General features: G+C 39.0%; 2 protein-coding genes across 5 annotated transcripts; both read left to right on the top strand.

The window, feature by feature from the left end:
• Positions 1-5,253: 5,253 nt before the first annotated feature.
• Positions 5,254-20,246, top strand: PLSCR1 (phospholipid scramblase 1). 2 transcript variants are annotated; one of them, XM_051781378.1, is made up of 10 exons: positions 5,254-6,089; positions 10,349-10,383; positions 11,120-11,155; positions 11,961-12,029; positions 14,072-14,232; positions 15,217-15,259; positions 16,285-16,505; positions 17,293-17,454; positions 18,490-18,651; positions 19,801-20,246. In XM_051781378.1, the coding sequence occupies exons 3-10, from the start codon at positions 11,146-11,148 to the stop codon at positions 19,855-19,857; spliced, it is 885 nt and encodes a 294-aa protein (XP_051637338.1). In that variant the 5' UTR covers positions 5,254-6,089; positions 10,349-10,383; positions 11,120-11,145; the 3' UTR covers positions 19,858-20,246. The 2 variants fall into 2 exon arrangements, with proteins under 2 accessions (XP_051637338.1, XP_051637339.1); XM_051781379.1 differs by lacking the exon at positions 5,254-6,089 and having other exon boundaries at positions 9,945-10,383.
• A 5,278-nt stretch (positions 20,247-25,524) lies between these two features.
• PLOD2 (procollagen-lysine,2-oxoglutarate 5-dioxygenase 2) lies at positions 25,525-90,613 on the top strand. Of its 3 annotated transcripts, none has more exons than XM_051781351.1 (20): positions 25,525-25,624; positions 54,788-54,879; positions 56,252-56,388; positions 62,150-62,313; positions 63,466-63,578; positions 65,548-65,611; positions 66,407-66,504; positions 68,230-68,331; positions 72,108-72,233; positions 73,764-73,885; positions 81,089-81,193; positions 81,457-81,582; positions 82,717-82,858; positions 84,063-84,125; positions 85,468-85,581; positions 85,968-86,033; positions 86,533-86,637; positions 88,533-88,679; positions 88,909-89,034; positions 89,405-90,613. In XM_051781351.1, exons 2-20 carry the CDS (start codon positions 54,844-54,846, stop codon positions 89,558-89,560), a joined length of 2,112 nt encoding a protein of 703 aa, XP_051637311.1. In that variant the 5' UTR covers positions 25,525-25,624; positions 54,788-54,843; the 3' UTR covers positions 89,561-90,613. The 3 variants fall into 3 exon arrangements, with proteins under 3 accessions (XP_051637311.1, XP_051637309.1, XP_051637310.1); XM_051781349.1 differs by lacking the exon at positions 25,525-25,624 and adding an exon at positions 39,412-39,749; XM_051781350.1 differs by lacking the exons at positions 25,525-25,624; positions 84,063-84,125 and adding an exon at positions 39,423-39,749.
• The last annotated feature ends 29,147 nt before the right edge of the window (positions 90,614-119,760 follow it).

The following is a 119,760-nucleotide window of genomic DNA, read 5'->3' on the forward strand; positions in this document are numbered from 1 at the left end:
GTGTAAAACATTTGTTCTATAGCCATAGAAAATGCTGATTAATGCTAATATAGATCTAGTTAGGCAGAAGTCACATGCCTTGAAATTCTGGGAAGGGTCACTGAAAGAGAACCATATTGAATAATTGTAAATACCAGCGTGAAAAAGACTTTTACTTCAATTTTGAAGACCTGCCTCAGAAGCACGTTGGTTCCAGAAACCTGCAGAGCCTACTTGTATAGACTTTGTAGGCTACCTTATCCCATCCAACTGCAAGTGCAGGGGACTGGACCAGGATCAGGGGGACTACAGGTCACTATCCCTCCTCCTGCAGTAATGCAGGAGCATTGTGCATCTCAGCAGGACTGGCTCCTGTTGATACAGTGTCCTCCAGCTGCAAACCTGTCCCATCTGGAAGGGAAACTGCAGTCTGGCCAGGAGGGTGGAAGAATCCTTCCACCTTGCTACTTCCACCTGCTACCTTGCCAGCAGAGACATGGTTAAGGGGAGAGGAGAAGAGAGGAGAGGGCATCTGCTTGATCAGTAACAACCAGCAGCTCAATTATACTAAAAAATTGAATCAAAGATTGGATGGCAAATACAGGTTATAATACCACATGATACAGCAACCAGGGAGAAAAATCTCCTCGTCCGTGCGTAACAAATCTGTCAAACTTGGTATAAGAAATAATAGGACTAAATGTGAATCTCCTGAAAGCTGTGCTCTGGATTTCTGAGAAGTGGTCCTGGCCTGAGCATGAGGTCACTGCTTTGATTAGCAATTTCTTCATGTGTGATTATCCAACATCCCAGGTAATCGGTATGAGGTTAGAGTTTACAGTACCTGACATTGGTGGCTAGGTCTTAAAAGTGAATAGGGTTTATGTCTGATGTAAATATTTTCCATTTTCCTTTCCTTGTATTTTCTTCTTTCCAGCTTCCAAACCTTCCCAAATCCCCCAGCTGTCTGTGTGAGAAGCAGTGTCGGGTGCCAGGTTTCCTCAATTTTCGTTCTTAATTGAGCTGTAAATTCACCTCATAAACTCTTGCAGATCTTGTGTTTCTTCTACATTTACAACTCCTTAATTGTCTTCTTAATTAATGAAAACTTCAATGTTCCCAGTCCATTTTTATCAGGTAAGTCTTATGAAACATGTTAACTTGGACTTCACTGGTTTTAATAACGTCCTCTCCTCAGCCTGGTTCTGTGTTTAGGTATTGCTTTATTTGTCCTCATGCTGATAAAAGAAGTGCCAGTGCATATCACAGCACAATCAAACCCAGCCTCATTTAAAGCTGCTTCTTTATCAACAGCTCCTGGACAAGCCAAGAGTGCCTAATCAAGAACAGTAAAGTTAAAAGGCATTATTTTTCATAACATTGAATTCAAATGCAATGTTAGTGTCCAAAAGACTAAAATACTATAAATGAAAGCAGATGTGGGCCTGGGTGCTGCATGATATTCTTTGCTGTTTTCAAACAGAGATGCACCTGGGGATTGGGGGCTCCGGAAGGTGGGCAAAGGGAAGAGAGGAGACTCCTTCCCTCAAGCCAGAGGTACCCTGTGCACCATGGCAATGAGCTGCTGTTTACAGGCTTCCCTATTTTATGTACATTTTAAAAGGGAACATGTCAATTCAAGGGCCCGGGGTGTCCTATCATAACTACTTTATACAATTCCAGTTCTATAGCAGCGTAGCAACATCAGCTCTAGAGGAATTCGGCCAGTGAATCCCACCCATGTATGGAATGTGCTTGTGAGGGAATGTACTGGAGAGAGGGAGTGTTCAAGGACTACTAGCATGTCACTGCTGCTGTATGATCTAGTGCCTCCTGCAACAGTACTTAAATGAAAGAACTTGGCTTTGCAAAAAACTTAAAAAAACCCAAACAAACCCAACCCCAAATGCAGATAACTTTAAGCAGCCTGGAAATGCAGAGTGCCAGCTTCAACACATAGGAGCTGGACATATATCCAGGATGGGGCATGTGGAATTGTCCTGATTTGACTTTTTTGGCCTGTTGTATTAATTATGCTGGAATAAATTATGCTTTTTAGGAAAAAAAGAATCACGCCTAAGAAAATGTTCCCTGTAAATATCTATTTGCAGTACCAATATCCCTTTAGCAGAAAACAGGATTTAAACAAGCTGCATTTTAAACTCTCGGTATCACAGTTAATCCTAAATGCTGTAAACTGTAATGGCCTATTTCTTTATGTCGAGTTGTTCTTTTTCTCCCTATATCCTGTTTTCTGACTGCAAAGCGGCTTATGCTGGTTCATCTACGGTGCTGACATTCAAAAACTTGCATGACTGGCAGCAGTAAAACTTTATTTAACCTCCTTCTCAGTCTAAGAAAGAAATTGCTTTGGCACAAAAACATTTAGTAGCAAAACCAAATGTGATGTATTGTTTCTATTGTTATTTAATTGTTGTTTTCCCCTTGTGTTCAAATGTCTTGAGGAAAGGCTGATGATGATGGCTGACAGCTCACTGCGGGAACTGCTTTTCCTCTGTAAGTGATTATCACGATTGTAATTGACAGCCCGAGGGGACGTACTGCTGGTCAGTATACGTAAAAATATAAGGATTGCTGTTTTGTATGGTTTGGAACTCATAACTGTCCAATCATGCTATCTGGGTGCTGAATTAACAAAGATAATACAGTACTAAAACCATTTTCACTCAGTTTTCCTCTCAAAGGAAAACCCAACCCTCATTTGTTAGACTGCAGGCTTGATGACTGACTTGACATTGTTAAATGAAATCAAATACGTGAACAGTCCTGTTACCACAGTTACAAATCTTTAATACAGAGATGATGTGTTAGCTGCTCTTCTGGCTTCATGAATACATATTTTATTATCATAGTGAAGGTCTAATTACCAAAACAAAAAAGAGAGCTGCACTGAGACTTGGGGGATGTCAGGTGCCTGTCAGCTGTTAGCAGGATGGAATCCATTTGCCCCAGTTCCACATCAAAGAAATAATAATAATAGCAATTTATCCACTTTTAAAAACGTTTGGATTTAAACTGCCTTTTACTGCCTGTACATCATGTCTGTCACACTGGTGGTGGTCTGATATTAGACTCATCATGTTTTATTAAAATGTAGATTTTGCCTATTGCAACATTTTATTATTTGCCTATCTGCTTTCAAAACCACTACTAGTTTGGGTATAACAAATAGTATAAATGGGAAAAGGAAAAAAAATTCATTCTGGATAAGATTCCTTTAATGTAAATATTTGGGGTTGCGGTCAGTCTTTTAAAATCAAAACTCTCCCAGCAAGCTCTAAGTATTGTGAAAATTGTATCGGGTAATTGTCACTTTAGTCAGATTTTGAAAGTGCATTTTTGTGTGAGTGTAAATTGTGTAGTTTTCACCAGCAAAACCTGTGCAGTGCAGAGCAGCCAATACTGCCATTTCTGGTACAATCAGGATCTACCATTCCTCCTGTATTCACCAGTTTCCATTCAATGGTGGAAATATTTTACAATACTTTACAGAAACTGAAGGTCCTGGACTTGGTCAGTACCTTTTCCATTTCTCCGTGTACATGACTGGAGTGTCAGCAGCCTTTCAGACTGTGCACAGTGAGGGATGGGAAATAGCAGAAAAAAATGTCCCCCTTGGCTGGGGCTCCCCCCAATGCAGTTCAGGAGCCTTTCCTGGCCTAGACAGGGAGGAGGAAATCTTTTCCTTTGTTCCTTCTTTTTCCTTTGTTCCTTCTTTTTCCTTTGTTCCTTCTTTCATTTATTTCCTGGCAGAACCTTCAATTTTGCGCCTCAAACCTCACATCCTCTGTCTTTTCTATATTTAAGACAACAACAGTTACTCACAGCTTATCTTTCTCTGCATCTCCCATGACTGCTTGCTGTTACAGGTTTGCTTTCCAGATCACAAATGCTGGAGAAGTGAGTCTTCTGTGGGATCATGTCCACTGGCATAGAAGGCAAACCCAACAGGAACTACTTTTATTTCCTTTAGCAATGCAAACAGTGCCTTTCCTGAGTTTAAATGAGGTTAAACAGATTTTGAGCTGCACAAAGGCTGTTTGCGCTCATGAACAGCCCTGAGTGAACTTCCTCCCATGCTCCCTCCACAGACTGTAGTGCCTGAGCACTAAGGGAAAAGGAGCTGCTTAGGTGGTGTTATGAGGAAAGATGAAAGCTGCTTTGGTCAACTCAACTCTATCCAGCTACTGGGGACCACTGTATGTGAGAAGCGGATGGAGGAACTGATCCCATTTCTGGTGTTGGACACCACAGGATCAGTTGAGGTGCTGCCATTGGGGGCATCAGAAGTTAAGCAGTAGAAAGTAATGCTCTGAGTATGTAGACCTTAAGCAACATACCTAGAAAATGGGGTCACGAATCTACAAATAATGTTTCTTTTCAGGTAAATGTGCTTAAACCTAAAAGACTAAATTACTACAAGCATGGTCACTTTCTCATTTCTCTTGAAATGATTCCAACTTCTTTTCTTAGTGTGTTAGGCGTTTCCCTGCAGCACTGATTAAGTCTGCTCACTGGAGGAAACAAAAAGATACTGAGCATTTCAACCCACTGATCTAACAGAAAAGCACTGGCTGACAGTCATAGCATCAGCGATCCTAGTTAGATAAGAAAAGAAGTGGAACAGTATTTGATGTGGGAAAGGCTAATAATTTACTGTGTATTGTGTGCATCATGGCATCTTTTTTTCTGCCACTGCAGGTGAATAGGTATTTTCCTACTGATAAATGCCTGAATGGAAGAGGAAGATATATGCTGCTATCTCTGTTCTCTTTGATAAGACAATGATATTCTCATCTAAGAAATAGCATTCATCTCTATGTCAAAAAGTCATGTTTGCTAAATTTCAGCATGTGAGTCTGAACTCAGCTAAATATAACTGTGCTATGTTCCTGTAAAAAATAAAGGTAGTATCAAATGCTACCATGTATTTCTAATTTTCCAACCATGTCAAAATAATTCTATACCTATTTCTTAAAAGATGTTTAAAACCTATTTCTGGGTGTTTGCTATTAATCCTCTTAGTGGACTCTATGCAGATGTGTGGAAAAATGCTAGTCAGCTTTAGATTAGATTCTCCTGTACCTGAGGAAACTAGCAAAATAAAATCCCCAAATCCTTGTCATATCTGGTGTTTAGGTGAAGTTTAGTGCAAGGCTAGAATAATAATGGGTTTTGGGGGGTTTTTTGGGTGTTTTGTTTGTTTGTTTAGTTTTGCTTGGTTTTTTTGGCTTGGTTTTGTTTATGGAAAGTTCAATATTGGACACCTTATTTTGGGAGGTGGAAGAAAAAGACAAAGAGTATGTAAAGCTACAAAGTCACCTGCACTTACTAATTTCCATTTTCTTTATTAAGGATTCAAATTGAATCCTCAGTCCTGGGTTTCAGGCATGCACTAATTACTGTGATCAGATTTGTGTGCTTTAGATGAAGTACAGTTTCCTTTGTATGTGGACACCAGCAGGTCACTAGGTAAATTTATAGAAAAGGATGCAAAGACCAGTTCACCAACGCTGTTACATCAGGGTGTGAGCCAACTTGCTCCAAGTCCTTTGTTTCCCGAACAATTCAGTATTGTTTGTTCTTGTTCCTGTAACTATGAAGTCCACGTAAATATATTTTTTCCCCCCTGGGATGATGTCTTATAAACAAGCTGAATTTTTTTCAAATATCATTTGTTTTCCTTCCACGGTGGGCATGCAGCTTGGAGTTATCACCTGTATGTAACCTGATATTCTGTGACTAAAAGGTAAAAATTAGGCAATTAAATGAATGAATTTAATTAAGGCACGGAGTCGGCATTGATGCTGACGGAGATGGAAAGAGTAAATGCCACAAAGAGTAAATGCCACTAGCTCCGTAACCTGTGGAAATTCCGGCGTTTCCCCGCAGTACTCAAACCTCAATTTCCTGTCTGGAGCAAGAGCTGCCCTCGCTCCCCGCCCCGGGGCGGCATCGGCAGCCCCGCCCCGCAGCGCTGGGTGTTCCCGAACCGCCCGGGAGAGATGTGCACAGTCACCGCAGGGCAGAGGAAAGGAGGGGAGCAGAGCTGCGCCTCGGCTTTGGGAACGGTACTTTTTGCTGTGGCTGTAAGTGTCCTCATCGCCCATGATTCCTTCGAGGCGGTCCTCTGAGGCATCTCTGGGGATGCTCTAATGAACATCAGGGCTGTGACAAGGGCCTGATGGTCAGAAGGACCACATTTTCTGGTTGGGAATTGCACGTTAAATTAGAATTTAGTGAAGTAACTCGCTTGCAAAGACTGGTTTAAGGGAAGCTGTTGCTGCCCAGGCTGTGTCGGGAGAGCCGTGCCCGAGAGAGCAGCAGCAGCAGCACAATTCTGGCAGCAGTGGTCCTGACCCCAGCAGTGAAGTGAGCAGTGTTAGAGATGTGCTTTCGTCTCAGTGAGGCTGGATACCCTGGGTGTGACCTGATTTTTTGGCTGCCAGGTGTCTGCTCTCTTAGGTTTCAGGAGAGATGCCAGTGTAAGGGCAGCATCAGAACCAAAATATTTTGAGTCAACTTACAGCTTATTTAATTTGTGCCTTCTCTGAAGACTATTTTCTTTAGATCAACTGGATGATTTTTAGGCATACTATTTCTCCAGCAGTCAAGGTTAAAATCAGGTGGCTGAATAGTCTAATGTAACCTGACGATGAGAAGAAATGCCACAAAGCTGGCTGGGGTAAACAAATGCATGACTCACAGCTATTTGGCTTTCTAAGTCTTTTTTTTTTTTTTTTTTTTTTTTACTGTTAAACCTCCTTGGAAAGAGTCTGGCTTGATATTTAAATGGAACCATGTGTAATGTTTGTGCTTGGGGGCTTATGTCAATATGCTTTTGGCAGTATTTTAATGAGCTGGATAAGAAACAAAACTGCCTGTTACTCTAGTATGCTGTTTTCCTCATAAAAAGCGGAAGCTCTGTAGTTAATATAATTATGAGGTCTCTGAATTACTGGAAGTATATCTACTGACTTGTGTCAGAGTGGACTGGGTAATGTAGTTCTGGAAATAAGAAAGTGACTGAAAAAGGAACATGGACAGTCTGCCATTCATAAAAAAGGAACTATGTAGGGATGTTATTTCCTTACTCTGTAAGGAGTTGGTTGTGCTGTGCTGGGTGAGAGGGTCTAGAGTATCCCAGCAATTGACTGCTACTTCTGAGAGCAAAGACAAAAAGTCTGGGAACTCCTACGGATGTGGAAGAAGGCTGGCAATATGGGTTCTAGATAGTACAGTATAGAGGGACAGGGTATGAAAAATTGGACTTGTTGGTATCAGTTCCTTTCTCTCATGAGCAGTTCAGCAAATGAAGGGTGAGGTCTGCTGCCAGTGTGCCAACCCCCAGCTGAATGGCTGCACATGGCATATAAAAACTGTTTCGGGGGTTGGTGGTGATTCTTCTACCATTTATTTCCTCTCAGCATTCAAGTGGTTGAGATTGGAGGCCAAACTGTGGGGCTCAGGTTGTGAGTTTCAGGAGGGGCATCTGGCAGTGCCCACCTTTCCTGATCCCAGTGCTCAGGCGCAGCAGGGAGACCTTGGGCCATCCAGGAACAGTATTTCATAAGGGTTGCTCATTATTAGGCAGCCACTTTCTGTGAAGCATCACCAGTTCCCCCAGCGCCTCCTTTCTGGCAGCAAAATCCCTTTTGTCTTCCCCTTGTGTAAAGTTGAACCCAAGTATGTCCCTTACTTCAGAGAAGAGAGATATTTATATCTCATCTGTACTCCTTTGGGAGAGTGGACCCATAGATATGAGTTACTACAGGAATCTGTCAGGAAAGCTAAAACTTGATGGCTTTTCCCAGCACAGGCTCCCTGGCACATCCCTAGCCCAAGGGAGGGGTGAGGCTGGTCCCTACCACTTCTTGCCCTTCAGCACTCAGCTGTGGGATTTTGGTCCTTGTTTAATTAGCAAAAACCTCAGGTAGTGTAATAAAGTGTGAAGGACTCTTTTAATCCTTGCAAAATTTAGGTTCGAAAGGATAAACTTTGGATGTTATTTTGTTTCATCCCTCTGCTTAAAGGCAGCCTAAATTCAAATTTATTTTGTTCAAGGCCTTATAAAGCAGTTTACAAGATATATTACAAAGGTATACAGCTGCTGCTTCTGGAACATCATGACCAGATTATTCACTCCAACACACTTAATCCCAATTTATATTGTGAATTCATGTTGCAGCATGTCACCAGTATAGCACAAGGGATTCATGCACCTGTTTTTGTTGAACCAAAATGAATTCTGTAATGGACTTCTACTTGCTGAAGTACTTTACTTCTTTTTTTTTTCTTTAATTCTATGTAATTTTAACTCCATTACAAAGAAATAACATTAGCCTTCATTTGTATTAGTGGGAGCTAAGTGCAAAAACCTTCACTTTTCCCTGCTATGTTGATGCCTAAGAAACCAAGGAAAAAAGACTCCAGGCCAAATTAGGTAGGAGATAAGATAAGAGAGCAGAAGTTTTAATGAGCCCCCAGGCTCCAGGAATACAAACCCACATGTGCACACTTCAACTCAGGTGTTACTATTTTTATAACGATGTCCATCCAATCCCTGCTTGTCCACCCCCCAGTTCTGCCCCGTTCCACAGAATTGTCCATGTTTTACATTCCTGGGGCAGGCATTAGGGTAGAAGATTAAACAATTAATGGACTTAACGGAGTTTTGATATGGGAAGGGGGTTTGATATGTACAACTGTTAGGCTCCTGCCGTTACTTCTACTGGAAAATACTGATAGAAGATATAACATCATGAGAAACACACTACAGGTACATTTAAAATTTACATAACTACTACTAAAATCTATAAAAATTAAAAAAAAATCTAAAAAAATTAAAAAATCAAAAAACTCAACAATGTAAGTAATGTTTCAATGACCATTCTCTATACTTATTTTAAAAGTGCTATTAGAACTAGTAGCAACTAGCTGTAGGCAAAGCCACATTTTATTACACTGACATGAAAATGTAGGCTTCGGTTTATTGCTCTGTGCAACCCAGGCAGGTGGGACCAACAGGGAAGTGTTCACAGCACCAAGCCTGACAGAGTTCAGAAAGCATTCGGACATGCTCTCAGGCACGTGGTGTGATTCTTGGGGCTGACTTGTGCAGAGCCAGGAGCTGGATGTTGATGATCCTAGTGGGTCCCTTCTAACTCAGGAGATTGCATGATGCTATGGGCACATTTTCTGAGTGACTGGTCTTCCTGTATCTACTGCTTCTTGACTGAAGTTTCACCAGGTGGGAATTTCACCACATGTGACAACCTGGCAGAAAAAAAAAATAAATTGTGCAATATAAAGGTTGACAAAAGTGAGTTTTTGTTCCTCATTCCTGTGGTGTTTCAGAGTTTTATGTTATTGCACAATCTTTATAAATTTTCCAGATGAAAAGCAGGGCATGACTGACAATGTGTGATGACTGAATTGGAGGTAATAGGAGTCTAGATAAAAGGCAGCGGAAGAATAGAGACAATTTTAATTAAAAAAATAATCTTAACTATTCTCTTTAACATCATGTCTGATGAAATGGGGGCTGAGCTTTGTAAAATCTTTGTTGCTTTTCTAGCTATAGAGCAGATCAACACTTTCTAAATCCTAGATTGTACAATGGCATATATGTGTGGTTGTAGGGACAATAAAAGATTCTGGACTACTATAAAGCCTTTATTTTAAATAAATCTTATGATTCTGTCTTTCCTTTTGCCAAAGGGTTTAGTTGTAATTCTCAGCATTTCACTGAAGGTCAGATAGCTGGAACATCTCACAGTATAAGCTGATCTTTTGCTAGTTTAAATAACATTGTTTATTCTTTTTTAATTTGTGATACTCCTACAAGCTGGTAGTTTTGTCAACATAATTAATATGGTCATGTATTAAACTTGTCACTCTACAGCATAAACTGTGAAAACAAGGTTTGAGTTTTGTAGTTTGGATGTGTTCTTTCAGATTTTTAAATCAAATATATAATTGTAAATAGAAGAAAAAAATACTGAGAAAGGATGGCTTTAAGAGCAATTTGTTAAACAAAGAGGATTTTGTGTAGGTTTTGGGAAATGAACTAGTTCCGTGCCATCCCAGAACCAATGAACATCATTCCACGATATCTGCTTTTATTCTGGGAGTGAAAACAGGAAGGAATTACTTTCAGTTTCAGTTTCATTCCCAGCTTTGAACGGAGGTCTTCATTGAACTGAAGTAGTTAGAAGATCCATAACAGACAAAATATATTACTAGTTTAAATTAAACAGGATTATTTTTGAAGAGGAACTAGGTTTATTTTTTTATTTTAAAGCTTTTGATTCTATTAAAAATTAGTGCCTATTCCATTCTTTTTTAGACTTCCCCTGAGACTTAAAAGAAGTATCTCTCAAGGTTGGTGCTGCTATTAGTAAATGTTCTTTCTGGTGTGGTGTGTTTCTGTTTGGAGGGATGTATGTGTTTGTTTGTTTGTTTGTGTTTTGTGGGGGTTTTTTGTTTGTTTTGTTTTTGTTTTAATTCCTTTGGCAACCTGGAAGAGTAGAAGATAAAAGAGAAGCAGTTGGCCCTTTCACTCATGGTGTTCTGCTTAGCATCTCACTCCCCTGTGTGAGCCCACCTTTTTTATCTTGTGAAGGTGAAAACTGGATAGGTGTTATTTAGTAGTACCAATTCAGAAGTGGAATAGTTTAAAAGAACAGAGTAGGGGGTAGTGTGGCAGCATGGCTGCTCCAGTATTTACCCAGCAGGTTTTGCAGTCAGCATCAATACACTGAACCAGCTGCTCTGAAATTACAGCAGTAATTTGTTCATATGAATTGCATGATGTTTCTGAATGGCTACACAGTGGAGTCTTGCACATCCCAATGCTTTCCTCTGACTTGGGGATGATTTCGGGATACTCAAAGCATGAATGCAGGCATAGATAATTCAGATTTATGTGGTGATGGAGACATAGCTTAGAAGGAAGCTGAGACATTTAAGGTTATTTAACCTTGTATTTGTAATTCAGCTTTCCCATATGGTTTAGATAGGCAAATATCTTTTATCAGTAATAAACAGAGAACACTGAATAACTCTTTTGTGAAATTATATATTAAAAACATTGTGAAATAAAAATGTTCTTTTGCAGAACAACTGTAAGCAAGCAGATCCACGATGATGCAAGGTGAGTAAAAAATAAACAAAATGTCATCTTTTGTTAACATCAAAGATAGCATGGGTCCTTCCAAGGTATTCAAGCAATATTAGCTTAGCTATTAGTTTACCTTCTACTTATATGAAATATGTATGAAAGTGTTAAATTGAAATTTTAGTATTGAATATTTTACAAAACATAGAGCTTACATTTTCAGTTCTTGATTTCTGGAGTGATATAAAAATAATAAGTAATCTTGAAGTTCAAGTTATTTGTGCTTAAAAACTGAAGTTGGTAAATGTTTTTAAATTCATAGACCTCCCAGTGTGCTGGTGAGGTAGTACTACAGTCTGAACTTGAAGAAGTTGGGAGAAGCTGTTTTACATAGAGGGGAGTGGCTCATTTCCATGTTCGGTACTGCGAGGCAGCCTGTCAGTTTCCTGGCAATGCTTGGATTTAAAGCTTCCTTCTAAATATCAGTGAACAAAGGCACCTCTGGTGCAGACAGAGTGAACTAATCTTGCTTGAGCAGGGCTTGGACTAGGTGATCTCAAGAGGTCCATTTTGAGCCAAATGATTCCGTGACTTATTCATGACATCATGGGCAATACCTGCCTTTTTTTCTGAGCTTTAAGGACCAGAACTCCTTTAAGTTATACTGATGTTTAATATACACACTGTTCATAAATATAAGCTTGATGTACAGTTTTTGCTATACAGAAAAGAGCTGCCTAATTTATGTGTGTATTCTGGAAAAGGGGGCAGTGTTGGGGATCTTTCTGCCTAGGGTAGGAGGTATAGATCAATACTCAGAGAGTATATTCCATTCTTCCAGGACCTCAACCTGCCACAGCACCTGGAGTCCCCTTTGGCTCCCCTCAGCACGTCCCTGGGCCTTACCAAGGTAGGTTGCTTGGTCACAGACCTGTGATACTATTAGGAAATAACCATGGGGAATATGGGGTTGTACAAGTGTGATCATCTCCAATTTACTGCTATTCATTCTATAAAGTTTCTTTTAATTTCTGCTTTGCTGGAAAGTAATTTCTTTCTTTTTTGAATGTATGCTGAGCAGTACCAACAGCAGTAGGAGTTAAAAATGTCAGATATTCTCCTGTAGTCACTGTGGGGAGTTTACTAGGGAGGTGTTTTTGATCAAACTTCCCTGCTAGGGAGGTTAACTGATGCAAAGCAATTAATGTGTGGCAGCTTCTTACTGATGATCAGATTTTTTTAATTGTTATTTCAGTATTTCACTTTATTTTTCTCAAGAAATCCAGAACTGAAGAAAATTGTTTTCCTCCTGCAGTTCTGCTGGTCCGTGTATTCCTTTCCTGTTTCTTGCTCTGTTGCTGTACTTAGCATGTGGTTATACTTTATACTTTCCCTCACTTGCTTTTCTCCTTTTCTTTCTTATTTTCTGTTCTACATTCAAAATGCAACGCTCCTAAACAGCTTCTCTTGTTCTGCCAATGACTTCTTTCTGAAGCACCGAATCACAGTGTGCAATATCTAACAATCAGGCTCAAACCATAAATTACAGATAAAATGCAAAATGTTTGGCCTAAGTTACTGTGCTGTTCATAAGTTAAAGCTTTTGCATCTTGCAACAAGGCAATCTGAGGTCTGTAAGTACAGCTGGCATCAGCAAGGAATGAACATTCACTGCCTGTGCCATGAAGGTCACGGGAGCATTTTTATTTTGAATAATTGTATGTGCACACACTTGCACACAATAGCAGTAGATAATTTATGTGTAAGCCTCAGACATAAAAGTGATTTTGTATTCTCAAAGGGTGGATTCTTCTCTGGGGTGAGCTGACCACCTATGAATTTTAAACCACAGCTGTTTACATCACCCAGTACTGACCTGGTTATGGCCACAGCCTGATCTTTCACATGTAACAGTCCATGTATTGTAACACAATGTGAAATTTGGTGCTGAACTGGTGTGGGCTAAAGATAAGTCTACAAGTCAGTATCTCGAACTATTTGTACAGCTCCACAAAAATAACTCTTTGTGCCTTCTGCACTGTGCTCACTTCTGAGTAAAAGTGAGTAAAATCCTCTGTGTAAGACTGAAAGCCTGTCTACCTACCAGAAGGTATTAAGAAAGGGGAAAAAATACAGTTGTTGTTCTGTAACTTTCACTCTCAACTTCCGCAGCTTCAGCGACAAGGGTAGAGGAAGGCAGGACTCTGAGCCCAGGGGGACAAGGGATGGGCCGTGACACCAAGGCAGTGCTACCTGTGCCATCTGCTGGGCTGCTGAGCACTTACACCCTGCAGTGCTCCCTGAGAGCTTGTTTTCTATTCAGCACCAGTTGGAGACTTGACATTCAAAAAACGTGGAACTCTTTCCTCCTTTACTACGCACCTCCTCTGTGAAGGAGTTGTGCGTTTTCTGGGTTTTGACAGAGAATCCATTAAACAAATGGGAAAGTGCAGTTTTTAGGTCACAGACTTCTGGTTTGAAAACTACAGATGATCTTTGCTAAAAGGGCATTTCCTTTCATGTAAGTAGAAGGTGTCATTTCAGGAAAACTTTATCTTAAAATTACTCATTTGCTCAACTGACAACTTGTAAATGCCAGTGCTTTTATTGGAATTTAAAGCCTTCTGTCTTTTCTACTTAGAAATAACCTTCATTCATTTATTTCTAATTTTTGAATTGCCTGTCTTTATGTGAATGATATTTCTGCTATATTCAAGAATGCTGCATTTATTTATTTTGTTTGTTTTTTTTTTTCTGAGACATTAGAACTTCCCAATCCAGTGTAACTTCCTTCATGAAGGTTGTTGTATTCATAACTGAAATATAGAAGGTATAAGGATCTCCATAGTTCAAAACAGTGAACCAGTTAATCTTTTGAAGATCAACGGGGTAATTCTTTTTCAGTATCTAACTCTCATAACTGTCTCTCTCTTACCATGCCAAATGTCTCAGGTGCAGGGAACTATGGCTTCCAAGCACAGCCCATGGGATTCCCAGGCGGACCTGCTTTTCCACCTGTCCAGAACCAGCCCGTCATGCAGGGGGGGACAATTTGGATGCCTATCCCTCCTTCTATTCCCAACTGCCCTCCTGGACTGGAATACCTCACACAGGTACCTGCACCTTTCCTCCTTCCAGAGATGGGGTATTCACTTGGGAAGCAGCCTGCATCCATGAAAAGGCAAAATAAAGCATCTGGCTGTGTTGCAGCTGTGTGGGTTGCTGCTTTTGGGCTGCTAAGCAAAGCCTCAGATGCATCTCTGAGTGTGGAGGTGCCTGTTATGGCTCTAGCACTTGTCCAAGTAAGATGCTAAAGGATGAGGGGCACAGGACTATCGTACACCCTTCCCGTTCCTGAAGCTACTGTTCGTGAGATGTAACATGATTTGGCAAGGTGTATACAACAAATATCTGTAATATAGGCAACAATAGAACATTAGAGGTGCTTAATTTTCTACATGATGCTTTTTTCACACCACTTCATAATGTTGTTAGTAAAGTGCTAGTCAGACTTCACAACCTAGAGAATGCTAATAGCAAAATTGTTTCCATATTATAGATATGTCCTTGTACTATAAAATACAGTTCATCTCATCACTGGCAAGATTAACACTGCATATTGTTGCAAGTTCTGCAAATTGCTGAAAAAGAAAAGCAATGATGAGGAGAGGCTGATTTTCCCTGAATTTCCCTCAGAGCTGAGCAGTAGCTGAGCTTCCGCTCTAAAGTGTCTCAGTTTCCTTCTTTTGTCTGCATGGAGGCTCTGGGACCTGTGATGTCGGATCTCTGTCAGGCTCCGAGTCCTGAAAGGAGCACAGGCATGTTAGTCCTGCATGCTTGTAACCAGACCATGGGTACAGCTCCTACCATCAGCTCCAGTGCTCTGGAACACTGTTCTGCTGAACTGACAGTGGACAGGACAAGGAGGGGGTGTGAACTACTCCCACAGCTTTATTGGTAGATGATCTGCCTCTATACAATGTATTGATCCACAAATTTTCATTCTGAAATGAAACAGCAATGGCTCTTAAAACTACATTTCTCTTAGTTACAGCTTGTTAACTATTTATTCTGTTTAATTTTTGAACCATGGACAGATTGACCAGATATTAATTCATCAGCAAATTGAACTTCTTGAGAGTAAGTACAAAGTATTTAAATCTAATAATCCCAAAGACAGTAAAGTTTAGACTTTCTTTAACACTAGGTATTTAAGGTGGATCATCACCTTTCGCTTTCCTGCCTCTGGTAACCTGTCTCAGTTCCTGCAGAAGCTATGGAGGAGAGGAAGGAGAAATTAAGAGGGAAGAGGATTTTAAGCAGGTTCTATACAGCAATGAAACTGAATAATCTTGGTAGCTAGTTATAGATAAAGTCACACATTTCTAATACTATTAATTTACAATGATTTCTACTCTCCTCTCTTCCCTACTTAAAGATCTTTTCTGTCATATCCCACCTAATTCCATAGACTGGCATGTGGCTTTGATGCTGTTTACAGGCAATCCTGCTGTTTTAGCAAACTCAATGGCTTTTTTTCTGTTCCCTTCATTCCGTTCACTTTAAGAACATCAAAGTCATGTTATCATTGTCTTTCAAATAGAAGAAATAAAATGGACCATACATCTCAGCTGACACCCAATGTTACTGTATTTTCTTTCCATAAAACTTAAAAGAGTGCTTTCATTTGTTATAGAAATTAATTAAAATTTCTCTCCTGGTTCTTGTTGCTTTCAATGTGCGCTGCTGTGAATCTTGACTGTGAGGCTTTTTAGTGGCCTTCTCATTCTGAACATATTTGTGCCCTTTTCTGGCTTCACCCCCAGATTCACAAGTGTTTTTAATTCTCATCTGTTCAGCTCTTCCCTGAGAATCTTCCATGCTGTTATTGGTAACTGTGGTGCTTGTCTCTGGCAGCAGGTGTCCATGTCTGGTGGGGGGGGAAAGGGGACTAGTGGAAATCTCCATGCTCTTTCTGCCTGTCCTTGTTCATGGTAACTTCTCTCTGAACTTCTTCATCAGGCTTCTCTGCTTCAGGGTCCTTCCTCCCGTTACCCTTTGCCAGCAGCTGCCTCTGAAGGACTTTGAGCGAGGCTTGCCTTCCCAAAGGGTAGCTGTGGAGTTAGCCGGGAGAGATTTCTGACCAGACTTCTCCTATTTTTCAGTTTTGACTGGCTTTGAAACACAGAACAAATATGAGCTCAAGAATGCACTGGGGCAAAGGGTGTACTTTGCAGCAGAGGACACTGACTGCCTTACCAGGAATTGCTGTGGGCCATCACGACCCTTCACCATCCGGATTATAGACAACATGGGCCGTGAGGTGATAACGCTGCAGAGGCCTCTCCGCTGTTCTTCGTGCTGCTGTCCCTGCTGTTTGCAGGAGGTGAGTTGCTGCCTCTCGCCGCCTTCCTTCAGATGGCACAGGGACCTCCTATGCAGTTTTAAGATGAGGTCTTGGATCAGGAGGTGAGGTGAAACAAATAAGATTTTGCCCGTATGTTGTGGAAAGAGAGATTGGTGGGATTTATGCGTGGGATTCTTAGTCTGGGAAGAAGGAAGTGTGCTGCAACACTTGGACTCACCCCGGACATTTCCGATTACGGTAATGAAAAATCTGATTGAACAGCATGTCAGGGAACTTGTGGCTCGTGCTGAAATCTGCACTGAAGGTGGACTTGGAATGGAAGAGTAAGACAATGGCTTTCATAAAATAACAGCTAGATTTTTCGTTCTACAGCTGTGAAAGCTACAGTGAAATTCAATTCACGAGATCATGAGTTTTTTTAATGATAACATAATTCTAGGATGATTCAACTTCTGCAACTTTAAATCTGAACCTACTTAGAACTATTACTCAGGGATTTGTAGTAGCTGCACCCTCTAATGTCTTCACTTACTGTATTTCTTTCACTGGACTTTGATGTTTATACTGTAGATGCATAGCTTGTGTCTCTTACTGTTTTCTTGAAGGCAAAAGTTGAATTTGAGGTCTGTGATCTGAGTGCAGTCTTCTGAAAACACTCACAAAAAATTGCATGCAGGTCATGCATTGAAAGGCCAGATTGTAGTGGAAAAATACATTTTGGTTTCTTTGTGTGCTGTTGTGGGTTTTGTTCACAAGCATATCAAAGCATGAACACTCACTTGGAGGTTTTCTCTTTCCTGCAAAGGTGGAAGTTCAGGCACCTCCAGGAACAAGAGTTGGTTATGTTGTCCAGAATTGGCATGCCTGCCTGCCAAAGTTTACAATTCAAGATGAGAAAGGAACGGATATACTGAAAATTACTGGCCCATGTGTTGTCTGCAGCTGTTGTGAGGATGTTAATTTTGAGGTATGAAAAGCTAAAAATTGTTTGCATGTATCTGTTTTCAGATAGTAACTTGATAGTAGTTTGTGGCTCAACTTATACAACAGTTCAGTTGACAGGTAATATATTAAGTAATTAGTACATAATCTTTTAATGCTGGTATAATCAACTCACTTCTCTAGATATCTAAATTACTCTAGATAAAACAGACAAAATGCCAGAAATTACATCTTAAAGCCACTCATTCATGATCAGTGAGAATAATTCCCTGTGGCTGCACACAAATTAGTTAATTAAAATATTGAGGAGCAAAGTCTTTTTGAATGTATTATGTTAGACCCTAACAAAAAATATTATTCTCAGCTGTATTAGGTATTTATTGAAATGACTTTCTACAATCACATATTTAATAATTTAATAATCATTCAATGAACTAGTAAATCAAGATAATTTAAACCTAAAATATAGAGTCGAATGACTGAGAAGTTGCAATTTTCACTTTAAATTAATAGTGATTAATGCACATTAAGTAGTAGATATACTAGCCTACCATTTAATATTTAAAATAATGTTGCAAAGGATTACTGAAGTAAATTTAGTATGATTTTATTTTGGGAACTAGTCTTTCAGATGACCCAGAAGACTGGACCTAACTTCAGGAAACATAATGTCGACAAAGGGCTAATCTCTGCTTTGGAACGGAAGAATGTAGTTTGTTTAATTTTCACTTGAGCAGTTCCTGATAAATGGAAGGAGAAAATAATTCACCCTCTTGGCTGACAGACAACACTTCCAGGAGAGTGTGTGTGCGTGTGTGTGGTAGCTGTCTCCCAGCACACTGAACTTGCAGTCAGATTCAGAATTAAGTTCATGGCTGTGCTGCTAAAGAATGACTTTCTGATAGTCTGATTGCCTTTTGGTACAAACACTTGCATTCAGTAATCACATTAATTCATATAACATAGTCTGAAGCTTTCAAATGGATCTACCCTGAAATGGATTTGGGAATATTATGAATGAAAAATTTCATGATGTTGTTTTGATTTTATATTAAACCAGGTGAAGTCTCTGGATGAGACTTGTACTGTTGGGAGGATTTCTAAGCATTGGACTGGGTTTGTGAAAGAAGCCTTTACAGATGCAGATAACTTTGGAATCACATTCCCAATGGACCTTGATGTGAAAATGAAAGCTGTTATGATTGGAGCTTGCTTCCTTATTGTAAGTCTGTTGTTCACTAATATTTGAACAGGAACTAACTTTTTCATCTTCATGTTCTGATTGTACTGGTAAAGGATTTGATTCTGAGCTCCTTGAAGTGGGTGACAGCTTCTGAACTTCAATGTGTAAAACTGACCATAAAAGGCAATACAGAATTATTTTATTTAAGAAGAGCTTTGTATATAATGGGACTGAAAAAACCTGTAGAGGGAAGACTCCTTACAGACTCAGTAGCAGAAGAAAGCAAGTTTATATGAATGTTGAAACCAGAAAAATACAGATCAGCAGTAGCCAAGAGACCCATGCAAAGCCAGAGCAGCCTGCTGAGCTGGTGGACAGTTGAATGCTGCAGCCAGCTCGTCCTGACTCTCCTTGGAAGTAAGTGAAGCACTGAGCTGAGCAGGACTAAATGCTCTCAGAGGAGTAGTTTCCAAATGGAGAGGCTACTGTGGAGGCTAAGCATGTTGAACTTGTTAGAGCACTTCTCAGCTATACTCAGAGTCTGCTGTGTCAATATTGCAATGCAGTTCTCTTTGCTCTTTGAAAACAGGGTGCAACACACTTGTGTTTCCACTTACCTGTGCAATTCTGCATCGGTATAATTTCAAAACGTGCACTGCTTCTGTGCTGGCAGGGCTGCAGAGGGGGAGGAAAGGGGTATGTGAAGCACCTTGCATGTGGGAAGGTCTCACCAACCTCTAACAGCCCTGTGCACAAACCAGGCTTTGTTTAGCTGTGTGTGTTCTTGTGCATCAAGTACAGCATTAGTGAGTTTGAGCAAGCCAGGACTCCAAGCACAGAAAACGGGCTCCCCACATGTAAACTTAATCATTATTACAATGGAATCCAGTCTGAGGTAAAATGAAAGAGACTGAGTCAGGTTGAACAAAGCCAGGGCAAGAATCCCAAGTAAAGGATCACTAGCCTTGGCTAGTGATAAAAGTTTCCATGTTGGTCTTTCACCATCTCTCTCTGTGGGTGTCCCGTGCTGAGAGACCCAAGTGGTGAAGGCATGGCAACAGGCACCCCCACCTTCTTATCATTTGAGGTTTCAGAGAGGAAGGTAAACACCTAGCAGAGCAGCCAGGAGATTTCTGAAATAAGAACCACATTAAGTATTTGTTTGTTTGCTTTTTTTTGCCCCCTAAGGACTTCATGTTTTTTGAGCATGGTGCTGATAAGAACCAGCGATCGGGAGTTTGGTGATGAAATCTAGAAGTTTTATATAGAAGAAAGAAGAACCTGGATGTCCCAACTTCCCAGTGAATTGCAGAGCTCCAGTAAGAATGTGAGAAATGTACATATTACAGTTACATTTCTAGAAGGGAAAAGCTTTATGATCTTCTTTTTCTTGGTTTTATTTTTTTTTTTGTACTCCAGTGAAATAGTTTGTAGTGTTGAAATAAAAATCCTTTATCTGCACAGGTGAATACTGTGATTTGTAGAAATATATGGCAACCTTTTTATTCCCGAGAGATTTGGAATTGTAAAGTAACTACGTATAGTAATAATTCCTAAAAAAGAGGACTACTTCTATATTCAATATTAATGTTAACAGTGAGCCTAATAAAGAGATGCTGATCTTTTCCTGTGTATCCTTTGGTAGTTTTGCCTTGGTGTTCACATCCTGTAGTTTTCAACTTCTTATCCAAATATATCAAATATATACATTCAAAACAATGTAATGGATGTGAAAAGAACTATCTGAAATCAGTGTAAAATTGTATTAATTTGGTGTATTGGATCTGGCTTCGTTTTGCCACAGCTGCCCTCCCAGTGCTGTGCTTTGTGTTGGTAGCTGGAAAGGTGTTGATAACACATCAGTGTTTTGTCTACTGCTGAGCAGAGCTGGCACAGCATCAGTGCTGTCTCTCAACATTCCAGCCCCCATCAGTAGGCTGGGAGTGGGTAAGATCCTGGGAGGGAACAGAACTAGACCAGCTGACCCAAATTGACCAAAGGGATATTCCATACCATATGATGTCAACTCAGATATAAAAGCTAAGAAAAGGAGGAGGAGGAAGCAGGGGCATTAATGTTTGCCTTCTGGACCAACTGCTACATGTGCTGAAGCCTTGCTTCCCAGGAAGTGGCCAGACATCACTTGCTGTAGAAGAAAGAAGAGAATTAGAAGAATATAGTTGTTTTTTTTCTCTTTGTGCGCACACAAACTTTCACTTTTGCTTTAGTAAACTGACATATCTCAACCTATGAATCCTTTTCCATCTTATTTTCTCTTCCCTATGCAGCTGAGAAGGAGGTGTGATAAAGTGGCTTGGTGTGCAACTGGCATCCAGCCAAGGTCAGCCCACCACATCTGGTGATAAATATGTTGTCAAGTATGACTCCTAAGTGTTTCCTGATTTTGGTTGTTTAAAGTTTATATTTTCAGTAATAGAAGTTAGAGGAGACAGGAAATATATATGTCCATGTTTGCTTCTGTTTAATAATCCTTTAGTAATTGCTTTGTGCATGAGTGTGTCCTGAGGCAAGGAAAAACTAGTTAATTACTTTTCTGTTTCTCCAGTTATCTTTCCTCCTCATTTTTTCCATGGTTTTCATGGATTTTAAGTCTACCTGTTGGTGTGAGGGTGCAGGAATAATAAACAGAACAATTCCACTTCAAAAGCAGACACATGAAATGTGTATATTATGCCTTTTTAAAGTTAGCTTCTGCTGCTGAAGTTCCTTGTATGTGGAATTGCTGGAGGTGCATTTTTAATTCATCAACACTATTCTTAGGGAATTAATTTATTATTGTTATTTTGAAAAAATTTTGTGCTTTAGTAACCAACTATTAATGAGATATCAGAAATTCAGTCTCGCTAAAATCTGCTAAAAGTTTATGATTGCTTGAATAAGGAATAGAAGCTACATATATTAGAAATCAAAGTAAAAGACCCAGGACCAGACCTGTCCTCTAGGGATTCATATGGTTAAGTCCACCACTATCACCCCTGCAAAGGGGTGACACACAGCTTCAGTTCTGCCTGTAGCTCTGAAGTCCCAGGCTCAAGCACATTTGATAGCTGACTTCAGCAGGGAGCAGAGTTACTCAAATAAATATTCCATAAAGATTGTTTTGGAGATATTTGAAAGTACCTATTTACTTCCATAGCAAGTGCTGCATAGAGTTTAAATTTACAATTTGCATTAGAGTGAGGTCTATGGCTGTTTGACAAAAGGTTTGAATAATACTTTGCAAGTAAGCAAAGCAGGGATCCCTTTGCCCATGGTAAAAAGAACCTTGGTATCATAAATTCATCCACTGTCAATAAACTGGGGAATATATGCAAATTTAAGTAAGGTATTAGGAGCTTGGGCTAATACAGCATAACCAGGAGACTTTATTTTCATTCCTCCAGGTAATTAAATTTTGTTTGTTCAAATGTTGTTCTTAGGTATTCAGCATAAGTCCTGAAAACTCCATTGCCTCAACAGTCTTGCATATGAAATTACAAAGGAAAAATCATGTACCTCTCTGCAGAGCAGTAAGGGAAGAAGGCGAGAACATTAATGGTTAAGAATGATCAGCTTCACGTCAAGATGTGGTGGAAAAAAATGTTGCAACTCTCATATCTTAAGGAGAATTTCAGTTGCAAACAGTAACAATTCTGTGAAATATAATCAAAGCAAAGATATCTGTGCTTAAAACAGGTTTCTCAAATACAGTGAATCCCAACAATGAAGTTGTGCTGTTGCCATTTAGATTTTTGGATTTTATGCTGCTGAAGTCTAGTAGTCAAATTACTCCAGCTTGTTCCTTTACCATGTATTTAGCAAAATTAGTAAATAAGGTGAAGAATTAGATAACCCAAGAGAAAAAGTATGCAAATCCAGCTAAGGAGTAAGAAGTAGAAGCTAAGAATCTTAGATTTGCCAGAATTGTGGTAAGAACAGGAAAGAAGTTCTGCAATCTCAGATCATAAAATGATAGAGAGAGCATTGGACTAGAGGAACTTGCCATTGGTTTGGTAACTGAATAGCTCTGATGCTGGTTACACACCTCATAAACTGTTGTCTTGTGAAACAGTTCATGGTCTCTTATGAAGGCAAAAATATTGCATGGGAAGTCCTAACTAAAACTATCAAGGGGTAACTCTTTAGTTAACCAAATGGTATCTTATCACCTTTGTAATCTCACTTTTTTTTCTATTGCTATTTAGTTGAAAAATGCTTAATCCTTAAATTTTACAAGAACTTTGGGAGACTTTCTCATTTCTGAAACTGATTGTACTAAATGCAGAATAAATAATTCTTTGAGCCATCTTTCTTCATTTTGAAAGAACCCGTAACAGCATCCATATTTAATAAATCACCAGACCAGAACTCTCCACTCTTCATCCATCAGATTGTAAGCAATAGAGTGATTTACCCCCCATCCATAAATCCAGACTTTGGAAAACATTAGAAGACTTTCAGCATGCCACCTGTTATTCCACAGCATCTCAGTGAGATGGAGCTGTTACATAAAACCTTTACAGAGTGAGATTTGCAGATGGATTTCTCTAGTTCGGTTAATGATCTTTCCATCTGTATCATCCCTGTAAGTTTTTAATTTCCAGCTGATCAGGAGATGCAGTCACTTAATGAAACCCCAGGGTCTATATAGCACAGAAAGACATAATTTATATGATGTTTCTCAGTAAAAAAAGCACAGTTAATTCTGGTTTCCAGAAACCAAAATTATAAGTGTAAACAAAAAAAAATTTACTCCTTTAGTCATAATCAAGATTGTTTTTTTGCTAATTGAAGAAAGAGAATAAGCTTGCTAATTGAAAAAGAGAAGGAGCATTGTTTTAAAGTACATTGTCTAACAGTTGGTCTTTTGAAAACATTTTAATTCATATTTGCAAAAATCATAATAAGGTCTCCTTGGGTCTTTTTGTTGACCCAAGGGCAGCCCTTACATCCCTCACATACTTCATGTTGGTTTTACTAAAAAGAATAACTTTGACCAGGAGCTGAGAGTCGAGAAAGACTGCACAACAAAAGGTGAGTCAGGGAAGGAGAAAGCAACTGTTTTTCCTGAACTGAATTTATCTCGTTTACTGTAGGTACAGGTACATTGGAAATATGAGTGATAATAGAGAAAATCAAATCTATGTTCAAGGGAATTTATTGAAAAATAGCATGGCTAAAGTGTTTGACTACTAATGGGCATTGTATGATATGGATAGTTATAATTTGTGACAGGAATACTTATGAAACTGATAAATGGTAAAGTAAAAGCATGATGCAGGGATGGAGTTGTGGAAACAGAGAAACTTGCAGATAAGGGAACCTCTCATGATCAGGGCAAGGAAACAGGTACAGGTTGCATGCAGGGGAAACCACCACTACACTACAAGATGAAGAAGCCATGTCAAGCAAAAAGCAATTATGTGACTGGATCTTAAAATTAGTGAGACAGGAGATAAAAAAAAGTACAAGAGCACCACAGAAAACAGCAAGAGGTCAGAGGGAGAGAATAACAAAGAAAAAAGTGCAGCTCTCTTGGGGTGGAGGGAAAAGCCCAGCTAGTGGAGAATTTTGTTGGATTGGATCAGGGCTTTATGTGTTCTTTCATGATATATATGCTTATGTACTGACCAGGTTGCTCTAAGGCTCTAGTAGCTCCCTGTCACCATTCACAGGGAGACTTCCATACATTACTGATTTTGGTCTGGAGAGAATTTATCTTCTGTTCTATAGATATATTTGACCTATCCCTTAGTTCTAGTTTATTTACATGTTTTACCTGATAACACTTCATTAATGACACTGTTATTAAAGACAGCAGTGATGATTAAGTATACATGGGAGCATTGCAGCATACCAAAGAGGGAGAAGAGATGAAAACAGGATATATGACTCTGTCTCCTATTTTTCGATGGGTGGCAGTGTTAGCACAGAAATTATTTTTTCACTGCTTAAAACCTGGCTATGAGATCCACAGGCGGTTTGCTTAGATGTCATTCTGATTTTCTTAGTGGAAGAATTTCAGATTACACTATGTCCAAAGTATGTATTCCCTACATGAGTGTGGAAAGCTCGATGTGTCTTTCCCACCCAAGCAGTAAAATCCTAAGCTTCAAATGCAATTATGCACCACTAGGAAAATTAAAAAATGTGCATGAAAGTATGTTAAACCATGATTGATTTAGAATATTTAGACAAAATACTGTGTAATGTCCTTAAAGTTGCATTAGGCTTGGTAAATGGTATAATTTGGAATTGGACTATGATTTCTGACAGAATTTACTACTGAAAGCAAAAAGTTATTAATATACCACAGCAGGGTACATCAAAGCAAACAGGCTGATTTCATTGCTGCTTTAATGTCACTGATTTATGTCTGAGGGGCATTTAGCCCCCTAGACATGAGATAGGCTCAGTGTGCATGGCTATGACGTGGACCACACTGCAGGGCAGTGGAGGAGAGGGCGAGGGACAGGAGACCTGTGCCAGGCAGGCCTAGGAATCTGCTCCAGGCTTCCCCCCAGGCTTTGGTTGTGTTTTTCTCTGTTACATTTAAACTTGCTGCTCATGCCTCAGCTGGTTTAACCTTTAGCTGACCTAGTTATTGAACCAGGGCAGCTGGTAGCATCTGAGGAAGTCAATATTTCTCCTTTGTTGCTTGCCTTTTACCGAGGAGCAGACACACAGACACTGGTGTGAAGCTGAGCAGCACAGAGGGGAGCCTGCACTGGTCCTGTATACACCAGGACCCTTGAAGCTTCTTGTGTCCCTGCCCCTGATGCACAACCACCATCAGCCTCTGAGGGCAAATGCATGCCAAAAAAAAAGAAGGGAGAGTGAGCTAGTGCAGTGCAGGTACTGATGGTCTGGCTGCCTTCTGTCTAGGAGCCTCCTCTGCCTTGATACACGTGCTACTGAGAGGGAGTGACACAGAGATGTTCAGCAACAGGAAAATTCCTGTGCAACTCTACATCACAGCTTCAAGGAGCATGGACAAAGTTTTATTCCAAAGGTAAGTGTTCAAATTACCTTGAATTTTATTCAAGGTAAGTGCAATGCTGCCACAGCACTGCGTGAGGAGCTGGGAGTCAGCACTGGCATGGTGGTGCTGGCACTGTGGTGGTGCAGTGAGCTGGTACAGGGCCCCAGGAGGGAGCAGTGGGTGGCAAATGCTGTATGGAAACTCCTAAACAAACTGGTGAGGCTGAGGTTTGTGGTGAAGGCTGTAATTAAAGCTATTTATAATAAGAGAAGTATAAACAAAAGGTAACTTGCTAATTTAAATGACCCAGTTATACGTTTTGACCCTGAAGACACTAAAGACTTTGGGGCTGCCTTGACTTAGTGGCTTACAGCAGTGTTTTGCTGGTATTATGTATGACCTGCACGTCAGTGCAGTAGTGTTTTGTAATTGAGGTCCTGTCTGCATATTCCTGCTCTGAAGTACAGTCCCTCTTGTGTAAGTGTACGGTTCCTCCTGAATGTTGGGATTTTTTTTGGCACAATTTGAACAGCACAACTTCCCAAGGTATCTGACCTTGCACAAGCATTGCTCTGTGCTGGTCCACTTTCTGTTTAGTTATACCCTGCTATAGAACTGAATTGTCATATACATCATTGAGGAACTCACTCCAACAGTCTTTACAGGCTGTAAGTTGCTCCTTCAGTTATTTATGAATCTTTCCCAACCCCAGCTGATATTTCAGTATTTCAGCTCAGGCTCTGTCTCACTGTGGCTCTCTCCAGCCATGTAGTATTACAGGGAACAACACTTGCCCTTGGGAATTTGAACAAAATCAATCCTGATACTGTAAGGACTGTGTATGTTTGGCAAAGACCTACACATTAGCACCTGAACCCTGTCTTTTTCTACTCGTGCAGCCAGTCCTGCTTTTTAACTGGTATAAAACTTTTCTTTTTTTAATCTCATTGATTATGGCTGTACAATGGAACCAAGGCACACTGCTTTATTGTGTCAGCGAGTGTCTCATTTTTCTAAGAAGAGAATTTGTGGCTCCTGGAAAATATAGGTCTTTCAGCAGACTGAGGCTGAGCTTGCTGACACTCTGTTTATGTCCGTATTCTGCTTGTTGCCAGCTTGGGACAGAAAAGAAATACAAGCAAAGTTGTTCAACACAGACAAGGGTTCACTGTGCCCTGTCCTTTCCACTGGACAAACTTTGGAAAGGCTATGAGAGGTAGTAAGCTAATATTAAAATGCAGCAAGAATTAAAGCCAGCCATTGAAATGAACAAGAACGTACCTCTGTGTTGCTGAACACATGGGAAAAAAAAGAGCAATTAGTTAATGTTTCAGTAGTAGAGAGGAGTGCAAGACAGAGAAAGGTAAAATCTCTAAATCAACTATATTTATGAACATTGTTTGTGCTCCATTTATGGTGTTCAGCTTCTTAAGCAATAAGTTTAGCTGAAGGAAATATTTGTGCTAAAGTGCATATAAAAGAAAAGGAATGGAAAATACATTTTAAAAATGTCAGTGGTTATGTATGCTCTAAGGAAGCTACTACGATGTGGTGCCACAGTAAAACAGCAACTAATCAACACCTCTTAAGCTGCTAATATGAAATCTTTACAGCAAATTGTTCTTCCTGGGGATTTGCACTTCAGTAATTATGTGGTGAAATTTAGCAAAAGCTTTCACTATCAGATAAACTCAAGCCAAATTTGTAGACGGAAGTATGCACAAGTCAAGTTTTTATCTTTTCAGAAAGATGTAATGAGGTGTAAACATCCATAAAACATATTTGACTTCAAAATCCTTTGAGCTAAAGCTCTGCAAAGTCAAAGGCAGTTAGCTACCTGGTCCAGAGGGCACCTAACACCATGTAATCCCTGTATCTCAGCTCAGATGTAGCCAGAGCAGTATTTCTATCCAGGTACAGATTAGGTGATTCTTGGTTAATGTACATTTATGATTAGAATTTGACCATTTAGAAATGCAAATATAGCTGCTGACAGTGGGAAATAGCAAGAGAAGGAGGGCTAAAAATATCAGCAGAATCAAGCTGCAGCCTGGAGTGACTGGATAAGAGAGCATGATGAGGGCTTTCCTTGGGATGTGCTTTCCTGGAGATGTACTTTGGTCCTGCCTGATTACAGGTAAAAATTGGAAAACTATTGCAATTCCTGGAACTTCATTCCTCCCCTGAGACCATTATCTTGTGCCCCAGATAGCTCCTGAGCTATCTTCCTGCAATTCATATTGATTCAGGTGCTTTTTGTTCAGCTAGGAGGAAGAACAAGGCTTATCCACCCAGCCTACAACAACTGATTCTGTCGGTCCTTTTGCTGCTGAGGTAAATTTGTATTGATAAACATTTGCAAATGCCTTCTTACAAACTCCCACAGCAATTCTACTAATAGCTGATGGCTGTCAGAATGGCATCAACAGTTAATTCTGCTGAGGACCAAAATGTTTTAATCTAATGCATGTTCTTTTTTGGCTGTAATATGAGTGTATGTAAGAGGAATGCAGTGAGTGGGCCATTCTGGTCAGAACACCTGATCAAGTGTTTCTTCTCAGGTTAAAATATAAGAACTATAATTTTTTCTTACAAAAGAAGGAAAAAAAAGAAGCCATGAAGAATGATGAAGATGCTCCTCTTAATCTAGCAATTTTGTGCATAAGGTTTTTATATTTTCATATACGATGGAATTGTCTAAATAAGATACTTGAATTAATTGTTATATTAGATTTAGTTAAACATTTCCCTGTTTATTGGAGATTTCTATGACTGTGGAGCAGTAACTAAGTTTCTTCCAAGTCCCATCAGTTCCATGGTAATAATGGAGTAGATCAAAAGTGCAAAAGATTGCTTTGCTTTAAAAGTTTACATATGCAACTTGCAAATGAGTTTTGGTGCAAGACTAAGAATTTATTCCATAAATTTAAAGTCTGTAGAAGGCTGGAAAGAATTCACAGGAATCATTTCCTTACAAGTCATATTCACTTCCTCTATCACCACTGAAAAGGCACAGGGTTCCCAGCAGCACTGCTATGGGGAGTGATCTCGAGGCAGGTGGGGAGGGCCAGGGTGTTGCCAGAGGGGCTGCAGGTCCTGTTCCCAGTGACATGTGACTTGTCATGAACTGGCACCTCAGCCACAGCATACGTGGAGAAACAAAGCATATTTGCTAGTACCTGTTTTCTGAGTCTTTGCTTACTGCCAAATATTTTCCAGTGGGTTATGGAGAGACCACATCACAGAGAGGTGCTGCTTCCTAACTCTCACCCACCCATCATCTAAATTAGGTGTTTTATAAATGTTTAATCACCCAAGTGTCAAAGCCTTTCTCTGCCCAGTCATGCTCTCTGGTTATGGAACCCTAAAATGATGGGAATCACAGACTGAGGTTTGTGTGGAGTTAGAAGTGGATGGACAAATTCGGAATCAAGCCTCCTCCATAATGAGAGACTGATAAATCACGTCTGCTTTCCTCTACAATGCAAAGAGGAAAAAAAGCGAAGGGGTGACCTAATTTAGTCATTGAGATGAATGGTGTGATAGAAGAGTGTTCCTAAAAACGCACATAAAATGTAAATCCTTTTTTCCTGTGAGTGCCTGGGCAGCAGTTGACTTCTGTGACTCACTTAAGAGAAATTCCATGGGAAAAAGGTTAGGCTTTCTCTGGGATGAAAAGAACGAGAGTAAATGATATAAACGGTGATTGTAAAGCAAATCCCTGCCTTATATCCCATCTACACTATATGAAAAGCAAACTCAGACAGTAAAATTTTAATTGCTGCAGTAGGTTCCCTGTCTTTGAGAGGTGAACAGCACAGACTCCCAAAAACAGAGCTCAGCTTTAAAGGCCAGCCTGGGAATGTTGATCCTTTTCAGAAGAGAAAAGAAGTGCATCTTGTCAGAGGCTTTTGGCATGCCCACTGAAAACCGTGGACATTTAACCAGTAGCTTTTTCCTCACTCCAGTTGGTTGCTGGTTTGATATGGAATAACCTATAGTGGAGTCACAGCCAAAACATCTTCCCCAACTGGCTTCAGGGAGAAGCAGCCAGAGTGGAAAGAGTGTGTGGATGGCCTACGTGCAGTTCAGTTCCAATGCACAGCGTTTGTTTATAGAAACTTATATTCAGCTACACCATCAGCTGTCTCAAACAGTCCTAGAGCACAGGGAGAATAAAAAGCTGAAATTAGGTTTGAGAACTCGAGGATTGTTTATAGCAATTCAACAGAACAATTGCATATTGATATACAGCAATCTGGGCTGCTTTTGAGCAGCCAAAGGAAGATATGAAGAGCAGGATTAAATGGCCTACTCTTACTAAAACAACAAGAATCTTCATTCTCTCTGATACTGATTTGGAAAAAGACACATGAGGTATCAAGGACAGAAAGAGGCTGCCACTGAGATTTTGCAGAATCCTGGCTTTAGTGGCATATGAGTTTTCTTGAATTTCTCTGATTTAAAGGGGAATTTTTTCTGCCTTTAAATTGTCTTTGTTTTGCTTTGGAAATTGTGTCATAGTTCTTTCTCTGGCTTTGGTAGCTACTTGGAGCATGGTCCAATTTAAAGATTATATTTTGTTGTGGAAGCAAGTGGTTTCTATTCTTTATATGGGAAAGCTGGGGATGTTATCACTATTACCTCTTGGGGGGTGAACCTTAAAACTGAGTAACGTGAATAGCCTGTGGCAATAATAATACCTCACAACGGCTTTATATAGTGATTTGAGGAGTCCTGATGGCTCAGTAAATATTTAATAACAGTCTCAACATCATCATTCAGATTGCCAGCCTCACACTATCCCAGGTGGTGCTCAGTAGGTTTTTGCAGGCTGTCACCACAATGCTGAGCACAATGTGTCTGACACTCTTCTGGAGTCAAACAATACCATATTTACTAAACTGGTAGCAATCATAAAATCAAATTAATAATAATCTACTAGGATTACTTCATGTTTCCTGCTGAGGAAAAATGTTTACTAAATATTTTTTCCTCCAAAAAACTTCCAAAGATGGTTATAATAGGGATGTGTTATTTAGGAAGGCAAGGTTGAAAAATAAAAATATTGCCTAATTGCCTTGCCTTGGGATGAGAAACCAGTAACATTTGTAGGAGTCCCTGGTTTCCTGCACACAATACAATTTCAAAATTACTTTCATGGACACTATTTTGAGAACTGGAAACCATGGCTTTTATGTTATCTGGCAACTTGAAATCTTTTGTATGGCACTAACCTTCAGGGGCCTGATCCAACAACTGCCTGGATCTGCATTCAGTGTAGGTATAAACACTCCAACTGGAGTATAAAAGTACATGCAAAGTGGTCTGATTCTTCCTTCTCATGAACCAACAACTTCAAAAGCATCTTGGTAAAAAATGAAGGCCATGGGACTGGAAACGCTGTGCTTGTGGCTGAATCCGGTCACCAAGAGGCTGGAAAAGTGTGCTGATGTTTCTGAGCACTGTTCCAGGTTGGAGCAGACTGGTGAACTTAGAGACAGTTGAGTCATCTCCACACAGAGGGGGCAGGACAAACAATTATACACAAAAGAGAGTTAAAGATAGTCACATGTCCCTGTCACGAAACACAGAGAATGAAATATGTATGGACCTGCAGAGCTTTTATACTGAGACTGGGCTAATGCAGTTCTAGATACATTTCATGAACATATTGCAGCAAAAAAAAAAAAGTGAACAGGAAGCATCTTGAAAACAAGGATACATGAAAGGGAAATGATATGACAATGGCTGGTGTAAAGGTTATTTTTTTCTTTATAATTTGTATGAAATATCTCTGGTTAGAAACATTTTAGTAGCTTAACACAAATGTTTATGTAGCTTTTCCAAGCAGAGTAACAAGAGTAGTATTACTGATTTTTTTTTTTCCTGAATCATGTGTACAAGTCCCACTCTGTGAATCTGAATGCAAGGAATACTGATATTCCCCACTACATGTGGGGAGCATTACAGCTGAGCACAGCGAATTCTGCAGGCCTTATTTCAGAAGAATTCTAAATACTAGCATGCAGAATATAAGCACAATGAGACAGCCACATTAGTAAGACTTTGTGTATGTAAGAATTTTGCAGAGGTGATAATTTGCTACATAGCTGCCTGCCAGAGTCAGACATAGGGGCTAAAAGTTTTTCCTTATTTCATTCTGGCTATATCAAAAAACACTGTTAATGTGTAAATACCTCAAAGGCAAGTATATCCTTACATTGGTACAGGGATACAAGGAAAAGGGAGTTGTATCCACCCCTTTTCTTTGCTATGACAACAGGATGGATTTTACCTGGAGATTTACTGGTAGTGTCCTGGGGATGTGTGCTCTGTGCCTACCAAGTTTCCAGCCTCCTTTAGGCACTCTGGAATAGAGGCTGCCTGCATGGTTTATCTGAGGATACTATTAGGTTGAATGTTGTAATTTTCATTCTTCTAAACCCTACAGAAGTGATTTTGGCTGCAGGAAAATATACTACACATATCCTCTTGATGGAGGGGGAAAAGACTGAGGAAGAGGAAAAAGCTGAAGAAGACAGAGACCCAGGCTTGCTAGCGTGTGTTATTTAGTCTATGTGCCATCTTGGGCCACTTTGTTAATTCTGTTTGGGATTTTATAAACAGCCACTCACAGTGCTGGAGCACTACAGGGCTACCTGTGACTCCTGCTATTTATCCATCACAGTTTCTCCCCAGTCTGGAGGAGGTTGCTGCCTCCTTCCAATATGTAAAGCAAGTTTGTTTAGTTTACTTTAAACAGGAAGGAATTTCATTCCATCACATTCCCTAATGTAGACTCAATCTGTATGTTGCCTTGAACAGCACAGGCTTTGGATTATCTGGAAGTGAAGCAGCCAGATCACCCTCCTAAAGCCCAGACTACAGGAGCAAGATGTACTGCCAATGTCAGGTTTTGCCAACCTTGACACGTCATTAGAATTATTTTAGTTACAGACTTCATCTTCCTGAGCATCCAAACTAAATAAGCACAATTGCAGTCTCTGAGAAATTATTTCAGAGATTCAAAGTAGCCATCCTCCTGGCTTCTGTTGAGTGATGTGCTAAAAATAATTAAATTTCAAAATCTTTTGAGAAGAGTCCTCTTGAGGATCTGTTGGAAGTTCTTAATTTATTGTCATTCCGTTGACAGCTGATAGGTAAGTTGTTTTGAATGCAGAGTGGATAACATTCATCAAAACTATGTTGCTATTCAAAGTTTGCCTCTTCTATGCCCCTTTCCATGTAAGCTGAGAACAGTCAAGCTCCCAGTCTCAAAAAAAAGGGATGTGTGCTTTTGCTCACTGGCCTGAAAAATACAATTGAGAAGAAGCATCCAGTGAACTGGATGTATTTCCCTTTCACAGCCTGTAACCTAAAACTTTTTCATTGCTTCAGTAACTCCTTGCCATTTTAGTGTTAAAAGTCTGAATTTGTTTTGCTCTCACACTTGCCCTATCCGTGACTGAGTGAAGTGATTAAGTCCACAAGTGTGGGTTAACAGTTGTGAATGCTTCTCTGCAAAGAAAGTTTTCTGATAGTGATGTGAACCTAACCTCCCTTCATATCCCCTTTTATCAAAATAAATTATGTACACACACAATGCAAGATGGGAGAAGAGGATGAGGAAAAAACCCTCAAAGGTATAAAGCTCCTAAATTTTTCTAAGTTTGAAAGCACATTCTCCTGCTGATTCAGTCATGAGATTTTCTTGCTTGATTGCTTATGCCAAGGACACTGCTCAAAACCTCAGCTTCCCTGGTAACTGTATTTAGCTGTTCATTTAAAGATGCTATTTTTACTTTCCACACCTTGTTTTTATTGGCCACCACCTTTTTTTCCCTATAAAGGTTTTTTTTGTCAGGAGGCAAAATAGTTAGGTATTGCAAAGCCATATAGTATTTTGACCAATGACTAAACTAGGTTCTGTGGTTCTTAGCTTTTCCTCACCTTTCCTGTGGTTGCTCTTTCACACACTGCCTGCTGAAAAGTGGGAGCTGAAAGGCTCTGTGCAAGGGGACTTTGCAGCAGCAAAATAATGGTCAGTCCACCTCCTTTCTTTCTCTCTTGAATCCAGTGCTCCAGAAATGCTGCCAGAAGTTGTTTTGGGGCCATCTGGGATTCTTCATTTAGATCATACAGTAAGTATGAAATAAGACTAATTTAATGGCAACGTTGTTATAAATCAAACTAAATTACTAAAAAAACTACCTGTCAAAATTAGGTTTTGTCAGACAGCAGTTTCTGTTTACCTTATACAAGTCAGCTGGAGAGAATGAGATCATTGTGGACAGACAGAACAGACACAAAACTCCCAGAGCAGAGGCAGGAAAAGAAACTTGGACCAAAACCATTCCAGTAACAGAGAATATGGAATCTGATGTCTTCCCGTAGGGGAATACTTGTGGGACATGCTTCTCTGCTCCAGCGGTTTTCCCAAATTGCCACTGTAGAACTCTCCATTAGTCTTCTGAAATCACAAAAAAAGTAGGCTTTAGGTCAACTATTGTAAAACACATACTGACCCCCCCTCCTCTGTCGATCCTACACGTGTGACACACTCTGGCCTGTTCAATACCACAGGCGTGTTTGGAGGAACACTTTTACATTACGATCGTTTGTTGACAGACACAAAACTTCAAGTGCCTCCCAGCTTCATAAAATTTCTTAAAGGCATTTTTCTCCTAGTTTCTATGAATCCCACAGTTAATGTTTAAAATTATTTTTTTTTGCCAGTTTTCTTGAATGTCAGTTCATTTTCTGTTATATTCTTTTCTACATCCCAAAATAACAAAAGCAACACTTTACATTAGTCATTATGATTAATTGTGCATTTCAACACCTCTCATTTGAGAATCTGGGAAACATTTTATAGTTTATTGGGTGATGGGAGCAAAATCTTTACAAGATCAACTGTGATCACCTTAGTCTGCAGGATTTAATTCTTGGTTTCTTTGCCTATATAAATAACATAAACATGAATGCAATGAAAGTGAAAAATGGAGATCAGATATTTGTGTCCACCAGAAGCAGTGACAGAGGTCTAATGCATCTGGCTTAAGGCCAGGTGAGCAGGATTTCTTCTCTTATGCTGCTCATTGACTTCTGTAGCACAGGATAGGCCCTTGAGGCTGGAGCAATCATGTCATAATGCCAAAGGATGGACCACAGACAAAAACTTAGCACGGCTTTTCATGAGCACTCGTGTCTTCTTGCTCCCATCTCAGTACAGGAATGTAACTCTCCTTGTAATTTCAAAGCCACTCGCTCAATCTTTTTGAGTAATTATGGGATGACAGCCGATTATACCCTGAAAATGCTTGCTAACACTATTAATCTTTTGCTCATATGGGCTGTTTATAGCTATAATTATAAATGAGTGAATAAAATGAAGTAATTTCTGATTGGTTGATTTGGGAAAGAAATTATGACTGTGGCCCACAGGGTTCACTCAGTGCTCGATAGCACAAGGTGCTGAGCCTCCACTGAAATCAGGGGGGCTCAGCATCCCTGAGGAGCACTCGGCACATCTTGGCAATGGGCTGGATCACACCCACAATAACAAGACTGAGGCAGGAACTCAAAGAAATGTTCTTATTGAAGTTGGGGATAAATTAAAGGGAGGCAACCAAAGAGAAACTATTTTCAGACAGCAAGTCTAGAATTTCAGTAACATTTAGCCTGATTCTTTGGAAATAAATTGTCTATGGAAGATATCTTACTAGGGTTTGAGTACTTAAGAGGCCCTTATTACAGGCTCTTATACACATAAGTCAAGCAATGTGATGCACATTTTAGTGCCATATTATTGCCAGATGGACTTTCACATTCATATTAATGTTTTTGTGAAAAAAGAAAAACCAAAATTAATTCTAGTTAAATTCTACTGTTTCATTGGCTTGTGGTCAAATTCAAACAACTTCAGGCATCTAAATGAAATATATCTGAAGAAGGTTGACTGAAAAGCAATTTTTAAATTTTTTATTACTTTAGAATGTCAGTTTCTATTGCTATTATATTATACTGCTGCTGGGGAATTGTTGACAATTACTTCTGTCATGTGGCTTTCCACAGACCAATCTTGTTATTTTTCTTTTGTTTTAATTGCTATATAACAAACAATTTCAGTGTTATAAGATTAGGGAAGGAAGTTCATGTGACCAACACTTCTCCATAGTAGCCTTTATTGAAAAGGTATTCTAGTTGGTCTCCAGAATAAAAGAATAGCTTTAGAGGCCTAGATGCAAGATGAGGTGAGTTCAAGGACAGGCAAAGCACAGTAGGAGCAGAGACTGTGTTTTATAAAGACAGTGAAATGAAGAGTAGTCAGAGGATGTGAAAAAGGTCCATAAGAAGTGTCTGTGGTTCAGAAGGCAGCTTCCTGTGACAGGGCTTCCCTCCCTTTGACTGCGTAACTCTCTCTGGTAACTCTCTCTGTTTCCATTCCATGTGACACCATCTGTATGCATTTTGAAATAAAATTGGTGGTGGTTTGGGGAAGATGGAAGTTGCCAACCCCGTGATAATTTCCTACAGACAACCAAGAAAGAGACCTGTGGATAGAAAGATACAGACAGGGAGTTGCCATGACCATAAAAGAACTCTCTAAACATCTGAGAAAGGGGCACTGAAGGAATTGAGATTAGAAACAATTCAGGAAGCTGTTGTCATCTGCAGAGGTCCTGTTAAATTTTGCCCAAACGCCTGCCAGCTGAATCCTAGATATTAATGCTGATCTGTTGAAAATGCACAGGGTCTGAAAAAAAATAATTAAAAATTTGGCAACTAATTATAAGGTTAGAAAATCACTTTTCACAGTTACTTTCAGAAGTGAGGACTTCTTGCAAAACTGTTCTTGTTTTCCTCACTACTGCTGTAGTTTTAGGACAAGAAAACTCCTTCGGCTTCCATGTTCAGAGCCCCACAGCTAAAACCCTCTCCTCTCCTCCATGCCTACTTAACCAAACTGATTAATTTCTTAGAATCATGAAGAAATGGTCTTGTTGCAAAGGAGAAGGAAAAAGGCTTGATAAAGTTAAAAGTCAGAAGAACAAACAGTGACAAGAGCAAGAAAGTGACCCTGTTTTTTGGGACATGTGTAGGAATTGTTTCTGCAGTTAACCTCTGTAGCATAACACATATATTTGCACTTTACATTACACACTGCTTATGTTATTCTTAAAAATTATTTTGGTTTGAGCATAAGTTCCTACTTAGCAGTTCAGAGATTTAAAGGATGAGTTGCTATAACAGTAATACAGTATTGAAGCAACAGCATCAGGAGAGCTGAAGACACTGCTAACTACCAGCTGCCAGTTCATGCCTTGAAGTTGGTATTTGTGGACAAAAGTAACATTTCTAACCCAAGTGTCTGTGAAGGCAGGGCGAGACAGAGCCCTTGGGCACTGCACAGCTGGTGGAGCTCTGTTCTGGAGTTTCACAAACATTTTCCCTTCCATCAGCCAATGTCCGAGTGAAGCCTCTGGGGGGAGGGAGATGTCTTGACCACATCTGTCACTTTGAAAGAGTGTTTTGGGTAGCTTTCAGCTCTGTTTTCTCTCTGGGGACAAAGCTTGCATTTTCTAAGAACAGTCAAAAATGAAACTAGCCTTCAAGAGACTAAGGAAAATGACAAGAAAATGTATAAGTTTCTAGTCCAAGTCTGGGCTTGCCCTTACAGGTACGAGCTGTGTTTATATCACAATTCTCTCAACCCATTTTCCTCATACATTAGAAATCTTTCTTTTCCAGTGATTTCCTTTCCTTTCATTGTTGCATGTTCACAGAGTTCTTTCACCAATGTTTTCATTCTTCCCTGCTACTGTTTACGTGTGCATTTTGATAACAAAATGCCTCATGGGATCTCTCATGTTGGTTTCCACCTAATAGTGCTGTTTCAGGACCTGTGTGTTTTCTCTGGTGAAACAAGCTGCATATGACAGAGGTGAGGTGCCAGACTGATCTCTCAGAGCACTGTGTATGTACGTGACAGTCAGCTGCTGATTTTACTCTCAATTCTCAAAGCCAAAGCTTCATCTGCTTCCCGTCCCACCCATGGGAGCCATGACATCATCTCCATGGTATTCTGAAATGTTACCCAACGGTCCTGTCTTTTTCCTCTCAGACTTTAGTGATGAAATCAGTCATTTCTTTCAGGGATGATGGTATTAAGTGTGTTCTACATGTCTTTTCTGATTTAATCTCTTCTCAATGTGTTTTTACTTTTTTTCAGCTTTGTAATTACATGTTCTTTATATCTCTCAGTACAAGTGTTACGATTAAGCTGTTCTGGATCTGAGGTGAGGTTTGATCTGTTGAGGACCTCTTTTGAAATGCTTGTTTAAACTGTTTTCTACCTTAAAACTATAGCTGTCCTATATTATTTTTTCCATCATTGTTTTTCATTAGCAAAATTTCTTGAACTTATTTAAAAAACACAAACAAACCAAAGATTTAGTAGCATCCCACCATGGACATGTGCATAAATGTGGTCATACTGTTTACACTTAAAAGGTACTTGTTCTCTGGTGAATCTCTGTGTGCCTGTCAGAGGTGGCAGGAGAAAGTATGTCATGAGTAATTGCCCAAGAATTGGAGGATCTTTTTTGTTTCTCCATAGTTTGCAGCTGCGCCGTCATCAATTGCATGATAACATTTTCAGTTCCCAGCTCCTGCTTTCATGGGCCTCTATGTTGTAGGAGCTCCTTCAGACCAAAGACCCAGTCTTTTTCTTCGGTTGGCTTTGCCTCCTTCCCTGCTGTGTGTGCTGCCTGATCGAGAAAGAATGAGCTCTCCCAATTAAACGTAAAAGTATCTGGGCACATAATGCAGGCTCTGACTTTTGCCCTGGGTTCCAAAGAAAAGCACACAGTTCTTACAGCTGCAGTAGCCTAGGTCAAGTTTTCCCTTCTTTCACCCTTTTTTCTTTTCTCTGTGGCTCCAGGAAAGCACATCTGTTAAGCCCATAGACACATTTAGGATAAAAAATGAGGTGTCTTTGATGATTATATAGGTGGATCTCACATACATGACTGTTGCTTTCACCACTAATTTTTGGTTTGGATTATGCCTTTGGTCCTCAAATAATTTTTCCAAAGTGTAAATCCATACTGATTCCAATAGGCTGACATCTGCTTTAATAATTTTACATGACTTTTAAAGATTTATGGCAGTTTTTTTGAATATACTTTGTATCATAATAAGAAAAAGAGTGGAGTGGGTCAGTACACCACCTTTACCATGGCTGTGCTTGCCTTCAGTGACTTTTTTGGGCGTTTCTTTAATGTTAAAAGTGTAATCGTCTTACTTGTTAAGCTTAGGCAAATGACCTGTGTCCTTATGGAAAGTTGAATGCTGAGCTGATGGAGTGTTTGACAGGTATGTCTTCCACAAGCAGAGGGGATGAGCAGCGCTGTCCCGATGCCATCAGGGCGCACGTGCGAAAGGGTCGCGTTGTTTCTGTTGGCTCATGGAGCAGCAGCTTCAGGTGCTCACAGTCGCCCGAACAAAATTAAATTTTCAGAAATAGGTTTATGGGGACATAACAGCCAATAAAAGCACTGAGCAACTGTCTAGAGGGGCAGGCGAATGTAATTGCCCACATGGCCAGCACTGGCCCCGCACCCGGCTGGTACCGACGCGGGGACACAGCGCGGGCCGAGCCGGGTCTCGCCGGTCCCGCGCCCCGCCAGCCCGGCCCGCTCCGCTCCATCCCTGCGGCTCCCGCACCTCCGGCGGCGGGGCCGAGGCGGGGCTTGGCCGCTCGCCCCTCCCCGGCGGCGGCAGCAGCAGCACCGTGCGCCGCCAGCGGCTCCTGTTGCGCCGCCGGTGCCCTCGGAGCCCCGGCCCTCCCACCGCCGTATAAAGCCCGGGGCGGGCGGCAGCGCCCTTCGCTCCTGCCCGCTGCGGAGGAGGAGGAGCAGCAGCGGTACCGCGCCGCGGCGGCCCCCAGGCACCGCTTTCCCCTCTGGTTTTCCACGCCCGCCCCTCTCCCCCCGCTGTCGGGGGCTGGTGGCGCGGGCAGGCCGGCGGGTGCGGAGGGGGAAGATGGCGTGGAGCGGCGCCCGGTGGCCGCGCCTCCTCCTGCCGCCGCTGCTGCTGCTGCTGGCCCTGGCGCTGCGGGCGGCGGCGGAGCGGCGCCCCGGCCCCGCAGGTGAGCTCGGTGCGGTGCGGGGGTTGGGATGCGATGGCGGTGCCCCGCGGGCGGCGGGGATGCGCCGGCGGCTTTGTGCCTTCCGGATCGGTAACATCTGGCAGGGAGGGAAAGCCCTCCCGCCTCAGTGGAGGCTGGGACCCGCCGCTTTCCCGGGTTATTTATTTGTTTCCCCCCGCCCCGCACGGTAACGCGCCGCTCGGGGCGGCGGAGCGGCTCGGCCGTGCGGGAGTGGCGGCGGCGCCGGCCGGGGCAGCGCTCCCCAGGTTGCTGACAAGAGGAACCACTCGGCTTGAAAGTGCCTTAACCCACCCAGGGGGTCATAGATGCATGATCACCCTTGGGAGAAAAGAAAAGGAAAAGGATTCCTTAAAGGGAATTGAGTCTCTTAGGCTTTTGCCTTGCCCGCCTCCCCCCTTTTCTTCTCTCTCCCTGAGACAAGGTGTTGATGAACATGTTTTTTCCAGGCTGGGGAAAGCAATAGCGTCAGTCTCTGTGTCTCTAAACTGTAGCAACTGCTGATGAAGTTTCCTACTTCGTGCAAAAGTCAGCTGGAGACTCACTCCAGTGCCTGCCTTGCCTTTCACTTGTGTTCTCTAGCAGCTTTAACTTTAAGGAACCAGAAGGTAGAAGAAAATTTTATCTTCAGCATGTAAAATAAGGGAATGTAGGCAGGAAATTCCCTCAGAGAGAGGTGTCCAAGCACATGTATGTCTATCAATATGCCAAAACATGTTTTTTGCTCTAATACTTTTTGAGAGTCCGTAGTTCTGATTTCTATTCTAAGCGTACAAAGGTATTTCATCCCACTAGATTATTACCACATGATATCCAAAATAGTTTCATTTCTTGGCTTGTTTTACTCAAGTGTAATCAAGTTATTTTTAATATCTGGCTTAATTTTCTAGTGTGCATAAGGAGGCTGCTTTATTTGAGAAGCAAGTTTTGTCAGCAAGTTCTTTGATATGAAAACTGATGACTTGGTTGAGAACTAGTGAAAAGTTAAAACAGTTAAAAAGAATGGTGTTGACGGATAGCAGACTCCACTCAATGAACTTCTCATTTCCACTTTTCTTGGTACTTTGCTACTTTTGGTCATTCAGAGGATTTATCTGAAGGCTGTGGTGTGGATGCTGTCTGTCAGAGGGGTGTGAGCATTACCATTCAGCCTTTGCTGCCCCTCGGAGGTGCACCCCACAGGAACAGTTTTGAGCAAAAAGTTGAGCTTCTGTACCTGTTTTCAGGGCAGTGACTGCAAGTTGAGCACCTTTGGAAATCAGTTATTGCAAACACAGTTATGTTTTCACGAACATATCTATTCAAATAATGCTTTTTTAAACTATGCCCTTGAAATGTGGGATCTCAGGCTGATATAAACTAGTAGCTGGCATGGTAAGGATTTTTCTTTAATCCTGCTGCTTTTCAAATCTGTGAAAAGCAGAGTGCATAGTCCAGACAGCTCCGTATGATTCAGCAACCCAAAAATAGACTGCTATGTCTATATCAATAGTAAAAATGACGCTACACAAATTACAGTGCAAGAAAGCACTGATAAGTTTATATATAGGTGTTCACACAGGAAGACCTTAATTCCTTTTAGTTTAAACATGAATAACCTGAACTGTAGAAATCTGTGCAGGGCTGAAACCACTCTGTGAGTAGTTTCTTGACCCCAGACACTTCCTGCTGTGTTACGTGTTTTTATTCCAGTTTTAACCCTTAAATGTTTTCCCTGTGCTGTATGGCCTGAAGAGAGGCAGACCTTATGGTGCCTCTAGTTCTAGAAATCTGTTTTTCAATTTCTAGTCTCTTGATACTTTGTACAGTTTGGTGTAAAACAGCAGGCGAAGACACAATTTGCATGTCGATTTTTAACACAGCCCATTCATATTGCTTACTTGAGACAAAGCTCTAACAAGAGTGTCTGAAACTGACTGCCAAGCTGCATCTTCATAAGACTTTATTCAAAAAGTCTTTGGAAAGAGCTGCCTGTTGCACAGCACTGGTTACAGTGAGAGTCAGTGTGGCCCTGTGGCAAACAGTGTTTGCAGAAATCTGTCCTGCGCTCCTTCCTTGGCCACAGGTTTATATTTCAGGCAATTGCAGAGAAGAGCACTGTTGAGCTCTGAAACACTGGCCCCTGTGTGGTGAAGATGCAAAGTTTCTGTGTTAAAACACCAGTGTTGAAATATTTCCACTGCACCACACTTGCTGCATGCACATTGCTGATTGTGACACACAGAAAGACAGTGGAAATGACATTTATCATTGCCTGAGAGGCAGACACTGCTCTTGGCAGCAGATGCAGATGATGTTCTCACCTAAAATGTTTTGTCAGTCAGCTGTTTGCATGGGAAATGAGTTTGCTGCCTTTGAGTCTGTTCCCCAGAGCAGCTGTGGGGACTGGGCTGGAGCACGGCCGTGTTGAGGTGTTGGGGCCCAGGTTGCAGCAGCGGCAAATGGGCAGGTTTTGAGGTGGGTCCGTAGTGTCTGTGTGTGCTCCTGAAGTGGGAGGGGTGGGCTGGGGGGAACAGGGCTCCAGCAGCGTGGGTGGCTTTCCAGAGAAGCCTGGCCAGGAGGTGGGGCAGCACAGCTGGCTGCGGGAGCGCTCGGAGCCAGTGAGCTTTCCTCCACCTCGGCATCCATCAGCTGCTGGTCACAAATGCTTCAAGCAGTAACTGCTGGCTGGCCTAGCTCTGTGAGGACTCACTTGAAGATACAGCACGTACTGTTGCCATTTGTGTTGACTTTTTTGGGGTCAGTCAAAATAGTATCTATGAGTGATAGCCATCGATAGACCTTCCCTTCTGGGTTGCTTGTGGTACCCAAACAAGAGATTTTGGTCATTCAGCCATCTTGACATACTTATTAGAAGTACTGACAGACTCAGCCTGCTTGGTGGAGGAGAGATCATAAATACAGCACTCTATGCCTGCCTCCATCTACCTGCCCAATCTTCAGTGTCTTACTTCTTTGCTGGTGCTACTTCTGTCTTCTCTTGTCACCACAGTACCTAAAACTGCTGCATAAACCTGTATTGTGGAAAAACGTCCTCTGGGTCTCTTGGGGCTGTGCCCTTTTTGTGGGGACTGTATGAAAAAGCTGCCACCTCCCCTTAGAGGTGAATGGTAAAAGCAGAGATTGATGAGCCCAGAACTGACCCTGCAGGAGACAGCACTTGGGTTGCCTGTGTCTGGGACACCGTCATACATTTAGCATCAGTGTGCTCCACTTCAAATAGAAGTATCTATTTCAAAAGATACCTTTAGCCTACAGCTTTGAAATCAATAGTGACTGACAAATGTAAGTGTGTAGTGAGGGGTGTGAGTATTTGGAAATAAGATAAAAGTAAGAAAATTTGGCTGTGGAGGTGCAAACCAGCAAAGTTGTTCTTTCATCACCTCTTTTTCCCGTGAAAATACTCATCCTTGAAAACACCCAAAGTTTGCAGTCTGAGTTCTGTGTAGCACTTGTTTTAGAGGCTGCACAATGCCAGTATCTGTGGCAAAAGAAAATGTAGACATTTTTGTTCAGGCTTTTCTTTCTTTCTGTAGGTAGAGGGAATAATGAGGCTGTGGAAGTAGACCACAGAGATGGATGTGACATTGTTTCTCTCTGTGATATACAGTGGAATTACTGCAACTTTGACTGTAAAATGCATTTTTAATTAAAGCAAGAAAAAGTAAAACAGTTGTGACCTTTATCATCAGCATTAGATGCTGTAAACTGTACTGTAAAGGTACAGTGGAATGACTGCCGTGATTATCTGAGCCGGGGGTGTTTTGTGTGAAATGTGTCCCTGTCAGGGGTCTGAACTAATATTATGTTCGTGGCACATTCTGGAGGGTCATTATTTATGTGCAAGTTCTTGGCTTTTTCCCTCCTTTCTGCTTATTTAAGCAAAAGTGACTCAGTCTCTTCACAGGGAAGTGTTTAGGTTGAACTAACACTGTTATGTTGTGTAATCAGAAGCCGTATCTTTCCATTTGTGTAGAGCTACCAATCTGAATTACAAATTACTTGACATGCTGCTCAAGTGAATTTCCTTGTCATGAAGAATAAGTATGGTTGCAATAAGGGCATTTTTGTTTTTATTTATGTTGTTAGGGGTTTTTATAGTTTTTGAGTCACCAGTTGCAAACAAGTTTGAAAGTGAAGAATGTTTTTGATCTTTCTTAATTTAAACATGAGCAGGGTTCTCTCAAGCACAAAACACAGCTTGACCAAACAGATAAGACACAATCCTGCTACTAATGTGTGGGAGTGTTGTAGCTCTAGAGAATAAACAACACTTAATTATCAAGGAATACATGCTTGCAAGCACAGCCTGACACCACAAGTGGCTTTAGGATTAATAGAACTGCTCCTGGAGTATTTCCTTAAGGTGAATTCAGTTTTAAAAATATGGATGGTACTGGTCATGAGGAGACTAAATATGTAAAGATGCTGTTTCATCTCAGATGTCTGTTTTCCAGGGGCTAGAATTTGCTTACAATTTGTAGTAGAAGTAAAACAAACAAATGAAAAACAAATTACAAGTGCACTAAAGAAACATTATTTGGTCATCAGAGTAATCTGGCTTCTTCATGTTTTCTGTGTGTGTGCATGCTTTTCTTGCTGTGAACTGGGTTTTTTAATATAATGTTTTAACATTGGTTCCAATGAACACTAAGACTGGAGAAACTTAGGTACCTACTCATTGTTTAAATATTTAGATTATTGACTAATGATACAGTTGACATATTTGAATATTTTATTCTGTTTCTGCATGAACCAAAATTAAAGATACTCTGTATTACTGTATAATTTCTTTTCAGACATGACTATTTTTGTAATGGAGTTACAAAGTAATTACAGACGAATTTCCTTAATAGTTTAAAGCTAATCAGTAGAACTCTGCTTTGGTTTAAAACATTACTTTTGAATTTATAGGACAATTCTGAAGAAACTGCCTCTATTTTAGTGTTCGCCCCACCAGCTCTTATGGTCTGCCCTTTGAAAATATTTGAGGGTTCATTCTTGGAAAAATTGACAATCTCTTGATCCATTGTGGATTTTCCTAAAAAATAGACATGGGGGGAAAAAAAGGTGTGTGGGGAATCCTTTTTGATGGTAATACTGATTCTTGCAATGATAGAGCAAGTATGTTTTTAAAGCTGCAGTATTCGTAATTAATGCTAACAAACTGTAAGGGAAAAAAAAGAGACAGGAAAAAAAGCTAAACAAAAATAGGTTTGTCATTAAAGTGAAGAATGTTCTCACTCCTCTGAGAATAAATTCTGTACCTGTGGGTCTAAGTGTTCTGAATGAGCCCATTGTTGAAATCAGCTGTGCAAGAACTAATCAGTATCTGATACAATTGCTTTCCTAATTTTTTACTTTTTTAAAACGTAAAAGTCGATTGTTTAGTTTAGTTTTTAAAGTTCACATGAAACTTTAATACAGTAAAGTGTTCCCTTAGACTATCTTCATAAGCAATTTACTAATACTGTTTTGCTTTGCTGTAAAGCAGCTGTACTTGTGTTGGATCAGAACCAGGCCCATAACTTTATGAGCTGAAGTTGCTGGGTCAAGTGTATTATGTTAAAAGCATCTTTAAACATGCATCATACATGACATGACATGTCTTGTGTCAGAAGTAGGACAGAAGTTTTTACTGCCATTTCATGATTTGAAGAACTGAGTTGTTCAAAACAGGGCACTGATCCCACCAGTGTGGAGTTTAAGTTGCTTGTTTGCACAGAAAAGAGAACTTTGAAAAGTATGGGATTTCCTTCCTTTCCAGGGTAGTGTGGCCTGTGGTTCTGTTTGGAGAATTTTAGATGTCCAGTGTTTGTACACAGGACCAGATGTGAAGCTGTAGGGCAGCTTTTTCAAATGAACTGACTGATCCGGGTGGTAGCATCTGCTTACAACATGAACCACAGTGTGGGCACGAAGGACAGCTCTGTGTCTTCAGGATGGCTCCAGTTCCAGCTTAAATTTCTCTCTTTTCTTAACGTAAAGACTAGTCTAAGGCGAAACCATTATTGCAAGTCCTAACTGCTGAGTTTCATTGATGGATTGATTACCTGTCAAAAAATGGACTTGAACAGTGCCTGTTGCTGTGTGTGACTGCTTCTGTTTAAACAGCTGGATTTGCTAAACGACAGCTTAAGAAGTAACATGCTCTCCTCTAGATACATATTTATGAGAGAAGCAGAGAGGGCAAGGCTACAAAAAGGCAGAAGCTGAGTAAACTTTCTCACTTAGCCAGCTGATGCTAATTGTGTCCTGCTCTCAGCTGCACAGCCCCGATGACAGTTTATAGCAGGGCCATCCAATCGGTGCATTCAAGCAAGACACAGCTCGTGCCATGACTCCATCCATTCCCACTCTCGAGAAGATTTTTGTGGTTTGATTGCTGTCTGGGCACCAATAAACAGCTGTAACCTGATCTGTTCCCCATTTGTCAGGAAGTTAGGCAGTTCCTTCATGCATGGCAATGATGTCATTTACAAACAGTTGATTTTAATTTTTTTTCTCATCTGGGAACTAAGGAACTCGTCTTATCTTTGCTTTACTACAGAATAACTGACTCAGTAAATAGGGTCTTATCCAAGTCCTCTGAAACTGATGGAAAAACACTTTACTCCTGCTTGTATTTGGCTTTGTTCAACTATCAAAACAAGGAAATCTTGCATTAGAGTGAGTGCAGGCCAGAGCACTGGCCAGCGCTGCACCCGGGACTGATGTGTGTGATTGATGAGTGCACATACAGTTCTTAATGAGCTCTTGTTGACTGTGTGTTCAGTACTACTAAATTAAAAAAGTTAAGGGCTGAGACATAATCAGCTTTTAAATGTTTCCTGAAATCAGTTGTATATTGGGAGTAACTACCAGTCCTTGAAGCTGTGTATAGGTAATGTATATGCATATACAGAAAAATAGTTACAACCTGTGGGCCATGAGTTTTTATTTAATTGTTTTAGAACTGGCTCTGTTCAACATTTGATCATTTTAATGTAATCATTTTAGGTGCTGTATCAGTGAAACATCAGAAATGATGTGGTAATAGACAGCAGTAAGCAGCAGCTCAGCAGGCTTGCTGTTGGAGTCAGTCTGCATGGGAGAGGGAAATGTGTGTTCACACCCTGTGCTGTGAATTAAAGCATGAGGGAATTACAGTTGGTAGAAAAGAAAAAGAAGAGAAAGAAAAATTTAGTGTCCTGACCAGGAGCCGTGTGTTAGCAAGTGGTAATCTAACATAAATTCTATAATAGGAGAAAATTCAGAGCAGCTCCTGCTTAGTCTAAGTGTGCGTTTCTGCTAACCAAACTTTGCTCTTTAAAACACATGAGAACAGGCAGAATGTACTGTGGCTGAGGAAGTCTCAATAGTACCAGCTATTTGAAAGTAACTGAAACCAGGAAATGATACTTTCTATATTTCGCTCCCTAGGGAGCTCCTGGAAGCTTCCTGCATTTATTGGTTCTATTCCCTGGCTTGGAACAGTGTTGGCAGTTTTGATACCACTGGCTATTGCTCTGTAATTTCAGCAAGGTTTACAAACAACCTGGAGGAGCAGAGGAAGGATTATCCACAGATAGCCCATGCATTGAGTGATCCTGATAACCATAAATGCCAGTTGTGGTCAGAAACTGTTTGCAACAGTTTCAAGGCAGAAGTTATTCTTGTTTTCCTGCAGGTTGAACCAATTTAAGGGTCAGGTGGCAGCAGGGATGATACGTGTGTACCTCCATTAATTCTGCAATAACTTTATACTAACAAAATAAAGACTTCCACAACTCTGCTAAGAAGGATTTCTAAGTTTTTGGAAATCACATAAATAATGTTCGTGCTACTCTGTATTTTGCAGCAAGGCATGTGTGTATGCATATATTGAAGTGCAGTGATTAAAGGGAGGTTTGTGATACAGAGGAAGATAGACCAAACTTTCAGAAGAGGTTGGTACAGGAAGGTCTGCTTCTTCTAAATCTGGCCTTTCAGAAGTATTTTAAGCATTGGTTCTTGCTGATATTTCATGAGTTTTTCAAGCATATTTTGTCTCCCATCCAAGGGTATTTTTTAGCATCAATCCAACCATGCTATTTAGTTGCAGAGAATCCAGTCTTACAATGTGATCATGGCTATGGTTAGTGGAACTTTGAAACCAGTCTGCCTTTCTGGGAAGCACAAAAATGTGGGATAAATGGAGGAATGCAGCAGTGTCCTGTGCAGAGCGGAAGTTGACTGTATTATATAAAGATCAGATTAAAAAAACTTCAGGACTTCCAAATAGGAAGTAGTATTGTTTATGCCCCATTCATCTTTCCCCCTCCTGCAGTGTAATGCACATTTATTTACTGAGAAAAAAAGATGACCATGTTTGCTATTTCAGCACATTGTTGCCTTTCTAAAGAATCCTAGGGAGAAAATAAACAGCTGCCGGATGGTTCTGTCTTTTCTCTCTTTATGCCAAAAGTTTTACTTGACCAGAAATTCTTCTGTTGGCTTACTGCTTTCTTTGACCATATGTACATCACAAGTTCACACTGGATGGGTATATATGTTTAAAGCTTGTGTTTTTTCTCTTTGTGTACTTAAGATATTTGTTTGCTGCTGGATTATATATGTCTGTAGGTATAATGGTTACATTGTATATGATGGGTTTGTTTGCGAAGCCTAGCCATGAGATATGATGGGTTTCTCCTGTCTCTGTCTGTTTGTCATCTTTTCACAGTATGTGGATTTTCAATGGTTTTATTTGATGCAGAATCTTAAGTTTTAAGTAGTCTAATCTTGCCTTTGTGAAGGATAAGTGGAAGATCATGTTGTGCTAAAAGATCTGGAGTCTGAAAGTACTCTTTGATATTTTAGTTGTTTTAATGGTTCTTTGGATTTACACTTAGACTTACAGTCTAAGTCCATATAAATAGGGAACAGAAATTACTGTTGGCACCACTGATGACTCTATAGCCATCTGCAGAGCTTCAGTTTGTCTTGAAAGCATATAGAAGAATGTTTTTTTTGTGATCTTGAACTGTGACAAGAGGAATCCAGGTTGAAACCACTTTTTTAGTTGTGTTGAGCTTTAGTATATTCCTCCAGTGATGCTCCTGTGGGGTGTAAAGGCAAGTTTGGAGTTTGTTTTCTTTTTCGTTTGTTTGTTTTTGTGGGAAACTACGTCCTGTTGGTTTCCCATATCTCCAGAGAGGCAAGAGACATAGTAGGCACAATTGCATAGCTTAATCAATGGGCTTGGATGCATCTATGTGCTTCTTCCAGTTATCTGTCCCTTCCATCTTCTCTTCTAGGCATCTGCTTAACCCATGCCTTAGTACTACCTGACCTTTCTTTGCCAGTGTGTGGGCTTTTTTTTTTTTTTCTTCCTTAAATCCATGGAGGTGTTCCTAGTATGCTTCTGGTTTCCAAGGTTTTTCTGTGATCTCCAGCAACTTGTTTATTAGCTTGCTGGAAATGTTTGGTGATTTATTTTTCAATTATACATAACTTTACACATTTAATGGGAAGATGGATACACAGTCATTACTCTGTTAAGCAGCTCTGGGTGGGGTGTAATGTGCAAATGGGAAAGTAGATTGTGTTAAATGTAGACACTGGAACATGAATAAAAATGTATTACAAGTACAAAACATCATTTGTTTACCATTATAAGCCTCTAGTTTTAAAGATAGAGATAGATTTTAATGTCATAATGTGGTACCATGCACAGATGTCCTTTGATCTTCCAGCTTGCTTCTGTTCCAGAGAAGTCCATGGTACTTGAATCCAAGGACTAAATGTCAGCTTCCGTGTGGCTGTAAGCAATATCCTCAGTTTTGGCTGCTCTGAATCTACTATACTAGTGCCCACAACCCCTGGTAGAAATTATGTAGTAATCTCTGTCAGTGTTCATTCAAGATAAATAAGAACCATGTGGGTGTGTGAGGAATGACTGCAGTTCTTTGCATGCTTCTTTGCCAGGATACAAGGAGAAAGGTCACTGCTACTTAAAGCAGTCCTGCCATGGAAATTCCTGACTGAGACCTTGCCAGGCAATTCACTGAAGACAAAGGCTCTGGCTTATTGTTCTTATTTCTGGAAATAAATATTTCTGATGCAGCCAGGTCCCTGAAGATAGCAGCACAAAAAATGGGTAGAAGAGTCAGATGTTTTGATAAACCTTCACTGGATTTCCTAATGCACTGCATGTGCTCTATATGTGGTGTTGTCTGTGCTGAAGGGTTTCTGAATTTGCATATAAAAATGAATTCTGTATGTCACTGGATATACTTTCCTTGGCCAAACACATGCTCTCTCAGGCTTGTTTTCAAAACAGAACAGCTGTTTTGTGGGTGTAACTATTGGAAATCTGCCTGAAAAAAATTGCATTCTAGTAACTTAAGCACCCTCATACCGGGCATGGAGCTCTGAGGAGATTTTTTTTCAGGCCTTCCTGTTGAACTTCAGTATAGGGTTTGCATTTCCTTTTTACACAAACTGACTTGACTTGTGGAAATAAATACCAAGCTTGGTAATCCCCTCCAGTGACTGCCAAGATGCCTCTGGCAGCCTGTGTGCTGGGGTAGCCCAGCCCTTCCAGGCAGCCTGTACCCTCTGTGGCATCCCAGTTCAGAGGAATGTGAGTGGGGAGGAATGTGACCACCTGCTGTGTTCTTGTTTTCATATGTGTTTGCACTTTGGGGATGCTGTTACTGTGGGAAGATATTACTGAGAGTGTATATTCATCCCCTTGTGTGTAGGGGGTAGTCAGATTTAAACTGTAGAGCTCCAGCCTATATGTAAGACCACACAGCAGCGCTCCTTTAAGGTGAACACCTCAGTGGAGGGCAGGGGTTTGTGCAAAGTGGATGGTGAAGCAGGAACTAGCTGCAGCTAGAAATCCTTGTGGGTTTTTTGTGGCACTCTCACTGGGGAGTTCCAGGCCACAGTAGTAGCCTGGGGTCTGTGTGATTGCAGGCATCTTTCCACTGCTACACCTGGTCTTCATTGCACCCTATTGGAGCCCTGGAGCTGGTACAGTGATGCTGCTGGGGACACTGGGCTGGTCCCTCTGTGTGGGAGGGCTCTGGTACAGCCCTGAACCTCTGCACTGACAGGGCTTGTCGTGGGGCCAGACCTGCTCTGCACAGCAGGGACACTGCGGGTGGCTGCAGCTGAAATACATGTAGCTCAGCACATCCTGAAATGGAAACAGCGCTTGGATAAACTTACTCCCTTGGGAGTGTTGTACTTGCACTTTGACGCTCCTGTGCCATCATGAAAGTCACTTTGGATTCATGTTGCTAAACACAAATGGGACAAGTGTTCTAAGAGGTTGTTGGACCTAAATGTAGTGAGCAAGGAATAGATTTTTCAAACTGAATGCAGTTAAAAGGTTAAAAAGAAATTACCAGAAGTATTCAGTGGTCAGAAGCGTTCTCTTCACTCACTTCCACTGGAAGAAACAAGTGTCTCCCATGCTACGTTTAGTAAAAGTCTGCCAGTGAAGCTGTACAAGTTGTCACTTAAATCTAAATAAAATCACAGCAGCCTACAGGAATTAGATTAATGATTTTTATTAGCTAGGGGAAAATAGTTCTGCTTTCCTCATTTGATAATAATACCCTCTATAATGTGCCAAGGTAACTCTCATTTAATGCACTTTGCATTGCTCTCCATACACACTATATATAGAATAAAAACATGTTTCTCTGCACTTTGGTCAGACACAGCTTACTTCAAAAAACCCAAACAAACCACCACAAACTAAACAAATGCAAACAAAAAAACCCCACAAAACAACAAAACCTAAGTAATCTATAAAGAATCTCTAATTCTAAAGGGACTTTAAATCCTATAATTACACTTCTGCACTTAAAAATTATTTAAGTACCACATGCATCTAAAAGTCAGTGGTGCAACAAAGACATGAAAATAAAGTCTTTTAAACCTTTTAATCTGTAATTTAAAAAAATTGACCATAGGCGAGTATGTTAAAAAGAAAAACATTTTCAACATGAATAATAACTTTAAAAATAGCTTTCTTTTGTACTGTGTTTGTTTGCAAACCTGACTCAGACAGCCTACTTAGATTTCTTCATTGGCTGCCAGTGCAATACAGGTTCTTTTCCTTTTTCATGTCAATATAAACTGCATTATTTGTCTGCTCAGCTTTCTTCTTTTTATATAGCTCAGGTTGAAATCCCTTATGCTTTGGCACATTGTTCTCTTTCCTCCTGTTCCACAAAAGTCAAGTAACATACCAGGCCCCATAGTGATTCTTGAAATACATGAATAATGTGTATTCCATTAAGAGAGAGTAACAATATCCCATAAAGGACAGTAGATTATTTTTTACTTGCCAAACTGTACTTGTATGTTACTTTAATACTTTTTTTGACTTAGTGACTATGGAGGGAATCTGGTACAGCCCACATTTTGTAATTTACATGATGTTGTCAAGTACAGATCTTTGAAATCCTTGTTGCTAGCATTCCTCAGGAAGGTGTAGGTGTGAAATATGCTCACTCCAAACCAAATTCCATAGTTCTAGTCAGTGCTTGACTGGTCACCTAGGAAACTTTTAATAATGGATTCTCTTGGCTTAGTAATGCAGTCTGGTATGATCAGATTTTTCCAGTTCCCTGTAATTTGAAAATGTAGTGCTTGAACAACAAAAAAAAGTCATAATTTAAACTATTCCATAGAGGAAAACCCTATCCTCTGTCTTCTGTTCTGTTTTAGTCATAATCTAAGATATCATGTTCTTTATTCTTTCTGTGGTGCCTTCTGTAGAATTACTTTAAATTGCATGACCTTTAGAATAAATGATTTTGAAGGTATTGAACCATAATTGCTGTGTTTGTGTCTCTCTGTGAGTCAGTATGTCTGTGAACGCCTTGCATTGGAATCCTCTGTGGATGTCCTCCTGTCCTTTTGAGATGTACTTGTGGGATTTTCTTCTGATTCTTGCCTACAAAAGGCTGCTAACACTTAAGTGAGATAAAGATGGAGCAATTTATCTTCCAAATCTTTGTCTTACCCAAATTTTTGGATGTTTGAATTGATTGAAGCATTTAAAGTATTTATTTCCAGTTTCTTCTTTGCTATGCATTGTATTGCAGGAGTGTCAGTCTGGTTCAGTAGAACCAGCAGTTAAAATTGTCACTGGGACTGCTGAGGAAAAGGATTGTGTGTTGTCACCTGTTCTTCCACTCCCACTTGAAAAAGAAAAAGTGGTGTCAGGATGTGAGAGAAATCTATGAAACTGCGTGGTGGGGAGGGCAGGTAGAAATGTTGTCTGCAGTTGATGAACTTGGGCAGTGTCAGATGAAACTGTAGGTACTGGGTACATGGTGTTGTCACTGCTTAAAGGTTGCATCAAGGAGTGACTAGGTAAGAGCAAGGTCTCAAAGCAGATTGAGTGTTTTGGAATGTACAGAAATACCATCTAAGTCAGGAAAACCCTTAGAGACAAGAAAAAAAAAAGGCTGAGAAAGCATCATTTGTGGTTATCTTATCCCTGCTCTTCCTCACATACACCATTACAGCTGCAGATGAGGATGGACTAGCCAGGCCTGGTAGGAGTGTTCTTGGAAGTGATCTGTTGACCAGGGCTGAATCTAAGCTTTATTTCGGTGGAAACAGTCCTGGCGGCTCCTGAGACTAATCTCCATAGTTTGACTGCTAGTTCAGACAGACTTGAATTTCATTACAAGGGGTTTTATGTTTCTCTACAGACTGTGTGCTCTGACAGGTATTTTTGCTTGACTGAGCAGAGGTACACTTGAAGGGTCCTGGTACGGGGTTGCAGAGCATCACATGAGTAATTTGCAGGGTGCATTTCTTCCACAAAGTGAGAAGTGGATTATCATCTCGTATGTTAATTTTGCTGGTGTCACATAGAACAAAATGGCAAGTGGTGAATGATTTTAATACACTTAGGATGATGTCTGGAGTGTCTGAAGGCTGCTAAACCTGCGGTGGTGGGCAAGGCTGAAGGGTTAATAGGAATGTTTTCCATAGTAGCCACTTCTAGCACGTTACTGGGCTAAATATCCAGAGGTTGTTTTTTGAGAAAGTGCAGCAGCAACAAGCACTGTGTCTGGAATGCTATTTGTAGGCGATTGATTTTATTTTCTTGTGAGGATTGATCTTATGGGCTCTGCTTAGAGGGCAGCTGCTGCTTGCACTTGGACTGAATTGGGGAACTGCAGTGTTCTCTGGCATCCTGGCTGGTCTGATTAAATACTTGATTTTGGATAGGGGTCCTGTCCTCCTCATAGCTTTGAATTGCATAGTTTGATTATTCAGCGTAATGCATAGGGTTCTAAATGTCATTTAGTAGTTTAATTGGGAAGCTGTTTAGTGGGATTTTGTGACCCTATTCGAACTGTGTTAAAAGCTCTGGAATGTGAAGAGGAAAGGGGTTGCATGGTCATTTGCCTGCATGCAGTAAGAGGGCAAAATTACCACTGCTATAATGTGCATAGGCTCTGAATAAAAAAACCAGCCAAGCAAACCCCTGCGCTTTTGTCTCTGCCCAAGGACTTAAAAGCACTAAATGCTGTCCTTTGGGGGACTGATTTCCATGACTGGTTTTTTTGTCTTGTTTTCATGAAGAGTATGAACCACTGGCTTTCAGGGGAGTTACTGAGGATGGGTGAAGTTCTCTGGCACCATTCAGTCCTGTGATAAGAGGTCACAGAATTAGCTCAGACTGAAAACTAGTAAGTTATTTTTGCTTTGAAGATTCCTTCCTGTCCAGTAGTCATATTAGCTTTGTATTTGTCTTGATCTAGTTACTTACAGAGTAGATGGGTTTACTTGCTTCTTCTCCCTGAGGATAATTTTAGATATAGCACCCTTGTCCATAGCAGTTCTCGTCTGGTGATGTTTCAAGCCTATAATATGACAGTGTATTTGCCTCCTCTATTTGAATGAGATACAGGCAGGTCATAAAGCCCCCTGATCCAGTTCTGTTCCGTGTATTTTTTCTTATAAACTGTGCCCTGAAAACATATTAATACGTGTTCCTTATTTTTCTCCCTCAGATAAACTGCTAGTCTTTACTGTAGCAACTAAAGAAACCGACGGCTTTCACCGTTTCATGCAAACTGCAAAGCACTTCAACTACACAGTGAAGGTATTGCATGTTTTGTACCAAATATTCGTACTGTACATGCTGTAAAACAGAACCAGTAAAGAGTAACTGACCTTGTCTGAGCTTTCTCGTGTGCCGGGACAAAGTAAAATAGTTGCAGAGCTTGGGGGCAGGAAGGGCACTTGCTGCTCTCCCTGTTGCTTATCTGCTGGTTCCCCTCTGAAGCATCATGGGAGGGAGCTGCTTTACAGATTTGTAGCCCTTGTGGTCAGCATCCTCAGTCACTCACCGGTTCTGTCATGATTTATCATATAGCCTTGTTTTTCAGTGTGGCTGATTTTGTTTGCATGAATACTTCTGGAGGCTGTACTGTACTCATAGGGCTTGGATCTCCTTCCTCAAGAAAGGCTGGATCCCTGCTGCAAGGAAGAAGGGAGGGTCACAACTGAAAATTTCACTGTGTTTTCCAGGAACCTCTAATTCTGAGAGGACAGTGCATTTCTGTAATTCTTACCAACCTTTTCTGCCTCGCTCCATGCCTCCGTATGTCACGTTCTTAGGCTGGCCTGTGCGTGACCTTGGGAAAAGGGAGGGCACCAACCTTCTAAACTTTCCCCACAAATTGGTTCTGCCAAGAGAAAATCCAGCAATTCATATGGTGTTATGAAATTTTTCAGCTTACTTACCACAGTGCCTGCACTATAAATAAGAAATTATTTGGGTCTCTGAAGTTTGACTTCTACCCGGGAAGCCTGAGCTCTGGATATGTCTCTTAGCTTTGCAGATTTGTGCGAAACATCATGCAATGTAGTTCTTCCAGCCTTTATATGTTGCAAAAACATTATGTTCAAAACCCAGTAAGAGTTTATTTTTTTCTTTTTTTTGACAGGTAATCTGCTATAGCGCTTGGCTTGGGAGGAATTTTTTGTTTATCTGATTTTTAGCAGTGAGCTGTATAGTGGGGAACCTGTCCTTCCCTTTTTGTGCAAAAAGACTGGAGCTTGCAATTTGAATTAGTTATACCCTGATCCACCAAAGTCTCTTGAGCCTCCTGTTCCTAAAGTGATTCTATTGATTTTTTAAAGGTCTCATTCAGAACGTTTTTCTAATAGAAATTTTGGTACAATTCTTGCCTTTTTTCTTTCTGAAGGAGGCACACTGAAATAAATGGCAGTAGCAGGCAATTGCTCGATTCTTATTTGGTTAAAAAATGTCTCTCTCATGTTTTTGCAGTGATGTCATTGTGCTGAATGCTGCTTCAGACATGGAAAACTTACCATGCTGGAAATGATGGCTTGCTATGCCTTAGTGTGTTGCTTCTGCTTTAGCATCTGTTTTTAATAAGGGCCTGCTTTAAAAAAGCCTCATGGTTTCGGGTACTAGCAAAAAGTGCTTTTCTTTTTTCTTGTTCCAGGTTCTTGGAAAAGGTGAAGAGTGGAAAGGTGGTGAGCTGCCTAACTCTATTGGTGGAGGTCAGAAAGTTCGATTGCTGAAAGAAGGCATAGAAAGCTATGCTGATCAAGAGGACTTGGTTGTATTGTTTGTTGAATGGTGAGCAAACCTGTCTTCTTGTCTTTATATTTTAGTCTGGGCAGGCGTGCAAAAGTAGCTGCTGTGACATGCTGAAAGTTGCACACTGCTTTTCCTCCTCGCTGTTTTATTCGAGAGAGTTTGCTTCTATTTTTCTTCATTCATAAAAATAGTAGATTGCTTTTGGAGCAATCATTACTTTTTTAACAGATTTACAGATGTAAGATTTGTTTATAGTTCTACTGCCTCAAGGGGGTAAAAAAATGTTATTGAGAGCTGACAGGCTTTTAGGGAAGCATTTGTCCTCTCCTTGTTCTGCTGTGGTGAGAGCAGGATGTGGCTGCAGGCTGGGAGTGTGAATGGGAGGGGGAGCAAAAGCAGCTCCAGAAATAAAGTGGCCAGTAGGGACTAGAAGCATAATCTTGTTCCATGAAGTTGTAGTGATATGGAGGAAGCTGGAAAATGGGTCCCTGAGGAAATCATTGAACAGGAGAACTGCTTTTACATGTTAGAGTACCAAGACAAGAGACTTGGTGCCAGTTGTACCTGTCCTGTCTGTGTGATAGAAGGATGGAGAGACAGTACTGCTGTCTGCAGGTGCCAGATTATAGCTCATAGCACAGCTATGCTTGAACATCCTCCCTGGAGGCCAGATAGGTTTCTCCTTGTCACAGAAAACATGGAGCTCAAACATGCTCGAGTCACACTTTTTCCTTTGTTTCCCTCTGCTTTTTTCTTCTCCTCCTCCTCTTATTTTGCTTCTGTGACAACAGCATGATCACAGTAGCTAAGAATACAACTTAGAGCAACTACCAAGCTCTTCCACACTAAAGTTAACCAGAGCAGGGTCACAGCTTTAATCTCTGCAAGGAAGGCATGGAACCAAGCCTTGAATCAGGGACAAAGAAGCTCTGATTGCAGACAGGCAGCCTTGGAGAGGCTCAGCTTGGAGAGTGCAAGCTTGGAGAGGTGCATGCATGGGTTCACACTGCTGTTACCAAGTCATATTGGAATGTCTGCTCCAGAATTGTCTTTTAGCTTTTAACTTGTTCAATTTATTTATTTATTCAAATTTGACAGCTGAAGAATTTTAGGGACACTTTTTTGAGGTAGAGTTTTGATAGGATTTGTACAGCAGACATCATCACAAGACAGGAAGTGGTTGGACAGTAACGTTTTATGGATAGTTAATTTGTTGTTTTGCTGAAGTTATCACTTCAGGAAAGTTGGAGTAGCCTATGAAACTGGTAGCAAATTCAAAGATGTTACTCAGTTTTTTTGTTCTAATTTTACCCCTTGTTATGAGTTGAAGATAGACCTAGAAAGCCAAAAATCTAAATCATCTTCAGCAATTTATAAATAAGCATTATAAGGGACACTTTTGATGAAGATTTTCTTTGTATGCCTAGTTGACTGTAAAGGTAACATAGGTTTGGTGGTAGACATTCAAGTTTTGAATGTTTTTTGTTATTGACTTGATCAATTTTGCATTTGCTAGGTGGAAAAAGGATCTTTCTAAAAGTAAATATATTACATGTTAGTTCATAATGTTATCCTACTAACCATACAATAGCTGAAACTTGAAGAGATTAATTTGGAAGATTTTATTTTTTACTAAAGCTCAGATGAATCAAACGTTTCCCAAATGTTTTCAACTTATATTGAATTTATTTGTTTTCAAATTTATTATCCTGATTCATCACTATTTTCTTCCTATATAGTAAAATATGCAAATTTGTTATCAGATTGCTATCAGGGTGTAGCTCAAATTCCTCTCCAGCATAGTTTATTCTCTTGAGGGGCAGGCTGTCTGCTGGCATGGAGGAGAGAGTACAGAGGACCATGTGTGTCAAAGTGCAGAGGCAATAATCTTTCTTGCCATGAAAAATCACAGGATTTAAGGCCTCCCAAGTTCTTGAGATCCATAATCCGAAGTACATATATATTTAAAACTGGTGGAACTGTTTCCAGATAGAAGAAAAAAGTAGTTTGCTGATTCTAGCATTATATTTTAATTCTAATGAGCTTTTTCATTTCCAAAAATCCTGGTTTGCAATTTAAGTGTTGATCAATGTAGCAGTACGTTTGGAAAAGACAAGTGTCATGAACTTCCTTTCTTCTTCAAGTGTTTCTTATTATATTCATTGTGAAGCATTTGGAATATTAATCTTGGGGGTGGGGAAAGGAAATGTCTGGTTTGCTGTAACTAGGCAAAAAATTTCTAGAGAACTGTTTACTTAAACTTAGTTTCTTGGGTTTTTTATTTTTGAGCAGTTTTTTAAATAGCTCAGAATGCTGGAAATAGTTTGAGCTTCTTTTGTGGACAATTCATGTCTAGGTGTACATAGAAAAATGTCTGCAGAGGGAACCTCATTTAAATGGGTCTTTTTTTTTCACTTGGGCTAACTACTGGTTTATTTTGGACCATTTCAGATTGAACTGGCTAATGGCCAGTATAGACTGGATAAATTGGTTGATGCTGTGACTGTTCATCCAGAATTCCCACAGCCATCTCTTTGTATCATGGAAGAGTTTTGAAGCCTCTCAGTTTGTTGTTTGTTTTGTTGTTTTGTTTTGTGTTTTTTTCCCCTAACATTTGTTAAAATGTTGAATTTTAACAGTTTAAGGGATAAACATATCTCAAAATGTTTAAGGTGTGATCCTGGTGGGGATACAGTGTAAATGACAAAATAGCTGTGTGGCTGCACAATGCAGCTAAGATAGATGAGATAGGGGACCTGAATTGCTAGTCACTAGTGGGCCCTCTCTCATTTGTATTTTGAGCTCTTAGCCTGCAGCTCCAATAGTAACAAGTTCTCATTGTTACAAAAGTTGTGGATGCAAAAATTGCATGGTCAGTTTTAGAGGACCCAAGTCACCGTTGCTGTTTCCCGTGTTGCCAGGTGCACAGCCAGGGTGCTTTGCTGCTGCAAAAGAGGAGGAGACATGGGTAGATTCCAGTCCCTAGCAACTGCCATCTGGGAGCTTCAGGAAATAGGATTGGGTTGTGGAAACTTTTTGGGTTCTTTTTTTCCCCTTGCTTTCAGAAGGAATCAGAAGGAATTATGAAGAATAAATAAGTATCTGAGCTTTTTCCTGGATATATCCACACTCTTCCCTGTCAAATTTTGAAGTCCTGTTTAAAGCAAGCCATGTGCATCACCCTTAATAACAGCATAAACTGTAAAGGATAGTCCTGGGACCTGTTTTATGGTGGTCTTAGTGGTGTAGACCTGAGGTGAATCCTCCCTTACAGTAGGAGTTGAGTGCTGGATAGGCCAAATGTAATCTGACATGGCAGGTAAACAAGAAAAATGATGCATTTATAGGTTTTCATTTGACTCCAGGAGTTTTCCTGTTGCCTGGAGAGAAAAGTGGGAGCCTCATAAAGCAGCTGATGAGGACACTGGCAGCAAGGGGCAGAAGGCTGGTGGAGGTCCTGCCCGGGAAAAGATGTGGTGGCAGTAAATCACCTCTTGATAAAACAGAGTGCCTTGGACATTAATGGAAAATGTAGGTTCATGCTGGATTAATTCTCCTGCATAATATCCATTGCAGTTTAGCAGCTCAGTACTGTGCTTTGGATTATAAACTGTGCTGTATTAAGTAGCATATCCCTTTCACAAACAGAGCCTGTGGCTGGCCCAGCATGTTGCTCAACTTTGGCTTTCTTTTACAGAATGACAGTCCTAGGAAGCAATGTTCCAGGGCTATTTGGTTCCTTCCTGCAGCTGTAAGTCATAGCAGCAGCAGCACTAACCTGATCAAAGAGGAGAAGCACAGCCTGCCATAAGCTATTAAGTTGAAGCCTCAGACAAATCTCTTTTTGTCTGCCTTCAACTTGTCTCCTGTTTCTTGCATGTTCTACAGGCTCATTCTGGCATTCAATCGGGCTACAGAAATCAAATGGAAAAGAGAGTGAAGTGTATTCTGGTATATTTGGGCAGAAACAGGCATTTTTTGCAAAACTGGGGAAGCTCCAAAATGTACACTATTTCTTTCCAGCATTCTTCTGCCAAAGTTACAGAAAAACATAACAGTGAGAGTTTTCAGAAACCCACTTACTTATATAGACTGCATAACACACTTCCTCTCCAGGGTTCATACTTTGCTTTGCGGTGAAAATCTTTTGCATTTGTAAGCCAGCTGTTGTTACTTCTCTTAGGCCAATTTCATGAAATCCTCTTTGAATTAAAGACATCTTTAATAATTTCAGAACTATAATAAAGGAGTATCATGTCAGTAATGGCTGATCTGTTGGCACTATTGCTGTGTAATAATACATTGCAATGCAGAAAGTTCTGTGCCCTGCAAGCTGAAAGCTGCTGAAGCTAAAAGACTTTGCAAGAAAAACATCTTGGTCAAGGTTAGACCTTGATTTTTGGCAGCTGTACCATTCCTTTGCCCATTATCAGGGCTGATGACTTTCAGTTACTAAGTTATATGTCTGGAATAAGAATATACCTGTATTCAGATGAGGAAACTTGGAGGCTGAGATGCTGCCATTAAATTAAACTATTGTGCTTCTTCAGCCAGAGACTAATCTCTGACGTGATTCCAATTTTACTGTGCCATTCTTCATGCTGTGTAAAGTGAACCTTGAACTGGGAGGCACTGGCACAGGTTACCCAGGGAAAGTGTGGATGCTCCATCCCTGGCAGTGTTCTAGGCCAGGTTGGATGGGCCTTTGAGCAAAGTGGGCTAGTATGTGGCATCTCTGCCTGTGTGTGGGGGGATTGGAAATAAATGGTCTTTGAAGTCCCTTCTGACCCAAACCATTCTATGAATAATGCTTTTATATGTGGATCTCAAGTACAAAAAAGAAACCACATACTGTGAATATTTTAATACTTTATATGTATTTTGAGGTTTTGGTTTGGTTTCTGTGTCTGGTTTTGTTTGTTTGGTTTGGTTGGCTGTGCTCCACTCCTCCCCTCCGAGGCATTGGTTTAGATATGGTTCAACAACAAGAAACCACTAAGCTCGTGATACCACATTCTTACATGACCTTTGCCAACCCCATCCAGATTTCTTTCTGTTTTGGGGTGGTGTTGACCTTTTGCTGTGGGTAACTGCCAAAGATGAGCCCTCCACTTTTAGGTCTTTGTCCTCAATAGGAATTGAGACTCAAATCTGATCAACACGTAAAGGCAGGTGAAGTTTTTCATAAATACATGTTGTGACATTTAGAGCCTTTTGATGGTCTTCAGCACATTAAAGAGGCTTAGGGAGAAATCTGTGTATTGTCAGGATGCAACACAGTTTATGTGCAACTAGACTTTATTGAGATCTAAATACATTCTTAATAATACTTTTCTGCAGAGTCAGTGCTATTGTGTTTTGGAACAAGATCATCTAGAGTTTCCCAGTGAAAGTCACCTAAATCATCTTTTAGTCCTACTTTCATCTGTTTTGATTTTTTTTTTAGTTGCTGTTCTTAAAAAACAAACAGTGTTCTAAAGGGAATTTTTTTTTTTTCTCAAAATATCTGAAATAGGCAAATTGATTTCAGGCAGACAAAACCTGAAGGAAAAAGAATGTCCAAAATGTGGGTGATTAAAAAGCACAAGGGGAAATTATATTGGATAAATAGTGTTGATTGAAATTTTTATCCTAGAAGAGTATAAAATTTTTTACATGGTGATAAAACATGATTTCTCTGAGTCATTTTTCAGAATAAAAGGGCTGTTTGATTTTTAAAATTTGAATAGTCCAATGATTTTTTGTTTTCAACATAGAAGCATTAAAACTAATCTAATGAATGTATTTCTTTACTTTTCAGCTATGATGTTATCTTTGCAGGGGGCCCTGAAGAGCTCCTAAAGAAATTTCAGGAAACTAATCATAAAGTGGTGTTTGCAGCAGATGGACTAATTTGGCCAGATAAAAGGCTAGCTGACAAGTATCCTGTTGTCCGGAGTGGAAAACGATTCCTGAACTCAGGAGGCAAGTGTGATCCTCTTGTGAACCCATTAAACCCTTGGACTTGAACGTGACTCATCTCTGTTATCTGTTTTATGTATTTGTATGTGGAACTGTTCCTGAATTCCCCAAGTATAATATTGAGGACTGAGTCCTATTCTTCCCCTCTCCTTCTCACTTCAATAGCTGCTCTTCTGTGCTTAAGCATAGTTTTCATTTGAATTTGCATAGTTTGCTTGGCAATAACTTCTAAAAAGCAGGTAAATAAAGTGACAGCTGAGCAAGCAACTGTGCATTGCAAGGAAATGCTGGGCAGAGATGACCCAATTGCTTCAGAAACAATGTAGTGTTCAAGCCCAGTCAAAGCATCACATGTTATTATTTATAGGTACAGTTTAGCTGGGTCAGAATTTCCTGACTTGGCTACCTTGTTCTTGTGGATCTCTGCATCCAGGGGAGATGAGCTGGTAGCTCTGCCCAGCCTGTCAGCATGGCTGACATGGCTCATTCCAAAAGGAGTGAGAGTTACTCCTGTTAATCTCAATGATGGGTTAATTCTGGAATCCTCATTTAAATGCCAGTTTTGGTAATAATTTTGGAGTTGATTAATACATACACTGACACTGATACTCTATAACTGCTGCAGAGCACGGAATGTCACTTCTAATACATGGAGTTGGGCAGTGTGCAGGTCTAGGAGTGTCCCTGTTTCTTTACCTCCTCCTTTACCTCACCTATCTGCACTATTTTTTTTATTATTTTGGCTTAAAAATAATGTATATTGGTTTTGAGTTGAATTCTTTTTATATTTCTGGCAGTATTACATTCAGGCATCTCTGCCAATAAGTGACTGATGAATATCGAACTTTTTCCACAGATGGGCTTCTTGGGAAAAGTGGTAGTCTGATCTCTTTGGTGTTCTCAGGACCATCCTAAACAGATCTGTTTTAATTTTTCCCTTAAAATACCATTGGTATAAAAGTAACCATTAATTATGAACTCTTTGAAGCAGAACTGTTACGTATCACAGGAAGAAAACTGGATTCTGAGCCAAGTTGTATGAATTTCATACTTTTCCTTTGCTGGCACCAGTCAGAAAGAAGTCCCTGACTGGTAGACAGCATTGGCAGGGTAGTGCTTTTTATGGAAATAACTTCTGTGTGTGTGATTTTGCAGGATTTATTGGTTATGCTCCATATATAAATCGTATTGTGCAGCAATGGAATCTGCAGGATAATGATGATGACCAGCTGTTTTACACCAAAATCTATGTTGACCCATTGGCAAGGGTAGGTAGTGAATGGCTTTCTCATTTCTTTCTGCTTGAAATAACATGCTACTCCTCCTAAAACACCAAGAGATAAAAAGAAAAGGAATGCTGTCTCTTTGTTCTGGAGTGCCATATTGACAGTTGTGTTTGCTCTCCTGAGGTTCTTACTGCAGGAATGATGAACAGGCTTCCAAAGGGTCATGACTTGATATATTATTTCAGGCTGTCTTCAGATCCAGTCAGGTTGAGCTTCACTGTTAGAAATAATAGCTCTGAGGTATATGATCAGACACATTCATCTCAATGAGGGTCCCATGTACTTGGCAGTTTGACGGCCAGAGAATGTGGCATTTTTCCAGGGTGTCACTGAACTACTTGCTGATCCAGTGTTTTATACTTTGGCTTGCTGCCATTTCAGATCCTGCCTTCAGCTTTTTGTGCAAATATGTTCAATAAAGCTGCATCGTAAATTTTTGGTGAAGACCTCTTTGTGCCCTAGCTTAACAAAGTTCTCTGCTGAGTAGCAGCATTAAAGCATGATAGATGTCAGAGGCATGTCCCTGGTGCTGGAAAAAGAGAGCTAAGGAAAGTTAGCAGTGTATTGATGCAAAAAGACTTTTAGAAGCCGATAAAACAGAATTTTGAAAATGATTTTGATAATTTGTGTGCTTAAGGCAGATGCAAAGTTTTTGAAATATATACATGTTTTTCCTGGCATAACTTAATGGAAAATCATGTCTATTTGGATGCAGGTTCAGAAATAGGATAGAATATTTCTGTTAGAAGGGACATACAGTGACCATCTGGTCCAACTGGCTGACTAGTACAGGACTGACCAAAAGCTAAAGCATGTTGTTAAGGTCATTGTCCAACTGCCTCTTAAACACTTGACAGGCTGGGGGCATTGACAGCCTCTCTAGAGAGCCTGATCCAGGGTTTCACCACCCTCTTCATAAAGAAATGCTTCCTGATGTCCAGTCTGAAGCTCCTCTGGTGCAGCTTTGAACCATTCCCAGCAGCTCAGCACCTCCCTCTCCCCTTCCCCTCCTCAGGAAGCTGTAGAGAGCAAGGAGGTGGCCCCTCAGCCACCTCCTCCAAACTAGACAAACCTGGAGTCCTGAGCAGCTCCTCATAGGACGTTCCTTCCAGCCTTTAATGTTCAAATTGATTTCATGGAAGTGAAGTCAGATGCCAGGTATGCAATTGAAAAGGCAGGGTGTAGAGACATTAAAGCTGACTCTGCACCAAAGTCAGAAGTAATATAATTAGTTGTCTAAACAGATTGTCTTCCAGACAATCTGGAAAGAAATGTGTATCTCTGTGCAAGGCACTACTGCACCATGATTCAAAACACCTCCATGGTGCTTACTGTGCATTGCTACTGCTGCTTTATATGATAATGTCCAATGCTGTAGAATATGTGAGAAAATTTTGGAAGACCAAAACACAGTGTGCTGTCTGTATAAGGGTTTTTAACTGTATTTTAAAGGTTATCTACTTTGATTAACTTTTTAAAAATGGTATAACATGGTACTCAAAGTAAGACTTGAGGTAGGATTAATAATACAACATTAGAAAAATGTTTTAAAACTGCTAGTGTTTTCTATTCTGACATGATACTTAAAATTGACTTTTGTATTTTTGAAACTGTGAAACACAGTATGTTTTGTTGCTTGGCCAAGACTTGCTAATTTTCTTGAGACACAGATTTGCTTTGGTTTATACTGCTAAATTGCTCTTTCTTTGGAGAGTTATGACCTTTATCCTTTGGCTTTAAAGTTTTTGCATATATAAAACTGATTGTTATATAGCTGCACAACTCTGGAATTCAAAAAAAGTAACAATATAAAATAAAGAATTGTATTTAAGAGCTGAACATGTAGTGTAGTTTTACCTGATTACTTGCTGCCACTGTGGTATAATTGCAACATTACTGTAAAAATATTGGCTTTTAGAATGCCTCAACATCTTTGGTACTTTTATTTCAGGAACGCATTAACATTACTTTGGACCACAAATGTACAATTTTTCAGACCCTAAATGGAGCTGTTGGTAAGTGTATGATTTGCACATTGTGTGTTTTATTAACTGTTATTAACACTTTCTTTGTTTAACAATGAATGTAGTTCCCTAAACATATACTTCTTCTAAAGAAATATTTGGATGGATAGACCTGATTAATAGATTAGTTACAGGTCTTTTCAGTTGAATATTAATTAATTAATTGATTTCTCATGTTGATAAGATATTTGATTTAAAATAGAGAAATAGTTTTTAAATAAATTAAGTTAGCAGTAAATATGGAGTTAAGAAAAATTTTCATAAACTTTCACAAACTTAATTACAGGAGTAAGATAGGTAATTAAAATTGTATTTTAGATGTTCTCAAGCAAATGGCTATACATAATGAAATGCAATGTGGAATAATGTAGAATTTCCTTTACTCAAATGTCATGAATTTAAATAGAAAAATGCATCTGTGCAAACTTCTTTTCTTACATTTAACCTCCAATTATGGAACAATTTTTTGTAGTCAGATCACATCTGAAACAACTATGATTTCTCTATAAATAGCATTTGCTCTAAATTAGAATTATTTTTAAAGCAGATTTTATTCCAATACTGAAGGCTGCTGATGACAAACTCTGAGGTTTTGTCACCTTATTTAGCATAAAGAGCTTAGAATTCAAGATCTAATTAAAAAAAAAAAAAAGAACAAAAGCTTCCAAATAAGTAACACTGATTATGATAGCAACAGCAAGGTATATTGTATCAGCAACGACTTAAAGAACTCTGAAATTTTAGCTTTTATTTATGAATTTATTACTGTATGGCTTTGCTTTGCAGATGAAGTCCTTTTGAAATTTGAAGAAGGAAGAGTAAGAGCAAGGAATTCAGTGTATGACACACTACCAGTCACCATTCATGGAAATGGTCCAACTAAAGTGAGTGGTAGTTTGTTTTGATTTTCTTGCAAAACCACAATTCTAACGTAAGTAAAAAAAACCAACAAACAGTGGTAGAAGTGTCTGAAGTTGTCATAGCAGCCACCACTACACATTTCCATTTAATATTAGGAATTGCAAGGATAAAAACCCTATTCTAATAGCTCTCTCAATCATGTTATTCTGCTGTCACTGTAACTTGATATCACTGCTGAAACAACTTGTTCTGCTCCCAAATTCATTGTAGCTTGGGATATAAGGAGAGAGTAAGCTTATGCTAATTTGTTCACTAACACAAAACAGTTCTTGATGCTAGAGATGAATGTCTGTCTGGTTATTAAATTGTGATCAGAAGAAGAGATTTTCAGGGGGAAGGTAAGCTAACCAAGAGTGACAGTCTGGGATACAAAACAGTAACACTTCCATTCCTACAAGAGACCTGGGTGTGTATATACAGATATAGAAACATATGTCGAATACAGACAAAAAAAAATTCTCCATGTGTGTGGGTGTGCCCATGTGCCCATGGCTCATGAGCTTTGGGTTCACGGTCGAGCACTCTCTGCCCTGTGAAAGAGCTGTTGTGACAGATTCTGTTCATGTGTAAGGATTCATTGGTCCAGAGAACCTTGCACAGTTTCTCTGAGAGAAATGACTATGTTTTGGTAATATGGCAGTTGCATTTTTTTGCTCTGTGTCAAAGAAGTGTAAGGGTGTATCATTTATAGGAGCATCTGGTGGCTGAAGGATTGGGCATGACTACTTTCTAAGTTCTTCTGAATAAGTGTTCCTTACTATAGCTAGCTCCTTGTTTTCAGAAAAATGGCTCTCAGGAGAATTAGGTTTGAAACTCATTAATATCCCAGAGATGGCTGCTGCTTAGTTTTTGCACTGTTTTTCATTTTTGGAATTAGTGAATATAATGATGTTGTTATCTGTTCGGCTTATAATTACTCACTAGTAGTGAAATATTTGACCAATTTCTTCCATATTGCTACAGTTATTTTTGCCTCAATTAAATCCTGAAGTTATGTGTCATCACTGGCTTTGCTGACACATTGCCAAAGAAAAGTTCTGTATTTTACAGTTGGGCACACAGTTTAGGATGGAACTTCTTATACCAATCCATGAGTTATGTTACATTCAACAAAACTCAATCTTTGCATGTAGTGATGTGGTTTTAAAAACAAAGAGGAAACTCTTACTATGCATCACTTTGTCAGTGTGGTTAGATTCTTCTCTTTTAAACTTAGAATTGAATTAAGAGGACAATAGTATACTAGGATTGGAAAAATTTTTAATTAGTTAGTAAAGAAACTAGAATGAAAGTAATTCCCAGAATTTATTCCAAACAAAGTTTTTTATTTAGAAGATACTTCTGTTTCATATTTAATCTCTCCAATTTGCAGGTTACTAAATAGCATTGATTAGAGAAACTTTTTGAAATGGATACCAAATTATCCTCACCTTCTGACATGAAATATTTTTTTTACCTCAAGTGCAATGTCATTTTTATGAAATACTCATTTTCATAGACTTTATAGTACATATATAATCTGTTTTGTAAATAAAAAGGATAAGAAGTTTTTACCATCTATTTTTGCTTGTTTCTTGTCAGTTGCCTTTAGTTACAAGAGATTAAAGAATAAACCTGAATTGTTTAAAGGTACAGATCACCATTTGCATACATGTTTCATTAATCTGAATTGTTCATTTATTTACCAGATTCACTTGAATTATTTGGGAAACTATATTCCTAATGCTTGGACACGGGAAACTGGTTGCAGTGTTTGTGATTTAGACTTGTTAGACCTGTCAACATTAACGGTAAGAATACTCCTATCTGGAACAAACCCCTTTTGAATACAGTTGAGAGGTGTATAGTGATTTCGGAGGCAAAGTGGCTTTGTTATGCAATATCATGTTTCTTAGACACATCAGGACTTTTTTTCTGGTACATGAAACTGTAAAGATGAAATTCTAATTCACTGGAATAATCAGTGGCTTTAATATAGGCTTCCTCAGTATTACTGAAAATGATCCCATCCCCAAAAGCCTTCCAGATCTTTACCTCTGTTACTGAGGGTGAATGAATAATTTTTGAATCATGCAACGTACAAGTGAATAATTAGAATTTTGGGGGAAGTAGAAAAACTCTTTAGATATTTCAGATTTTTAGCAGCAGACCTACAAAATACTAAGTATGCATCAGTTCAACAATTTCTATTACAAATAGAGTTTAATAGTTAACTAATATGGTTACAATTCCCATTTTCTGAGATAAACAGTCAAAACTGCTTTACCTTGTAAAGGACAATACAGATATCTCTATTGTATATGTAAATGTGTTTCTGTAGAAAAAGTATAATGTGATTGAGACTGGATTTCAGTATAGAATTCTTGTAGAAAAAACATACACATGACATGTGTGTATATCCAGTATTTGGCAATTTTGGCTCTTTGCCTCCAAGCATGATGTCTTTAGTGTCTTTATGAATATTTCAGCTTGTACTCAGTAAATTTTAGGCAGAGTAAAGACTAAGCTCTACCGTGTGGAATTGTGAGGCTTGTACTTAAAAAGAAATTCTGATTTTTCTTAACAGGCTGTTTCCAGCAGCTGTTTTGTTTCTGTTCTGTACTGAAGTTTTGAATGGGAGCAGGTCTTAGAAGGTGGCTGAGGATAGCATGAAAGAAGTAGTGGCTTGTTATCTTTGTAGTGAAGGGAAAAAGTGAAAGAATTTCTGGGCAATAAATAGCTAATGGACTGGGATATAAATTTAAAAAGTCATTACTGGGATTGTAATAACTTTCAGATTTTTTTAATATTTTTAATTTTATTTTTGTTTTTAAGAGACAACATTTGAATAGTGATTTAATGAAATAGTGTTGGCACTCGCATCATAAAGTTTACCTGCAGAAAACAAATTGTCTAAGTTTTTTCTAATGGTATTGGTAATTAAAACATGGTTGAGGGAACAGTTAAATCTTAAAGCCAGTAACGGGGAGTAGCTTGCAATGATTTACTGGACAGTTTCCTATGGTTTATGTACATCTACTTGGAATGTGTATTTCTTACTGTAATGCATTCCTTGGACTTCGTACCTCACTTACTCTGCCAGTAGAAACAACAAGGCTTTTCTTGGCCTCAGTGGAAGTGTTTACTTCAGGCATTTCGAAGTACAAGCAGTATTTCATTTTCTGAACGTGCTTTCTGTTCAGGCCTGTCTGGTTGCTACTTGACAAGAAATCCTCAGTGAAAAAAGCAGGACTACTCTGATAATTTTTCCCATATTGTTTTATTTAACTTTCTGCATTTGTACACTCATATCTTCTGAGGATTTTGCTCGTTTTTTGAAGTTTTGTTCAAAGGAGCTGAGAGCTTCATGTGCAGAGTCTTCTGCTCAGTCCTTGTGCCCTTCACAGAAACAGGATCTCCTGGGCAGTGATCATGGCTGAGGTGTGGAAACACTCAGTAGCTGCTTTCATCTTGTAATGTCAGCAGCCTGTGCCACCCTCAAATTAGTTATCTCTTCAGGTAAAAACAAGGTAATGGAAAATAAGTTGAAGAATGCACCTGGACAAAAATGTAAATTTTTGCCACTTTTCTTAAGTTGTTGGGTTTTTTAATTTTTTTTTTTTTTTCTAAAACCCAAACTAAACTGGACAACAAACTTAATCCCCCAAGAACTGCTTCTTAAGTCCTAAAGCTTGCTACTGCTATGAAGACTTCCCAGTGCATCTGGAAAGGCTGACCTCACTCATCCTCTCGCTTCACTGGTAACTCCTGTGTTAGGAGATCTGGGACTTTGCTCTGTGTAGTTGTACTGAGACACTGTTCTGTATTTCTTCCAAAAATTGTCACATGCTCAACTACTGCTTGTGAAAAAGTAAAAATATGTGACCTCAGAGAAAACGTAACATCCTGGTGCAGACTGTGTGTTTCCAATGTGTTTTTACTCAGGCACAACTGGGAAGAACCAAAACCTCTGACTTAATATACTCAAAATACTTGTTGTGATGTAGACTCAGATTGTGCAGTGACAACTATGTGGTAAACCAAGGTCTACATTGATGAACTCTACTTTGAGAAGATGCAGTTTACAGGAATTTTTACTCTTAATTTTTTAAACACTATTTTGCTTTGGTCACAGATTTTAGTGCAGAGCCAAGTGGTTCACACTTCAGTGTACTGAAGCAGTGTCAGTAATTCCTCACTCTCTGTATAACCTTTGCAGGTCCAGCCTGAACCTGTTTCCCTTTGTCCTAGAAAATAAGGGGAGAATGACAAAAATCAGTTATTGCAGCAGTTCTACCATTGGCAGCACATGTGTGTGCTCAGCTTGGTCCGATGGCTTTCCTGGCCATCAGTGGTACCAGTTCCTGTGACACCACTCTCAGGTGCCTTTTTCGAGACACATATGTCTTCATCAGTTATTTTGAAGATATTAGGATCTCCCTGTGAGTGCTTATTAGGTTTGCAGATGAAGCTGTGAATAGGAGGTAGTCAGGGTAAACACTGGTGCCTAATGTTTCCGATCTGGTGCCTTTGCCAGGGTGTTTCTGGATTTCCGATGTAGACAGTGACACTAAAATCTCAGCATGTGTTGATGGTTTATCCAGACACTCTTCAAGTGGGTGTTGGAAAGCTAGGGAAAGCTAACTGGCAGACTTTTATACTCATATAAGGTTTCTCTCTGAACCTTGTAGTGGATTAGACGTTCGTAATAATTGTCTGGGTTTGAGATGGAAATAATTTTTGTTAAATCAATGTATTTCTTTGTGTAGGAGTTGAGGCCTCTGAAGGTTAAATTTCTTTGTCTTGCATAATGTAATGCTATACTTCAGGAATACACAAAGCACAAAGGTGCTGTCAGTGTTTGTTTTAGTGGTTATGATCTCTATCAAGCACAGGAATTCCACACCAGGAATTAATACCACTGTTCAGAAGATGTGAATTCAGATTAAAATAAGGTGGATAAAAGTTCAATATCTTTGGATGTGAGGAGAGAATCTCTAATTAGATTATCAAAGATCTTCCTAAAATCAGTGGGTGGGGAAGTAATGCAAAGCCCACTTGAAATGATCAGGGAGGAATAGTGCATATACATTTATAGAAGGGTACTGCAGTCTTCATCTTAAAGTACAAATGACTAAAATATTTTGTGGTATTTATTCTTTAACTATTTTTAAAAAACTAGTCTTCCTTATATTTTCTTGTAAATGTAACTTATGTATGTATGTGTGTTATTTTCAAAAAATGAGTTTGCTGTGCCATTCTAGGTATATTTCCTTAAATGCTTCTTTTGGTGTTTTAGTATTCTTTTAAAGTAAGAATTTTAAAAACAATAATACATTATTTTCTGCTTCCAGTTTATTATTGAATTCAAAGAATTTTCCAGCAATATTAAATCCATTATCTTTACTTTTTTGTGAAGCCAGTGAAAATAAACAGGGCACATACACTTTTGAGCTAGTTGGTTTTGATTGCTTGAAAGCTGTGTGGACTAAATTTACTACAGCGTGACATTAGTTGCTCTTTAATATAAGTAATCTTAGAAAGGAGACAAATCTTACTGGTTATGTCAAAATATCATTTTTTTTAGGAATATCCAAGAGTAAAAATTGGTGTTTTCATTGAACAACCAACTCCTTTCCTACCTAAATTTTTAGACAGACTGCTGACTCTGGACTACCCACGGGAGGCACTCAGTATCTTCGTTCATAATAATGTAAGTATGATGTTGCTATTGTGCAAAACTTCAATTTTGGAAATTATGTAGTGAATCAAAGTGTGTGAGGGAGTATATGGATTCTATATAGGAACACAGTTAAAATGCATAGGAAGAGATAATTTTTCAGAGTTTAGTATGCTGAACTGTGAAAAATGCACAAATTAAATGAAATTGTGGCAGGGCTTACTGAAGTCTTTTTAAAGAAACTGCTTAGATTCTTTTAGTAATGAAAGAATGTATTTTGAAGTGTGTGCTTCTGGGGGAGGTACTGCTTGACGTAAAACAAGAGAAGAGAGTAAAAATAGAATAGTTCCAGTTGGAAGGCACCTACAACGATCATCTAGGCCAACTGCCTGACCACTTCAGGACTGGCCAAATGTTATTAATAATTGTCATCTAATAATTGACATAGGTTTTGCTTTTCTTCTTGATTCTCCAATGCATTTGTGTTTCTCTTGGCATTCCTGCTGGGACCCATGGGAAGGACTGATGTGTTCAGATATAGTCTGATTGGTACTACAGAGAAGTTGCTTTCGAATACTTTTTGCTAATTACCTAATGATCTGGTGTTGCTGGTCCTTCACTAGTGCCTTCAGTCAAGTTTTGCTATTTTGAGCAGCCTGGTCTAATGGAAGGTGTGGGTTTGGAAGGAGATGATCCTTAAGGTCCTTTTCAACCCAAACCATTCTGTGATTCTGGGATTTTAGTGAGCAAGGTGTCAAATGTGTATGATTCTTTTGGAAGAAACTGGGCTGGAAGAGAAATGGGAGTAAAAATTAATTGTACCCTTTCTTGCTGTGTGTACATTACTGTTGATATGGTAGCATGAAAGGGATAAGTAACAGAAGTAGAGCTTATCTTTAAAGCCTTCAATGTGCTTTCCTAAGGGGATGTTAAATGTGATATGCACATAGGAATTGTAGGCTATTTTGTTGCTTCAGCCAGAAGTCATATTATGGTATTTGAAATGAATATAAAAACTGAATCGCTTTTTATTATAGTGGGAGGAAAACCCCTATCCAATATTTTAATTATTCTAAAGTCAGGCATAATAGGCAGAAACTACACTGAAGACACTGGTTTGGAAGCAGTGAATGCAGCTGAGCTCTCGTAAATAGAGGTAGGGTAAATAGAAATTAAAGAAACAATCAGTGTGACTGCATTTTAAAGAAACAATGACTGTGCCTGCACACTTTGATACAGGTGGCAGCTCCCTCTCTAAAGCGATTTAGAGTTGCATGAAAAACCCCTGTGTGAGGTTGTAGGATGGGTTTTAAAGATTGTAACATAAATATCCTGAAAAATATTGCATAAACAATCTGTGAATCTTGCATCATTGTACAGCTTTGATTAATATTGCTGATGTTCTGGATTATTTTGCTAAAATTTTGGACAGAAGAGCTTTATTTTAAATGTTTGGCATCTGTTTCTTTAGGGAAGAATACAATGTGTTCTTGGACACTTATGTTTATGATTTCATAGCAGTGTACTTTTCATCTGCTATAAACAATGTTAACATGATTGCAGGAGGTTTACCATGAAAAGCACATCAAGAAATTCTGGGAAAAAGCCAAGAATATTATCAAAAATATAAAAATTGTTGGACCTGAAGAAAATCTGAGTCAAGCAGAAGCCCGAAACATGGGAATGTAAGTTGTAATTTATAAATATGTTCTACTGATGCATACCACTAGCATGTTTTCATTTTGCATGTATGTTATTTTGCATCTTAACCATTAACAACTTTATATATTCAGATATGAAAGTGGGAGCTTTTTTTGGTAGAAAAGATCTAGACATAAGATATGAACTGTTGAGTGTTTTATGGTTTTGTCTAACATAAGAAGCTTTTAGTCATTGTGAAAACATTCTTCTGCTTTGGACTACCTAATAGCCTCATCTTCTGATGGAGGCATAGACAATGCATAAACAATAGTATTTGTTTTACTTTTGGTTTTTTATTCAAAATATTTTTAAGCTAACTTTTTATGGAATAGAAGTACCTGTTGCATTGGATATACTTTTAACAATTGCACTTTGGTTGTTTTAGTCCCTACTCTTTTCCTCAAGTGACATTATATTTAAGTAAACACACTGTTAAGGCTTGATCTGGGTGTGCAGGTGATGGAATTATATTTCTTCCTGTAGTTCAAAGAGGCAGGAATATTTTTTTTTAAGTGATCTAGCTGCTTCTTCCAGTGGGGAAAAAAAGAAAAAAACAAACCAAAACCGAGACTTGCAAAGGCAACTGACTTTATCTTATGCTTTGTCTTGCCTTTTTTCTTTTTTTTTTTTCTTTTTTTCTTCTTACTAGAGTATCCAAAACTTTAGTTTTTAAACCTGGCACTTACCAGGTCTAAATCTGAACCTCGGAGTTTGTATCCCACATCAGGTCTCCCTGTCCAAAGGTTTCTTTACTGGCTTCAGCACTGGTTGCTATCATAGAGTTGCTCATGGCTCTTCCAGGACATCAGTCATAGTATAGAGTTTTACAGACCAGGATCCCACCAAGATCAGAGTCCCAGGTGGCCCTTGAGCGGACGTCATTCTCTGATAGTTCTTTCACTCTCTCTTCTACCAAATCTTCCATGAGCAGAGAAGTTAGTTTGAAAAGGCCATTTTCTGTTCAGAGCTTAAGAGCAAAACATAGGCTGTTCATAGCATCAACTGAAAGAATGAAGGTCTAGTCTTGAGTTTCTGTAGTGTTCTTGGAAAGTTGTTTAAATGGCATTTTGTTGTGCTGAAGCCACTTGGAAACTGATCTGTGGCTGAGATCCAAGCCTCTCCCCTTGCCTTTCGAGGAATGCCGCAGATGTCCAGTGTTAGTCTATGCAACCATTCACTTGTTTATAAATAATTCTTTTCTTTATTTCTAGTAGTCTCTAAAGCAAATGTGCCATGTTTGCAAACTCTTTTTAGTGTATGTTATGTGTAACTGAGGTGGAGATTCTGGAGTTGCCTTTGCCTCTTTGTTGCTATATAGACAGCATAAAGGAGAATCTTCAGTGTAATCACTATCTATACTGTTACTAAATCTCACCCAAAGATCTTTAAACCTGTCATCTTTTGATAGAATATACCTACTTATGTGAAAGAGCTTTTGATATATGATCTTTGATTGATCTATGGATAAAAAAATAGTAATTTAAGTGCATATTTAGCATGCTAAATAAATAAAAATGCTATCCATTTAGGTTGAACTCAACGATCTCAGAGGTCTTTTATTTGTTTAGTCTTTTCCAACCAAGTTGATTCTGTGATTCTGTAATATTTACACAAAATTATTTTAAATTCTGTTTGAAAGGCAGGGAGATAATCATATGTGTGATGTGTTATCCCTGTGTGGATGTAATTTGACCCATGTTGCTCCAGTTTTGAAAGGCCCCTCTAATAAAGAATCTGTCCTAAAGAGATACATTGTATATAGAGAAAACATGAAGTATAATGTGTGTGGAATGAGACAATGGCAAAACACTGAATCATCCAAAAAGCCTGAGTGTTAGTAGTAGGATCTTTCATGTGGACAATGTAGATATAATTCAATGGCTCCCTTCAGTTTGTCTGAAGCAGATTCAGTTAATCTGCTGCTTGCTTTGCACACCTGGTCTGCATGGCTGCCCTTGTGAACCTCACCAACTTCACTGGAACAAACACATTTTACATTTCTTTAAAAAGTCTAATTTGGAAATACAGGATGTTCAAGGCAAGGGCAGTTACTCTAATAAATTATTTGCTTTTCAACCCTTCATCTGGCTTTGAGCATCATAACCTCATTTATTTCTCACTAATACTGCAATGGGAATAGCTTGAAAAGAGTAATTCTTCAGACTTGTTTATTGTTTTGATTTACAGAGATTGATATATTCAGTCTTCTGATTAATTTTCTCCTGCCTCTATCTGCATTATTGACTGATAGTTTTGTTCCATCTGCCTCAAACACTTGCTTTCTCTCCTTTTCCAAATTAGCTGATTTTAGTATCTCTGTTAATTTCCGGTAGACTTAGAATTAATTTGTTCTGCTCACTTGCACATTTCACACAGAGTCTATTTATTTGAAGAAGCAAAACAGGATTCAATAAATACAGAGAGGGGCAACTTAAGCATTGAAGGACTAGTTTTTCAGCAGAATACTTTGAGTATATAATGCAGTTGATCTACTTTTCTCATTCACATAATAAAGAATAATTGAATCATTTACTTTCTTGCTTCTTCTTGACATGGAAAGCCCTCTCCTGTGCTTGTGAGAGTTCAGTAGGGACCAAAAATTGTGCAATCTGCAAAAACTTGTTAGAATTCAATAATACTGGGGAACAGGAGTGCACAGCTTTCCTTGTTGTGGGCTGAATCGAAATGGAAAGAGAGCCAAGTAGAATAAAGAGAAGGAGGGTTCAGCTGCATGTTTTCTTAATATGTTCCCTGAATGTACATCACTTGATTTCCATGTCTTTCTTTTTTTTTTTTTTTTTTTTTTTGTAGCCTTTGTCTATAAGATATAGTTCTTACAGTTTTTTCTTTTTTTCTTTAAGAAAAAAATCTGTGATTTTTGCCTTGGTTGCAGATGAGATTTCAGCCAGCTGTTACAGAATTTGTTATGTCAGAAAACATAAAATAGTAATTAAATATGTTCAAGCAATAACATAAAGTCAGGAGATATGGGAATTTTTCTCATGCATTTCTGAGGCTTTATTTATAAAAAGCTTTTTATTTTGCATGATATTTTTTCCCCCAGTACTTAGTCTTCAGGGTTTTTCTTTTGGGGGCTTGTTTCTTTTTTTTTTTTCTCCTCCCTCAAAAACATTAGTAACAGAACTGTGTGCAGTTTTTCCTTAACTTTTAAAAAAATTTCTTTTACCTCAGCTTTTAGTGGTAAAGTGCACATTTTAGTGAAAGTTTACACTGAAAGCTTTCCAAAGTTTCAGGAAGAGTAGATCAGAATCAGTTAGAGTTCATCGACAACACCATTGAATTTTGAGCTAGATTTGGGATTTCCTGTGTGTTTCTTGAAGGAGGATATTAAATCATTGTCTCTGAGCTCCCATTTGGTGTTGATAAACAATGTCATGGACACAGGAGGACCCCCCTTCAGTCCTTTGAGTAGGGCAAGTGTCTTGGCTGTGGTTGAAGTAAGAGCAAGGGGGATTAAATCTTTTTCTCCTAGATGTCATGTGTTTTCCATTAGAGACTTGGATTTTCTGGAGGTGCTTCTCCAAAACACTTCAGCATTTTGAATTTTGAGTGTTGCAGAAAAACAACTTTTCCACCTGTTCCTGATTTCAGTAGCTTCCAGGTGTGGTGGACTGTGGTAACAATACTTAAACATGAGAGGCAAAACTAAACATTAGTGCTGTTTTCTGGCTACATTTGTTTGTTTTTAGTGATGGTTGATAAGAGTTTCTTTATACTATCGTGGCTGCCTGGAGAGATGCAAAATGTAACTCTAAATGGCAGGTGATGACACCCTGTCTTTCAGTGGGTGTTGAAGTCTTGTATCTGGAACACCTTTTCTTTCAGAGATCTGTCAGATGGTTTAAGTGCTCTCACTTTGGGCTTGCAGTCCACATTTGGAATTGTATTTTCAAACTGAGGGGTGTAAAAACAGTAACTTGATTAATTGCAAGTTCAAACTATGTCAAAAAAGAAGGTGGCTCAATGGCAAAGAAATTGTCTATGTCTAACTCTTATAAACAGCTAATTCTTTGGAATATCTCAGTGGAAAGTATGAGGAAGAGAGCAGTGACACTTTCCCATTTTCAGATGAGGTCACTGTTCCAGATGGGTTTGTGGTTTGTAAACGAAGTCAAACATCACTCTGATTGCAAAATACTTCAAACTGATCTGCTGAGCTTCACTTTACACTTCCAACAAAAAAATCTTGGCCACCTTCTAAATTTTTGTTAATCACTACACTGAAATTACTCTATGTACAAGAATACAGCTTTCTTTTCAACATTTGGTCTTGGTTTAGAGCAGGTGGAGTGTAAAGCAAGTAGTTTGAAGGTTTTAGCCATTGCATTTAGGTAAGAAAGTATATTACAATACATATGAGCATTGCTAGAAAGCACTTTCCACTTGTTCCTTGCAGTGACCTGGATATACATAACAAATAGTTTTACATATGATCTGGAATTTCTGCATCTGGAGAGATTAACATATACTGTAAGAATGTAATACTTTAAAACATGAGAATATTCAGGATTACATTTATCTCCTTGAGAAAGCTACTTGGCAGCACTGAAAGCCTAAAGAGAAGATGCATGAATTTCTTGAGAGTATGTGTGCTTTATTAATGTTGACTGAAACTTTTATCACTGTCTTTCTATCTCTATGTGAAACCTGTAGTGTTTTAGGGAGATTTTTGTTAGTGAGCTTAAAGCACAAAGGATCACCAAAAGGCAAAACTTGGTGTTTTAAAGCATAATTCTCCTAGCATTTTCAGATACAAGTCATCATGTCAAATGTGAAGAATAAGTTTTACCATTTGGTGATCCAGTCTTCAACGTTGTAGAGAAAGAAATACGAGGAAAAAATAAGTCAGAATGGTAACTTTGACATTTCTGGACTATTTAAGACAGTAATGCTTTCAAGGAGTTTTCAGTAGATTACCGAATGAATGAATGTGACTTAGACCAAAGCTTTTTAGTATTCTGTGGTTTGGATTACTGTGTGAATGAAGAACAGGAGGATTTCTAACACTAAGCACATGGGACCAGTTGTAATAGAATTCTCTGGTTCTGGATTTAAAGGGAATGGGGACACAAAAAATAAAAAGGCAAAAGTTGAAGGACAGTTCATTTCGCTATTATGCAATTAATTTTCCAGTTAATTTTATCTACAACTAACTATAAATCTGTTTCACTTTATCACATGTTTGTAATTAAAAACGTTAATTCCACTCATATTTTTCTTAGCAGCAAACAGTTTACCTGCTTTTGGGGATGTGCTGGCCAGTGTTGTGGCTGGAACCCTGGACTGGCATCAAGTCTGTTGGTCTCTTGGGTTTATTTTCCTCATTAGAATAATGACAAAGGAGCTGAATGTTTTTGGAAGAAAATTAACATCCAATGCCAAGTGCAATATAAAAGTCAGGTTACTATTAGTAATTGTAATTAAGCTAATGATAAAGCTACATGTGAATTGCATTCAGTAGTTATAAAGCTTTGAACAGAATAGGTTAGTAATGGAAATGTCATAAAGACTGAATTGTAGGACCATGTTATGGCCAAAATAAAACCTGGTAGTTTCAGCTGGGGCAATTATGTGTGAAAGTGCTGATTAAGGAATTTCTGTCATAAAAATATATGCATAAGATAGAAGAAAGTCTCTAGTTTTGCCTCAAAGGACAGACCAAAGATTTAAACTGAGGGTGTTGTCCACACAGTGATCTCAGCAGTAGTGGGGAGACCACTTCTGATATTTGAGTATCTTGACAATATATCTCAGATCAATTAGCACATCTTTAGTGATCAGACTTGAAGAGGAAGAATGTCTTAAATTTATGGAATAAAAAAGCTGTACCTTTTATGATTCCAACCAAGTTACACCTCTTCAGTCCTTTGTGCAGGAGAAAGTTTGAACAAAAAGACCTATAAGATGTTGATAAGTAGTAGTTCTTATGGAACATTTAGTGCTAGGTAGTGGAAGGGAAGAAAAGCAGGCAGGAAGCCATGCCAGCAGTTTTCTTGACTTGTATGTAACCTGTCACATCCAGTGTTTATAAGATCTTCTGAAGTGACAGAGATCTTTTCCTTTGCAGAAAACAGTCACAATCAATCAAATCAAGTGGAACTTAAACTAAATCAGTATTTATAGATGTTTTAAAACAAGAAAGTAGAATAATTTTAGTGTTTCAAGCTGTTACGATGGAATTAAAATAGGGAAAAAATACACAAAATCAATGCCACCACCTGCATGATAGGAAGCTACTGCTGTAGTATTGACTTGAGGAAATTGTTACACTTCCTCTAAAAGTATATTTGATTTGCTGTAATCTCCTGCTGTTCTGATGGCATAGGAAAGCTAAATTCACTCTAGCAGGTATAGCCTAGCAAGTGCACCCTGACAGAAACATACAAACGTGGTCCGTGTATCCTTTTTTTTTATGGTAGAATGTGTTTTTTGCTTGGTGGCAGCTTTCTCTTGAAGGCCTGGGAATCTGCACAGATAGTTTATTCTTCTGAGATCAAAATGGTAACACAGAAATAGTGTGTGGACAAACTCAATTACTTTTTCGAATTTCCATTCACTGCCTGTGCAGTTTGTTTATATTTCTCTTTACCAACCCTGTTGTTCTTGTAAGTCACAAAAAAAGACAAAGAAAAGGTCTTTAAATGTATATTTCTTTATACTTTTTGTCTTACACCTTCCATAAGGTTTCAATTACTATTCAGATCATCAGATCACATCTGTAGAATCTTTTTCCAAAGATAATATTACAACCACATGGAGTCTTGCTAGAGGAGCTTACTCTTACTTCACTATTTCACTATGAAGTGACTGTACCGATATCCAACTATATAAATTAGTGGCATGATTCTCCCACCCTGTTTTCCATTAGGAAACTGTATAGTAGGTATTACTGAACTTGGTAAAGGTTAGAGGTCACTTAGTTTATTAAAAGAAAAATATAAGGCATCTGATCCATGTATTTAAATTTTCTTTTAGTTAATCACTCTACTGTAATCCAAACACACCTTTCTTTACAATACTGTGCTGCAGAGGGCTTTTAATGCAATGAATTAGTAGAGTACTTAGTTGTGGTTTGGGGTTTTTTATCTGTTTGTTTGTTTTATTGTTTGTGATTTATTTTTTTCTGGACATATGGGAGTTAATAATTCTTTTTTTTGTCTTTTTAGGGACCTTTGTCGCCAGGATAAAGCATGTGAATATTACTTAAACATAGATGCAGATGTTGTGCTGACAAACCCCAAAACTTTAAGAATACTGATAGAACAGAACAGGTGTAGTATATCTCTTATTTTGTAGAATTTCCTTTGGGTTGAAAGGATTCTCTGGGGCCCGTCCAGAGAAAATAAGATCCCCTCTGTTCTCATAGAGTTAGATCCTCTTTGTTTACCTGTGGTATTTCATTGCCATATTTCATAAGAGGCTTGGAGACCAACAATTCACAAAGCATTTTGTACCTGTCAAGCAGCAGTTCCTGATGTGAATTTCAAATGCTTCAGAGTTTGATATTTTCTTATTCAAATATGTCATTTCACAGAAAGATAATTGCTCCGCTTGTAACTCGTCACGGGAAGCTTTGGTCTAATTTCTGGGGTGCTTTGAGCCCAGATGGCTACTATGCCCGATCAGAAGATTATGTTGATATTGTCCAAGGGAACAGAGTGTAAGTAGTTGTAAGCTAATTGTTAAAGTCAAGGCACCCAATATGCTTATATTGTTTTGCATTTTTAATTTCATAGAAATACGCTTGTTACTTCCCATTTACAGCTTGAAAAAAAAAAAAAAGCAAAGTGCTTAACCTAATGAGCTGATGTTAGTACTGGACAAAATCATTACTAGTTTACTAGTACTGGTCTGTTTGTGCCTGATTACTCTAGCAGTGCATAATACAGGAAAAGGCAGGACAAACAAATAGCAACCCCAAAACTTTGTCCCAGGAACCTCAACCAAAAGGAACGATTGTTGCATTCATCAAATGACTTTGTCATCTCTTTGGGACAAATGCTTAACCAGGGGGACAACTGTAATTTCATTATGTTTTTCATCCTGCATATGTTGTCAGATATATCTTAAGGAGCTCTTCAGCAATACTTTTGTCAAGGATAAACTTTTGGGTTTATCCTTCCCCTAATGAATGTGATGTAAGTTTTTCCAAGCTTGACTTTCCCATGTGGTGATGCCTTTTCATTGCTGTGGAAGAACAGAAAGGTCAGAAACAGATTGACTGCTTGTTTTCAGTTATACTGAAAGATGTGCTCGTGGTGCTGAGAGGGAGGAAATCTGCAGAGTGAGCATTCTCAAAGCAATGCTTTTGTGTTGATATTGGCCCAAGTCACATAAATACACAGCCTGCTGTGGTCCATGGGTATTTGTGTGAGGAGGTCAGACCAGCTGTGTGAAGTCTCAGTGAAGTCTTTAAACTCATTTAAAAATCTGTTTTGGAATTACTTTTTCCATCTGGCAGTGTAGAATAATATTTTAAGAGAGTTTGACTGATTGCTTTAACTATAGAAATATGAAGTAAATTTCTAGTTAAAACTCCATAGAGAATTTGACCTCTCTATATTTTTATAACAATACTTCATAAAAATTGAGTTACTGCCTACGCCTATGTTTGAGATGTCCAGATGTAGTTTTTCAAATGTCTTGGGAACCTTTCAGCTTCTTCTCCTTGCAAATTACTTACTCTTGTCAGCAGATATAGAGATCCTGATTTAATAGAATAGGCAACAAATTAGTTTTCATAGCTTTAAACTATTTGTATGTGTTGGGTTTGTTTTTGTTTTTTTCTCAACAGAGGAGTATGGAATATCCCTTACATGGCTAATATATACTTAATTAAGGGACAAACTCTCAGATCAGAGATGAAAGAAAAGAACTACTTCATGCGTGATAAGTTGGATCCTGATATGGCACTCTGCAGGAATGCCAGGGAAATGGTAAGGTGTATCTATAACAGCTTGCTTTCAAATACACTCATGTCTTCGTGTCCTGCTATACTTCGCTGCTTTACTTGATTGATCTTGGATATTATATTGTAATTCTAATTTAAAGTACTGGCCAATTTTTGTGAGATAGAACACTAGGTTTATTTCTTTAAATTGTTGAGAACAGAGGTTTTTGCAAAGCCAGTGCACTGGTGCACTGACTGCATGATGGTTTCTAGTTAAATTCCCTGGAAATTTCTATTGAGGTTAAAATACCTTTCTCATTGGCGCAACCTCAACAGATGAAAGAGAGTTCAACTTCTCTGCTGTGTTTTATTTAAAACTTACCAATGCATTTGGACCACCTCTTTTATGCACATTTTTATACAGTGTGGAACTTGTAGCAGACTAAGTTGGAATATTTTGCAATTTTTTTATCTAAGTAGGTATATATTTAAAATAATGGTGAGCTGTGTTATATGAGAAACCTAAATCATTTATCAAATGGTCGGAATCTTCTTAAGGAGCATGAATTACTCATTAAGTTTTCTAGATAGATAAAAACTATATCAGAAATGTGTTACTTGCATTAAGCTGTAAGTACTGAGAGAAAACGTATTTGTACTGTAAAGTTATGAATATGTAAATCCACATTTCTACTGATATTTACACTAGTTTCAGCACAGAAACAAATAAGACCTAAACCAGACCTATTTCCAGACACTATAGCATTGAAAAATAATTTTGCTGAATTGAACAAGAAAAGTTGGCAAGTATTGATTTTTTTATTCCCTCATAACAAGGCATGATCTCCTTTGTTTGTACTGATTCCTCAGAACGTTGCTGTCCAATCCTGTTGTGTTCAAACCTTCTCAGCATCAGTTATTGCCAACTTGTGCTTTCCATGTGCTCATTAAACTAATCTGACTGGCTCCTCAGAAAATTGCTTTCTCTTTTCCCCCTTCTCAGTCTGGGCTGTAGGATGGTTTGGTATGTGCTTGTTTTTGTATTGGCAGCAGATAAGAAGGGGCTGGTGGAAACAGCTTGGACATGTGTATTAAGAGCTTTGCTTGGAGATGCATGTTGTCTGTAAAGGCATATCAGCTATAAAGCAAAGGCTGCTATTTACCTGATGTAACTGTGGAAACCTATTCGTAGTCAGAAAAAGAGAGATTATGTATCAGAAAACTGATGTGATGATTCTCCTTCATTTTAGACTTTACAAAGGGAAAAAGACTCCCCTTCTTCGGAAACATTCCATATGCTCAGACCCCCAAAGGTTTTGCTTTATTTTTTTTATTAATGAGTTATTATTACATGCAGTATTATTCTACCACAGGAAGATAACTTCTCTTCTGTCCACTCACTCTAATGAAATACTGCTCTAGCTTTCTCTTCAGTCTTCTGAGGTTCAAGTTTTTGCCAGGGACAGGTTCTTCATGACCAGCTCAACGTATCTTAGAGAGGCTCATTGTTTCCCCAGGGAGGTTTCTCAGTGCTTCTGAGGCCAAGGTGTGCTGACGCTGTGCCTCTGTAGCTAAAATTGATTGAGCAGTCTTAGGAAGGAGTAAAGCTCTAATCACCCAGTTCTGCCAGGCCCCCTCAGTGACCACAATGTCAGTTTAAGCTGTATTTCTTGACCCAGGCCCTCCTTATTCTCCTTGCTGCAGCTATTTTATGATTTGGTAAGCACCCAATGATTTTGGGCATGTTTAACATAATCATTATCTTTCTAACAGTTTAACTCTTTTTCAGACAAAAACGTAGACAGAAGTACCAAAATGCCCAAATGATGTTGTCTTTATCCGCTGCAAATCCAAAAGTCACAAACATTTCAGAAATGAAGTTTTAGTCTGAAAAACTGTAAACTAAAAAAGTCCCACAGAACCTAAGTTTCTTTTTAAAAATACTATTTTCTACTACTATTTCTAATCAAGAGAGTTCTGTTAATATCTTCTGTTAATAGCTTGATAATAAAGCTGTATCTTACCACACTTCATATCTTGCATATAATTACGTGACCAGACTTCAGAGTGCTCAGCTGTTTTGTATGCTGATCTGAATATTGTTGTGTGCTGTATTTGCCAATATCTTTTTATTTCAGGCCAATTCACCAGACGGATCACGTAGTGAATACTCTGAAATAAGTTTCTTGTTCTGACTTTCAAGAGCCCTGTGATTGTTAGCTTATTCTTTCAGTTTTTAATTGGAAACTAAACCCTAGATGTTGGTTTTCTTGTGTGAGCATTTTCAGTTTGAGAAAAGATGCTTCCAGTGTGTCTGCTTAGGTTTTCTGGGAAACAAATCAACCAGTTGCTTCTCTGTTTTTTCCTTTCTATAACTGTACATGGTTTTATGTTCTCAACAATATATGTTTCAGTTTAATGTGTTTAGAAAATAATACAACCAAATGCTTGTAAAGAAAATATTATGAACAGTAGCTGGTGATTGGAGTCAAACATTTGAAAATTAGGATGCTAAATGATCAGCACATGTATAATAATGTGTGTCCAAGTGTGTGATATATTTTATGGAAGTACAGTCATAAACAGACCTTTTTAAAACTTGGTATTTGCTAAGATGGACAGTTTTGCTAATGATGCTTTCTCTACTTGGTATAGGGTGTTTTCATGTACATTACCAACAGACATGAATTTGGAAGACTTCTTTCTACAGCCAATTACAATACTTCCCACTACAACAATGACCTCTGGCAGATATTTGAAAATCCTGTGGTATGCATCTAATTATTGATGAAAGAGTTATTTTATCAAGAAAAAAGTAAAGTTTATATATTATAAAGGGCTTAGGTTTTAAGGACTTTACATGGAGAACATTTGTCTGCTATGCATAATATTGATTATGTACTGAAAGGTGTTCTCTCTAACCCATCTAAGCAAACAATATAGCAATAAGCTAACTGATGATGAGAGTAAGGAGTTGGAGATATGGCCCTGATGTAACAGGCTTCATGAGTTTTGACATGATAAGAACCAATTTTTTTATGGTATAAGAAATTGTTTAATTGTTTCAATGCTTTCGATAGAGCAAATGAATAGATTTTTTGTCACTTAAATTTATTTGTTTTGTTGTAATGTTTTAAAATCATGGTGTTTTTTAGGACTGGAAGGAAACTTATATAAATCCAAACTACTCAAAGATCTTCACTGATAATATAGTAGAACAGGTGGGTATAAGTAGTTTTCTAAAAATTTGTGGAACTGACTGATAATAAATTGGCATACAGTAACTGTTTCCACACAAATGCTGTTTTAGTCTATGATTGAAATTTTTTTTTTTATGTTTTGGATCAGAACTGAATGTTTGCCATGATGGTCCATTTGGTCCAGGCTTCTTGCTTTCATGCAGCTGATCTGGACAGAGCCCTTGTGTTGGATGATGAGTTCTGTGACAATTAGGGACAGTGACTTAATGAACTTTACCTCCTTAAGAAGCTGTGATAAATTGGTTTTGTGTTTAAAACAATGTTAAGTTTTAAACTGTTCCTCATAATAGCTTGTAATGCAGAAGATCGGGGTTGTTATTTAGAGCCATAAGGCACAGAATGTGTGGGTACACTGACACACCTGTTAATGCTGGGTCATGGCTTACAAGGTAGCTCGTACTTTTTGCTTATGTGAGAATGTACTTGGGGATCAAGTTTTTAAATTTTATTTTGTTTATAGCCATGTCCAGATGTGTTTTGGTTTCCCATATTTTCTGACGCTGCCTGTGACGAACTGGTAGAAGAAATGGAACATTTTGGACAATGGTCTGGTGGAAAACACCAGGTAAGTGTCAGCCTATATAAACATGACCTTAATGAGTGAGTACCTTTACAATAGTGAGTCACAGTGTACTGCAACAAAAAATATCCTAACAATTGCCAGTGACCTGAAACCTCTGCTTTGTGGTGTAAAATGCTTAGTTTTGTCTAGCACGTAGCTTCTTGTTCAATAGATTTAGAGATATTCTTCAATTAACCCAGTGGTGGGTTGACCCTGGCTGGACACCAGGCATCCACCAAAGCCACTCTATCACTGCCCTCCTCAGCTGAACATGGGAGATAAAATACAGCGAAAGGCTCATGAGTTAAGGACAGGGAGAGATCACTCATCAACTGCCATCACAGGCAGAACACACTCAACTTCAGGAGATTAGTTTCCTTCCTACTCTGATTTGATTGATAATATAATGAGCGATGAAACCACATCTTAAAAACACCTTCTCCCCACTCCTCCCTCTAAGGCTTAAATTTAGTCCTCATTTTCTCTACCTCCTCCTCCTCAGCAACTCATGTGGATGGGAAAATGGGAGATTGTGATCATCACACATTGTCTCCTGCCACTCCTTCCTCCTCAGGGGGAGGACTTGCACACTTCCTCTGCTCCAGTGTGGGTCCTTTCCATGGGGTGCAGCCCTTCAGGAACAGTCTGCTCCAGTGTGGGATCCCTGTAGCATCACTGATCCTGCTAGAACCCTGCTCCCCATGGGGGAGCTTCCCGTGGGGTCACAGCTTTCCTTGGGCATCCATCTCATCTGACGTGGGGTCCTCCAGGGGCTGCAGGTGGATCTCTGCTCCACCTTGGACCTTTGTGGGCTACATGGGCACAGCTGCCTCACCATGGTCTGCACCACAGGCTGCAGGGAAATCTCTGCTCCAGCACCTGGAGCACCTCCTCCCCCTCCTTCTGCACTGACCCTACTGTCTGTAGGGCTATTTCTCTCACATATTCTCACTCCCCTCTCCAGCTGCAATTTCTGTTGCACTGGTTTTTTTCCCCCCCTTTCTTAAAGACGTGGCCATCACAGAGGTGCTGTCTCTGACACCATTGGGCTTGGCCTGCTGTGGGTCTGTCTTGGAGGCAGCTGACATTGGCCCTCTCAGATGTAAGGGAAGCTTCCAGCAGCTTCTGACAAAGGCCACCCCTGTACCCCCCCCCCGCTACCAAAACTGCCATGTAAACCTTATGCAAACTTTGAATTAGCAAATTAGACACTAACAGTAGTGCAGTTTCTGTAGTAGTTACCTGACAGTTACCCAAGGCTGATTTTTGGATAGCTGTTGATAACTGTTCCACAGGTTTTGCTAATTTACCACCTAAGTACTAATTTGTCAAATTCATCTCCATGAGGGGGATGTTCTGAGGTATTATGTCAGTGTTTTCAGGAGTTTCAAGGTATTTATTAACTACCACTAAAATCAGAGGATTTTATTTGTCTAATTCACAAATGTAGTACCATGGAAATGAGAATAATTGTAGTCACAATTTTACTGAAGGTAGGAGCCTCCAGAAGGGATTTTACCATACTTTCATCTTCAAATTATTTCAGTGTTTTCTGCTGTGTCAAGTTGAGGCCTGTACTCTCTTAATCTGATACAACTTCAATTCCATCTGCAACTCAGTAAATAAAACCATTACCCCAAGAAGCTCTCTTACTTACAGGCAACACATCCAAATATTTACTCATCCTTTAAAAAACTTCCAGCTTTTGCTAATTAATATCTCAGGATTTTTCTATGACAGTTAGCTGTGGAATTTGCTATACAGCAAGCTCACATATGCTCACTGAAGTATTGCTTTGTTGCAGTTCTGTGATTCTGTAGATTTCAAATAAATATTTGTAGAAATGCCAGAAACATTTTGCGTTCATATTTCATGGCTGTTTGCGGTGTTTTCATTAGGACAGCCGTATTTCTGGAGGTTATGAAAATGTCCCAACTGATGATATTCATATGAAGCAAATCGGACTGGATAATGAATGGCTGCATTTCATAAGGGAGTTCATTGCACCAGTAACGCTGAAGGTGTTTGCTGGCTATTATACCAAGGTATGGGATTAAAACTTTTGCAGATAATTACTCCATGGCATGACTAAATTTAAGAATTTTATCGAATTGCCCTATTTGATTTTGTTGGGGAGTTTATACATGGCATAGGAGTAGTTATAAACAGATGTTATTTGGTTTTTTTTTTTAACTAAACTTGAAAAAATCCCAAGAGTCCTGTATGTGACTTGGCAGTTCACAACTTGAAGTCTGACTGTATGTTTTATTTCAGGGGTATGCATTACTGAATTTTGTTGTGAAATACAGCCCTGACAGACAACGGTCACTCAGACCTCATCATGATTCCTCCACGTTCACAATCAACATCGCTCTCAACAAAGTAGGAGAGGACTTTCAAGTGAGTTGACAACTTACCAACTTAAAAAATGTCCTTTGAGTGCCCAATGTTATTTTCAAACTAGAGCCCAAATTGTATAATTTACAGTAAAGTTATTGAAGATGTTTGTCAGAGTTGCTGCTTGAATGAGTTGTTATCCAGCAAACGCTAAAGCAAAGCAAGGGGAAGTCTTTGATTGCAAATGCATGTGTGTTGTGTAATGCTCTAAAGATAGTGTCATTTAAATAACCTTGGGATAGCAAAAGAAAAAATTAACAGCCTATTAATAATAGTAAAATATTTGAAGTCATGGATATATAAAAATGAACTTACTTTACTAAAACACAGGATAAATGTTTAGGGTTTTATTTTGTTTGTGTCTTTACTACAGGGAGGTGGATGTAAATTTATTAGGTACAACTGCTCCATTGAGTCTCCCAGGAAAGGATGGAGTTTCATGCACCCGGGAAGACTTACACATTTACACGAAGGACTTCCTATCTTGAATGGCACAAGATACATTGCAGTATCATTTATTGATCCTTAATTTTATTTTTTTTTTCCCTCTTCAACAGCAGTGTTCTTTACACAAACATTTATTTATAGATTTCTTCTGGAAGATGGTGATAAAAGAAACTTTAAGTTCTTGTACCTACGCAACAAAGGTACTTTGGGGAAAAAGAATGAAAACCAGAAAATATTCTGATATTGTTGAAGATTTCTTGATATCTGCTCTGAGCCTTCAGTCACAAATAAACGTGTCCTGCTTGTTTTTCCATTCTGCTGACCTAAAGAGTAGGTAAGGAGGGCAAATGGAAAAGCATAGTGAATCCATTTCTTCGTTGAGAAAAAAACAAACCCAAACAACTCTAGATACAAAATCATCGGAAAAAATTGTTGTGGTTTTCGTTCAGTAAAGCGACACAGCTAAAGTTTGTGTGGTCTGTATATTTGGTACCAAGCAGTGAAAAATCACAACATAAAAACGAAATGAAGTGCATCTTGTTTACAGTTGTTTTGGATAAGCAATAATTGCATATGCCGGTATATACTGAAGGGAAAATATCCCCGTAGCCTGTTTCCTTAATTCATTTTCAATACTGAAATGTACACCTGTAGAAGAAAAAATAAATTAATTGCAGAGATAGAACAAGGATTAAATCATTTATCCAGGGGAAAAAATGGTTTATCATTTGTTTTTGAGAATTCATCCTGTTGAAAACTTACTTTTCTTCAGCAAGTGACCTTCATTTAAAGTGAGTTATTTTTCTAAGTGTGTAATTGCACCCAATTGATACTGGAAATTTGATGTTTATTTTCAGAATGCTGGTAAATTGTAATAATAGGATGTTTTGTAGAGACAATTTTCTACTCTTAAAATTACTTGAATTTTGTATCAGGAAGATGAAATGGTGGCAGTCTCTCTTTAAAGCTAAGGGTCTTAACTTGACATTTATTTTAAAGAAATTGGTTTAAAATATTCCTACTGTATCTACTGTTTGTAATTTAAAGAAACTTGAAGCTGTCTCAAAGTCTACAGTGCCAAAATGCACAACATGTTGGAAAAACTTGTGAAAAATAAAGGGTAATTTTAAATTAATGTAACAGCTGTTACTTGACTGTATTAGATAGTTTCTTTGCATTTGCCATTGTTTTACAGAAACTGGACTTACTGACAAGTATTTTCTAACGATCTGTAGATACATTTAGATGGGAGGTTTCTCTAAGTGTAGGGTTTTGGTTTATTTACTACTGAAATTATTTCTTATGTGTGTTGGTGCCCGTGTACCAAGCCTTGCATTACATTTTCAGACCGACCCCAGCAGGAGTGATAGTTCTTGGTATTGTTTTTATATAGAGGCTATTTGATGATCTAAACAGTATTTACTTTTTACCTGTGAATCTTTGAAGAAGCTTTATATCACATTTCCCAGACAGAAACTTTATTTGCAGCTGACAGGACTTGGAGAGGGTTTCAAAGATTTTTCGTTTACTGAATATAAGCATGTCTGCTTATTTCCATGCTCTGCATTTTTCTGTACTTAAAGTTATGCTGAAGCAAATACATCAAAGTGAGGTAACCTCAAAAATGTATTAAAATGGGCTGGCTTGAAAAGGAATGGCTTTTGATGGGAAATGCTTTGCTTTCTTTTAATTTCTCTTTACACTGTCAACTTTTCTTCTTTTCAGGCTAATATTTGGAGATTGGTATCCCTCAACTTTATTTCCAGGCATGGAACAGCTGTCTTAGTCTCTCTCTCTCTCTCTCTTGCCTGTGCTTAGGCAAGCCTTACAGATAACAAAATCTTCAAACCTTCAGAATGAAAGCAGCCTTTGTTAATCATCTTTTTCTGAGAATTTGCCTGTGGTCTCTTAAGCTGACTTAGAATGATATTTCTACCACTGGATCAGTTACAGTCGGTTTATTGTTATGAGGAACTTCCTTGGAAAAAACTCACAAAAATACAATCATGTAACACAGGGGGAGTTCTTTTACAGATTTCTCCCCCCCAACTTCTGTTTTAATTATGTATTTTTATATTCTAGGTCACATTTTATTTTTTTAATGCATATTTTCTCCTCAAACATATAATTGGCTTTACTTACTTTTAAATTTTTGTTTGCAACTATTAATTCACTCTGTCACATAGTGACACGTAATGCTGTGTTTACTGTGCTGCACATTTGTTGGAAGGGAAAATGTGTTTACCATGCTCAAGTTACTAAGATTCTCACTTATTTTTTCTTTTAATGAAGTATTTGCAAAAGCTGACAGCTGCCTTTCAGGTGGACAGCAACAGGTATGGAAGTGTTCTCATTAACTTCTTAGGAGCTGACACATGCCAGGAAAAGAAGTTTATACTGAACAGTTCACCTGAATTAGTTCTAAAAGTTATGCTATACTGCTGAGCACACAAGCTGACACAGGCTAAACAGAATTGTCACTGTTAGAATGTTCTTTCATTATTCTTAAAAGCACTTAGACTCTCGTGTCTCCTTAACAAAGTTTGTTTCAGGGTGTGGAAGATATATGCATTAGTAGGAAAACAGCAACCCTAATTCCAGCACTGTATGAGAAACCTTGGGAGTACAGGGACATAAGGGTGCTCTGCAACAGATAAGACATTTGTAAAATATTTTGTCTGTTCTGCTTTCATCTAACTTTACTTTTAACTGTTAAGTAGTTGAAGGGACTGTGATGTGGGTAAGAGTGTATATAGGCAATAGATTTTTTAAGTCTTCTTTTGGTTAAAAATACTGAGTATAGCTTGGTTTTATTTCATATTTGTGAACTATTCCATCTGTTCTCCTAAAAAATGTTCAAGGCATTTAGTATTATTTTATACATGTTGAACAAGTAATTTCAATATGTATTTGTCACTTCGTTTTTATTTTTTTTGTTGTTCCCAAAGGATTACTGTTTCACTCTTATTGTGAATGGGTAGGAGTAAGGCTATTACAAACCCCAAAAGAAGATAGATTTTTTTTTTCTTTTTTGCAGTAAGGCAATAATAATGAAATCTATTTGATTGTGCCTATTGCTTTTTAATGCCTTTCCCATGTCTGCTGTATTTCTGGAATAAATGTTAATTCAATGCAGGGCTTCCACAGCAGTTTCTCAGCATGTATGAAGTAAGGAGATTGGGATATTAAAGAGACAGAAAAGTCTAGAAAGGACCTCTGTGATTATTTCCTCCCAGGTGCAAGTATCTAGTTTTGCTTTTGTTTTTCTGCTTCAAAGAATTGGTTCAGATTTTTCTTTTCAGCTACTGCAATGAGATTTTTTAAGAACTTCAGTTTTGTTTGACATGGCCTCAGTGGATTCAGTTCTGGAATGAGTAAGTATTTTTTGAATCTTTTCTTCCATGAACTCTCACTTTCTTGCATGGCAGAGTAGGCTGCTCTGCTATTTTTGTGAGTGAAAGGGAACACATTACCTGTCTCAGCAGCCCTCTATGACTGAGGTGTCAGATAAATGACTTGACTATTAGTGTTTTTAGGTATGGGATGTTTTTGATTCCATAGCAGAGTGTGAATTGGAAGGCACAGCTTTCATAAAATAAATTTGTAGAATTGATGTTGGTAGTTCTTAGAGATGAGATTTGCACTAATAGAGTTAACTGTAGAGTTGCAAGAATAAGTAATTGACTTGACTGCCAGGATTTTATTGTACCTAGATGGTGGAAGTGTCACTTCAAACAGCTTTCCAGCATGGTTTCCCAAATACTTACTTCATCTTAATATAAAAAGTAATTTAGAATCTAATGAAGCAGATAGTCTTACTCAACAGTACTGAAGACCCTTAGTCCAAACCTGAAATACAATTGAAAAGAGAAGCTTTTATCTACAGCAAAATTTTCTCTTTTTCTTTTTCTTTTTTTTTTTTGAATCTTTCCTTCTATAATTATTTTCCCATTTGATATATGGGGGAGATCTGTATAAATGCATCTCACTTACAGGATGATGGTTGTCTTTTAGTGTATTTTAGGGCTGGGGAAAGGTGGAATGAGGAAGGAATAGGTGACAGTTCAGAATTCGCCCCATGCAATTGCTTCCTTCTGCAGCTGTTAGTGCAGAGCTGTGTGCTGTGTTCCTATGGCACTTCAGTCCTAAACTAACAGGAGGAGATCTGAGAAGCAGTTGATATCCTGGCACGATGCTAAGGCTGTTAAATGCTGGATCATCTTTTTCTCTTAGTAACTTACTGCTTCTGGAAAGTTAGTTTTCTGGATTGAGCTTCGCTTCAGAAAAGATGTTTTGGCTGTGCTAAAGCAATGCCCCTCAGGATTATTTTGCACAAGGATCAAATGTAAGATCAGCTCTCTGATAAAAACATATTGGTCTTAAGTTATTTAATGGAGTATGGCAACAGTCCAAAAGAAGGATTTCAGTCAGCATGATTACAGCCTTTATTGGCATCAGTGCAGCTGCAGAAATAGCAAAGCTGAGAACCTGGCCAGTGAGGAGGTATTGGCTGTGTTGCAGGTGGTGCTTTGGGGTGATGCCATGGCCCTTAGGTAGTGGAGAAAACTGCCTTTTCTTGAAAAAACTCACTTGGGTTTTAGGTCCTGAATATTGATCCCTTTGCTCTTGCCTACTGCACTTACTAGTGGTTTATGGTTGTCGAATGTCTCGGAGTGCCTGAGGTTGGCAAGGGAGATGTATAGTCATATAGTAACAAATTTAGTCAGGAACTAGTTTTCTGGCATCAAATCAAAATTTTTCTTTTTCCAAGAATTTTACTTCGTTTTAAAGGAGTTGCTCAGCTACTAATGACTCTGCACCATTTTATTTCTGTACTCTGTTGAGGATGGGGAGCAGAGAGAGGAGGAAGGGAGGGGGCATGAAGGCATTGCATTTCCCCAGCTTCAGCTGGAGGGGCAGTTGGTGTGAGCAGTACTGTAAGCCTGGGAGATGGTCTACTATACTTAATACCTTAAGACATCAAGACTACCCTTCAGAGTGGGCTTGACTAGCACTTCAGGCTTTAAGCTTTCTCAGACATGGATTACTAATCTCTCACAGTGTACATCCACTGCAGTGTGTCAAGAGAAGGTTTGCAACCTTGCTTTTTTCCACTTTTTTTTTTTTTTTTTAAGAGTGGTGGTATTCAGTCTTACCTTAAAGCATATTCTTCCAAGCTTAAAAAGTAAGTTATCTTCTCCATGTCATAGAGCAGCAGAACTAGTAGAATAACCGCTCAGGTCTTGGTTCCTTAAAGTAAATTGGTGACTGATAACAGTTGTTGTTCTTCTGTAAGGAGTAGGCGTGTCCAACTGGTGGTGTTAATATTCTTCAGCCTCTTGTGGTAGCAGTTAGGGTGGAGAGATGGAGTTGGTGAGGGTACCTGAGAAAGCAAGCTGCATCCTGCTCCAGTCCCACAGTAAACACACTGATTACAGAGAAATTTAGGGTCTGCTGCTATTGCTTGATCTAACTTACTTGCCTCAGGGTGTGTATAAAGTGCTTGGAGAAAATGGACCGTGCTTTGTAAGGATGAACTCCTTGGATGTTTTAGCTCCTAAATTGTAGCAAGTGTCTGAACTTTTATGAGAGACAACGATTTGGGGGGTTAACTTGCTTTTTTCTCAGACTTGTAACTCAGACATGGTGGTATTTGAGGCATTTCTGTAAGAAGTGCCTTCTAAAGGAAGTTACTCTAGCATGAAGTGAACACAAACTCATGAGAACTTGAGGAAGAAATTATTAAGCATAAGTTACTAAAAGCTAGTTTTTACCTTTGGCAGTACTGGGAGAATGTAAGACGTGGGTGGGTGCACAGTGCAACAATGAACTTCTGGCCCAGCCAAATTTAGAGACTCATCATCTCTGAATCACTTTTGTACACTGTGATTCACTAGGGAGCTATTTCAAGCATTTGGTCATTCTTTAAAACACATACCATGTAAAGAAGGACAGGTCCTGGTGTATAAAATGGTATTTTGCCATAAAATTTCCAGATCCAACTGTCTCAGACTTTTCTTTGCTGTGCCATCATCAATTGTAGAGTGGAGATTTTGATAGCATTACTTGAAAAAATAGGAAGTTATCAGTTCTTGTACTTCAATCACATGCATTAATTTACATGAGAGCATTTTGGCCACATAAGCTATGAACTTTTGATTCTTTTATACTCCTTGCATGTGCCCCCATCCCTGATGTGCACATTTCTTTCCATTCAAACCATACCCCCTTCATGTCCCATATGTTTGCCAGATGTCAGCTTTCCATCAGAGACAAAAAAAAAGAGCACGGGTGGCCAATGGCTCTTGCATAAATGCAGGCAGGAGCAAGGAAGGCAGAGACAAGGGATCTTTATTTTAAAGTGTTCTTGAAGTGTAAATTTTTAAACTGTTTCTTCTGTGGTAATGAAAGATGCCTTAGGATCAGAACTAGGGAGCTATTATATATCAGGGGTATAGCTGAGCTATGCTCTGTAAAACAGCACAGATGACATTTCCTGATTTTTTCTTTTTTTCCTTGTAGTTTATACAGCCAGTGGGACGAGATGGATACAGAGGGCTTCAGGCAAGAGCAGTTTCTCGGATCCCACAGGCAAGTCCTTCATGCTGACCTGTGGCATCGCTGGTGGCTGTTGGAGTAGGTGACCACTGCCATGTTTCACTGTTGTGGTGTGTATTTGGTGAGGGTTTTTTAGTCTTCATCTCATTATCCATCGTGTGTGTGTGTGTATTGGCACAAACCTATAGTTGATTTTTTCCATGGCTGTATCTTGGCCTTGTTCTGCAAATAGGATTTTTTTCTTCATGCAGCTTAGACTTGAAAAAAATTATTCCCTTATTCTGATAATTACGGCACACAGAAGAGTACACAGACAGGACTTGATTTATTTTTCTCTAAATATCACTGACACAAAGGGGATATGAGTATGAACTTTGCATGAATTAATTGATTAAATAGCAATTAAATTGATTGTTTAAATAGCAGAAGTAGGATGAATGAGATATATTTCAGCTTGAACACAGACGTACAGGAAATGCTGTACATTTTTCATCATTAGGTAGACATAATCTACCTGAAATTACACAGACAGGAAAGGCTGAATGGACACCTCAGTATGTTTCCAAAATAGCTGTGCAGGTGTTTTTGAAATGTTGTTTGAGCAAATAAATGGATCTATTCTTGGCAAGTTGTTCCCATTTTTATTTACTTTTAGTCTGAAGGGGACAAAAGCACATTATAAAGCCATAGCAGCATTCAAATGCTGGGAATCAGAAGCTTGGGAAAAAAATAAAAATAAGTTGAGATTATATTGCAGAGGAGGGGAAAACTTTGCAGCCATTAAAACAACAAAAATATTCCCTGCATGGAGTATTTTATGACCAGAACCCTGAGATGGCGCTTGAGGAATGTCATCAAAATACCGCAGCCTGGAGACTTATTTCTTTTTTTCGTACCATTTTAACTGTCTTAAAGATCTCCTAGTTGCAGACTTTATTCCTAAAGGGTCTTTTCTTCATGTACAACCAAAAATGAGAGATATCATTGAAGCATATGTATTCAAAAATGTAACCAAATTTCAATCTAGCCAACGTTCCCCAACTGAGAAGCTCCCACATACAGTACTGTGTATAACTCTAATACCTATCCAGTCTCATACTTGGCATTAAAATTCTATGGCAAATAAGTTCTGCAAAGATAGCAGACAAAAGAGTAGACAAGTGTAGGGACAGGTGTGTTTTTGACAGATTTCATGCAGGAACTGACATGAAATGAAGGAAATGAAGGAAACTAATACATTTCTTGACCAATGGAGATCACTAGAACTATAGAAATGTGTTAACACATGAGAATTGAACACTTCTTTCAGAGAAATAGATAAAATACATAATCTGAGTGTTCCAATATAAAGAAATTCCCGTTGACAAAGTGTAGGAGATCTGCAGTAAGCAAATCTTATTCTTTTTGCTGGAAATACCCTTACAGCATTATTTGATTTCTTCAGATAACTGAGTAAAATATGCACAAAGTAAAACTTCAGCTCTTAGCTAATGTAAAAGGAATTGGTCTCATGTAGCTGAAAAATATCTCCTTGCTTCACAAAGAAACTTTAGAGAAGGATACACTTGCATTTACTGTGAGTAACTCATACATAAATTCTGCTTCTGTGTAGTTATTTTATAAATATTCCCATCTGTGTCTGCTCTTTTGTTTTTGATGTGTTTATCTTCAAACTGAAGATTTTATGTGCAGCATGCTGTATTGTAGTGCTGCTCCTTGCTTCAAAGATAAACCAAAGAAGCTCTTTTGGACTGAACATCTTCCAGAGAATATTTGCTCATGATAAAAACTTACAGCAAACTTTACTAGATTTTTATCTTTTCTTTTTTAAATGTCTAAGAAGTGATGAGTGTTTGTTGCTAATGAGAAGAATATTTTCCTTTCACTACTGAAGCTTGCAGATCCAAGAAAAAAAAAAAAGAAAAAATACTGAAGAAAACTGGTTAGGAATTCAGTTTTTTTACAAGGCAAGAAATAAAAGTTTGTGGTCTTGTTTGTTTGAGTTTGGTTTTGGTTTTTTTTTTCTTTAATAATGGAACCATGTAATTGTATATGAAGTAATACTGTAAGTCTAAATGTGTAGGAATTGAGTTTAGAAAAAGTGCAAGGCAGTGGAACTGAGTAAGCTAGTGACAACACTGCATATCATGGAGTACCATTCATGCAAAAAATAACATTAATTTTAGTGACTTATTTCAATCCACCTGCCAAGCTGTAATGGACAGTGAAATGTATTGATCATGTCTGAAGTTAGCAGATCCTCTGTCATTTATTTTCTGCTCTAAGGAGCTGAATTCCCAGTAAGATCACTGCTGTCATTTGTCACATTTGGCCAGCTGAAACAATGAGAATTATTTATAAGGCAACTAATCAGAACTCTTAGGTTCCCCTGCCCCAACTTAAGTTTACTCTTTGTTTCCTTGCCATCAGCTTTTAGATAAATGTGATTCATTATTTTTTGACTTTACTGTGCTGCCTTTTGTGTGTGTTGCTTGAGGGAGTGTCTCATGGTACAGGCAGAGTACTAAGACATGGCATTTCTCCGTCCTTTGCGCCAACTTCTTTCTTGAATCCAGTATTTTCCTAAATGCCTGTGGTCCACTGGTAAAGCGATTACAGAGGTGCCTGCAGTCCTTCCTTACCACTTTATGAAACTACTTCTCTTGGATTCCTGGAAATTGGTTGTAGATACAGAGCTTCTTTCTGCATTCCCACCTGGCTTTAGTTCAGCATGTTGGTAGCCCTCTGTATAAAGCGAACCTTGATAAAGAGAATATTCTTCCTTTGAGCTAGCTTTCCAACTGCCTACATTTCAAATTATGAATGTTTTTCTTTGTAGAAGAGTGGTGTGGGAAGGCAAAAAACACTCCAACAACACAGCCAATACCATTGGCAATAAAAATGCTACTTAAATGTGAACCATGGTTTCTTCATGGTGTGCTTCTCTGGGCTCTGGTTCCTCTCTGTCTCCATCCCTCCTTCAGTTCAGAAATAATTTTATTCAAACCAAATGCCTAAGAACTTTCCTTTTGTTCTTAGACCAGCAATAGGTTCAGTACTATGTGAAAACTTTCATAGATAGTGAACTAACAGCTTTGCACAGTGACAATTTTGTATTTATCGTTCATGAAATTATCTGAAGGTGTGTTGTAACTCTTTGAACTGAACTGCTGCCCTCTGCAAGTTGCAGAGAATTGTGCTTTTGTTAAATAACACAAAGCTCAAAGAAGGCCCTCTGAATATTTCATGTTGCTTTCTATGCTTATTTTCTTGAGAAGCTGGGGCAGAAGGCTATAAAAATTCTCAAATTCACTAAACTTAAACCAAGAATAATAGCAGCATGAAAAAATGCTTATAATTTAGGAGTGAGTTTTGGATAGGCCTACAGTAGCCTTCTGTCTCCTAAGCTTCTGGTCTCTTATTCTGCTGTCATGGGTATGTATTCCATAAATACCATAAGAACAAGATTTAATTAATTTGTTGGTTACTTAAGATTGTTAACAAGAATAATCTTTAAAACTCATAAATAAAGAACTAAATAATAGTAATTTTAACCCAATTAAAATAGCAGTATGCATGAACAATAGTGAGATCTGTTTTTGGGTCATGCTTGCAAATTGCTGAATTTCTGCACATCTGACTTAGGATTCCTCTTGGAAATTACCTTTCTCAATTTCATTTCATGATCTTTGCATTCTATAAACTCTCTTCTGTAATTTATTGGGGAGGTCAAAGTATTTAACCTAGTTAATAAAAGTATGAGCAAACAGACAGTGGAAAGAAAAAGCGCTTTACCTTATGTATTTACTTTTTCCCTGGTGAGTAGAAATTGAAGATAAAATAGTGCCTTTATACTCTGTCTACCATCCTGCAGCCAAAATTGAATTTTACAGATGCTTGTTAGAAACAGGATGGGGTCTGGATAATAGAAATTAGGATAGAAATAATAGCTGCAAAAAGACTTCAACAGAATACTTAAGGTACAGTTACAGAATTCAAATCTAGCTATATTGCCATATTTGGACATGTATACCTAAAAAAAATGAATAATACTTGCATACCCACATTTTTAGCTAGTGCAATTTATAACCTGAGAGAGGATGAAACAGTGTCTGGTAATAGAGCAGTGCTTGTATAGCCTTTCATCTAAATGCGTCAAAGTATTTTGTAAGTAGATGGGAAAACTGTGGCTCAGAAGAACTGATTTGTTCATACCATTTGGCAGCAAATCTGGGAAGAGACTGCAGAGTCTCGGTTTTCAGTCTTGGCTTTGACCTCTGCCTGAGTGACTCAGTTGCCAGGCGAGCGTCCGCGATTCATCCCACTGCCTTCCCGGCAGCCCCGCTCGAGTCTGGGGGCGGCGGGACGGGAGGGGGCTGTGAGGAGGGACGTGCTTCACATACCAGACAGGGCTCTCTGCCAACTTGATGTGTAGAGCAAAAAAGTAAGACAAAACTTTCCCAACAAGCTGATGTCTAGTGCGGGATCTCTTCTCAGTCCTATTCTGTTACTTTCTAAAAATGTCTTCTGGTATGAAATCAAAATCTCACGGACTGCAGGAGCCAAGAGCAACACCCGCCAATGCGATGCTGTGGGAGCATCTCTTCCCTCCTCTTGTCTTCAGAGAGGCCTCCACCTCCCTACACTGTGAACAGTCTCTCCCATACCTGGCACTTAAGCACTCATTTTATATTCTGATGAAATGCTGCCTCTGTTGTTTGATTGTTAATGTACAGAGATTCTATTAATACATAATGGAGCGAGTAACTTGTTTATTGCTTTCCTAGATGTTGGTTGGATGTGCCATTTCAGTACAGTGCATGTGGTAAGTTTGAAGTTACCTGTAGAGGTGTGACCCCTTTTTCAAACCTTTCTGCTAATTATTTGGATGAGAGAAAATAACAGTTACCTCCCAGAAGTAAAATTCCATCATGTTTCTTTGAAATTATTTACTGTTCCAAGTACTGAAGCACTAATTTTATTTTTTGATGATGCTCTTTTTTTGTTTGCTTATCTTTGCTATCTTCAGTCCTTACAAAACACTGTCAAATATTTCAGATGACCACTGAAATATGTGTTTGGTTGTACCTTTTCAAAGCCAGGTCAGAAAAATAATAGAACTTAAAACTATATTTAAAAAAAAATTGCACAGAACCATTTCTTGAAGTTTCTTAACAAGAGGTAGCTGGATAGAGCCATTTTTGTCAGTTCTAATTTGATGGATTTGCCTGCTCATTTTAGTCAAGTTAGAAAAATTTAAGTGGAAACTCTTTGTATACTTCAGTGAGTGTATTAACTGGTTGTGTGCTTTGTGGGCTGCAGAGGGAAAGACATAAAGGAAAAATTATGTACATTTTATATATTAAAATTGTAAAATGCTTGGGCTATTATGTTTTATAAATATTCATTGTTAACAATAATTTGATTACCTGCTCTATCACCCGTTCAGCTTCACTGAGCTGCTGACTGATAGAATGTGAAATCTTTGAGCTATCTTGTAAGTTCTCTGTTGGCAAAGTTCAGTTGTTTCAATGTAATTTTATTGTCAAAGGAAGTCATTATCAGGAGAAGAGGCAATTTTTTTAGTGAGTAAAGCCAGTTTGAGTTTTTTGGATTGGCTTTTGAGTTTGTGGGTGTGGCAGATTGGAGAATAGAACTGCAGAATTTTTTTCTTAGTAGAAAGTATTAACTCTTTTATGTGAGCTCAAAAGTTAAAGTTTTGAAACATATAAAGCCTTTTCATCCTGCAGGATTTCCTTTCTATCTGTGATGAATGGGAAGAACATTTTGAAAGAAATTCCAAAACTATCCTTAAAAACTAATCCAGAAAAGAATCCATATCTTGTTTGATGATTACTTAAGGTTTTGCTCTTTCTAAATGCATTAAAAACTAAAGGAGCATAAAGGGTTAAGAGCAATCTTTCCTATAAGAATGGAAAATGTAGCAACTATCCTTAATTACAATGGGACTCCTGTGGTTGCTTGCACTGAGTCAGGTTAAAGCAGACTTGCAGGACAAGAGGAGAAGAACAACTTTCTTTACAAAGAAATCAGGTTGTTGGTAACACGAAGGTACATCAAGTCACTCTTGTGCCACGTGTCAGCACTGTTTCACAAATACCATGGTGCTGGTGTCCTCCATGTCCTGCTGGATGCCCTGATTATCCTACAGCACTCTTCAACCACAGCTGGGCTGTCAGCTGGGTAAATGAGGCTGTGTTTGTGTTGAGAGGTCATTCTTGGCAAGGATCGAGTACAGATCTGGCAGTCCAGATAGTTTTGCAAGTACACAGCAGTGCTGGAGACACCAGGGTTTCATCACATTAGTGGAAAAGTTTTGAGATGCAGAGTGGGTTCAGTGTGTGCTGGGCAGTCACTGGGAGACCTGTTTATTTTCATGGCTCTGCTTTCCCTCGACAGCCGTCCTTGCTGCAGGAACACAGGAGGAGGTGTGGATGTGAGAGATGAGACTGCTGCACCACTGCCAGGGGATCTGCTTCTTCTATCACCCGTTCAGCTTCACTGAGCTCGGGTGACATGTCTGGGAAGCAACAGAAATGTCCTGTTGCCATTTTTAGTCCTGACTGACATTTATAGCATCAGGCACAGAAGTTGTTTCTCAGCTCTGAGTGAATGAAGCCTCTAAATCAAGAGTTGTATGGCTGCTAATAAAACAGCTGCTTACTCATTGGACCTTGCCTTCTTGCAAATTCTTCACATCTCTGGTCAGGTTTCATTTCCTAGATGTATGGAAAGTATATATCCATCAAGGAAGGTGCTTTTAAGGACAAATAAATGTGTGTAGTATATTTTATTTGAATTGTCATTTGGATGAAGGCACTTTCAGAAATGGTTTTTTAACTGGAAGACTGTTTCAGAGCTGAAGTGATTCAGAGGAAGAATAAAGTCTGTGAAACTCAATTCAAACAGGGCTGAAAAGAGACTAATTTGTCTCTTGCTCCATTATATAATTTGACAGTAGGTTAAAAGTGCTTTTAGCTGCAGAACCAGGTCTTCTAAAAGCAGACAATAGATTTTTCTGTGTCCTGAGTTGGTGAGGGGAGTTGGCCTGTGTAGTTACAACCTGTGAGGAGGAAGCTCAGCTCAAAGACGTGTGCCAAAGCTGATTCCTGAGGACAGAGACCATGAGTCCTGCCTGCTGCCAGGCTGTGGGCTCTCCCGACCCCCGTAGGAGCCTCAGCCTCCTGCAGAGAGGTGTTGGGAGCTGGGAAATGTAAACCAGGCCGTGGGTGCTCTTGGCAACATGCATCTCTTTTTATAAGAGAGTAAAACCTGGTTTTTACTGCCCCTCATTTTCTCCTTCCCAGAACAGAGTAAATATTTGTCCTTAATCTCTATCCATCTCCTAATATTTGGAGTTCTGCCCTGAAGGTGTGTGTGTGTGTAAGAACTGGACAGGGAATAAGGAGGAATGTTTCTGCTAAAGTGTCTGCAGAAGAGAGAAAAGTAGCTGCATGAGTTTGGGGGTTTTTTTTGTTTTGTTTTGTTTTGTTTTTTCCCCTCCCCCGAAACAAGATCCAGCAAAATTAGCTTTTCAGGAAATGCACAGATTTGCTTTTAAAATTTCTTTCTGCTTCAACATATTTTCTTTGCCAGCTGGTCTCTGGAATTCATTTAAATTCATTGAGTCAGCAGCCACTGTAGCCTAAGCACTACTATAAAAGTTTCCAGGGACTTTGATTAATTTGACTCCTTGTGTTATCCTGCTGCTTAATCAATGGATCAATTGTGGCAAGAAAGATTTCAGAAATTTTACTTCTTTTGCCAGCACATGGTAATTTCTGATTTAAACTTGATGATTGTTAAGGGAAAATGGTGGCTCTTACAGACTCTATTGGACAGATGTATGTGAATGCTGATTATGCTATTTATTGTGTAGATCTCAACTGACTGCATACTAATCAGCAGCTAAAAAGCTAGTCTGGAGTTGCTTTTCTAGCAGTTTCTACTTTCCCCATTCCCTCGCCACGTATGTACTTTCCTAGTCTTTTATTCTACACAGATGCTCTATTGATGATCTTTGAACACAGGCAGGGAAAAGCCCCTTGTCATAAATATTTTCCTTTTTTTTCACCCCTCTTTGGCAGTGAAGCATTTGGCCACGTCTCTGTGTTCTTTTCCTACCAGGATTGCTTCCAGATGTTTTCTTGGTGCATTTGCTTGTTTGCATTTGGATTGTCGCTTATCATTAGCACTCTGTTTTCAAGGGGGAAGCCTTTGACTTGGTAGCAAGCAGACATGAACCCAAGCCACAATTGTCTGACCTCAGTTTCCTCAGTTTGAGGTTATGTGTGGATTTAAGAAGTTGGTTTGGCCCATAGCAACAGTCAAACCCAACCACTAAGTGCATTTCTGAATTCAGAGGTGGATTTTACCAGTGAGTCAAGACTACGCAACTGATTGCTTCATGTTGACTACGTGTAGAGTCAAATTCTATTGCTAAGGATTTAACCCCTTTGTTTATTCGTTCTTAAGAATGCTATGGACAACTTGCATCTTCAGAGGAATTAAATAACCTGAAAGTCTCTGCTTGAGGTGCTTTTGCTCTTGAGGGCCATAAGTATCATGGCAGGACAGAGGATGGTCTCACTTTATAGGCTGGAAGTGAGACCATCTCTCCTCGAGGTTGGCACTGACCCTGGCACAGACCTGAGCTGTGCTGCTCTGATAAGAGGAATTGGAGCTCAGTTTCTGCTTGCAGCTGCCTCAAACACATTTTCCTTCCCTTAGGTCTGTGCAGTTCCTGGAGGAGTCTTGGGGAGTCAACCTTGCTGGAGTGACAGATGTGACAGTGCTAGGGGCTTTGCAGAAAGAATTATTCATTACCAATGTAAATATCAAAACAAGCCCTCTTCCCCTGTGCTCCTCAGCCGCTCTCACTACTCATGAATCAAGCTCAATAAAAGGAGTATGGTCTTTTCTCACAAAGCCCAGGTGATCCTATCCTGTCTACTGGCTGTTGCTTCTGGCATGAAGAAATCAAATATTAGCTTCCCAGTTTTTAAGTGGTGTCTGTATTTTGCAAGTCACTGGGTTTGGAGCATTTCCTACCTCTTACAGGTGGAGAATTTGTCTCTTTATCCCATCCTTAGGAAGTGGAAAAGTAGCTGGAGACCAACCTAACTACATACTATCCCAAATCAATTCAGCCACAGGTTGGAATACAGATGGGCCCCAAATTCAGTCTGGTACAGAAATGGGGACCTGCAGTCCCCAAGAGACAAAAACATGGGCAGTAACAAACACTTAACTGTGTCGTAACAAGGCTGTTGTAGACAGATTACCCCAGCCTAGTCAAGGGAGAGGCCTTCTTCAAATTTTAAGCAAAAATGGTTTATGCGTGGGTCACTCAAGATTGAAGCCTCCCACTTTCAGGCAAAGGATGTAAAAAAAAAAAATCAATCTGCCATTAAAACCTACTGAAAAAAATGAAGAGCAGGGTTTGGTTTTTTTTGTTCCAGAAAACTCCATATATCACCACCCCTTTCTCAGTTGGAAGAAAGCATAAATAACATCTTGTAAGCTGTGGTTGATTTGGCAAGATGCAGATGTTTATTCCTATGGAATAATTTCCTATGCAGCAGACTTTTTCCAAAAGTAGTCCAGAAGAGATTTTATCTGGAGAACAATGTTGCATTTACATGATTCACAGGGATTCAGCTCATCTGTGCTTACTCTATCTCAGCTGGAAAGAGCAAACCATGCCCACATTTCTCTTGATAGGGTGAAGGAGCACAAGAACTCTCCTGTTTTTCTGGCCCACAGGAGGGCAACATCGAGCTGCAGCTGAAACAAGCGTTGCCAGAGGAGGTGAACAATTTACTGAGTTAAGAATCAATGAACTGAGACGAATTAGCTAATTTAGAGGTATTATAGACTGTGGCTATTTAGTTGCTCTGCATCCACATTGGGTTTGGTTGTATTTGTGGTTAATCTGTAATTGTTCTAAATTGCTTTTGTCATCTGTGGCCAACAAGAATGTGTTGTCAACAATAAGACAAAGTTGTTTATGGGATGGTAGCTCTGTTTTTTTTCTTCATGCTTCTCTTTCCAAACTGTATTGCATAATAAAGCCCTCCCTTTCAGTCCTGTTTACTAGAAACCCAAGGCTCGTAAAGAGTAGGTAAGACACTTTTTTAGATGAGCACAGTCTACCCTGACTTGCCTCAAACTGAGGTCCCAAGTCTGTTCAATTTATCTCTGTCTACAAATCCCCTTCTCATGCCACCCATAACCCCTGTTCTCCAACCCCCCTTTTCTACCCCTGGAGCACTCTACAAACCCTTTCTGACAATGAGTAGTTTCACAAGCTATCTCTGGTGGCAGTGCCTCCTCCAGCCCCTGCACTGGTGCCTTGCTCTGGCAGCCACTGGTGAGCCTTTGCTGCTGAGGAGCTGCACAAATTCTGTCTGTGGTTGGATGGGAAACATCTCAAAGGTATTGCTGCTGCTATGAGAAATGCCTGTGAAGCTGGAGTGTCAGATTCTCAGTGGCACTTGATTTACAGCAAGTGGGATGATGTAGTATGAAAATATGACATTCATAAAAACACAACCCATCAAAAGAACTCCCTTTTTCTCCCGCTCTGTGTCTAAAAAGCATGAAGCATTTGGACTGGATCCAGTTATTGGCCAAGTTTCTACACTGAAGTGTCAAATGGTGAAATTTAGAGGAAAATCCAAAACTGAGGGAGGAGACCGGATAGAGGGCTGTTACAGGGGTTAATATTGTTTCAACGTAAATGTGAAAGACTTCTTTACTCTGTAGCCCTGATAAATCAAGTTTCAGAAAACATAAAACATTGAACAATGATGTCAACTTCTTGGACAAAGCTATACACATCACACCAATTAGGGTGGTGTGTTATAGTTTTCTGCTACCAAGTACTTGTGAGTGATTTCTGGCTCGGTTTGACTATTTCAATTGAAAAATATTAATGCATTTCAAAATGAAACATGTTTTTGTGTGCGTGTAGTTCTGTTTGTGCATAAACTCACTGATTTCAATTAGTTTCTTGGCCTCTGGACCGTTGGTATGTATGCCAGGAGTAGGCTATGATTCAGTGATGTTGAGACCTTCCGGAGTAACTACGGATGTGGCAGAAATCCATACAGCTGTAGTGATTGCCTTATTCAGGGTATGCAGAGTCTATGCCTAGGTCAGTGAAGTAGATGAAAGGATTAGGAAGATTAACTGGTGTTTCCAAATTCTGTCACTGAAAAATTTGCTCAACACACCTACGCTCGCAGGCACACACACAAATTGGTCTCCTAAGAAGAAGTGCTCAGCATGCACTGTATGTTCCATCTGTAATCTCTTAGACACCCAGCTTCTGAGCCCTTGAACATTCATAAATGATTTGAAATTTATTTCCCAGCAGTGACTTGCTACTGTGGAAAGAGTTAGGAACTCTACAGAGGGTTCAGGGACTAGTATTGGGTGATCATAGGCAGAACCCTTTGTCAAGGAGAGACTGGCATTGTTCCACTGTGTCTTATAAATCTTTCCGTGATGCTGCTGTGTGTCACAAACCAGCAAGCCTGCTCCCTGGATGGGGATGGGTAATGGACAGAAACAAGCCCATGGATGGCTTTTGGATCAGGTCAGGTGGCTTTTGGATCAGATGAGGAGGCTTGTGTCCTCCAGGGCATAGGCACAGTGAGCCCAAGTTGGGTCTGACTGTCACAGGTAGGTAAAGGACAATTTGTTTATCTAATTGTAAAAAGGATGGGAAGCTCTCAGGTGGGTATAAACACCCTCATTCTCCTGAAGTGCATGATGATGTATCTCCCATAAACCTCTTGCTGTAGAGTTTGGCACCTGGCATGTCATGATGAATTGAATTCTAAACTCCTTAACAAGACTAAGAAATTAATATCTAAAGCTTGGGATCATCAGTGTAAGAGAAGGACTGTACGTCTTAATTTCATAGAGTTCAGAGTTTTCATTCCCTTCCGCAATAGTGGAAATTTCTTTAAGCAGGGGTGTCCATTTTAGATCATTTAAATGATGTGTCAGAAGAGCAGGGGCATGATTGATGAGTGGGTGGAGAATAACTATTACTTTGATGTTTAATATTACAGGCTAGCTGAAACCAGAGACGGATGTTTTCATTACATTTTCTGTCTTGAAAAGATGGTAAATTAAGGGTGGTCCTAGATAGCAAGGTGCTTTCCAAAAAAAGCAAGGGAATAGCACTGAAATTGATGTATTAGTCATTCTTCTCTTTGTCCTCTGAAAAATGAAAATGCTGCATGCTGCATTATGGAACTCTGCTTATGGTGTCATTTGTCATGAAAAACTGTGCTTGCTTTCTCCACCACCTTTGTTAATAATTGATACCAATTCTAAGATCTAAACACACAGTACTTGTGTAGTGACAGAAAATAAAACCCCAATAGAGAGCCACGGATAATAAACCAACCTTTTCTTATGCTTTTTCTACTGAGATTTTGAGCAGAAGTGTCACCTCTGGAGAAAATACTTATGAAAACATTTGAGAGTGAACAGGCAAGGAGCTCATATATCTGGAAACAGAAACTACAAGGAACATGTGATGCTCCCATTTTGAAAGTTTAGATGTCCCTATATGTTTGATTTGTTTTATTAGTCCAAAGTATCTGCATTGCTAAGGCAGAAAACAATGATTTTTCAAAAATAGACACCATAAAGGAAAGGAAAGCAACTACTATTTAAAGTTCCTGATTATCTAGGTTTTTTGAGGTTTTGTCAATCTAATTGCCAAGAGCAATTCTCTACCCAGCAGGTATAGATAAGTCTGTCCTCCCAGTTGTCAAATTGGAGTCAGGAACCATTAGATCCAGTAGTATGCCAATGCTATTTGAGCAGACCCTCAGAACTGGTGTTTGGGTCTCCCTGGGAATTCCTCTAAACAATGGGAGTGGTGACTAGAAACAAGTTCTTGACTGCAGGATCAATTATTTGGTGCCAGTCCTCCTTTATCAAATAAGAGATCCATAAGTCTCTAGACTGTAGTGTCCATTTTTTGCTAGACACAATTAATACCACTGTCTCACAAACTCAGTGCCCTCAAAGAGCTGGTAAGGGTCAAATACTTGTGATTTGAACTGACTGGACTTTTTCCCTCAGGAATTCTATAAACAGAAGTACCTGACTTTAGAAAGCCATCCTGGATTTTTTGTTGTGTGACAATCTGTTTTTTCAGCTAGCCCATTGAAATAAGGATTTCTCTTTCATTTCTTCCTAAAAAGAACTTCTGCTAAATGTCAGCAGAGGTGGAACCTATGAGTTCAGTGTGTGCACAAACTCAGCAATACCAGTGCTGGCACTGAGCAGTGGTAAAGCTGCTCAGCTTTGTTTTGAAAGGGCCACCTCCAGGAGCAAAAGGCAAGTTGAACAACACAGGTCTCATAATATTTTCCAGAGTTTGCTGTGAGTGCTGATGATTTTCATACTTTTAAGACTTATTTCATAAAGCCAGGGAAGGAAATACCACCAACAAATGTCAGGATAATCTGTTTGCATCCAGCTCCCCTTGGGTACAGCTAGCTTGCGTTTTTTACATCACAGCTATACAGATTAAAGGGAGGTATTCTGACTATCATAACAGTGGAATTGTTTTCAGCAGACACTTAAAAAAACCCTAGAAAAACCCAAACAACGTAGATGGATTACTAGCAGTTCTAAATCCATATTAGAGGAATTTATATTAAAATTCTGCCAACACGTATTTGAATGAAGGCAAACTCTTAGTAGTACTAAACAGCAAAAATTACTGCCTATCAGTTTTAGCTTAGTGGCAGGAATCTAGTAATCTTCTTCATCAAAGTACAGGTTATTTCAGTGTACGTTCAAGAAGGAACTGCTAATCCTTGTTCTTTTTTAAAGGGATAAACATCCATTTCCTAAATGTTAAGAATTTATGAATATTTGTCCTGTATATTTCGTTGGTATTCATACATTCACTGAGTTTTTTCTCTGCTTACTGTCTTCTACATGGATTTATATGACAACCATTTACCAATGAATAGATTTTGAATAGTCTCACTATAGCAAAATCTTATGAGCATTATCATCTTTCATGAGTAATTTATCCGCCTAGCTTTCCAGCCTCTAAAAATTAACTGCATAAATGGCACTCATTAAAAATAATTGCAAATCTCAGTCTCCTACTTCCCAGGGATATCAGGCTTTTTCCTGTATATATATTTTAAATATTAAAATACTAAAGGTGTTTTTGTGGGGAACATACATTATGAAAAAATATTTCTGCATTGGGCACCTTAAAATCAATCCCTTCTCGCTCATTAAAATAAATGCATATGTTAGCTGGTCTCTACTGCCTGCTGATAAATATCTTTGACTTTCTCTCTATAGAACTTGTGTCTTGGAAAATAAGTGAGGTTTGACTAGTGATCATTGACCATCACTGAATTTCCATACAACTGATTAAGCAGTTTCCTTCTGATATGAAAAAAGATTACAGGGAGCTTTACAAATCATAGATAAATGATGTCACTGATAGCTGTGATTTCATATTTCTTCCTCTTTCAGGTTTAGACAATGTGTGCAAATGCACATAATAGCAGTGAAAACAAAACAGGCAAAGCCCAGGTGTGCAGCAGCCCTCACACTGGGGTATCCTTGGAGAATGGCCAGTTTAGTAGAGATAAGTCAAAATCTTGTTTGTTGTAGCTGTAGCTTTAATTAACTACAAAACCTAATAAACCGTTAGGTCATGTTTGCAGTTAAATGCAATAGTATTGATTAGAAAACAAAGTAAATTAAGTATTAAAGGAAAAAAAAAAGGTTTGGCAAAATCAAAACAGCAGCATATTTTGCCTGACAGTTCTTTTTGTTCCTGGGAAATACTTAACCATTTTCACATCCAGCAATCTTGCCGTAACATAGAAGGGTGGAGTTTCCTACCTTTCAGCATTTCTCTGTGTGTTACTATTGCCTGCTGTGCTCTTTGCTGAGGAGAAGATAGATAGCTTCTGATGCTAAAGAGGATATTCAGAGACTTTCTGAGAGTGTGCTTGCAAATGGCATTCAGCATTCCTGAGTCTGCATAGAAAAAAAAAAAATGTTTAGTGGAGAGATTAATTTCAGTAATTAGGATAATATCTATGTTCAAGACATGAAAGTTAAAATATTTAACTGAATCATGAATTTCTTCCACATGCTCTGGAGGTCCTCCGACATTTTTCAAATCTCGGTTACTTAGATGTCCAAGTATAAAACCACATTAGTATTCAGAAAGAATGTTTGAATCTTCATGCCTTATTTGCTCAGGCTAAGTATGCATCCCCCTTTGATTAAGACTTTGCTGATCCTGGAGTAAAATCATTAAATATTCATACGTGACCATTGCTTTTTCTCCTCCTCGAGAATGTACTGACACATTTTATGCAATTATTTGTCTCGAGTATCTTCCTGAACTTTTAACCCCCTTTACGTTCTCTTATGAGTACTTACATTAAGGCCAGAAATCTTCATTTCAAAGCATTTTCAAAAGCTAATATATGATTCATTTGAGTTCAGTGAAAGTAAAATTATGAAAAAGCACCCTGTCATGGAAGGGCTCATTGCTAATTAACTACATGGGTGGTTTCCTTTGAGGAATAATTTCTCCCAATTCTTTAATTTCCAGGTTAAAATGCCTTTGAGTCTAGGCTCATCTTTTAGAAAGATGTTTCTAAAAGTGATAGCTGGATAATGTTGTCCTCCAAGGTAAATTCTGCTATCACATCTGCTGATCTCACGTCTCAGCTCAATGGCGTGGGGGTAGACAGGGAGTTTAATCCAATACGAATTTCTTTTTTTTTTAAATTTCTTTCAGCTTGGCTTTTAAGCACATGAGGTTTGTGCTTCTTTTAGCACTCATCTAACCCAGTCCCTCCATTCTCTCTCATTATTTGTGTGTGGTCTGGAGTGAGAGGGAACGGGACGTTTTGAGGACTCCAAGCTGTGCTCCATGGCACCGAGCCCACATCCAGCCCTAGGCTGTGCCACGGTGGCTGCACACCATCTTCTACTCCAAAGGCCATGACCCAAAGCACCAGAAACCAAGCCTGTCCTTGGGTGCTCATGGACCTGCCTGAGCACATGTACAAGCCTATCCCACCCTGTGGGGGTTTCCTGGCACTGTATGGAGGAGTGGTCGTAAGGAGAACTGTGAGATCCATGGGCAGTCAGTGGCTTTTCTTTCCTCCTGGGCTTTGTGCTCTCAAGCTCTAACTCGCCTGGAGGTGTAAAAGCCCAGAAGAAACAGATGAAAGCCATTATGTTCAAAGTTGGAAATATTTCAATGCTGAAATTCTTACAGCGATTAGAATTGGTAGGTGTGCAAAGCTGGCAGAGTAACCAGCCTTTTTCCATCACTTATTTAAGTGTAAAAAAGTTCATTTTAGAAATCTATAAAAAAGGCTCTAGAATATCCAATCCTTTTATTAAAACTTCTTTAACATGTTTATAATTTTCAGATGTGTACTTACTACAATTAAAACTGATGATAAAACCATCACTGGCTTCAAGAGTAGGGATTAATCAAAATACTTAATTATTCATTACTTGAAAAACACCTGCACAGGATTTGAGGTTATCAAACTTGTTTGCTTTTGATGCCTTGGTTTAAACTTCATGTATATTGAAGCCTAAGTAGGATTTTAGTACAAAATAGGAAGGATATATCTATACTGGAGAAGGAAGGCAGTTTATATTCTCAGTAAAAGCTAGATTGGTTTTGTTTAAGGTGGAATACAAGTCTTTCTATATTTATGGTTTCTAAAGCTTAAGAAAGATAGGGTTTTTCAGTTCTTTAAGGTCTTAGAGATTCTTCCCAGCCGTGTCTTTTTCTGCTGCTTGCTTTAATCAAAAAGCTATGCATTACTGACATCAGAGATACCAGGACACAAACTTTTATTCACAAAGAACAAATGAGAATTTAAATCAAATTATTAAAACATTTCAGGGTGGCTATGTTTTTTTTAAAAAAGCCTTTTTGTATCAGAAATCAAGAATGAAATAATTTCTCATGTGTCCATACATTCAGAGCACAGGATGTGGTGTTGTAGTGGTCATCCTTAATGCTGAAAATTGGTATTCATCTTTATAATCTTTCAAGAGCAAAAAAACTTAAACCTGCACATAGTTTTTTTTTTTTTTTCAGTTTTCTTTACAGCCATTAATGGTATAAAGCAATTTCTTAAGTGGCTAGCCTGCTTTTACATATTTAGGACTTCTGGTTTAGCCAAGGAAATAAGAAAATTTCCTCCTACTCCTCTGATTACATTGCTTACAGTCACATGTAATCTGAATGTAGTCAGTCCTAGCTGAGTATATAAGTAAGAGGGTCCTAATTTCTGTTTCAGAATGAAAAGTGAAGTACATCCCTTGACAAGCTATTTCTGAGACTTGTTTTCAAACATTTTGCAAAGTTTTTTGCCATCCATTGCTCTGCCACCTAGGTGACATGGTTTGTATCTCATCTTTGATAAAGTGTATGTTTTGGATAAACTGTTAGATAGTCATTCTCTCAAACAAAGTTTCTATGAGTTATTTGTATTATTTGACTTTTATATATATATTTTGTGGGCAACTTGTGGCAATCTTACCAACGAATTTTTCTTCTGGATGAAGTCTTTAGTACTACAAAGAAAGGAAATTTAAAGTCTTAAGAGATTACTATTCTTGATACAGCTTTGAAAAAATAGCTGTCATCAGAAAAGCCCCATCAGGTATTCTGCCTTCTTCACTGTCCTCCAGGTTATCTAAGGACAAACACAGGAAAAAAACCATAAAAGTCAGGATAACCTTGGCTTTCCAAAAAAAATGTTATACAGATTTCAACATCTCTTTTATATAAGAAAATGTAAAAGAGTGCTGATTTTCCAGATTTTCCTCATTTGAATCACAGAATTTTTTTATATTATTTAGAACTATAATATTATCAGCTGGATATTTATCTATGTGTATAACTATCCATGGTCTTTTTAGAGTAACCATCTGCAAATATATCTTTAAAGAATGTATTACATTAACCTGCTAATATTTTAAAGCACTGTTACATATGCCTTTTGCCCCTGTTTTTTTTTTACACAGAAGTTGTCTATGATTTATTCCTTGATTGGAAAAAAGTTACCTGTAAGTAAAATTTCTACCTTATTAACCTTCAGGATCTTTACAGAAAGAGTAGATCAGAGAACTGCAGGGGATAATGCCTGTAAAACCTTTTTAATATACAGGAATCTATTAAGATCTGTAAAATTGTGTCTCACGTGCTAACTACCAGTGAAGCTAGTGAGACTGCAGGAAAAGACAGATTTTGGGTAGTTTCATCTCTTAAGTATTTCTTAGTGATCTTTGACAACTGTATGTTATTGCTGTGTTGAGACTTGTTTCTGACTTGCATGGATGGTTTGGTGCTTAGTGCCTTGTAAGAGGGATCTTCCGTGGGAAAGAAAAGAGATCTAGGTTTTGAATGATTTAAGTGTCAAGAAGTCTGCATGTCTTCTGTTGTTCCACTTCTCTTTAAGGGTTCTTTTGTTTCACTGTGATTTAAGAGCAGCGAGTCCATTTAGTGCAAAATTCTGCTTTGCTGATGTGACTGAAGTTGTGGCACTGGCTGGTACAAAGCATTTGTGACCAGCCTTGCAGTGGGCATCATTCCCTTCTATCATAGCAGAGCTTGGCTGCCATTCCATGATAATCTAGTTTTCTCAACCTCCTATCTTTTATTATTACAATATCAGAACTGCCTTCCTAAATGTAGGAGAAAATTCTTGCTACCCAAAAAATGTCTCTCTTGTCATTGAACAGAAAACACCTTTGTTGTGTGCTGAAATTGCTATCTTCTGTCTCATAAAGCTCTCTAGGAAGCTTCGGGCTGGATGGAAACTTGTGGCAGTATTAAAGATATGTTTATTACCACCACTACCTGCCCAATCCATTCCTTCTATTGCTCGTGTCAACACACAAGTTCAGGGATGCTGTGGCTTTGCAAATTGCCCCACTGCTGTTTCCATGACAGTAAAGGATCAGGAAAATGTCTGTTTGTGGATGTTTGCTGGTTTTCATTTACCAGCTTCTACAGCCATGAAACCATAATGTTTAGGTGGCCTCTGTGGCAGAATTATTGATTATTTAAAAATGATGAGAAAGTAGAGTCAAGGTGTAGATTCTTCACTGTGGTGGAAAAAATTAGTACTTAGGTAGCAAATACACATCACAGTGACCTCAAACTGCCTGATTTAGCAAATTCAGTACCTGATTAATATGCTAAATATGTGAAACATATTTGATAAAATTTAGGGGTATAAAAAGTTCATTAAAATGTTTTGAAAGGATTACAGTAAGAAGGCTTTTAAACATGAGGCTTTTATTTTGGGATCAGTATTCCAAATGAACTCATTGAAAGCAATGTTTCTGTCACTGCAGCAGTGTGTTACACAGGCAAGTTATATTCCGCGTTAGGTGACATTACAGACTCTTACATTGATTATAGAAAGCTCGGGAAAATGTACTACAGTAACCCATATTTCCTTTTTAGGTACTGCCACTTGGGCACTGTAAAGCATCCACAGTGATCAGGAGGAATCTGGTGCTTGCTTTGAAAATTCTCAGACAGAAGACGCTCTGGTTTGTGTACGTCTAGCAAACCACACCGTTCTCTGAAGTGCTTACTGTCTCAACTAGAAACATTACTTCTTTCTTCCTGAGGAGTGGCATGGTTTTCAGCATGGGGAAAAAAAATATTGGAAAAGACTCTGAGACTAAAAAAAAAGACAAATGCGAAATTTTTTGATCAGCATTTACCCTGGTTTGGAGGATGGTCCTTCGTGCCTGAAGGCAGGAGAGTTACATTCTGCTACAGGTACCAAATAGTCTCCCCTCTCTCTCTATGCCTTTTTTTTTCATAGTTTTGTAGACACTCTATGCCATCTACATGATAATGCAATTCTTACTTGCAAATGTAGCAGGAACCCGAAAGGAGGTTGTAGCCAGATGGGGGACGGTCTTTTCTCCCATGTAACAAGCAATTGATTGAGGGCTAGGCTTCATGAAGGAAGATTTGGGAAGAACTCTACCTACACAAGAGGAAATGCCCTCAAGTTGCACCAAAGGAGGTTTAGATTGGATATTAGGAAAAAAGTTCTTCACTGAAAAGATGGTCAAGCATTGAAACATGCTGCCCAGGGAAATGGTAGAAATCACCGTTCCTGGAAATCTTCAAAAACCATGTAGCTGTGGTGCTTATGGACATGGTTTAGTGTGGACCTGTCAGTGTGAAGTTAAAAGTGGGACTCATTGATCTTAGTGGTGTTTTCCAACCTAAATGATTCTGTGATTCTAGGAAGTACCTGACTGCAAATCTTCTTTTAAACACTCAACTGAAAAAAAGTATTTCATGAAGTACTTTTTTTCTTTTTTTTCCTTTTAAAAAGACCCTTTAGAAATATGCAAGAAAACCTGAATTTTGGGCCTAAATCTCTTACAGATGTTGTCATTATACTTACTAAACCACATGGTTATTGTTGGAGCTCATGCTAGCATTGCAGAAGCTGCTAGACCACTCTAGTAAATCAGGTGGAGGGAAACTGGAACTAAGTCCTCTGTTTCTGTCTGCTGGCCTGCAGGCATAACTACATACCTCCAGTGCACTTAAGGGACTAACAATAATAGCTTGCCAAATGCACTTTTAGTTCCTGGTGACTTAGCAGATAACTTAGGGGCCTTGCACTTATATTTTCCTGCCATTCCACTTTATATTTTATCTTTTTTTCAGTGTAAGCCTTCTGTTGTTTGTATTAGTATTTTTAAAGCCTTGATTACAGACTAGTGGTGATAAGTAACTCAGTCCTCAAACTGTTCACAGCTGGAATTTTTTGTTATGATAAGGGTAAGAGTAGGGAGAGAGCAGAAGAGAGATGGGAATGTGAGAAGTTCCCTGCTTAGACACTGACTTGCAAAGATCAGATCTGGAATCAAAATTAAATTCAAATAGTCTCTTTTACTTTCTTCACACCAATAGTCTATTATTAAAACCCAGTGGCTGAAAATTAGTTTAATTAGCCTAATCTTAGTCAGATAGCTTTAAATATTCATCTACATTGTCCAGGGACCACCTAAATTAAGTTGATTGATAACTGCTTATAAATTGCAAATATACATTGATCCTTTCTGCCCACCCTTGCTTTCAAGTGGAGTTCATGTGCAGGAAAACTTCTTTCCAATAAAGCCAATCCATATTGAAACAGCTGCAGTCAACACGTTGACAACATGTGGCATGTGCAAACAGATGAGGATAACAAACAAGTCAAATTTGCTTTCAGGAAAAATACAAACTATCCTGGGTGATACATCGCCATTTCTGTGCTCTTCACTTCTCAGGGCCCAGCTCGTTTTCTCACAGGTTCAGCTGCATCCCTGTTATCAGTGGAACTGACCAGAATTTTAACACTGAGATAAGCAGAATATGGAAATGTATTCCTGCTTCCAAATCCATCAATGACAGTGTTTAGTCTTCTCTGGGCAGGAGTGTAAGGCACTGGAATAAGCCATATCCCGCAAAAATGGATCTTTAAGTTTCCTGAACCAGTTCAGTAGATCAATATCTACTCTAAATACCCTCATTAGAAATGCTGACCACTTAGATCGATCTCCTCTGAGGTGTTGTTATGATAGGGCTTGCTAAGTCCACTCCACAGCAAAGGAGTGGACCTTATTAGGCAGAAGTCTCCTCTGGTCCCATTTCCTATGATAGAGAGAGGGAGGACATAAGCTCACCCAGCCACCAGAGAAACAGGACTTGAATCCTGTTGGGCTCTTTGTGTTGCCAGACTTCAGCAGATGGCATGGTAATGTCCTGGGGTCCTAAGGCTGGAGGACTGAGCTCTGGGGGAGCTGCCACAAGAAAAGGAAGTTCCAGCTCCTTGGGGAATTGCTGGCGTGAGCACAGGGGTGTGGGAAGGGCTGTGAGTTTCTTCCCTAGCACATAGTTCCTTTTTTCTATTATACCCTATTATGGCTCCAAGCTCTTTGAGTACTATTAACTCCTTCATGCTGCCAGAAACAATACAGGGAGTAGTTCAGCAAGAGTGCAAAAGGGGAAAATTGTGCATATAACAATGCAGGACCAAGACATATAAGCAATATTTTCAGTAAAGAAGTCATTCAAATATTTCCATTTCTTCCTTATTTATTTATTCTGGTGACCATTCATGCTTTGCCATTCTTGCTGCATATAGAAGATTAGATATTTTGTGTTCTTGAACTCTCATGCTTGATTTAATAATTTGGAGACATAATGACAATGAAATTAGGTGAAAATCCCATAAACCATCAAAATGACACATCTAGAGGCACATGGAGTTGAGAGTCAATATTTCTGTTGGAACAAAGATACAGAGCACATTGCTGTTTTCATACTGACTTTCCAAGTTGCTGACATACAGTGGTATGAACAGCATTCTTACTGCTCCTGGTGTGAAATTTTGTTTTCTATCAGTTTATTTCTCAGGGTATTTTTTCCAGATTCATACATCCAAGAAGTAATGAAATCAATACTGTATACTCAAAAGTTGTTTTCAATGCCTTATTGTCAGCAATCAAATGGTGTTTAGTCTCCAGTTGTAGAATGTTCAGATCTAGTATTATTATGGTTATCAGCAGTTTGAACTTTCTTGTGCTTATGCCCCAGAGGTCTTAGAGAAGCAGATAGTTTGTAAAGAGGCAATTTTTATCTCAGTGTTTATGTCACTAGAAAATGAAGACATAGCAAATGTCAAAGTAGTTTTCAGATTTAAAAATAAGATATATATGCATCTTTCCTGTCTTTTATGTTCCAGCGAGCTCAAAACACTACTTATAAAATGACTTATAAAATGACTGCGTCACAGTAAAGGTGGTACTGAAGAAGTTAGTCTCCAATACATGGTGCCATCCATGCCCTTTCTTGCCACAGGCCAACAAATCCTGTTTGTACCAACAGCAAGGTGAGCAATGGACCCACTTGGTCCACGTTCATTTGACCAGTGGTCAGACCTGTCTGGGCTTTGGTGCCACCTGAGGCTTGTTGTCACTGTCTGCTCATTCCTGGTGTGGGGGAACTGCAGCTGATCCACTGTGGGGCATGTTCGAGGAGGCTTTTTCCTTCTTGTAATATTGTTGTTCCTTCTACAGAGTTCATCTGGCCTTTTCTCTGTAATTCCTCTGTTACTGGGGAATGACCAACAGGGACAGAGTCATGTGGTCAGGTTTTTTATTAGTTTCTGTTTGTTTCTTGAAGCTGTTTGAAATCTGTGACCGATTTGTGCCCTGAAATCAAGCATGGTGCACACAGCCATCCTTCCAAGGAGGTAGTCAGGTAGACTTTATAGAGGTAAATGCAAAAGAAAATGAAATTCTTTGAAGCATTAAAGATGTTTTGGTACAATATCCAGGATATTTGTATCGACCTGTGTAACACTGCCGCAAAAAACCCCACTGCATCTCCTACCATGCTCAGAAATACTGGATACCACTTTTTTCCCCCCAAATGCTTTAAGTCATGTTCATTTAGATGTTTTGTATCAGGTATTCCTACCACTGGAAGAAGCAGTAAATAGATTTTTGAAAACTGTAGCACTTTTTAACATACATTTTCTTGATGAAAATAAATTGATTGAAAATGCACTCAGTAAAGCACTCCAGATTTCAATATTCAGAATTTAACAAAATATT

Source organism: Manacus candei, unplaced genomic scaffold, assembly GCF_025592945.1.
Source record: "Manacus candei isolate 608988 ecotype Guabito, Panama unplaced genomic scaffold, ASM2559294v1 h1tg000015l, whole genome shotgun sequence".
NCBI lineage: Eukaryota > Metazoa > Chordata > Aves > Passeriformes > Pipridae > Manacus > Manacus candei.

Bases quoted from the DNA above. Each gene is read 5' to 3' on its own strand.
- PLSCR1 (XM_051781378.1), top strand. The intron at 14,233-15,216 runs GTACCTGCACCT...AACCATGGACAG, and splicing joins GACTGGAATACCTCACACAG to ATTGACCAGATATTAATTCA. The intron at 17,455-18,489 runs GTATGAAAAGCT...ATATTAAACCAG, and splicing joins GTGAGGATGTTAATTTTGAG to GTGAAGTCTCTGGATGAGAC.
- PLOD2 (XM_051781349.1), top strand. From the start codon at position 39,644: ATGGCGTGGAGCGGCGCCCGGTGGCCGCGCCTCCTCCTGCCGCCGCTG. The intron at 39,750-54,787 runs GTGAGCTCGGTG...TTTCTCCCTCAG, and splicing joins GCGGCGCCCCGGCCCCGCAG to ATAAACTGCTAGTCTTTACT. The intron at 85,582-85,967 runs GTATGCATCTAA...GGTGTTTTTTAG, and splicing joins AGATATTTGAAAATCCTGTG to GACTGGAAGGAAACTTATAT.